The following is a 108,288-nucleotide window of genomic DNA, read 5'->3' on the forward strand; positions in this document are numbered from 1 at the left end:
TTTACCGAGCACGTGTGGACCAGATGTATCTGCCTAATCTCTTCATCTTCATAACCAATCGTGCTACTGACCGGCCTGTTTTGTTCTCTTCATTTTACACGGTAGGAATTTGAGGCTCAGAGAGGTTAAGGAAAGTGTTCAGAGTCACACAGCCAGGAAAAAAACACAGACTTGAGATCTACCTCCTGGCCACAGGCCTCGTGGCTGGGCTGGAGCAAAGTTAAAGCTGTAACCGAGATCCTGTTTGGGGCCAGCCTGTCACTACTCCGTGGAATGGGGGAGTGAGGTCAAGAAACCTGGCCATCTCCTCCCGGTATCTGGCCTCTGGGGGGATTCTCACACAGGAAGATAAAGAAGTGACCACAAAGGAGCACTTTAATGCTAGAGAAGTCAAACCATCCCACAAAAGGCCCACCCATTGTTAAAAGCAACCATGCAAACCCTCACCCTCAGTTTCTTCAGTGTCTCCAGACCCACGGAAATTTGTCTTATCAGGTAATGGAATTGTTTTTAGTGGCAAGAATGAGCTCATTACGGATGCAGCTTGTGCTAATAATGATAATTTGCTGCGCGGTAAAATCACCTCCCTACCTCCCCCGACAGATGACGCTCCAGAAATTATAGGCTAGAGAGAAACAGCAAGGACAAAGATTAAGGAAAAGAATTGCAGTGTGGAACTGCTTCTACAAAAGGAGTTACAGATTTGCACATTGAACTTGGTGATCTGAATCACGAAGTTGGAGAAGAATTAGATACTATGAAACAATTCTTGATTGCCTTTATTCGATTCTGTTACCTCTGTCACTGGGTTGTTGTTTTTTGCTTTTGTTTCACACTTCAAGCCAATTTTTAAAGGTGGTACCAAATGGATTAGTCAGTGACTTAAATACTGATGTGCTATATGGTACCGCGGATAAGATCAAGATGAGGGCTCCTTGCGAGGAATCATTTCAATCCTGGCACCCCTTAATTTCAAGGGCAAAGAGCTAAATAACCTTGAGTCCAGAGCAATCATCTGCAAATTCTGTGGGTTTGGAAGAGGTGACCAGAAAGACACCTCTTTGGCGTCGCTCTCTTCTGAGTGCCGCAGAGGCGTGGCAGGCTGGACCACCTGCCCCAGGTAGGTGACGGATCTATCTCCTGCTTTCCTTTCTGGATAGTGGGGTCCCAGGGTTTTAAGAAAGTTGGAAAAAATCTCATCTATAGTCTCTTCCAGCCCTTTGAACAAGATGCCAGCTACCTTCCAGTGAGATATGGCTTTTTGCCTCTAAACATACGATCTCAAGAAGATGAAAACAGCCGAGATCTTTAAAAATAACATTTTTTCCTGATTATGAAAACAATACCTGTTGGCTGTGAAAAATTGGAAAGCAAGCACACAAGACAATAAAAATAACTAGTGATGTATCATCATCCAAATAACCATTTGGTAGCACCATGGGTTAGCATTCTCTCCCCTCCCACAACTGTTTTTAAAATAAAAAGCAAGATCATAGTGTGTGTGTGTGTGTGCGCGCGCGCGCGTGTGGGCTCGCTGTTATTACACATTTTATGTCCTGTTTTTCATGTCCTGTATTATAAATATTTGTCCATAGCAGTACTCTTCTATCACATTATTTTTTAACAAAGGGATATATTGTAATCCCAAGTCTTACAGGGTTTGGGTTGTTGTTTTGTTTTGTATGATAATCACCCTGTACACACATCCTCGGTTGTTTCCCTGGACAAGGAGACATTTCGGTGCCAGGGCCCCTCCGGCTGTCTGGTGAAAGCTGTGAGCGTCTTCTCACAACGCTTTTAAATGCAGAAAGTCAAATACGTGAGATTATGTGAAATATGGTCAAAATATTAAATAGGACAAATTTGTGAGCTCACCGTGTGTTTCTTCATATATAGACTGAATAACAATATACTAGAGGGTAGATAAAGTAGCTTGAACAACTACATAATTATAAAGTGGTGATCCGCACTGACATTATTTTAAGCTGTTTGCAACAAACGTCAGATGATAGGAACAGATCTGTGGTTTCCATTAGGACGAGGTGACGGTGATAGGTACGGCTATGGTTTGTTGCATAAGAGAAGAGAATACTGAGTCCCACTAGGAGGTTCATAAAAACAAATAGGTAGCTTTTTTCTCATCAAAGCTCTTTCGACTCATCAGAGGTAAAGATCTGACACCTGATTTCTGCCCAGGGAACCCTGGTGAAAATTCCCACCCTGGGCAAAACCCCCAACGGTACAGTACTGTGTCCTTTGGCTCTGCCCATTTCTGAGCCTTTTGATGCCTACAGTGGTCTCACTGCACCAGGAGAGCTGCATTTGAGGCCTTCTGAGTGCCAGCGGATGCCGAGCGAGGTCAGAGAGAGTGCCTGTTAGTGGCAGAAGGAGGCAAGCCCGTGCTGTGGGTTGAACTGTGTCCCCGCAAAATGATATATCGAGGTCCTAACCCCCAGCACGCAAGACTATGACTTATTTGGAAATAGGCTCTTTGTAGGTGTCCTTCAAGAAGACTGCCACGCGAAGACAGAGAGACACAGAGGGATGCTGCGGGACGATAAAGACAGACATTATAGTTACGTACCAAGGAAGCCCAAAGATTGCCAGCAAACCACCACCAGGAGCTGGAAAGAGGCAAGGAAGGGTTCGCCCTTAAGGTTGCAGAGGAAGTGTGGTCTTATTCACTCCTTGAACTCGGATTTCTAGCTTCCAGAACTGCGAGGCAATAAACTTCCGTCATCTTTTGGTGCCTCTTTGAGGCAGTGTCACAGAAGCCCGATGAAATGAATACACCTCGTGCCTGCCACCGGGTCGCCTGGGGACTGGGATTCTGAGACAGCAGGGTTGGCTGGGCATGGCATCTGTGCCACTGGTGGGAACTGCCATGTCAGGACCCAAGATGGCTGACGGGGACTGATGGTGAGAAGCTGGGCTAGGGCTTCAGGAAGAGTCTGACCCAGGTGCACACGGTCACCTCAAGGTAAGGATGAGATGGGCCTCTCCCTAGCTCGTCTGAATGTCAACATAACCTGCAACCCCCCTCACCATAGAAACCTTCAGCATGCTGAGAAGCATCCTCTTTATTCCCACACAATAAAAGGCCTTTATCATTAATGACATGCTATTGCCAAACAGGGTGCAGGTGGCAGTCGAAAGGATTCTGAGGTTTTGAAAGGTCCGTAGTGCCTGTTGGGTGTGGGTCAGGGCCTGGTTCTCATGTAAGAATGGTGAGCTTTTGAGTCCCCCCTTGAAGTTCACCTCTCCTTGAGAGGCTGTCTGCATCAGCCTTCTGCATACTTTGCTGAGGACAGAGGCTCTAGATAAATCTTCCCCTTGCAGGACATATTTGATCTCTGGGCACAGCCACACGTCACTGGAGGCCTGGGGTCCTCTGTCAGGGGTCTTCCATGGGCAGGACAGCCACCACCTGGAAGAGAAACCACCCCCACCAGTTGCAGGCAGATGGCCCAGCTAAGCAGGGAGGCTCTGCAAACATTTCATCCCCCTTTTAAAAGGAGTAGGAAGGCAAGAGGGACTCCCCCCCCTTACCTGGGATAGAAAACTCCGGATATTTTGGCAGTAGCCCTTGGTGTTGCAAAACCTTTGGAGAAGGAGCAGAAGGAGGCTGTGTGGACCCGACTCCGTATATTCTGAAGAACAGAAGTCATAGACTTACTCGTTTTTTTTTTTTAATAATAAAAAGAAAAAATACCATCTCTGCACATCCTGCGTGAGCACAGCGTGTTTCTTTCTAATCCTTACGATTTATCCTAAAATGAAAGGATTAGCGTATCTCCATTTTGCAGAAGGGAAAACTGAGGCCAAAGAGCTGCCCTATGCGGTGCCACACCATGTCCCTCCCTCGGTGCCCTTGGGCCGTAGGTTGCTGCCAGGACACGTGGCCCTGTTGGTTCTTCCTCCCGGCCTCTGCCCTGCAAACCAGCCAGGACCGCAAGCAGGGCTTCTGGAAAATGGTGGGTGGGGTGGGGAGTGGAGGGGAGCGGCCCACCTTGAAGGCCCCCGTTACAAACGAGGCCCCTTCTGTAAAACAAATCAAAGGCCCCCTACAGCTGGGATGGGGCATCCGGGAACGCCCCAGCCCGACAACTGCTCTCGCCCTGGTTCCTGTCACCCGCAGCCACGCCCCAAGCCAGACTTACTCCTCATATGGCTTCAGGTGTGCCTTCCTGGCCTGCTCCACGAGGTCCAGGAAGTCTCTGTAGCAGTTTCTGGCCATCACAGTGTACCTCGTGGCACAGCCTAATTCCGTGACCCTGGCTCTCGGGAGGTAGCCAGCCCAGCCGGGGATTGGAGGCTCCTGGAGAGGTTTCTTTACGTGTTTGCATTCTGTAAAGACACCGTGCTTTCTGAAGGCTTTGAGAAGCCACACAGTGAGCTGGCACCCCAGCAGCTACGCTGGCGAACCCCGAGAGGCCCCCAGACGTGCTAAGGGCAGCTATCGCGGGTTGGTCGACACCGAGTAGCAGGCACCTTGGTAGGGGCTTTGCAAATACCCTCCCATTTCATTCTCTCACGAACTGTAAGAACTTGACACTGTAATTACCTACACCTTACAGAGGAAGAACCGAGACCTTAAAGAAGTTAAGAGCGTCTTGGCCAAGGTCACGCGGCAAGGGAGTGGTAGGGCCAGGCTTCAAGCCTGCGTCTGTCTGATTCTCTAGTTCTCCCCCTTCACCGGATCCTGCTCCTCTCCCAGATTAATCAAGAAGCTTCCCACGTTGCGTTCTGACCGTGCACATAAAGGAATCAGGAGAAGCAACCAGGTCAGAAGGAAGCATATCAGGCTGAGCACCAGGAAACTGCCTTCAGGTCGCGAGTGACTCTGGCGCTGACCCTGAGCGACTTCACATCTGTGAGATGAAAGGTAACTGCCCGCCTGCCTCTTCTAGCTGCTGTCAGAATAGAATTAGGCCACCGAGTCCCAGACCCTCAGAGCGGGAGCGCACCGTAGGGAGCCTCTAGTCCATCCTTCCCCGCACTGGATGAAGGAGCTGTAGTCCAGAGAGGGGAAGCAATGTGCCCTACGTCACTCAGCAGACAGTCACAGAACGGGGCTAAATCCTAAACTCTGAAGGCAGATGTTACGGCTTGGAAAACTTTAAAGCACAACACGCATGTGAGTCTGCAACCCCAAGCAATTAGAGTAATGATAATAAAGGCAGTTCTGGAGTTCGTTACTTTTCCTACAGGGCTTTAGACCTTAAAAATGGTCTATGGCAAATCATGGCTGTGATTAGCATTACACGTAATCACGTCGTCAGTTGTTTCTGTCATCGCTTTTGTGGTTGTTGTTCGGGGCCAACCCCTTCCCACCCACCTAGCACCTGGTAGAGCCGGGTTCGAGCCGAGGTCTGACCTCAGACAAGGGTCACCACCACCTCTGCAGACTCACTTTCCCCGTCTCTAAAGCGGGAATCATAGTCTCGCCGTCACAGCACTGACGTCGCGGTTCATGAAATAACGGTGTCCAGCACAGACAAAGCAGCTAACACATGTACGTACGTACTAAGAGGGCAGGTGAGGTCCCAACACTCCTGGTGACTTGCCTAGGGTCTCAGTTCCCAGCACTCTCTTGCCCGACCGGGACCGTGTCCCTCTGCCCCCCCCCCCCGCCCCCCACCAAGAAACGTTTCTTTCTCATCTTATGAGACCAAGCCTTTCCATCCTGCACTACCACCTGGGGATTTGGCACGGGTGCTGGATTCTGTGTCCCCTGGGGCCTGCCGGGCCCTGCACTTGTGCCCAGGGGGGAAGGGGGCAGGTTTCCGGGAGCCGGTACCCAAACTCAGGGGGTGATACTGCCGATAATACTGATGCAGCTCCCGCAGGACCGTCTCCTCCGAGCAAACGGGCTTCAGCTTCCGGGCAGTGGCCACTGAGCAGCGAAACTTCTCCAGCTGGTGTTTATATCGCTGTGTGCTTTCCTGGAAGGTTTTCAGGCAGTGGGACATGTTGTCCTTGCTGGTGGATTCCTGGCAGCTAAGGTAGGGCACGAAGCCTGCAAGAGCCGATGCATCAGGGCCTTCAGCGAGGCAATTAGAACCCGCGGAAACTCCCCGGAACCCCAGCCCACCACTTGGCATTTCTTCCTGGGCCAACGACACTGCGTTTTCCCAAAGGCCATTAACACAAGCGGGGCTGTTTGCGCTGCGCCGGGCCCTCCCCAGGCCACAAAAAAAAATGACCTCGGACCTGGGGAGGGACGGCCCGTTTCGACAAAGACGATGACAGTCATATTCTTTGATAGCAAAGCCCCTGATGTCAGTCTGAACAGCAAATGGGGAAAGCATTTAATGGGCCAAAATGATAGTCTGAGGAGTAATTGAAATTATTTCATCTTTTTAGAGAGAAAGCTTATTTTCCTTGACACGTCCCAAATGCAATTTGGGATCTTTTTTGTCGGACTGTCGAGGGAAATTGCGGGCTTATTAAAAGCTGAGACCTATTACACAAAAAGGTAAATTCATTATCTGTGAGGCCCACCCCCTGGAACAATTTTTTGCCATTTCCCACAAAATAACATGTAATCATTACTATTAGTATGGGTAAAACACAAGTGTTTATTTAAACTAGATGCTGAATCCTAGGGACTATAATATTGTCACAATAAAACTCTTTTTTTGTTTTTTGTTTTTTAAAGAACGGATGAGGGAAAACTGGTTAAGAGTTTGGTTTTAAATGGCTAGATAGATAAATACATAAATACCCCTCACTCGTTCCCGGGGCCCAGACATTTTGCCTTTGTCCCTAAAGAAAACCTGACCACAGAGTTAAAAGCAGAAACCCTGCCTCCTACGCCCTGTGAGAAGCTGCTTCTGGAAGAATCTAATTTCTAAACTGATCTTGAAGTTCTCCACCCACCAGCCAGTGTCCCCAACCCAGGGGCAGTCAAAAGATACCCCAGTGTGGTGGCGGGGAGACCATAGAAACCGAGGGGCCCTGCCACCAGGGCCTCCCCTGCCCTGCAGAGATTTTATGTACTTGTATATGTGCACACACACGGGGGGACCACAAGCTACGCTCGCTGAGTCTTACTAAGGGCCGGGACGTCTTAAGTAGCCTGTGTGCTGGCTCCTTCCAACCTCACGACAATCTGATGAGAAATCTATCATTATCCTGTGTAGAGGTTTGACTTGTGTCTCCCAAATAGCTGTGCCCAAGTCCTAACCCCTGGGACCTGCGAATGGGACCTTACCTGACAGTTCTTTGCAGCCGTAATGAAAGACTGGGAAATGAGATTATCCTTGGCTGAGGATGTGCCCTAAATCCATCTGTCTCTGCCTTAGTCCACTGTCTATGTCTGGCCAGCTGACTCACCAGGACAGACACTTTAGCTTCTTGGGATACTTGTCGAAAGCACTCCATTATAAGGGAGAGGGGGTTGAGAAAGAGACTCCGAGATGCAGGGCAGCGTGAAGATGGGGGCCGAGATTGGAGCTGTGATGCTACAAGCCAAGGAACAGCGGGGGGCCACCAGAAACCGGAAGCAAAGAAGGGCCCTCCTCTAGAGCCTCCGGAGAGAACATGATCCAACCAAACCTGGATTTCAGACTGCTAGCCTCCAGAGCTGTGAGAGAATAAGTATCTGTTGTTTCACACACAGCCCTAAGAGGGGCGCCTGGGTGGCTCAGTCGGTTAAGCGTCCGACTTTGGCTTGGGTCATGATCTCGTGGTCCACAAGTTCGAGCCCCACGTCGGGCTCTGTGCTGACAGCTCAGAGCCTGGAGCTTGCCTCAGATTCTGTGTCTCTCTCTCTCTCTCTCTGCCCCTCCCCCACTCATACTCTGTCACTCTCAAAAATAAATAAGGTATTTTTAAAAAAATTAAAAAAATATAAACAGAGCCCTAAGAAACGAATACACCCATTTAATAGACACTTATACTTACCACAGAAAGTACTCTTACAATCACACACACGGCGGCCACGCAGGGACTGAAACTTCAGTTTGTTAGAACTCAAAGCCTGCTCCCTTAACCAGCCAGTGGGATAAGGGGTGAGGCTGGGCACCTTGGAATATTCCCCGTGCATCTCCTCTCCTAAGAACACCTATCTGTGAGAGCGGAGTGCCCATGAGGACCACTGCATCTGTCACAGGGACGTGACTTAGTAAGTCCCCCGTAGCCCAGAAGCCTGAGGAGAAGCACTATTGGGTAGAATGACCAATTATCCCTGTTTGCTAAGGACTTAGGGGTTTCCTGGGAAACAGGACTTTCAGTGCTGAAATCAGGGCCATTCCAGACAAACCGGGGCACTTGACCACTCTCCCTCTGGGGGACACAGGAAGGGATGGGCCCATAAGAACAACCCTCGTGCAACACTTGAGAAAGCTCGACTTGGGGAAAAGGACAGGGCCTCAGCTTATTCATTGTGTCTGTCCCCTTAGCAGTGTGTCTATCCTGGTCCAAATGCACTCAAGGGACATTTGGTGCTTCCCACGTACCAGGCCATGTCCTGGGAGATCTGGACTAAGTTGTATCTCTCCATTCATCAGAACCCCGTTATCAGCCATCTTGGGCAAAGGAGTGCTTTCCACAAGGGTCCTAAAGAAGCCAACGTGTCTGTACTGGCCCAATTGGACAGAAAGACATGGACAGCGGACCAAGGCAGGGACAGTGAGCAGGACCACGGTTCTGCCAGGCACATCGGCAGGGCACGTCACCACTTACCACTGTAGCCTGGTGTGACTGGCAGGTGTCTCATGAAGGTCTTGGAGGAAGACTCCATGATTTCACTCTCTGTTAACGAAGGGAAGAGGGAATGAAATGATCTAATCGAATGTCCCTGCCTCAAGAACTCACACGTGTGCTAGAGTCCTTGGGAGGAGAATGACCCCGCCGGGGGGTTGGGAAAGGGAGGCAGCACCACCATCTTAACACAGAACCAGCAGATAAAACCAGTGGCCTACTACCAAGGGGCGTTCACCTTTTACATGTCCCCCAGTGTCTCCCCTCCTGGGACCTCCTCCATCCACCCAATCTCCTATCCATTCATCCATCCATCCATCCATCCAGCAATCATGAACTGTACGCTCACTGTGGCCAACAACTGTCACGAGGTTAGAAATACAAAGATGAGCAGGACCCAGAAGCCCCCACGTGAAACTCCGGAACCTCAGAAAAGGGAAGAGAAGAAGCACCCCCAGCCCCAGGGCCTTTGTGGTTCCAGGTGGAAAAGGTTGCAGTGGTGACTTCGGCTGTCCCCCAACGCCACCTCAGGACACCTGGCAGTGTCTGGAGACATTTTTGGTTGTCACAACTGGGGTATGCGGTCAGTGCTATTGGCATCTAGTGAGTTAGGGGCCAAGGATGCTGCTAAACAATGAAGAATTCGAATAAGGTCTGGCTGGAAGGGCTCAGAAGTCCCCAAAGATGGGCACAGAGTCCAAGATGGGTGAGCAGAGGTAGGGCGGGGGGCACCGCGGCATGTTGATGGGATGCTGCCTCCCCAGCCAGACCCCCGCCCTCTTCCAGGATGGCCCGGGTCCCCTCAAAAGGGACAGCTCCTGCATCTGGGCATCCGTTGATGTTGCCCAGTGCTACAATGCCAAGCAGGTCACTTCTCAAAAGTGAGGCCTTCACCGCCAGGACACGTGGTCTCGGGGGGAGGGCCACAGTCAGGGTTTAGTCAGCAGTGATGGGAATTTCGAACACACTCGGACATTTGCAGAACACTGGCTGTGACACAGCGCACCCGGGACGGTATTCTTGCCAAATCCTCACAGCTGCCCTAAGGGTGAGTTCCCATGGGAGTGCCCCATTTACAGATGAGGAAAATAAGGCGCAGAGAAGCTAAGTAACTTGTCTGAGGGTTGTCCCGCCCGAGGAGGGACATCTAAACCCTGAGGGCCTATATAGCATAGCTGTTACCCCAAAGCGTGGCCCTGGCCTGTGGGCCGCACCTGGCGCAGGTGGGTGGTGGCCTGGGCGGCTTCCTCTGAGCCGTGAAATCCGAGAGGAGGAGCGTGGGGAGGAGGTGTGCTGGGGGTGGGGGCCCGGGAAGGGGTCGAAAAGCGAGGTCACAGCCCCCCGCTTCCTCTTTCCGGCCCACTCCACGTCCTCACCTGGGCGGGCCTGGATCGCCCACCGGCCAACAGCCCTCCTGGCCTTCGCCTTCCCTCTGGCCTTTGTGCGCTCACCCCCCCCCCCCGCCCCCCCACGAAGGTGGGGGAGGAGGGGCCGGACTCCTGGATGCCCCTCCCCCTTGCTCAACCCTCCCGCCCACGACCTCACCTCGGGCCCACAGGCCAGGGGGCGCGGATGAACACCAGCGGATGCGGGGGATGCCTCCCCTGCTCCAGGCTCAGCGTCGGCCCCCGGCATGACATCCAGGGCTTGGCGCAGTGAATATTTGGTCTCGGGAGCTGTTCTCCTTTCTCGTTCTCGGTACGTGATCTCCCCCCCCCCCCCAGCTGAGCCCCTCTGGGCTTTGTAACTGGGGAGAGCGCTACGTGTGGGGACCTAGGTCAAAGCTGCCTTTACTGCTGTAGACAGTGGCACCGTCTGGGTTGGGGCCGGGTGGTCTCAATGGGGACTTCCTCCAGGAGTCGGGGCTGTGTGAGGGACTGGCGGGGGGACGGGAAGCAGCCCGGGAGGGGAGGAGAAGCCTACGTGGCTGGACATTTCCCTTGCCACCCTTGCCCCCCCGGGACAGGTAGGGCTGCAGAAAGGGGCAATGCACCACAATGAAGGGGGAGGAGTGACAGGGAAGTGGGGGCCACACTCCTTTCTAATCGTCCTTATTTTATGGGAACTAAAGGGGACCTGAGCCTTCATCTCATTGGATGGAAACCAAGATGCCCACTGTGTGACCCAGACAGAGGGAGTGAGGACCTTTACAGACCGCCTGAGAACACCGAAACGTGGCCACCGGAAACACCACTTTCCGGTAAGTTGGTTTGTTGTACAGCATCCCCCAGCCTTCCCTGCCTCTGCTTCCTGGGAGGTGAACTTTAGATGAGGTACCGCTTAAGAAGAATCATGTAGACCTCCCTCAGCATCCTAGGAGTCCACCGCAGGCTCTCCAGAAGCTTCTAGAGCCAACTCTAGAGGGCGACCCAGACATAGAGCCTGGAATAAAGTCGAGGCTCTAGACACAGCAGCCAGCTTGGCATGCCTGCTAGGATACCAGAGGGCAACGCACCAGTTCTAGACATTTCTGCTTCTTTTTCAACACCCTTCATTTGGGTGTGGTGGAGTTGTCAGAGGCCCCCCCGGCTCATCTGCCTTCTGTCTGGCTAGACCACTTTCTCTAGGGGCCCACGAACATGGCTGGAGCCAGTCTAGTTGGAATGAAAGTTAATTCAAAAAAAAAAAAAAAAAAAAAAAAAAAAAGCTAAAAAGCTTGCAACATTGAGGACAAGATCTGAAAACCAGTCTCCACTGGAGATGGGGTGGAGGGGGAAGTCAGCGATGATGCATCTATAATTCCATTCACAAATTCATAGTGGGAAAAAAAAAAACCAACTTGGGCCACACGAGATCCAGAGTTTGGCTTTATTAGACATCTGTGAAGACAGAGTTTGCAGGTACAATCTCGTCAAGTTTGAACAGCTGCAAGGTTCTGTGGAGTGTGAATTTATCCTGTAGTGAATGAATGAGACCCCGGTGGCTGATATTTTAGAATGAAATTCCATAGTCCAAGCAGATGAGAGATGTGACCTAACGGACAACGACGTTTATAATAGTCATCCACTTAAGTCATTTCCCAGCATAAATATGCAGCTCGACCACAGCGACGTCATCTCTACAACTGTGAAATTCGATCTTCAACTAATTATGCATTTTGACTCCCGTTTATATTGAGGCATGCGATTCTTTGCCACCCTGGCAATTAACCAGACCTAGACTCTAGAAGCTAAACTTGATCTAAATAACATCCTAGGGGTAGGGCAGGCTCTGTAATCTGGACTCAGTCTCAGTCATCACTCTGCAAAAGTGCCTGTATGTCTCCTGCCTTGCCTATCTTCTATGTCTGTCATTTGTCTGTCATTCAGCATTTATTAATGCCTGCTGTGTACAGAAAGGGCAGTTATAAAGGAAATGTCTGACAGTTTTGCTTCCAAAACATGATCAGATACCAGGGACAGGGACATCTGAGTGACGGTCATGACAACAGGCCTTTTAGAAACTCTCTGAGATTAGAAAACGTGTCCAAGTGTATTCATCCAGTGTTCTTATTCTAGAATATGTCATTCCACGGGCGGGAGGGAGAGGGGGGATGGATTTGGGGATTCCCTTTAATCAGGTCGACTACTGGGGCCAGAAGAAAGTCCAGGAAAGTGATCACCCCCCCTCTCCATCACCTATCTGCCAAGAGTGCAAATTTCAACCAACTCACTAAAGAGAAATCATAGACAAGGAGACATGCCTGATGCAAAGGTGGGAAAGCCTTACAGTGGCCAAAAAGGAAGACTCGACTAAATTACTTTCACACTTAATCCAGCAGAAAGGCTGGATTTGTGCACCACTCGATTCCTTGCGTGTAACCCTGTCATCCTGACGGTGCTGCACACGGACCCCACTTTGCCCTCAGGGTGACCGCCCTGCCCCACAAGAAGCCGATAAGCCCTGCGGGGACACAGAGAGATTTCGTTGGTTTTTCTGCACAGTCCTGTTGCTTATAGAACCAGAATGTCCAGCTCTCAAAGACCGGACAGGAGCATCGATACATTATTATGCTCCTTTAAACATAAACTGTGAGCCTTTGGGAAGGATGTAAGTGAGGCAAGGTCTGACGAAGCTGTTGATCCAGCCGTTGTCCCTTTTTCCAGAGTATTCTGACCCTTGGCACCTGTGACTATTGCTTGGCCTTGCATACACGGTCCATAGCTTAGCATCGGTACAGATCGATAAGTAAGCGCAATTAAAAAATAAAGCCATGGAAATGAAAAGGCAGCAATGTCATCAATAAAATTCAAAGAGCATTTTCCTTTCTTTTTTTTTTTTTGACAAGAAAAGCACATTGTAGAAATAAAGATTCTGTACAATATTCTAATATTTAATGTACATAAAATTATATTACTTATAACTAAATCAAAAAGTCTTATTTGTAGAGTATGGCTGGCAACATCAAAGAAAGACCCAGAACATTTAGCTTTTGAAGCAGAGCAGGCAGAAGAGAAGCCTAGCAAACACACCTTGATGCCTGGACACGAGATCCCGCTACTAAGTTATGTGACCAGCGTTCTCCAGTTCGGTGCTTTGTTCGAGTTTCACATTCGAGCAGGGAATTCTGCAGCAGGCCACGTGAACAAGAAGACATGTTCAAATGACATTGGAAAAGCGGCGTCAAATCTGCATATTGGCGACGGAATGGGTGGGTGAATCCAGCTTGCATTCAAAGTTCCTTAGCTCATCTTCCGTTCATTCATTATGCATGCCTCCGGTGATTTAAGATCAGAATGAGTCCCAGCAGACAAGCCAGTGGGTCCCTCGGGCCATTCGCAGGGTGCCTTCCTTCTAACATTCTTCCCTCGCAGGCCCTTCTTGTGAGCGCCAAGAGCGCCACCCCCAAGCCAGGTGGAGCCCCCGCCTCGCTCACAAAGGGCAAAGTGTGAGACCCCAATTCTTCACTTGTCTGTCTGTCAGGGAGCCCCAGACTGGAAGACTGCAGGTGCTGGTGGTCAGGATTTCAGCTTGCAACAAAACCTAAAGTCAGGAGTTCCCGGACTCCCATGGAACCACAGTCCCCGTGGCATCCACTGAAAACGCAGGCGCTGGTCCCCCTCCTCAAGACCCAGCTTCCACTTGTAAAAGGAACAGGCTCCAGGAACCCACTTTTAAGAAGCGGCCAGGCACGAGGGCGATCCACAGGTCAATCTGCTTTGAAAAAGACCTGACTGAATTAATCAAGGACAGATCTAGGAATTCCTTGTAGATACACTTAAAAAAAACTGAAGATTCCAGGGAAACGTTTCATAATGCAGATTCTCTACCCATGTATCACGAGTGTATTCCTCCTGAAATGTGGGACTACATGGCTGAAACGCTCTGGGAGATGACGGCGAGGAGGGAGTTAGTTTAAAACATGTACGCTTGTCGAGGTGTGGAGCCGTTCCAGATCCTGGGCTTGCTGATGTGAACAACGCAGACTGCAGGCTCCTTTCCTGACACCTGAAGTCTACCAAGGTTAACTCGAATCACTTATGAACCCAGGAGTCAGGATCTGGCATCCGGGGAACGATGTCGCAGCATATGACTCAGGAGAAGTCAGCAGTGCCTTAATGTCCATTTCCCTTAAAGCAAGTCTTCACCTGCTGAAAAGTTAAGGTGTCTGTCCTCCCGCTCGCTCAAATCCTAGCCTATTAGCTGGCTATCGTTACTCCTCACTGAACCTATTCAGAATTCAAATTACGAGAACCTAAAATAGTGCCCCGCGTGGGCAGTCTTCTCCTACCAGCTAAAAATGCTCCAAGCTCCTGCTGAATCACCACATTCAATCACATGGTGATGACAAGAAATTAACTGCAGATGGGTGGCATTTTATATTGACTGCCATCCCCCAAGAAACGTACAAAGAAAAGTCTCAAATAGATGAAGAATCTCCTCCTGACACAGAGATCTCACGTCCAACCTAGAAAGACAGCGACAAGGCATCCTGAGTCCTGCTTACCGGAGATGCGTTCAAAGCAAGCTGAGTCGCAGCTGCAGAAGTGGACCGATTCCCTTGGTGGGTGCGGGTTTCACCACTTTGTACCTATAAAAACGAGCTGCTCTCCCAGGATCCTCGGATTTCTTATTCCCAAACCTCAGTCTCGATTTCCGACAGTTGTTCTGACTCCAGTGTGCCCTCCAAAACCCCTGATTATTTCCAGCCCTGGTGGTTCCCATCTTCCCTGCTGAAATCCAGGTGGGCGATGCTGAGGGTCAAGGACAGGGAAAGAACAGTCAGGGTTGAGGTCAGCAGATGCAGGTGAGCCGGGTCCAAGGGCGGGGCAGGCGGCGGGAGGGCCCGTTAGTAATTTAAGAAGTCAATCCCAACCTTGACACTCTTCGAGGTGGCTATATCGATGGCTGTGGCCTTGATCTCTGTGTCCCCGAACTGCATGAGGGTCTGGATCTCCCTCCGGGGGGGCACGGCTGTGCCGCTGGTCCCTGTGAGATCCAGGCGGAGGGTACCGCACTTCTTTACTCCCGGGTCGGTGATGAAGCTCACGTCGTCGTGCTCGGAGCTATAGATGTTGATGACGATGACCAGCTGGGAAGGCTTGGCCGGGGTGTAGCTACGCTTGACGAGCTCCCCCAGGGCCACCGACTGGTCAGCCGAGATGAACTTGTCGAAGACATCAGTGCACCAGCGAGTGCCGTCCTTCACCAGCAGCTTCTCGGGGGGGTGCTTGCCTTCCACGTAGCGGTTCAGCACGCCCACCCCGTAGGTGAGGGGCGACCGACGCACCTTGATGACGGCGGGGTCCAGGCCGAAGAGGACGGCGCCCTTGAGGATGGTGAGGCCTACGTCCTGGGGGATGATGATGCGACACTTGTCCCCGAAGGCAGCCTGCACCGCCTGCTGCAGCAGGGGCGCCTCCGCAAAGCCTCCCACCAGGAAGAGGAACTTGACCGTGGACACTTCGGGCTTCTGAAACAGGTCCCCTGAAAGCAAAGAGGAAGGGACAGCACTCTATCACGAAAAGCCAGCTGCTGAGGGGGATTGGTGGCCTAAGAAATGCGGCAAGTAGACAAAACCGTGTGGCCCCACTGGGGGACAGACAGGTCTGGGCTGGCTGGACAGAATTTTTCTTGAGCTGGTCTTTATTTTATTTTGTTATTATTTTTTAAATTTTATTTTAAGAATTTTTTAATGTTTGTTTATTTTTGAGAGAGAGAGAGAGAGAGAGAGTGTGAGTGGGGGTAGGGCAGAGAGGGGACAGAGGATCTGAGGCAAGCTCTGAGCTGATAGCAGAGAGCCCAACGCGGGGCTCGAACCCACGAAACATGAGATCATGACCCGAGCCAAAGTTGGATGTTTAACCAACTGGGCCACCCAGGTGTCCCTGTAGAGATGGTCTTCAGAAGGGGGTTTGCACACCTATATGCTCAGGGATAAAAACCAAAGCTATTGCTAAGTGGAAACATTTTAACAGCTAGGTGGTGATCATTTCAAGGAATAATTTGTTAGGCATAAATAAATACTCCTGACATTCTCCAAACCTGTGGTCCTGCTAACTAAGTCAAGGCAGGCTGTTATAAAAAGTATTCTTTGGTTTTCAAAGAGGTTCTGATTGAGTCGGTGTGGGGTGGGAAGTGAATGGGAAGCCTGGATGCTGAAAAAGGTCCCCAGGGAGTCTACTGTGTGTCCCTGAGGGAGGGCCCCTGAGGGCTAGATTCTGTTGGCTCCCTCCCAGGAGACCTTTCTTTGGTCCGCGTAAGTGTGCCCCCTCCCCAGCAAAGATTATGGTTCCCCATGCATCCTGATAAAGCAAAGACTGTGCATTCCCTAGGCCCTGTCACTCCAGGATAATACTGCTCCAGAGTTCCCGGCTCCCTGACTTTCGAAGCCAAACTCAAGGCCCAGGTGAAGACAGGCTCTGGGCTGCTGTGCGGTACCTGAGGGGAGGGATCTGGAGAGCCTATGCCCAGGAACCTCCCGCATTCATGCCCAGGCCCTGGCCTGTGGCTCCCAGCCCCAGACCCCCTGCCAGTCTGACTTCACATGCTCTAGCTGGTCATGCCAGAAAAGTCAGTCCCCATTCAGCTCTGCCCCACTGAGTGGCCGAGCCCTGGCTCATACTTACGGAGATGCTCAATGATGCTGTCAATGGTTGGCTTGAAAAGGGCATTCATGGCATCCGGACTCATCCTCAGCATCCCCTGCGAGGACCACTTCACAAAATCCACGCTGTGGGGGTGTGGCACAGAGAGAAATGAGAAGTGAGAGTATGGAGGAGACCCAGGCTACTATGCACAGAGATGGCCCCTGACAGAACAGAACAGCTGTCACATTTAAGGGAACTGAAGGGTTTGAAAGTCCTTGGAAATACCTTCGACTGCCACAACCCAGACCCTTAGATATGCTCAAAAGCTAAGACATAGCCTCTTGATTTTCTCTTTGCTTTGTGTTGTGGCCAGCTTTCCCTTGGGATAGTGGAAGCCGAAATCTAGTGCAAAAGACAGGGAAAGAAGTGAAGGGGTCTGTCTCGTTTGAATGACCACATTTTATAGGCAAGCGATAGTCGGATTCAAGTCCTTTGAAGGCTCATATGATGTGTCCATGGTGCTGCTGCATCTGGCCACAGACCTGTATGCTCAAGTGCATTTCCTTGAGCCCTGCAGGCACCTGTCCCATGACAGTGAGAAGCCCCGTCCTACCAGGATGCCCCTTTCTCTGTCAAAGGTGCAGCACGTCCAGAGCAGAAAGAACACCAGACAAGGAGCCAGGACTGCTGGGCTGCGGGACTTTGGGGCAAGCTGGCCTGCATTTTGTCTGAGCCCCAGTCTCGTGTCTGGAAATCAAGGCTAACACAACTCGTCTTACCTTTCTCACAGCGGTTGTCAAGATCAAGTTCAATACCACATCTGTGAAAACACTTTGGAAATTTTCTGGCACTAAAGGAATGCCAGGGACTACACGTCCCCCACCCATCCTCAGGTTCAAAGAAGCCAAGCAAATGGCATCTCTGTCCCTGAAGGGAAGCACACACCAGCTGCTTCCTAGCCTCACATTCTAGGTGCTGCCAGGTCTCCCTGACCAGGCATCTTTCTGTGGCCTCGGCCACAGGACAATGTGGTGTGGCACGGAATGACTCCGTGGCTGGCTGTAGCCCGTCTCCCCAGGAGAGCTGACAGGCCGCAAAACTGTGGAGCAGGACTTGGGGTTAGACTCAGAACAGGTGCCTGTGGGGAGGGGGCCAGTGGACAGAGAGAACATGAGCCTAGTCAGAGTCTGGCTAGGGACCTGCTCCAAGGTCAAGAAGACCTACAGTCTTATCCACTTCATTTCCCACTAAATGGAACCTGGGCTTCTTAGAGAAATGGCCGATTGCAGGTCTGGGATGGGGAATATACAAGATGAGCCAGAAGTCAGATCAAAATGTCACATCAACGGGACTCAGGAGCCAACTTAAAGAGGCTCCTACTGGCCAAGATGGGACATTTTGACCATCACTAAGGATATAACTGCCATGGTTTAAAATACGTCAAACATGCCTAAATCCACGAAGCCTTAATAATACCCCCTTCTGCCCCCACAAAAGAAAAAAATGCATTTGTCACTTAGGAGAATGCTAGGAAATCAACAATATTTAACAAAAAATTCATAAACGAAAAGAAAGAACCAAAAATTTGTCCTGTCTTGCCTATGTGAAAGGTATTTCAGTGCAATCAAACCATTGAGAAGAGTTTCTCTCTCCAGAAATAGGCTAGCTGAGAAATGAAGACAGAGTGAGAGACTAAGGGGCTATCCCTTAACATCACGGACCTAGGCAACTCCCCTCCGTGGCTGCTGACATCACAAAAGAAGCAACAGGCAAATAGCATGTGTTCCCTGACTTGATGTGAGAGGAGGACACACTACCACCCATGAGGCAGGTTTGCCAAAAACTCAAACTTGAACCTGACCAAGCTGCGTCTGCCAATTTGTCAGAAATACCAGGGGACCAAACATGTTACGTGAGCGTACGATAAACAAAAAACCCGGACTGCGGGAAACTCTATGGGACGATCAGCTTTGTCATCTAATAATAAACTGTAAAGAAAACGCAGGAGAGGGAACCCATATAGTAAGCGGGACTTAGGGGCCTATCAGATAACTGCTATGGAGAGCCATCTTTTCGATATCCGTGCAAACTGAAAAACATACATAAGGCAGTTGGAAAAATTGTAATGTTAGCTGGGAATTTGAGGATATTGAAGAACTCGTGTCAAGTGTGATCGTGATAACAGCATTATGGTAATGATTTTAAATTTATCTTAGCGATACCTACTGACATATTCATGGATTAGATGATGATCAGATCTGCTTTAAAATACTTGGGAGAGCGTGCACGAGGATTTAGACTGGCCAGGAGGTGACAGCTGTTGAAGCTGTGTCATGAGGTTCATTTTGCACAGTGAATGTTTGAAATCTTCTGCTATAAAAAGATTTTTAGAAGCCTGTGATTTTTGTCTATCAATTTTGTCATTCAGCTTTCACACAGCTTCCAAATGTCCATTTTGCAACAAGCTGAGCTACGAACACTTGCCTGTAGCCAAGAGACTCCGAGTCCCATGGGATTTTGCTCAACAGATATTTACTGAGCACCTCTACGTTGTACCAGGTTCTGTTGTAGATGCTGGGGATACAGCAGAGGCCAAAAACACAAAATTCCCTGCTTTCACAAAGCTTATGGTTATTGGCACATAATAAAAGCTAACACAGAAACAGCAGTTTTCAGGTCCCAGGCATTGTGCTAAGTGTCTAACTTTTGAACTCACTTTATCCTCACAACAACCCTTTGAGGTAAGTGGAATGATCGCTTCCATTTTCCAGACGAAAAACTGAGGAACAGAGAAGGTGAGTCACTTGGCCAAGGTCACATAGCTTGTGTGTAGTATTGGAACTCAGAATCCACACCCCCTTCCTCCCTCCCCTCGGTAGGATCCACCCCCTTGAATGGCCTAAGCCAAAGATGAAGCCCACTCACTTGCTCTTCCTCAAGGCGTGCTCCACGCTGTGGCCACGGAACTTCTTGTAGTAGTCGATGAAGGAGAAGGGCAGGGTGATGTTCAGTGGGTTAGTTCGGTCTGGGGCAGCCGCCCTCTTACGAGACTCAAATGCAATCATTAAGTCAACCCAGGCCGCGGGACGCTTGATTTTGAATTGTTCGATAAAATCCTCTCCAAATATTTTACACAGAAGTTTTTCAAATTCATAATCTACTCCTAAGGATCCGTAGGGTCCACCTGAGTCAAGCACAAAATGAGAGCCCGCCGTGTGAAAACGGAATTCAGACTCCGAGAGACATCCTACCCTGCGTTCTTCTCTGAAACACAAAGTCACACGAACTTGGGCCCAGTGAGCAAACGGACAGCAGCTACGGTTTTTACTTAAGCTTGAAAACCCTCCAGTTCTTCTCATTCCAGGTGGAGAGACTTTCCCCTACAGAATCACTCGTCAACGAGCTTGTTAAAATCAATTATATTTTAAATAAAATTGATACACATAACTAACTAGGAGCATTGCGGTATTCCTACCCAAGAAATCCAGGGACAGGGTCTGGAAAATCAGCAGGCCCACTGAGACCCTGTGATCTATTACTTATTCATCATCCCACCCCCACCAACGGAGAGAGCCTGTTGCTTGCTTTGGCAATTTTGATCCAAGACCGGGTGTCCCGAGACCTCCCTAGAAAGCTTAACTGTGGCACTAAAACACAGGTGACAAATCAGATGACAATCATATCCTTCCAGAACTTCCAGAAAGAAACTCCCTTGGCCAGGATCTAAAACAGGCTCATTGTATGCCAAAACCCAAGTTACGGTGGTTTGTGTTTTAAAACTTTTTTTTTTTAATGTTTATTTACTTTTGAGACAGAGAGAGACAGAGCATGAGTGGGGGACGGGCAGAGAGAGAGGGAGACCCAGAATCGGAAGCAGGCTCCAGGCTCTGAGCAGTCAGCACAGAGCCTGACGCGGGGCTCGAACCCACGGACCGTGAGATCATGACCTGAGCCGAAGTCGGATGCTCAACCGACTGAGCCCCCCAGGCGCCCCTACGGTGGTTTGTGTTTTGAAGAGCATTTAACTGCATCTTGCTCTCCGGCCCCACACGGGCATCTGGGTATCGTACCCCTCGGGGCCTGGAATCCCACGTGCAGACAGCAGTGAGAGAACGAAATAGCAAGAGAAATCGGACAGGAGAGAAACAGCTCAGGAAGGAGAAAATCGGTCATGCCGGGGCTCACCTGTTGCTTTATACAGTTCTTTAAGGTGTCCCTCCGGTAGCCGTATCTGATGGACAGTCAGGTCGACGGTGCCACCGCCACTGTCCACAACCACGTACTTGTCACCTGGTTAAAAACATCCACCCTTTACATAGGCCGCTGGTCAGCCCCATCCTGAAACAAGCTGGGGGGTGATGACTCGGCACACCCAGCTAAACTCGCGGCAACGCTTCTCATTAATACAGCGGTGTCGCTGATGGGCCGCTCGGCAAGTTATTCCCGACGGAAGGGACCGGGGTAGTGACGGAAGGGACCGGGGTAGTGTCTGCCCAGGAGTGCCGGTGAGCATGGCGATAAAGAACCCAGACGAGCGAATCTTTAAAGCTGCTGCAGACCTGGCAGGCACGAGTGGACAATGTCCTGCCATTGCATGACCTGCTGTTTAACCCAAGACTTACTCTGGAACTGGGGAGCTCCAGTTCCTGCTTTTCTTCGGAAGAGTCTGTATGGTTTTGTAACATGCAAACTTACAGGCCCCAAAAAGTTCTCCTTGGCACAGTGGTCTTTAAAACCAACCGATTTTGAACGTTTTCCAGAAATGCAAAAGGAGCAAACAGGAATGCATTTTTGCCAGCAGCACAAAACGCATCCAGCAAGGGGCAAAGGACGTTCAAGGACGCTACCTTCCTCCAGCTCGGACCAGATCTCTCCTATGACATTCTCCACCAAAAAGGTCCGACTCTGCCGATTACGCCGTATGTGCTCCTTAGCTAGTGGCCGACAGAAAGAAAAGGACGGGTGAGAAAGCATGAAAAGGCTGGCAGTCGTCTGCAGTCAGCGGAGGCAACAGCGTGAGGTTTAGGGAGGGAACGTGTAGCGATACTTGACCAAAATGATTACATAAACACAACACTGGGAACCTCAGAGCCAGACCATTTTCACCAGCGCCTGTCTATTCACTGCATGGCAGCTGGGCCTGTACCCTGCTGGAAGGCTCACCCTGGAGAAGCCCTTCCTCCCCAGTGACACTTTCTGGGGTAAAGGGTTAATAAATCAACCCAATTCCTGGCTTTGCTGTCCCAGGGAGGGACGTGTCTGCCAAGAAGCTTGCAGTGCACTTGGTTAAATAATTTCACCTCAAGGAACTCTGTCTGCTGCAAGGAATGTCGGGTATGTTTTCCTAATCTGGACGCTGGATAAACTGCATGGAAGCCATTTCCCCGACCTAGGTGAAGCCAATGTGCTCTTCCGCCACCAGGTGGCGCTTCAGCCACAGGTGGCCCATCCAAACCTAGCAAAGCCCTGGCCACCTTTTTCCTAACACTGGGGAACAACATGGCTGTGCCCCCGGGGCACTGAGGGGCTGTGACGCCTTGGGTGGGGTCACTGCATCCCTCACAGGCCCCCCGACAGCTCTGTGAGGCAGACAAGGCACAAATCATCATCCTTCTGTTCAGAGGAGGAAACCAGGTCAGACAAGGTTAAGGGACTTGCAGTTCCCACGACTCTGTCTTGCAGCTCAAAATCAACCCTTGGGCCATGGACCCTCATGCCTTTGAGATTTAATGATTTACACTGAAATCTGAAAAAGCAGAATACGAATGTTAGGAGATGGGAAAGGGGCCGCGAGAGGGTAGCTGGGAACCAGCAGGGCACAGCCGAGGTGGGAAGTGGGGCAAATCATTTAACCCCTCTGGGCCTCACCTTCCCCATCCATAAAATGGGGATAATAACACTTGGCCTCAGTTCCTCACCAGCAGAGCAGGGACTGGTTCTCCGATTTTTCCTCAGCACCCAATGTGACACCCAGCACACAGTAGGTGATAAGGAAGGCAAAGCACCAAGTATGAGACCTGCTACCCAAGAAATGGCCACTACAGTGAACAACTTAGAGCAACCCCCAACTTCACAGATAAAGTCTCTGTCCACTGCTCTGCTGCCCCATCCCACAACCTCGCCCCCCACCAATTTTTCCCGTCCCTAAACTGGTGCTGCTGACTTCGAAGTGCCTTATAAATCCGTCTGTTGTTAGTTATCCAATTAAGGACCCTTGACCCTCTAGCCTCTTCTAGCAAGGAGCACTGTGTTTGCAAAACAGCGTCTTCCCTGGGGATTAGAATGGCAAGTGCCTGTCAGCTCTGAATTCCTTGGGCCTTGGAGTACAGTGGTGAGGCCCTCGGATCAAAGAGTCCCTGCAGACCTGGGAGGGATCCCCAAACTCCTGTCCCCAGCACTGACTCCCCATGAACTTCTATCGCGGACCTTGTTGGGGGCATTTGGTTTGCTAAAACAATCTAGACGGCTAACAAATGGCAGTCCTAAAAAAATGACCAAGCAAGGGGCGCCTGGGTGGCTCAGTCGGTTAAGCGTCCCACTTCGGCTCAGGTCATGATCTCACGGTTTGTGAGTTCAAGCCCTGCGCCGGGCTCTGTGCTGACAGCTCAGAGCCTGGAGCCTGTTTCAGATTCTGTGCCTCCCTCTCTCTCTGCCCCTCCCCTGCTCACAGTCTGTTTCTCTCTCTCTCTCAAAAGTAAACAGTAAAAAAAAAAAAAAAAAAAAAAAAAAAAAAAGACCAAGCAAGACTAATAAAACATATTCTGAGCTCTCAAAAAAATTATCACACTTTGGGGCAAATTAAGCCCAACATTAAGAAAAATATATCCTTTACTGATCTCATGAAATCCTTTTGGCGCAAAATAATGCTAACAGCAACCCTGCGGTGCTGGGGGCACAGTGGCATTCCCATTCCCGTCAGTAGTGTCCACAGGGCGCCCATCACGAAGGAGCATCAGAGGGCAGAGAACAGCCCAGGAGGGCTCAGGGCCTTAATGCCATCCAGGGTACTCCTGATTAAGTGCTCTGCCAGGCCTCCCCAGGCAGCACCCCTTCCTTCTGGGAGACAGACCAACTGTAAAACAAGGCTGAGAGAGAACCCCTGCGTCACTGCCCCTCTGAGGGGTGGTGGCCAGCAATTTGAGGATTTCAAAAACCAAAAAGACCCTCTGAGCACAAGACAAGAGCAAATCCCACAAGGCACAGGACACAGACACAGTGTGGGGCGGACAGGCCATGTTAAAGGAAAGGGAACCAAAACCTGAGCCCTCGGGGAAGGCAAGCATTCAAAACCAGTTTCCCCTTCAATGCGAATGTTACACTTCAGAAGCATTAGGAGCCGCACTACAATTAGCTAATTCTGACGTGACTTTTTGTTTATGAACCGGCAGGAAGTAGCATGTAAGATATGAAGCCCAGTCAGTCATGCGTCTCTTTTCCAATTACAATGATGAAGACGAAAATTTAATTAAATAGGCTGTGCCGAGTATGTAACATGTTAACACATTTGACTTAGTTAGCAGTAAGGCCAGCCGCGGCATGCCTCGGTGGAGGCTGAGCATTGCCCAGAAAAAGCAAATCGAGCCCTCGGAGTCAAAGGAGAGCCTGCTTGCTTCTGAGGTGTTAGCACTCAGCCCCGGCAGCCTGAGACAGCAGCCTGGGGACCAAGGGAATGCCTGGCCATTGTCTCGTGGCTGAGGTTCACAGACTCCTCCATCTTGGGTTGAAAATGCAGAGTGGTGGCCTCTGGGGCAGAGTGGCCCCCGTGAAGAGGAAGAGGAGAGTTCTGGAGGAGAGGACCCAGGGCCTGGGCAGGAATGCACACCTGCAAAGGCTGAGCCAGGACCCCAGCGCCCTGGGCAGTACAGAGACAGGCTTTGGGTGTGGGGAGCAAGGAAAACTTGGAACCAGGCTGTAGGGGGACAATGGGCCGCAGTTCTAGCTAACGTTCTCCCTCTCCTCCTCCCTTCCAGGGCCTTCCAGGATGGGGTGGGCATGGGTGATGGGTGGGTTTCTGCCCTCGAGGCCCTGACCTGGAAACGGCACTCACAGCGCTCTGATTAGTGCCTGAACTCGCTCACCTCGGTGGCTCTGACCCTGACCTAGGATGTCTGAAAACTCTGTGGCCCTGGACAGACTCACAGGGCCCTGGATACCAGGGAAAACAGTTCTTAGGACCAAGAATGTGACCAACTGGCACACAAGTAACTACTAAAGAGAAAAAGTTCCTTAATACCCATCCTGGATCTCCCTAGGCGGTACTCCTTCCCACAGCTACGTGAGCACCAGTGGGGTCAGGAAGCCTCCGCCCCTTTCATCCGTATTTTAAACTCTCGCCAGGTTCACGGTTAAGACACATAATGAGCTCATCACACACGAAGCGGCCCCAGTGAGTGAGTCAGCAATAACTCAACAGCCTTAATGGGGGAATTAATAACAGGCCAAGTGGGATTTGATTAAGAATCAGTTAATAAACAAGAAAAATTAAAAGCCTAGTAAAATGTAAAACCAGGAGCTGCTCTGGGGCCATCTCTCCGGTTCTTGGAGAGAAGCACCCTTCCCACCTGAGCCACCTGAGGCACACATGTGGGAGGTGATGAACCGGGGTGACCACTGCGGAGTTTACAAGGGGCCCTGGAGGGGTCCCGGAGGGGGCGCTGAGAACAGACGTGCTCACAGCCGACCCCTCTGGGAACATCTCGGTTCTTCATTACCGCGCTAAAGGCCTTAAATAATCAGGGCCCAAAACATGCAGGGTTGGGATGGGAGAGAGCGGGGAGGGGAGAGAGAGAGCAGGAGGTACCCTGTGCAAACCCAGCTCCCACTGTGTCACTGGAGCTGTACCCGTTGACCGCGGCCTTGCTGCTCAGCTCGATCATCTGGTGCAGCCGCAGCTTCCGGCAGTAGATGGAGGCCGCCTCGGGCTCCAAGGCAATGATGAGCTGCTCCGAGTTGTCCGGGGAGGCCAGGCCTGCCTGGAAGACAGAGGCAGAGGCTGGGACCCAGGCTCCCCAGGCAGTGTCACTCTGAGGACACTCACCTTGCACCTACACCCCCAAGGAAGGGACAGCCATGCTCTGCTTGCTTAATTCCCTCCATAGATCTCTGCAGCGCTATCGATCAGGGGTGACTGGGTGCTGGGCCCCAAGCCAGGCACCCAAACACTGCGGAGTGGACAAAGAAAACGTATGAGTGCTTCTGGGAAATGCAGGGCTCTCCGGGTCATGGGGCCTCTTACATTTGGGACTTGCTTGCCCCAGAACTGAGATGCATGAAGGGGGAAAGGCCCCAAAGCTCTGTAAACCACCAGAAGATGGAAGGCAGGTAGTCTGTTTCTGGTTACAATGGGGCAGGTGGTCTAAGAGCAAACCCCCGATATTTGGTGGCCTAGGAAACAATGGACCATGGTTGGGCCTCAGCCATGCACGCATTTGATTTGGCTGTATGGGAATCAGACATGACTTCAGCACGCTAGGACTCCAGGGCTCTGGGAGAAAGCCCTCCTGAAATCCCACGTAGTCTCACGTTTTCTAGAATATGGGTCAAAAGGCAGCTGGCAGTTATTTTACTCAAAGCCTTTACCCCTTTAATAGCTGAAATGCTTTTGCTCTGTGACATCTGGCTTGTTCCAGTCACAGACCCTTACAAGAGCCAGCCAGGAGGCTCCAGGAGCACTCTTCGGGGGGCACTCAGAGAAATGAGCCTGGCGTGGCCTGTGACACGTTCCTGCCCACCTCCTGTGGCCTTGAACTGGAGCGAGAGGCCTCACTTGCTTGTTGGAGCTGTTCAGGCCCAAGGGGTCCTGGTTACCAGCAAGACGGACCAGAGAAGCGCTCTTCGGCCGTTACCACTGTTTGCTTTCTGTGTTGCCGCTTCCTAGGGAACCTCGGGATGCTGCCCTTGTGCCCTAGCCACTTTGGAGAAGACCCCAGGTCTACACCAGACCCATAAGGTTTAGTGACTCAACCTGTAGATCAGGGATGGAAGGTCTAATGCCACATATGCATATGACCTGTCACCAGGAGGACCCGGCCTAGACTCACAGAGGGAAGGGGCTTAGCAGGTTCAATTATTGTACAAGGAGATGGCGGGGGGGGGGGGGGGGGGGGGGGGCGGTCAGGTTAGAATATCAGAAATGCTAAAAGGGCCGTCTTGGCCTTTTGTCCAATGTCTTCGCTTTATTTTTTTTAACTTTTTTTTTTTAACGTTTATTTATTTTTGAGAGAGAGAAGGAGAAACAGCATGAGCAAGGAAGGGGCAGAGAGAGAGGGAGACACAGAATCCGAAGCAGGCTCCAGGCTCCGAGCTGTCAGCACAGAGCCCTACACGAGGCTCAAACTCACCAACCACACATGAAATCATGACCTGAGCTGAAGTCGGAGGCTTAACCAACTGAGCCACCCAGGCGCCCCTAACGTCTTCACTTTATGCAGAAAGAAACCAAGGCTCAGAGAAGTGGAATGATCGACTGTCCCGGGAAACCCGGGACATGAAACCTGCCAGGCGGTCTTAGGCTCAAATGCAGCCGAGCAGGCCTAGGCCCACTCTTGGGCCTTGCAGACCGGCTCCTTTATTTTGGTTCTTGGCTCTCCTGCTTTCGGTAACTCCAGGTACTGGTGTGGGACGCAGGCCTTTGGCCTTGAACAAGACTTCCCAGGTGTGTCTACTGCTCCTCCTTCAACTGGTTTAAAGGCACAATCTCTTGACCCATTTACTCCGGAACAGCACTACGTGGCATGTTACCTCTACTCAGTCGATTCTCCATAATAACCATACCCCAAATGAACCAATTAATTGTGTCCTAATGAGACACCATTGGCAGGCAGGTGACTTAAATCTCCCCCCCTCCCGATATCAAATGCCTCACGAGTGGTAGAACCCCTTCTGGCAGACCGACTCTACAAAACCTACACCATCCACAGAAAAACTGCCTCCTTACTGCCCTGTGCCCTCGGCTGTGGCCAACCACACTGGGGGCATCTGCGCCCATCAGTTTGGTCCCTTGGGTTGAAGAAGCCCAGTGTGCCCATCAGTCAACAGGCCACTGACCCGGGTGCATCACAAGGTTTCCCACTGCTCCCCACTCAAGGGACTAGAAGTCCCACCCCCCAGCCTCACTTTCCCTCACGGTCACATTAGGCACCCTTAACACCAAGACAGCTGAAGGCTGCAGCGCCCAGTGACAGAGGACAAGGGCTACACACCTACGTGTCACCAGGAAAGTTGCAACCTCTGCACCTCAATCCCCAGGGTCCCAGAAGAAATCCAAAATAAAACCAGGAGGAGCCCCCTTCTAAAGGACCGCTCTCGAAGACTGACTTCACCACCTGGCTGGGTTTGTAAAGTCAAGGGACTCCTAGAACAGAAACGGGCAGGTCCAGCCTCCACAAAACGGGATGAAGAAGGGAAAACTAACTACAAAGAAACAACTAGGCCTAAATGTTTAAGGCACTCTTTCAAAGTTCAGAAGGGAAAACAGCCTGGGAGAAGGGGTGGGGGGAGGGGAGCACCAGCCCCCTGCCCAAGGGTGTCGGCAAGGAGGAAGGTCTCGCTAGGGCCATGTGTCCCACTGGGATGTCCAGCGGCCAGGCAGTCTCCATGGGGCCAAGAAGAGCTGCGGGAGCCTGGGCTTGGCAGTGGGGGGACAAGTGGGGAAAATAAGAAAAACGAGATGCCTTCATTCCTCTCCACACCTTCCTTGAAACTGTGAGCGGCCCCTGTGATTTACAGTGAAGCACCCATACAGAAAACCGAATCAAAAAGTCCAGGGGGGAAGGGTGCCTGGGTGGCTCAGTTGGTTAAGCATCTGACTTCGGCTCGGGTCATGATCTCGTGGTCCGTGGGTTCGAGCCCCGCATCGGACTCTGTGCTGACAGCCTGGAGCCTGCTTCGGATTCTGTGTCTCCCTCTCTCTCTCTTTCAAATATAAGTGAACGTTGAAGGAAAAAAAAAAAAAAAGTCATCCAGGAGAACAAAGAGCCTGGAGTCTAGTCATACAACTTGAGGTGCCCGAGTGTACCCGGTGTGTGACTTACACAATCCAGGTTCCCCCTGGGATGATGCTCCCACATCCTGAACGCACGGAAGACACACAGACTGCCCCACACTTCCCAGAACAGCATAGCTGCACCCCTCAGGGGAGGCCTCTCATCTGTCCCTCCCCAGCTGGGCTGGCCTTGGCTCTACAGCAAAAGCTTTGACCCATTTCCACGGAAGGTTCCCCACGGCACCCAGGAGAGGACACAGGTGGGAAGCAGAAGTGCAGAGGACCCCAAAGCAGAGCGAGAGGAAAAGGTAATATTGGCAAGAGGCCCAGGACAAGTAACCACACTCCTGTGCTCAAGCTCAGTGCCCATCCTGCTCCCCAGAGAGAGTGAGAGGCCGTGTCCCCACCAGCAACCCCCAAGGGGGCCACAGTGGCGAGCTGCAGGGTTGAGGCAACAGGAGGCGGCTGGCTCTGCCAGATGCCATCTCCCCAGGAGGGGTCCCCAAGCAGCCTGTGGACTCCAAGAAAAAGAAGAGATACAAAAGGATCTTCCAGATCCTGAAAAACCTGGATGTCTTTATCTCCCGGCAGGACGCCTGGAGGGTGGGCTTCAGTTTCTGGGGTTTATATAAACCCCTGCAGTCATTCTCAGCAGCAGCCCTCAACCTGGCACCTGTCAGGAGCCCAGGTCAACCAGAGCAGGGGAAACGCTCGCTGCCTTTGCTACTTCTGCCTCTGGAGCTGGTCCCTTGCAGCTGCTGTTCCAGCAGAACTCTCTCTCCACTGGGCCCCGGCTGGCCTAGCATCTAGCATATTCTGTCTCCAACTGCAGATCATGCAGAGGTAGCGAGCCTCTCCTGCAAGATGCTACGTTTTCTAAGGGCAGCAGCAAGGCCTTCTTGCCCCACCGCACACAGTAGGCGCTCAGGGGGTAGTTGCTGCTGAATGAATGAATGTATGTCCCGCCAGCCAGGCTTCATTCTGTGATTTCCTGGCCCTTGTCTCCAGGTAAGTGAATGGGAGCCTTCTGCTGATGTGACCCGGGATTCTAGAAACAGAAAGTGTCTGAGCCAAGAGTGCACCCTCCCATTTGACTCCCGCACGAATCTGGGGCGGCAGGACCGCTGCTGTAGTCGTTCTTAGAGCACTGCTTCCTGGTCATGAGCCCTACCTGGGAGGAACAGGTGTGTGAAAAAACCATGCACGAGGGGGCCCAGGACATGGGTGTTTGCACTGACTGCTCTTCCCTTCAGCCCCGCCGTGAGCCAGGACAACCCACCCACCAGGGACTGACCATGTGCACGGCCGTGGAGGATGGCCAGACCAGGCGGGTGCCCTGCTGGTCTCACGTCAAGCTGCACGGGCTCCAGTCGCACCCCTTCTGGGTGTCATGGGCTGTCGCTGTTGGTTTTTTTCCCCGATGTGATTATTTTTCACTGCAGTATGTTCAAGGAAAGGAAGCCAGTGCAAGCTGTAACCCCGTGTTAAGTGAGCTCATCGTACGTAAGGGACCGCCTTTTATTTGACAGGCTGCCGGAACCCACTAGCGTCATGCATTTTTCAGGCAAAATGCCTCTAGAAATCAGCTGGACTATTTCCTATGCGTGATGACTATCCCTCAAGACTCAGTGAACTCTTTCCTATTCTAGGTCTTTTCTGAAGGCCTCAGCAGAGGAATCAGCTGTTCCTCCTGTTACCATCTGTTCATGGAATGCTCTTAGAGAGTCTAAAGGTGTCCTGAGGCTGCGAATTATAAAAGATAGAGATTTAACCCACTTTTTCGACAAGCATTTGACACAAGAGGAGTTTTGGGCGTTTCACAGATAAAACGGTATCCATAGAGTGCTCTGCGGTCCCCCACCAACCCCAGCACTGAATCACAGACTTCTGAGCGGAGGCCCCAGGACCGTCCATCCACGACGCTGCGCAGAGCCTCGTCACCTGCTCTGCACCCGGGCCTCTTACCCCTCCGCCCAGGCCAGTGGAGGGGTGAAGCACAGCCCCCACGGGACTGCGCCATGAACTCGGGCTCAGCATGAAGGAGGGACTCCGATTCCTGCATGCAAACAGGGTAGATGTGACCAGTTGTCCAGCTGCCCTGACGGAGCACCATTCTGCCTCATCCCTCCAGCCCTCCACCTGCAGCCAGGCTGGTGGGCAGCACTTTGGCTGAAAGGTTGGGTGGGCATTCTCAGATCTCAGAAGCTGGGTGGCCAAGAACTGTGGTGTTTGCTCATGTTCTGTATTAGCGTTCTCCAGAGAAACAGAACCAGTAGGATCTTTGCAAGCAGAGAAAGAGATTTTTCATAAAGAATTGGCTCACACAATTATGGAGACTGACAAGCCCCAAGGTCTACAGTCAGCATGCTGGAGAACCATGGGAGCTGATGATATAGTTCCCTTGCCAGGAGGCTGAAGACCCAGGAAGAGCTGATGTTTCAGTTTGAGTCCAAAGGCGGGGAAAAAAAAAAACAAAAAACAAAAAACAAAACAAAAAAACAATGTTCCAATCTGAAGGCAGGCAGGCAGGCAGGAGGGTTTCCTTCTTATTCTAGGGAGTTTTTGTTTCAGTCAGGTCTTCAACTGATTGGATGAGGCCCACCCATCCTACAAAGGGCAATCTACTTTATTTAGTCAGTCAATTTAAATGTTAATCTCATTCAAAAATACCCTCGCAGCAACAGTCAGAATGATGTCTGACCAAACGTGGCAGTTTACATATCTGGTCAAGTTTACACATAAAATTAACTATCGTAGGTACACATTTTTCTTATTCTGTAAAATTAATGGAGGATAAGAAGAGAGAACTGGAGAGATGCCAATTTTGGCCACACTTCATTTCCATTTTGTCATGGGGACTCTTCCAGAAGACAGGCTAAAGACACCATAGACTAGTTGGCAAAGCAGTTGTGCCCCTTTAACACCCTCCGCCCCGCTTCCCAAAGTACAAAAGGCTTCACTGACCCACTCAGCTGTGAGCCACTTGAGAGCGGGGCCTTTATCCTGGTCATACAGGATATGACTCCAGTGTCGACCACGTCGACACAGAAGTCCTCCAGTATGGATTTAATGAATAAATGAATGAGTTAACAAAGAATGATTGAATGGCCCCTGCCGTCTTGAAATCCATTCAGTGACTTTAACTGTAATTCTTTAAATTTTTCTTTTAATGTTTATTTTTTGAGAGAGAGAGAGAGAGAAAGAGAGACAGAGCACGGGCAGGGAAGGGGCAGAGAGAGAGGGAGACACGAAATCCGAAGCAGGCTCCAGGCTCCGAGCTGTCAGCACAGAGCCCGACGCGGGTCCAACTCATGGACCGTGAGATCATGACCTGAGCCGAAGTCGGACGCATACCTGACTGAGCCACCCAGGTGCCCCTAAACTGTCATTCTTTAAAAAGAATTACACAGAGCCAAAGATTAAGCTGCACACACGCTGCACCCGACAGAAGTTAGCCAGCATCCAAAGGATAGGCCTGTCTACAGTGGGTCTCTGGGCTTCAGAAAGAAAATTCCCCACGTCCATAAACCCGGTCACATTCACCCCTCTGAGGAGCTGCTTATCTATCATCTACCCTCTGAGGTGCCATTTTGATTCTGCCAAACCCTGGAGGGCACCGCACCCCCAAGTGCCTGGTTTCCTTCCCGCTGGGCATGCAAGGGGCTTCCCCGCCAGGCCTCACTGCCCAGAGAGGCAGGAGCCAGCCCAAGGCTCCAACAGCCCTGACAAGTCTGCCAGTCCCTGCACCTCTTTCTTTTTCAGGCTAAAACAAGAACTGACCCTTTTCCGGGTCACATGTTTGTTGTTGAAGTTTTCCTGTGGGAAAACGAGAGTCAAAGTCACGAATCCTGAGTACCCTCCCTGTGAAAACGGAGAACATAGGGCTGTGCCTTTGTGCGACAGCTGTGTCCCCGCGTCCTGTCTCCGGACACGGCCCGACGGCTGACGCTGTGGAAAAGCTCCAGGGTGCCCAGGGTTTCTGTGGACAGCTAAACCGCATTTGGTTTCTTCCTTTTTTAAAGAAGTTGCCTCTTTCTGGCACTTCCACCCTCTTCCTTCATCCCTATAAAAACAAATCTATTTTTGGAAGATACATAGGCTGGGCCAGATTCTCACGCTGAAGGGGAGGGCAGAGGGGAGAGCCTACAGTGAGGAGGGAAGAAAGAGAAGTGGGGAGACTGAGGAATGGGGACATTGCTCTCCCTTGATCTCTGTCCGGCACCTGGAGTAAAGCTCCAAGTGTTGAGGACAATCTATGGCCCCAATGAAGGTGTCATGGTACCCACGACCATTCTGCTACATTCGGTGCTCAAGGTTGATCCAGTGGGTTACTTGGAAGGAAAGGTTCCTACTTATGGCTCAAACTCAACATCAGAGATCTATCCCCTGGGGAAGGTGGCTGATCCCTGGGAGGTATTGGCCGGGCCGGGGAAGGGGCATCTATTACCTTCGTGATTTTCCCCAGCCCAGCTCCAATTGAAGGTTCTGAAATGGACTCTCACTGCACAGAGGGGGCCCAGGCCCCAGGGTGGGCTTGCATTAACCCAGGGGATTAAGTACAGCCGGAGCCAGCTCTGACCTGTGGGTCAGCACAGCGGGTCAGCACGGCCAGCCACCCCTGGCATGAAGTCAGACCCTGGTGGCAGCCCCATCATGGCACAGGTTGCCTGCGAACAGGTCCACGGCACCAGTGATGCCCCAGCGCCCAGGAGGGACAGGCTGGCCACTGACACTGGAATGCTCTGTCCACGGCGCCGTGGTGCTGACTGGCACTGTGCTCAGCCGTGCCGCTCCCTCATCCACGTGCCTGCCACCACGCAGGTGTGGCGACCTCACCACCCCCTGGCCCCCTGTGTGTGCTCCTGTGTTGCTCCCAAGGTGAAACGTGCAGAACACAATCATGTTTCCCTTATTTCCCAGCTACGGACGTGCAGCTTTCAACCTCCACGGCAGCCCTGATGTGCCTGGTTCGTGGCCATTGGCCTTGTCTTTATTCTTTTCTTCTTCAAACATTCTTGCTGCCCAAGCCTGTTCCTTGAGGTTCTCACTTCCATTCACCCACAGAGAAATGTCTCGGCACCCCACTTTGAAATCCTAGCCCTGGGGAGTCTGCAGTACAGAAGGTATAAAACAAGAAAGAAAACCGAGCCCAGCCCAACCCCTGTGGATATGACCCCCGTTCCTCCCCCAGGAGAAAGGCGCTATGTCCCCTCGCCAGTGGGAGACCCCTCACTACCTCCCAGGGAGGCCTACGAGTGCTGGGGACACCCGAGTGGGGTGACAGTCACCACTGCGGGCATCCTGGGCCCCCACCGGCCCCACCCCCACACTCACCTGATAGGCAGCTTGTCTCATGAACTGCTTGGCGGGCTGTTTCCAAATGGCGGGCACTGTGATGACCCATCTGACGTCAGAGTTCTCAAACTCCGATCCCGCTTGGTCACTCAGCTCCTAAAACCAAGGGAAATGCAGCAGGTCAAGGACACAGCTGGTCCTCCTACAGCTTCACCGAGAATTCCAAACTTCCTGGCCATGAACTCTTGGGGTAACTACTGGGCCACCTCCTGAACTTTCCAGTGTCAGGACGCAAGGGTCTGTTTCCTGAATATTCCACAAGCAGGGAGCTCAGCTCCTTTCACTCACTGAACGTGACTGCAGGCAGGAGGTGGGGAGATCAGAAGTCTTTGGCCACTTCTGAATCATGTGACAGGGAAAGTGACAGTCTCCCAGGCCTCAGTTTCTTTATCTGCACAATGGGGATAATAATCCCTAGCTTATACTAGTGTTGGAAGGGGAGATAGTTTTCTGAGAGCTCCATTTCCTGGGAACTTACTCTGTGGCAACCTTGTTAAGCACTTTGCATAACTCATCTCCATTAATCCAAGAATCCCATTAGGAAGGGATTACAACTGTGCCTTTTCTACAGATGGGAACCTTAGGCTTAGAGATGTCCAGAACCTTTTGATGACCACACAGCTAGGAAATGGCAGAACCAAAATCTGGACCCAGACCCAGGTATATCCTGACTCTTAAAGGCCAAGGTCTTAACTAAATTGTTACACGTAGTCTCGCGTCTAGAACAGGGCCTGGCCCACTTGTCGAAGGAGTGGTCACTGTCCTCTACCTTATCACAAGGCCAGCACATCAGGGGAGTTCTCCTTGCAGGACAGGAAGGAGATGAACATGACCTAAGCAAGAACCAGGCTGCCCTTAACTTCTGGTCAAGGTTAAACCACACCAGCAGAAACCACGTGGATAAATGGGATGGGCAGAAGCATCAGAGGTTTGCACCAAGACCCTGCAGACAAAATACGTCTCTAGAATACTTCTCAGACTGAGTATTCTCATCTGTAAAATGGGGACAATAAAACTAACATACAGTGTTTCTGGCAAGAACAAGTGAGAACACACGAGGAACATCTCGCCCGGAGAAGACCTCTGATAAAGCTAGTTCCTTCCTATCCCTTGGCTCCTGTTGCCACAGTCACCAGACAAATCTGAAATCAAACCTAAACACACACTACTGCCCTCCTACATCAGAGTCGGTTCTGGGGACGTGTTTCAGAAGAGTAATAGGCTGGCCATTTGTTTTTTCTGATGGGTGTCTCATTTCCTCTAGTCTTTCAGTAGTTATCTGGGGACCGACCCACCCTCTCACCGAACTAACTTCCTGTTGGATGGTCAGTTCCTTTTATTTTTTTCCTTTTAAAAAAAGTGTTTTCATTTTTAATTGTGACAAGAACACATAATATAAAATCTACCCTCTGAGCCTTTTGTAAGCATACAGGTCAGCAGTGTTAAGTAGGTTTAGTAAACTCTTTCTTAAAACATGTTTTTAGAAACATCTCTGCATTACGCTCGTGTGAAACAGCAGGGTTGTTTGTTTGTTTCATTGTGTTTTATTTCCTTGCAGGTCTGCCTTGGGCTTTAGAGGCACATGAGTGATGATGGGTTAGAAAGGGTTCTAAGTATGCTGCCGATCACCATCCAGTCTGTTTTAGACTTTTCTGGGTTTTTTTTGTTTGTTTGTTTTAAGGCTTCAGGCCCAGTAAAGAGTCCAATCCGCGAAGCCCGGTGTGGGGCTTGAACTCATGACCCTGAGATCAGGACCTGAGCCGAGCAAGAGTCAGACGCTTAACTGACTGAGCCACCCAGGCGCCCCTATTTTAAACTCTTCAAACAGGAAAAGGCTCAAAACATGAATGATGGGCTTTCCTGGCCGGAGGGAAGGTTGTTTAGACAAGCTGTTTGTTCACCAGTGGATGGAGTACAGCTTGGAAGCGAAAGGGCCCTGCCGTTAATTAAACTCCTCATTATGTCAGGACTTTCACTTGCTTTCCTCCATGAAAGATGAGCCTGCTTCATGCACGTGATTCCTCAGATATGCTGCTTTAGTAGATATTCTCCTGTGCTTATCCTGGGCCAGCAAGCAACAACCCCTCCTCTGACTCCATCTGTCCTTTAAATACCAGCCAGCCCTCTCGTGAAGGGCCCGGTCCTTATAAATCTCCTCAAAAAGCTGTTCTTCATGGAATTTCTTGACAGCATGTGCCCCGCTGGGAGAAGGTGCTAGCAGCTTCCAGCTGAGCTGACATAGTCGAAACCACACACCCCCTCCTGCACCCCTGCTTGATCTCTGCCCCCTCCACCTCTTCCCTCCCCTTCTGAGACAGGCTGTTCACCCTTTTCCCTTTAACCGACTTGAAACACAATTCAATGTCAAGGACTTTCTCAAGTCCTAAATTTTCCCCGAGTCCCCTGGTTCCTCCTTCTAACCCAAGGGCCCCAGGAGTACTCGGCCTCCCTCTGCTCCTTCACCTTTCTCGGGGTGTCCACATCCACTACAGGCAGACAGTCCTTCACTTGGCTGTCTGGGCTCCCAGGCGCTGCGCCCATCCCCCTGGGATCTCGGCTGTTCAGGCTGACACAGGTCCACCTCTCTGGGCCCTCCTGGTCTGCTTTGCTGTCCCCAGGAATGATGGTGCTCTCCCCTTACTACCTCCTCCCTCTTACTCCTTCTTCTGTCCTCTCCCCTCTCCCCTTCTGGTGGAAGAATTATTTCCCAGGATCCACTTCTTCCCTCGCCGCCCCCCGTCTTTCTTCTTGGTCTTCACGCTCCCTAAATGACCTGCCACTCTGTCTCAGAGTCTCAGAGCCTTCAGACACACCTGCTTTAGGATCGGAGTCAGCTGCCTCCACATGGCTTTCCTCTGCCCTGCAGGCCCTGGGATGCTGTGGTCTCCCTCCTTCTAATGCTATCTCTGTGGCCATGGCATTCCCCTATTAGAAATCCTTTGATGGCTCTCCATTACCCAAGAAGTTCCTTAGCTTGGCATTCGAGGCTCTGCACAGCCTCGACCCGAGCTCACTGTTCCCATTCTATTCTACAGCTGTGCCTTTCTCCCGCTCAAAACTGCTTGCTTTCCACAGCTGTTGGCTGTGTTCTCCTTCCCCTGTGCTGTTCTTGAAACACCCACCCTTCCAGCTGCTGCCAGTGACAGGCCCCCAATGCCCCTCGTCCAGGGAGCCTTTCCTGATGCTACACTTTGGGCAGAATCTCTGCCTTCACCAAACACCCGGTTAGTTACCCCCTCACAACACTGACCCATTGACTACATGCTCCTTCGCACTGTGTTTATTTTGACACTCCTTCGGATCTGGCACACAGGAAGGAAGGAAGGAAGGAAGGAAGGAAGGAAGGAAGGAAGGAAGGAAGGAAGGAAGGAAGGAAGGAAGGGAGGGAGGGAGGGAGGGAGGGAGGGAGGGAGGGAGGGAGGGAGGGAGGGAGGGAGGGAGGAAGGAAGGAAGGGAGAAAGAGAAGAAAGGAAGAAAGAAAGAAAAATGAAGAAGGTACTTGAATGAATGAAAGCAGTATCACGTTCTCACATCTTTGTTTCCCTTGAGCCCTATTTCTAGAACTCTATTTCTAGAATTCACTAAATTTCTACTAGTGATCACATAATACCAAAGGCTTCTAAAGTTCCCAATTCTTTGTGGATAAAGCTCAGTACACACATCTGATTTACACCCACTCATCACCATGCCCATGGGAGGACACTGAGTGGACAGCTGTATTCCACTTAGAAATTAGCCATTCTCCCACATCCAGGACCATCACTGCACAAACCTTTGCAACAGTCATCCCAGGGGTTCACTCATATACCAGCAGCTTCCGTGGGGTCTGGGAGGGACAGCAGCAACCATTTGCCAATAGTTTACTGTGCCCAGCCCGGAGGAAGGTTTAACATCGACCCACGAGGTACACAACCTGCCCCACTCTTCAGGTTAGGGAGGTGGGTGTTGGAGAAATTAAGCGCCTTGCCCGAGATCACACAGCTGCTACGTGTGTCTTCTGCCCGTCTTTCTGTTTTTTGTTTGTTTGTTTGTTTGTTTACGGAGATATAATTCACATACCATAAAATTCTCCTTTATAAAAAACAGTTTATTTATTTTGAGGGGGGGAGTGGGAGGGGCAGAGACAGAGGGAGAGACAGAATCCCAAGCAGGCTCGGTGCTATCAGTATGGAGCCTGATGCGCAACTAGAACTCATGAACCGTGAGGTCATGATCTGAGCCAAAATCAAGAGTTGGACGCTTAACCAACCGAGCCACCCAGGTGCTCCCTAAAATTCTCCTTAGAGTGTACATTTCAGTGGGTTTTAGCATATTCACAAGGTTGTGCAACCATCACACTATCTGAGTCCATCACCCCGCAGAGAAACTCCGTTCCTATTAGCTGTCACTCCTCCCCCCTCCCCCAGCCCCTGGCAACCTCGAATCTGCTTCCTGTCTCTGTGGACCTGCCTCCTCTGGCCATTGCATACAAATGGAATCCTCCAGTATCGTCTGGCTTCTCCTCCTTAGCAGAACGTGTTCAGGGTTCACCCATGTTGTCCCGGGCATCAATGCTCTATTCCTTTTCATGGCTGAATAATATCCCATTGTAGGGACAGACCCCACTTCGTAACCTGCTCGCTGATGGACGTTCGCGCTGTTTTGCTTTTCTGTTATTACAGAGAGCGCCGCTATAAACACTCACATGCGAGTTTTTGTGCGAATACATGTTTTCATTTTTCTTAGGTGTCTGCCGAGGAGTAGAATCGCTGGGTCATGGGGTAGCTCTGTGTTTAACCTTGAGAATCTGCCAGACTTTTCCACGGCAGCTGTGCCATTTTCCATCCTGGCCAGCAGTGTACGAGGGTGCATCCTGCTTTCTGAATGCCAGTCCTACCTGTCCTCCCTCAGGGCGTTACCGCGCCCCCCCTCCCCCAGCTGGCAGGTGCACCTCGCCCACCACAGGACCCTGGCACATGCCCTACCTTCAGCGCCTGCTCCTTGAAGTACTGTAGGGCGTAAGCGAAGATTTCAAGGGCTTTGACTTTCTTGCCGTTTGCTGCCGTTAAGTCTGTATCCATGGTGAGGTCCTGGTGGGGGAGAGGAAGGAATAGTAAGGCCAGGGAGGAGAAACACACCTTGTAGCTTCGGGAACTGCTACCTGGGGATCTGGGGAGCCCGGTGAGCCATATTTCTGTTTCTTGATATTTGGTAGACCAGGATAGTGTGTCCCCCAAAATGAGACTGGCAGCATTGTCCCCTTACTCTGTCGGGGGCCCTTGCTGTCCCCTTCAGCCCCTCCCTCCACTTCTCCCTATTTTCCTCCCTCCCTCTGGTTCTCTCTCTCCTGGATCCTCACAGAGCAGAGGTCTCGGCACAGTGACAGAGCCCAGGAAGGGGGAGAAGTCAGCAGGCACCACTGCTGATGCCATTTCCATACTATTTCCACACTTGGACACACATGGTCACCCTCAGGAGCCCCCCTGGCGGAGGCCTAAATAATCACACCAACTCGCTGACGTGCACGATGCTTAAACAGACATGAAGCTTTCATTTCCCAATGAGCTGCCAACCAAGTCTCCAAAATAGAAGAGCTCCTATTTTAAGGCTTGTGCTTAATCCTCTTGGGAGCACAGCATCACTGCCTCCCTTCCTCTGCCAGAAGCTAAAGCAGTCTGGTCCTTGGGTAGAGAATGCTCTGGGAGACGCTGGCTGGACTGGGGTCATAAAAAAAAAAAAAACGACAGGAAAAGTGCTCACAGGGTGGAGATGGGCAGAGAAGGGGAGCGCACATCAGGAGGACGCTCCCAAGTCAGCCCGAAACCAACAGGCTCATTACTGCCAGGGTGAAAAATCAGTGGGGCCTCCGGATCGATCCCAGCTGGATAACTAGGCTTTGCCTTTAGAGCATGAAGGGGCACGAGGCTACTAAACCGGCCTCGTGGAGCCTGTCAGCCATCCTGAGCCATGGACGCAAACTCACTCCTCCCACCCAGCCACCTCCCACCCCTGGTGCTCAGCAGAGACGCTCCAGATTTGGGGAGGCGACTCCCAGGCTCAGAGAGATGGCCGAGCACCTGGAAGCCATAGGCTCAGAACTGAAAACATTCAAAACTGAAAAAATTCCCGTGCTTTCCACCTGCACAAGATTGCTATTCAGCACTGAATCCCATCAGGTGAACCGGGAAGGATGTATTTCTAGCAGAAGTCTGTCTGCTTCACAGAGATAGAACCACACCAAGCAGCACGCAGCCTTGGAGACCGGGTGCTGGCAGCTGGGTTTCCATTAACATTTGTCTTGTCATCTGCAAGCACTTAAGAGCCCACAAGGAAAGCAATAATGGGAGCTAGCAATTAACTAGAACTTACTAAGTACCAGGCTGGCTCTAAGAGCTTTGCGTATTTTGATTCCGTTAATCCTTACAACATCCCCATGAAGAAGGCACTGTCAGTGTCTCTATTTTACAGGAGGCGCAGAGAGGTTAAGTAACTCGGATTAAGTATCTTGAAGGTGGCAGAGGCAGGATTTAAATCGAGGCCGTCTGGTCCCGGGGTCTTAAACACCATTGCCATCCTGAATGTCTAAGTACCAAGAATTAAGGAAAATTTATGGGATAAGGTGCTCAAACTGAGGAGAACCTATCCTGTGGCCCAAATGTCTCCATGAAGCTTGGGAGACGGGCCTAACTGATGGAGACAGCTTCTAGAACTGGCACACTGGGAACAGAACTGCTTTGGGAGTTGAGCCTCTAACAATCAGGCACTTGATTTCCTGAGCTGCCTGCTTCCCCACACAGAGAGGAATGGGCCAGTTGTTATTTTTTTTTTAATTGATTGATTGAGAGAGAGAGAGAGAGAGATTGAGAGGGAGACTATCCCGGGCAGGTACCACACTCAGCTCAGAGCCCAACGTGGGGCCTGATCTCACAAACCGTGAGATCATGACCTGAGCCAGAATCAAGAGTCAGACGTTTAACTGACTGAGCCACCCAGGTGCCCTGCCAGTTGTCACTTCTAAACTAGCTAGTTAATAGCTACTGTCCTAGGTCCCCCAAGTGCCCCGAGCCCCAAGTCCCTCCTTCAGAATTCCCGATCTCCCAACGACCCAGCAACCAAAGGGGGATCTCCTGGCGTGGCATGTCCCCCACCCCTATGCCTCCAGCCAGCGTCCACTCTGGTCAGTTTCCAAGGCAAACAAGTTGTTAAATATTCTGAATATCTCTCTGCCCACGTGTGTAAAAGGAAGCGCTGTCTACTCCACAAAAGTGTTGAGTGCGCCAGGTCATCTCTAAGATCAAGGTAAAGGGATGTTAATTTCTGCTTGGGAGAAACCTAAGGGTTTCCTGAGTTAGAAAGACCTTCCCCACCCAGGCTGGAGGAACCCTGTCTCTCCAATGCGGAGGACCCGGGGCCAGGGAGAGTATAGCTTACCCCAGTGGTATGCAACTTCATCTTGAACTTCTCCAGGTACAGCCACTGCTTGGCCTCGTTGGGATCCAGGTCATGGTAAAAGTCCCTGGCGGCATATCCAAAGCTGTGGAATTTCCTCTCGGGAGTCAACAAGATGGTGGTCGGGGTCTTCTGGTTGGACACCCCAGGGTCGCCTCCTTCCCATCGCCTGACACCAAGGAAAGGCAGAGGTTATGGGACCTTCTTTCATAAGCCCAGTTCGGACAGCAGTGATTCGAGCACCTACACGTGCATGATTCTTATAGATGTGGGTGCTCATAATAGCTGCTACAGATGCTCTCTGGTTCAGCCGGTTGATCAGTGATCACTGATACGACTTCGCTTAGAAAGCAATACGAAAGGGGCAAGCACCAGGTTCTTGCTGAATAATAAGGTCTGCTTTGACCTTCCACTCAGTGTTTACTGAGGATCTACTCTGTGCAGGTGCCAGTGACAAGGAGACGAAACATCTCTCTGCCTTCCAACAACTCACAACCTAGTAGGCTATGTCTTTTGGGGGGAGATAAGGGGTCTGTGTTTTTTAATTTGCAAGCACCCAAAGCAAATGTATAGCTGGTTTGTGTCCTCTCTAAAACAAGGTAGGGTATAAACAAATTGCATAAATACCAGGCTTATCGCATGGAAACAAGGGGCCCAGGGAAATGCCCTGGGAGTCCGAGAAGGCAGAGGTGCCAGGTGGTGGGGCAGGGGAAGAATGCAGGGCTCAGGAGAGACTCAAAGGACTGACAGAGAGCTAGATCTTGAAGGATGGAAGGGCACTGCAGGCTGCTCAGAGGAGGGTGAACACAGGACATTTACCGGGATGCAAGCGACCGTATGGGGTAGAGAAGGAGTGTGTAAATGGGAAGTGTGAGAAACGAGATTGGGAAGGTGTTTGGAAGCAGGTGGAAGAGACCCCTGGGGAGAGAGAGACTTAACCAGTGAGTAACAGGGAGCCACTAAAGGTTTTAGGGCAGGGGTATGGCAGAATCCGAGTTGGGATTGAACAGAGCAAACTGAACCAGACAGGAAGCCAGGAGGCTGAGGAGGCTCAGGCCTGTTCTGGGAGCAGAGACAATGGGGCTCCAACCAGAGTTCACAGGAGAGACCCAGGAGGAAACAGACTTGGGTGCCTCCATACCAGGGTGACAGCCACCGTGACAAGGTGGCAGGAGAGCCCTGAGGGGAGCAGTGAGGCCGCAAGTCTGTGTGCTGAAGAGGTGCCAGAAGAGGCGAGAGGCGAGGACAGACAGACAGGCAGAGGCTGTGGGATTACATCCTGGAACTGATGGGAGGGTAAGGGAGTGGGGAAGGGGGTCAGTGGAGCCCCAGAGAAGCTTCCTTCCTTCCCTCAGATAGAAAGAAGGAGAATACGAAGAAGAGTAGAGAAAGCAGGTGACTCGAAGCTTCTCCCTTCTGCTCTGGGGCCACGGCAGAGAAGCCACGGCTGCCACGGTGGCCAGGAGGCTCTCTTCTGGACCAGGTCCCGGCTCTGCAGCTGGCTCCCATCCTGCCACTAGCCACATGACCACTACGAGGAGCATCTGGTGGTGACACAGAATAGGAGGGGAAGCACGCCTCTCCCCCCTCCCCCCCCACCCCCCGCCCGCCTGGAAGGTGGCAGAGCACCTGGCTGAGCTCACACCTGCTCCTGACACGGCACCGTGAAGCTTTGGTGGCACCATCAGTCCAGCCCAGGTGGAGAGTCGACCTAGATTTGCCATGCAGATGGGCCTGGAACCGTCCCTGGCAGGTGCCCCAGTCAAGCTCCCTTAAGATGCAGGCTTCTACCCAGGGAGACGGCCCCGTGGTGACCCCACTGAGACACAGGGATGATCATCACCCAGGCGGACACTGGGCACCTGAGCCAGGGTGACACTCCAAACACAACCTCTCAACGAATGGACTTCCCATTACCGTTAACACTGCCATTTTCAGTAGGCAAGGAACCTCCTGAGTTTTTCCCCCTCCAATTTTTATTCCTCCCTTCCTATTAACATACACAAAATTAAGCTTTCTCAGTCATAATTCTGTCAGTCTGTATCATGGTTATGTTAACCTGTTCTGATTGAAGTAAAATTCAGGTAGAACCTCTCTCCAAAATCTTCTCTACAAGAACTGAGATAATGTCTCTAGAGAACCTGAACGCTGCAGCTACTGGGTGAGAATTCCTCCCAAGCAATTGCAATGTGTTTTCTGCTCTTCTTGGTTTTTTTTTTTTCTTTCCAATTTTCATGACAAGGCTATCCCTTTGAAGCAACGTTTCTTAAAACAACTATGTAGAAGCTGATAAACACTGGTTCTAGCTTTTCCTAGCATGCTCTTGTCTCTTCGGGGTTTCCCTCTCTGGGGATGACAGAGCAGACCCACAGCAGGTGTCTGGCTAACCAGAGGCAGAATCTTGCTGACGACTGGACACAGAGGGCTATGCTGTCATCAGGCTTCTCTACTAGAACCGGCTTTTCATTATTTCCTGATGACAGGACACCCCCGGGTCTCTGCAGCCTCTAAGGATATCTAAACCAAGACTGGGGCGGGGGTCACTTTTGCTTCATGACTTATGTTTTAAGCAGCACGCTATAAAAACGCATAAGGTCTTACTCCAGGAGCGATACCGAGATTCCACAATTACCAGATAAAGGAGTTGTTGCAAAGCCAATCACAATGCATCTTGAGAGCCATCCTTGGGTTTGGAAAATCAGAGTGATCGACTCCTGGCTCCCAAAGCTTTGAGGGGCCACAGACTCTGCAGGAGGGCCATGCGCCAGACCGGAGGAGCCGGTGTGGATGCCGGGATCGACCAGAGTCCTCACGGACAGTTGGTCACGCATGCGGATGGGGTGGACGAGACGGCGTGCCAGGCTGCCGTGTGCCTGGTGGGGCGGGGGTGGAGGGAGGGGCGTCCTGAGCACAGAGTGTGTCCCAAGAGACCCTGGGCAACTTCAGGGTCACCCTTCAGGTCCACGTGGCTGAAATCCACCCCTCTGTTTTTTCTTAGGCATGGTGCTTTCTGCTTCTGGTCACCGTCATGTAAGAACTAGCACCTTGCCTCCTTACGTTTCAGTCCGTGCTAAGCCCTTGACGGGAAATCTCATTTCATTTGTGCACACTCTGTGAGCCAGACAGTCAGTATCCCCATTTCACAGATGAGGAAATTGAGGGTTAGAAGGCCCAGCGCTTGTGTAAGCTCACACAGTATGTGGCCGAGCTGATGCCTGGACCTCCTCCATCACAGATACCCTGAGCCAGCCCCTCTTGCCCGAGCTGCATGCTGGAATAACCTGGGCCAGATTTCAAATGCGCTGTCCAGGCCCTTCCTCAGACCAACTGAGTCAGAATTAAGTCAACGCTTTTACACACCAGGAACCTGGAGCCCAGAGATAAGAGTGGTTTACCCAAAGGGGCACAGGGGTTTTGGGCTGAGCTGGGCCACAATCCAGGACCTGCCTCCTAAGTGCCACTCACCTGCTCCTTAAACTAACTCCCTTCCCCTCCCCCAGGCCCGCCCCCAAGTGTCCACAGGTACACTGACCCGTGCCTGCACTTGGCCCTCCCCACCCATACCACAGCACTCACCTCATCACGTGGATACATTCTGGCTCCTTGGTGAAGCTGTAGGCATAGCCACTGGATGTGGTTCCAAAGTCAACGGCCACCACCACGAGAAAGGTCTGCTGCTCTGAGACATTCGGGTCAGCGTCATTCTGCAGATACACCAAGTTAAGGTGTGGGGGTGGGGAGTGGTGGTGGCCCAGCCTGGCTTTCAGGAGGATACGCCGGGGTTGGGGGGGAGGGGTCGTGCCCAGCTGTGCCCCCACTACAGACAGAATTCTGGCTCAAGTGTGCCGCACGGTGAGCCCTATGGAGAAGGCAGGCCGGCCTCAGCCCCCCACCCGGGTAGTTCAGGGAGGAATGGAGCTGTCCCTGAGTGGAGGGCCAAGCTGACAGGGTGAAGTCACTCGCCTAGAGCTTGCCCCCACCCCCTTTATCGACTGCTTATGACCATGACAAATTATGGAAGTTTCGCCATCCAGTCCGGAAGCCCAGGGGTTCCTTGACTGACACAATCTTCCCCTCACTGCCCTCCCCGAGTTCCTGTGCAGACCTCCAGACGCTGCCCGCCCAGAATATTCTCGGCCAGCTGTGGCCTGGGCACACCCAGGCAAGCACTCCATCTGCTCAGGTGGAGTGGGAATAAGGCTTTGCATGCCAGGGCCCCTCGCCATGTGATCCTGGCAAGTCCTGTCCCCTCAGGGACCAGAGACGTTCCTCAACATTAAGCAAGCGGGTCAGGCCACTCCAGCTTTCCAAACCATTTTTTTTTTTTTTTTTGAGCATGTAGACTTTTTTATATGTCCACAGAGCTCCACATTAGAAACCAATACATTTGGGGTTTGAAGTGTATTGTTTAGAGCAGGGGATGAGATCCCCACCCCTCTGCCCCTCTGGCCTCTCCCCACTGACCCCCATCCCCACACACCCCAAGGTGACCCTGAGCTCTTACAGGAGCCCTCAGGGTGCAGAGTTTGCAAACCTGCCATATGAGGGCCCAGCCATAGGTGGCCAGCTTCCCGGGTCCCCCAGGACCGAGGGAGTTCCAGGACGCTGAATAAGGTAAAACGCAGATGGTTCCAGGAAAATCAGGACAGGCTGGTACCCAGGAAGCCACCCCTCCCCTGGTACTTTTCTCTGGTCGGCTACGTGTGGGCCCCTTGAAGAGCTGCCTCACAATATCCATCTTTTCAGTGAGGGGTCAGGTGGGAGCAAATGCCCAGTCTCCAGCCCTCTCGCTGTTCAGGTCTTCTCTCTGGGGCCGGCTGTGCGAGAAGCAAGCCCAGCCACACGCGTGTGGACACGGCAGTGAACTGTAGCAACTGCATTTCACTGGAGCACCGGCCAGATGTGGCTGCTCCCTTCCAGAAGGACGCCTCACCACCTCTAGGCCCTCGATCTTTAAAGGGTTGCTCCCGCCCTGCCTGCTACCCACCCAGGCCAAGAGCCCCAGAAGCACCAGTCATACTATAGAAAGCCTTTCCAGGCCCAGGGTGGGGAAGGGGCTGGGTGGGCTCCTGAGGCTGGTACCAGGACAATATAATCTCCACCCATGAATGTGAGGGGCTGCCCAGCAGCCTGTCTCGTGAGGACGCATCCAGAAAGCAAAGATAATCAGCACATATCCCCACACATACATAAGCATTTCTTACCACAATATGGGAAGGGGACAATGGCGTTATTCCCGTGTCCCCCAGACTCCGGGCCGGAGATGAATATGCAGACGTGGGGGCTGTTTCTGAAAGGAAAGACAAATGTACTTAGAAGTGGCACGGGCTGACCCAGGGGGCAGAAGCGAGCTGCCTGGCTTTGCTGCTGCAGATGCTACTGCCCCCAAAAAGCCAGTGAACGTCGTAGGCAAGGCTGAACCCGGCCATGAACGTAGAGTGTCTGTTCTGGCACCCCCTCGTATGCGGTATTTAAAACTTGGCCAGATGAAACGCTCTTCTTCTCCCAGTGGCCACCAGGCCTCTCACTGCGTGCCACCCCCAACCCCCACTTAGCAGAGATGCTGCCCAATCCCCACGTGGCCTCAGCTCCAGGCTTGCGCCCCCTAAAGAGCTGGTTCTTAAGCCAGGCACCATGACAGGCCAAACCTGCAGCCACCTGTGCAAACTTCTGTGTACCATGTTTTTTGAAAGAGTATCCACAACCCTCAGGTTCCCTACCCAACCCCACAGACCAACAAGCCCCCTTATAGGCACATAGGACAGGACTGCAGCTTCCGGAAGGAACTTCCTTGCTTGGTGGACACGTCCCCTCCTCCCTCCCTCCAGCATGAGGCCGCATCACCACATGGGGAACTCATCTCTCTTCGGGGATACTGAAGGTCTTTGACATTCAATAAGAAAAACCACAGGGGCGCCCGGGGGGCTCAGTCGGTTAAGCAGCCGACTTCGGCTCAGGTCATGATCCCGCGGTTCATGAGTTTGAGCCCCGCGTCGGGCTCTGGGCTGACAGCTCGGAGCCTGGAGCCTGCTTCAGCTTCTGTGTCTCCCTCTCTCTCTGCCCCTCGCCTGCTCACGCTCTGTCTCTCTCTGTCTCTCAAAAATGAATAAACATTAACAAATTAAAAAAGAAAAAAGAAAAACCACAGCAGAATGACAGGTGGATCAGCATACCTAGACCCTGCACGTGGGGCCCCATAAGGTCAAACCAGAGAAGAGCCCAGAGCAAAGCAGACGAACGTCATTTTGTTGATTGCCCTGCTCCTCTCGCAATTATTCCGGTGCTGACGTTTGTCCTGACACCTTGCGAGAGCCCAGTGGCTCTCCCCCAGGAATGAGCACCCAGGGAGAAGTCACACTGTCCCCGCTGGAAGCCCCACACTGCTCTCCCTGCCCACCACCGAGGACCCACAGGGCCAGCAGCGGAGCAGGGACGGTAGGCTCCCACCCTGGTGACAATGGCCGACCCTGAGCGCCTTCCAATGCCAGGTGTTATCTGGGGTGCTCTGCGAATACTCCCCATCTAGCAGCACACAGCCTGATACCCGGCAGGAAAAAAAAAATGGGTACTTGGCTAAAACAATACTTGTGGTCAAGGAAACCCAGAGAGTGTGAGGTGTCTGACAGAGCCTAGATGCTTCTACGGGAGGACAGGCGTGGTTCCATCTGCTTCTGCTGCCAAGTCACTTGGGTTAATCCCACACACTCACTGATTTTTGTTTTTTTTCCCGCTTGGTGAGAGCTCAAATAGCATCACTACAGCAGGTGCCAAACGGGCTGAGGGAATGAAACGAATCAGGCAAGAGTGAATGTGAGGCTTCAGATCTGCACAGCCACCTCCGCTCGCTGCAGGCATACGGTCCCCCTCCTCCTGAGGAGCCTCCAATTCCAACCCCTGGGAGACACGTGCAGAAGCCAGTAAGGACAGAGGCCGAAAGAGCTGGTGGGCAAAAGGGCTTCACCAGCCATCCCTCCAAAGAAGACAAATGGTCAAGAAGCGCGTGAAACGACGTTTCGCATCACCGGTTCGTGGAGACACGCGAATCCAAACCACCATGCGCTAACTGCTTCACGCCCACCAAGATGGCCGCTATAAAAAAAAAGAAAAAAAAAAAAGAAAGGAATAACAAATGTTGGCAAGAAACTGGGGCCCTTGTAGCTACCTGGGAGTGCAAAATGGTACAGCTGCTCCGGAAAACAGCGTAGCGGATCCTCAGAAAGTCAAATATAGGAATTACCGTATGACACGGCAATCCTACTCCTAGGTGCCTACCCCAAAGATCTGAAAACAGGGATTCAAGCTGGCATGTGCATGTTCACTGTGATGTTATTCACAGTCGCCAGGAAGTGGAAACAAGCCAAGTACCCATGAACAGATGAGTCAACAAAATGTGACACGGCCATGCCATGAAATATTATGCAGCTGTAAAAAGGAATGAAATTCTTGTACACGTTGTAACATGGATGGACCAAGAAAACACTACGCCGGGTAAAATACGCTGGACGCAAGAGGACAAATGTTGTGTAATTCTACTTGTATGAAATATCTAGAGCAGGCAAGTTCATAGAGACAAACAGTAGATCAGAAGTTACCAGGGGTTGGGGGTGGGGGGGAGGAAGGAATGGGGAGTGCAGAGTTTCTGTTTTGACTGATGAGCAAGGTTTGAAAATAGTGGCGATGGAGGTTGCACAACACTGTGGACGCAATTAATTCCCTTGATGGGTACGCTTAAAAAATGTTGAAATGGCAAATTTTATGTTATATATACTTTATCACAATAAACATGTTCTCATTAAAAAAAAAAAAAAACACGCAACTTGCTCATCTTAGAAAGCAATTTCGGATTCCTGTTAGCACCCATGGGTTGGTGCTCTTGAAAAGAGAAGGGAGACATAAGCCAGGCTCCTGGCCCAGCCTGCGAAAGTCCACCTGCTTTGCTAATCTCCCGGCCAAGGGCAGCCCCTTCCATAAAACAGGGGGGAATCCTGCCTCTGCGCCAGGGAGCCCAGCCAGATGGGCCTTCCCGCCTGTCGGCGAGAAGTCTGCCCTGCCCACGGCCCCTTGGGCAGCCTACAGAGATGCCATCCAGCACTGGGAGCCACCTTCTCTCCACCTGCTACCTGCAAAGCCCGCGGCCATGTGTCCACATTTGCACAGAAGGTCTTAGAAGATACCAAATGTCTAATTGCCCAGTAAATCTGGTGTTGGCAATTAGCAAACAAGCTATTATCTACAGACAAACCATCCACCCTGCTGTCTGCTTGGTTCTAATTATCCCATCACTCAGCTCTTCCCAGCGCCTGTCCCACTGACTTGCAAAAGAGCATGTGTTGGGCCACACGTTGAACACATGCCTTGGGCCCCCAGAGGACTCCAGGATACGTGAGGACAAGACACAAGGATTTTTTTGGTTCTCCCTGTCCCTCCCCCACCCAGTTCCTTGCAGGTTACTCAGCCGGGCCTCAGGGCAATTGAATTTCATGGACTTTCTCCATCAGAAATGAAATCGCAGCTGTACCATGTGATGATGTAAACCTGATTTGCATAGAAGGCATGGAGAAGTAACATTTTTATAGATGCATCCATATCATGCAAGCCCACATCTATAGCTTTGCACAACCCAAACCAAAGATTATTCACCAGTTAAGGTGTACCAATCCAGCACAGGAGTACGCAAAGCCTGCAGTGACATTACTGTCTTATTTTTTAGGATGTCCAAGTGGTGCTCAAAAATTCGTGGGGGAAAAGAATATGGAAAAGCCTACTGCAGGTCCTGAGGGGTATGGGGAATTTCCAGCGTGTTAATGATCTTAACCAAGCCGGACAGCTCTTGTTCAATGGGTAAGTAATTAGGAATAAACAGAATGGGGTCAATGGAATATTATTTATTTATTTTTTAATTTTTTTATTACATTTCTTGATCTTTGAGAGGCAGAGAAAGACAGAGCACGAGTGGGGGAGGGGCAGAGGGGGGGGGGACACAGAATCTGAAGCAGGCTCCAGGCTCCGAGCTGTCAGGACAGAACCCGACGTGGGGCTTGAACTCGCGAGCCGTGAGATCGTGACCTGAGCCGAAGTCGGATGCACAACCGACTGAGCCACCCAGGTGCCCCAATGGAATATTATTGATCTATGGGTATGTGACAGATCTGAGATAAAAGTTGATATATGGAATATCTATATGCACAAGGCACCTGCTGAGCATCCTGGCTACTGCTTATACATAGGCCATAATCCACAGCAGGAAACGCCAACCATCACTAATTATGGACCTGTCTGTGCTTCTCCATAAAGCCACAACAATAACACCTGCCCCGTGAATATGCCCACCTACATAATAGTCCAGCACGGTACACACAGAAGGCCTTGAGCCCATTGGGAACAGAAAAGCAAGGCAGAGCTAAATGGAGATTTTCAGAGTGCAGCCTTGGGGGACAGAAAGGCAGCTGATGGAAACAGAATTGACACCCATCTGTGGAGGCAGGGAGAAGAAACTGGCAAACCAGAGATTAAAGAAGACTACTCCACCAGGAAGTGTCATCAAGGGCAGAGCTGAGGGACCTGAGACATTAAAGACACACTCTACCGTTGCAGCTACATTAAATAGACACTCGCAGTATCTTCTATTCCAAGCACTAAGTCACCCTGAAATGCGGTAACACAGAGGGATTTGATGACTTCACATCACAGAATCAGCGAAACACTGAATACTGCAAGAATGCAGACAATCAGCCACAGACCTATGGTAAGCTGAGGGCGAAGAGACCCTGAAGCTTTCCAGCAGAGCAAGAGACATTGCCGGGTTTCCTTTGCTATTAGTTTCAAACAATTTAATGTCACTTCTGTCTTGTGTATTTGCTATGCAATTTTTTTTTTTAGTTTGTGTGAACACAAAAATAAGTTGATAAGGGTGTTTCTAGGTTCACTCAACCTGGGACTCATCTCCCAACACATTCTTCAACCAAGTCACTTTTAAGATAATGTTTATGGCAAAGAGGTATAGATAAAGAAATGAAAATATCTTTGCAGCAAAGTAGAGGCTATAAATAAGTAAAAGTATGGCTCAACCCACAAGTCTCCTGCCACAGGATTTTCCTAGAACCCCAAACCAGACAGTGGAAGAGAAACTAATCGAATTTACTAGGTTAATACTAATCACTTGCCTTAAGGGTGTGAGAATTAAGTCACAGATTTCATCGGGGTTCCTCCTATAAAATGCCAGACATGTAAAGTTCAGACACGTTTTTATTTGCTCCTGGCTCTAATGGCTTTAATCAAAGCAGATGTTCTTAAAATAAAAAATAGTCTGGATAAGAAAATGTCAAAGCCAGCCATAATTCATGAACTTGCTTGTCGTTTTTCCCTGCTGGAGACATTAGTCAGCAAATGGCTGTGAGCAGAATTGTAGACTTTCTGAGATACATAAAATCAATGCTGCTCCATAAATACAACAGTAAAAAAAAAAAAAAAAGACAGAACCCTAGGGCTGACTTTATTCTACAAGGCTGTAGGCTCATATGTGAAATGACAGGTGGCCTCAACAATGGTGACTCCCCAGCTTTTCCAAATAGACCTTCTTTCTAGTTTTCAGATTCATATATCTATCAAATGAATGTCAGTTTCAAGAGGATTTTTAAGGTCTAGTCCTTGCAATTTACAAAATGCAATAAATATTTTCATTTCTTTCCCCTCCTAGCTGTGAGATAACAGGTATTTGCTGACAATTGCCTAAAACCAGGCTATTTGTAAAAAGCTCTCCCTTTCTCTCTCTCCTTATATGCCTTCCCCGCACTGTCATCTTTGAAAATTGATCAGCTCAAGGTCATGGGTAGGTGACGGAAAAAAATCTTTTAAGAAGGAAAATAAAAAAAATTTATTACCCTATAACAGGCTCCATGGCTAGCTGAACTAATGCATTATTACTGTAAGCTGAACTTCCATTTCAGTAAATAATTTATGGGGTTTCTTTTTTAATCACCATGGTTGATGTCCAGAGTAAATGGAAATTTTATTGGCATGAACTGGGAGACCCTCCTGGCTACAAAGAACACTGAGTGTAAAATAGCTGCTCTCCAAACACTAAATAATAATTATGGAAATGAGTATTTACAGTGGCAGAAACCACAACACCGGGCACAGCCGAGAGAAGCAGGCTACACCAGGCCCATCCTGACACTGGGCACATCCTCCAATTATCTACCCCTTGGGATGGTTTAGGAGATGAGGTGCCCCAATGAGAGAGAACTGGAGGAACTGGATTTCCCCAGAGGCAGTGAGCCCCCCAAGTCCCTGCGACCCCAGACCATGAGCAGGATGGTTCACATGCACATGTGCATCTAGGTCACCACCGGGGGAGGTGAGGAAATGGTCCCTAGACCAACAGGTCTTCCTACTAACTTTCATGAACTATATCCAGCAACCTCACAGCCCTGACCCCTGGAACCTGACATTTGGAGGGGCTCCATCAGATCACCCCCTACATGGTATTAAAATATTTCTGCTCACCTGGCTTCAGTTCCACAGACCTTGGGCTCATCTGAGCAGGGCCATGTTTCAATTAATCTCTGATTCTGCAGTTCTTTACATGTCACAGGCACTCAATATGTTGAGTAGGTGGATAGATGGATGGGTAGATGGGTGGATGGGTGGATGGATGGATGGATGGATGGATGGATGGATGGATGGATGGGTGGATACATAGGTAGGGGAATGTATGTATGTATGTATGTATGGATGGATGGATGGATGGATGGAGAAATGGGTGGGTGAATGGCTAGATAGATGAACAGTTGGGTGGATGGATGGATATATGGAGGTATAAAAGGATGGGTAGTTAGATGGATAGATGGATGGGTGGATGGAAGGGTATGTTTATACCCGTGGATGGATGTTTATATGTATGCCCATAAGTGGACTCAGTTACTATCCACAGATTTGGAGGGATACAGAGGTCTTTTCCAACTGAGGCATTGACCCCCCCTCCCCAAGTCATAATATTAATAATACATGTGTTGAGTTACTTCCAACAATGTGGAATCAGCTCTCAAAGCACCCGGACCTGCCTCTCTCCTCAGACGTTCCCTTTGGTCATTGGAACCACCATCGTTTCCAGATAGGTTTCCTAGACTCCTGCCTCCTGTCTTACTGCATTCCCAAGCTGAGTCATTCCTGTGAGAGATTCTTAGCATCTTTCACATTCCCTTCCTCCTCTGCAACCACAACCTTGGTCCAGATCCTGCTGACACTCACCAGGGCTCCCGCCCAGCATCTCTCAGACTCCCTGCTCCAGGTCTGCCCCTTCAAAGTCATGCTCCCCTACAGGCAGAGCCATCCGGTCAAACTGAGGTCTGCCCATAGAACTCACCACTGTCAGGTTCTTCAATTCCCAGACTCCACAAGATGGAAGTCTAGCACACTGCCAGCACCGGGCCCTTGGAAGTCTACCCCACCTCCCTCTGTGGCCTCTCCTCCTTCCATCGCCCCACCCCCTTCCCAGCCATATCAAACCTTGTCACAGAGCCTGGATTATCTGTGCTTGGTCCTGCCTCCATACTGTGCCCAGAGGACACCCTCATTCTGCAGTATCCTCCAAAAGTCAGCCCCCTCTGTTTGAGGGAGGAGAGTCTTCCTAGCGTTCTCAGCCAGGAGGAGAAAGGAACTTGTTCATCGGAACCTGGGGACCAACTGACAAAACCCGGACTGCTACGGGACAAGTGCCAGGTTTCTCCAAGAAGCGAATTACAAGGACAACATACAGGAAAAGAGGGGAAACCTACAGATCAAAGCATCTCAGACTCGTGCATCAGAATCACCAAGAATGCTTGTCAAACAGATGGCCGGCCCGACCCCCCATCCCAAAGTTTCCACTCTGACAGGTCTGGGACAGCTGAGAACTTGCATTTCTAATGAGTTTCACATCAACCTGATCAGCCCCAGAGACTGACCCCCATAGCTTAAAAGATGCTTAAGAGACATAGTAACTCCAGACCCTGCAACGCATGAACCTTTATTGGATCATGATTCAAACGAACAACAACAAAAAAGACCAAGTAGAGGGAACAGACACATCACCAGCCTGGGCTGCGGGGCCAAGGGGCATGTCTCCTCAGAACCAAGACAGCTTAGGAACAGGAACAGCAAAGCCAGAGTTGGCTCTGTTGTTCACAGGAGAGCATTTGTAAGGGACACGAATGACTCCCGAGGGTGACACAGAATATGGGTAAGCGGGCGGCTGGAGAATGCAGAGGCATGTACGTTCACCTCCCTCTGGACACACCTTCTCCCTCCGTGAAGTGGGGCTCCTCAGGGCCTCTATCACTATGTTTCGATAAACAAAGGACATAATTCAGGAGAAACGCTCTGAAATAACAGCCCCCACTTGCCATCTGCTGAATTCCTTAATGGGGTCATACGTGCACGTACAGTTTCGACTCTAGGCTCTTGTATGAGTTTGTTCAAACTCACATTATTCATTTGAAATGATTAGAAATGAACAGACCCAGAAACCTATCAGGAAAGCCATCACGTTACTCACGGAATATGAATTTCATGCCAAGCTAAGAGCTTTATAGGTGTAGCTCATGAAACCCTGCTGTGCGAGTGGGGGCTGTGAGGCACTGTCATCATTCCCATTCCGTGGATGAGAAAAGTAAGGCCCAGAACGCTAAGGAGCCCACACTGTCAGGATGCCACGCAGCTTGACAGAGCTCTCCAGCTCTTACCCTGCCTGCCTGCACTACGCCCGATATCAGGTCTGCGACAGGCGTCACTGCTCACGACAGGTGAAGCTACAAGGGAGATGTCAACATAAATCCCCATTTCACCGGTGAGCAGACAGTGAGGGGGAGGTCAGGAGGTCACGATCACAGGGCACTTCCGAGCCCTAGCTGGCGAGCTCCGCCTCCAGGCTCAGAAGACTGTGGGGCTCATGCTTCCTTGGGCTCTGAGGCCCGACAGTGCTCTCCATTTTTGAAAGCCGTTATTCTTCCAATCCAAAGATCAAGGCGTGGGAGGGGCTGCTGACAATGCGGAAGTTAAACGTACAAGCTCAGGGTCAGGAAAGCTTGAGTTCAAATCCTAGTATGGCCACTCCCAAATGCACGATGTTGGGTGAGCTACTTAATTTCTCAGGAGCCTCAGTTTTCTCTGGAAACTGGGGGGTGGGGGGTTCATAATGATGGCGATATATTTTATAGGGTCGCTACAAGGACGAAATGAAATAATCCCCATAAGCCCCGGTGCATGGCAAGCATTCAATAAATTATAGATGTTATTTATTATCACTACCATCATCATCATCATCATCAAACAGGTCCAATTGCTGTTGAGTAACGGGCCATGTGCCTCCACCAGGGGACAGGCGAGCGCCCACATACGCAACGCACAAAGTCAGCGAACACTTTTGCTTTCAGTGGTGTCTCTCCAGGCTTGTTAATCAAGGATAAAAAGACCCACCGGACAGACGCTCGGCACATGGAAGCTTCAGGAAACCTCTTAGTGATGGGAAACAGTGCTGGTGCTGCCACGGGTGAGAGACTGTCTGGCCCCGGCTTCATTGCTCAGCCCATCTGCTCCCCCCAGGGGCACTTTCAGAAGGATGGGGGAGAGTCTGGGAAGCCACATGCCCCACTCCCATCAGGGAATTCGCTGCGAGTTTTCCTGTTCTCCACGATGAAGCACATTTCAAAACTGAACAGGTAAATGAAGAAGCTCTCCCACCCCAAGGAAAAGATTCCACGTGCCTGGGCCCCCGGAAGACCCCGATTAGACTTCCCCAAGTTCTATCATGAACAGCCTTGGGACAGCTCAGTCTGCAGAGGCCACAGCACAGGGGTGCCGACTGCACCAAAGGGAAAGACAGAGGCAGTGCCATTCTGGCCCGTTGGTCTCACACCGAGTGGAATATCTCCCCTCCTAAGCATTCACCATCTGTGCCTGGGGAGGGGGAAGGGAGGGGGGAGACCGGGAGGTGAGGGTGCGGGGAGACAGACAGCTGGCTCTCCCCCCCACCCCTTCAGCTGAACCTTTGTCCATCTTCAGGCAGGAAGGGCTGCCCTTAGCGCATGTGCGCCCCAGGCTGGGGAACCTGAGCACAAACTTCCCATGCTCTGCCAGCGCCCTGAGAGCTGAGGCTTATGCTCATACATTACAGACCCCTCTGAAGAGTGCCTTAATAGAAGAGACAGTTTGCACGCTGCACAAAGGCACCTGCCTTGGGGGAGGGATGTCTCCCAAGCAGGGCTGCACCCATCAGTAGGTAGGGGTGCCATGTTCTTACCACAAAGGTGCCATCCCAAGCCATGAAATGTAGGGCTTTTCCCAATTTTCACACCCAGAGCAGATCTTTTACTAATTCATCTCAAAGTACTATAAAAGTACTTAATAGTCAAACAAGAAAGGAAATACCTCCTAAGGTACTGAGTTCCCCATCACGAGAGGGGTTCAAGCTAAGGTCAAGAACCACTTACTAGCAGAAGAATAACAAAGGGTCAAAAAACTGGGAGCGCGTAGGAATAGACTGTATAGATTCATGCATGCCCTCACTATCCATCAGGAGCTAAGAAGCTGTGTTGCAGTGTGGTTAAGTACGGGGGGGGACTGGTCTAAATCCCAGCTCAGTTACTTACTGGTCTTGGTGGATCCAGCTGTGTCCACCCAAAATCCATTTCTCTCTTCTTAACTAACCCCCAATTCTACATGACTAGCCAGGGGGTGGAGGAAGGGGGACCTTTCCCCAGCCCCAGGGTCGATCCTGAGTAATCTAAATCAATCATGGCAAACCTCTTCCCCTTGCCAATGACAGAAGTGGAAATGGGTTTGTGACCCATAGTTTTGGCTCATGGAACACGAAGGAACGTCAGCTGGGGGGGGGGGCCCTCTGGGAAAAAAAATTCTTACTCTAAAGACAGTGCCCAGGAGAAGAGTCATGGGCATGTAGAAACAAAAAACCAACACCCGTGGGCACCATCTTGCCACCACCACCAAAATAACCCCCATCCGTTCTTGAGGGGGTCCATGAGCTGCCAAATCAGCCTGCCTTGGAGCTTGCTGGACTTCCGGACTTTCCATCCTGAGTCATAATTAATTTCCTTTTTTCTGGAGACAAGATAAAGGCAGGTCTTTCATGCCTTGCAGCTAAAAACCGATGCATAGCTGTGCAACCTTAAACAAGTTACCAACCTCCTCCGTGGCTTGGTTTTCCCTCTGTATTAAATAGGATAAGAATAACCCTTACCTCTCAGGATTAATGAGGATTAAATGGGAACAATGCAGGCAAAGGTTTTAACAAATGTGACTATTATTATTTATACAGTGTCTCATTTTATCCCCACAAACAACCCAGTGAGGTAGAAAACAGGTTGTTGTTAGCCCCATTTAACGGCCGAGGAAACCATGGCACAGAGAGGTTAAGCATCTTCCTGAAAGCACACAGCAGTAAGTGCCTGTCTCCAATGCCCGAGATCCTTCCCTCCATGACATTCCAGCCTCGATGAGGTTCCAGGACTCTGTGATTGGCCAGAGTCTGTGCCCTGGGCAGCTAGGGGCACGGCACCGCGAACACTGAGAGCCGTGAAGGGAGTAGAAATGAGGGGGGACTGCAAATGGGCATGAGTTTCTTTTCGGGGCAATGAAAACACTCCGGGATTTGACAGAGGCGACAGTTACACAACTGTGGGGATATACTAACAGCCACTGAACTGTATACTTTAAAATGGTGAACTTTATGACAGGTTCATTTTTGTATGATGTGAATCTCAAAAAAAAAATCAAAGAGCTGGTGGAAAGCACTCTGTAAGGAAAATTGTCCCCTGTCCCGCCTGTACTCAGGAGTGCAGCCTTCCTCCCTGGAAGCAGACATCAGTCACTCCCACCCACCCTGGCCTCCGCTCCCTCCCGCCCTCCCTCCAACCCTGGGCAGCCGCCAACCTCTCTGCCTGGCAGTTTGGGGCAATTCTCTCGGAACTTGTCCAGTGGCAAAGCTGGCTGCCAGTGTCGGACTCTCCGAGCAGGCCGGGGCCAGCAGCTGGCTCTGGCCTGTCCCCAGGCACCCTGAGCTCTGGCAACATGTGAACAGAGGCACAGAGCAGGGACGGTACCCCAGTCACCAGCTGTATTTTCACTTTTCCCCTAGACGCTCTGTAGCTGCCGGCTGGCCAGAGCTGAATGCCAAGCTCCTTCCTGACGGGAGGGCTGCAGACACAGGACCTGGCAGTGCTTCCCCCCACAGACAGGCAGTTTCAAGGCATTCTGGAATAAATGCCAGAAGACGCCCAATACTCTGCAGCCGTAACCAGCCCTCTGCAGGAGTCACTGCCCCATCTTGTCGGGAGGGCAAGCTGCATCAGCATTAGAACATTCTTCTGTGTAATGACTTGTATGTACCACTGCCACTGAGCCAGGGTCCTGGGGCTGGCAGGTGTTCAGGAGCCTGCCTGAGAAATGGCTGCTTCCAGAAGATAAAGAAAAAGAGAAGGCAAATGCCACAAGGGGCTCCAAAGAGCACCTGGGGAGGCCAATTATGGACCATCCACTGCGGCCTGGACGGGGGCTTCCAAGGGGATGACACATGGGAGGGAGCATCCCTGGATGCTGGACACCCTCAGGAACCAAATACCCTCTCAGCACGGGTGGCCCTGGCATCTGGACACAGAACATTCCTCACACGGTGGGCAAACACTGCCATGTTAGCAGGCAGGAGAGAAAATCCTTTCAGAGACTTTTAAAGACTTTTTAAGTTTCGAATCCCTCATTCTTACTTTTTTTTTTTTTAATACAAAACCTTCAATGACGGATTGACATTCTTACAAAGAAAGAATTAGTGAACTGGGTTAAGATATTGATTAACTTGAGACTTTGCAAAGCTAAGCAGGCATGGCAAAATTTCAAGAGAAACTACTCTTGCAAGGATTTAAAATAGAGTACCTACTTCCAGGGTGGTAAAGGCAGGAAAAAAAACAAAGAAAGAAAACCAATGAATAATTCCCCAAGGACCAGATGTGCTCAGAATCTTTTCCCAAGGAATAGAGAGGCCACGTAAAGGTACTTTCCGGGGAATGAGGTTTACTTCCTCAGGCTACTCCACAGAGCAGGGGGGAAGCCCCAAGCCACAGGACCCAAGGTGTCTCCCAAAGCGTCTCATGGCCTGCCTAACACCAAGCGGCTTTGATGAGGTGGGCGGAGCCTTAATATACTACATAAAGTACTTTATAGAATACATGAACATACGACATGAATCCCCAGGAAATAATGCACGTTCTGTGTTTAGGGGCCACAGTGAGGCCACACAGATGGTCCTAGCTGCCCACACACCCTGGGGCATGCATGTTGTATGAGCACGAGTGGGCTTGAGGGCACTTGGCCTCCAGGACCCTGGTCTAGCCGCTGCAGTGCCTGGGAGGCAAGAACCAAGGTCCAGGGAATGGGAATGGGACTTTGCACGCGTTCACACACACACACGCGCGCACACACACACACACACACACACACCACCAACCACAGATGACCAACTGCCCAAGCTGGGGCTTAGGAAGGACTTCCAGGGCATCCATAAGCCCAGGTGGTCTGTCTGTGGCTTTTTATTACTGTTGTCCCACAGGCCTGTGCATCCCAGGATGCGGGCCTGCCTGCTTCATTAAGCCCAACCCTGTGCATGGGCAGTCTCTCTGACTGCATTGTTATCTTTAACAGCTCCTTCTGGAACTCAATTAATCAACAGCCATCTCCTCTGCAGAGCAGAATGCTCCAGACACAGAGTGACCAGCCTGACTCCCCACAGGCACACCCCCACTGAGCTGGGAATGTCTGAGAGCAGGGCAGTGACCTGCCCTCTGGGGGGCGACCTCCAGGAGGAGCCCACAGGAATGCCTCAAACTGGGAGAAGTGGGAGCCCGTGAGAGGGACACCGGCACAGGTCTGTTCTCCTCGCCCTCATCTCCCTGCCTCTCTCTCTCCCCACAGACATAGTCCAGAAGGTCTTAATGATGTGGACCCAACTCTGAGGGCATTCTGGGTTAGCGAACAAGAAGACTTCCAGAAGCTAAATACGCGGTGGGGAATTTCTACCCAAGCTGAACACATCCCTGTCCTGGGACCCAGAAGTGAGTGCCCATACGAGCCCACGACAAGATCTGTTCCAGAAAGTTCACAGTGGTATTTTTCATCATCGCCCCAAACTGGAAACAATCCACATGTCCATCAGTAGGAGAATGGCTGAACCAAGTGTGGGATCGACGTGCAATGAAACTACTCCACAGCACAATCACTTCAGCATTACCTGGGAAGTTCATCAACTAGGGCCCACGTGAAACAGTCCCCTTCCCCCCTCAAGGCCTGTGTGTGCGTGTCCATGCCGTCCTCTGCCCCATCCCCATCGGGCTGCCGTTGATCTTGTCTAGGGGACATCCATCATACGGGTATTTAATTCAGGAGACTCCAACTACAAGTTATCAGGCCAAAACAGGGTGAATGATTTCAATTTAAAAATTGTAATTAATGAAACTGTAAAATTCCATTTTTCACTCTTAATTAGACACCGTGGTAAAGTGTCACACGGGGATTGGGGTAGGGGAGGCAGCCCCAGGGTGGTGATGCTTGACTGGCATCTTCAAGGTCAAGTTTGCTGAGCGCACAAGATAGGGAGAGAATACCAGGCAAAGGGAACAGTGTGAGCAAAGGCAGAGAGGTGTGGAGGGCTTCCCAGAGGGCCCTGCCCTCTGCCTCCAGGCTGTTCCCCTGGATCAAGTCTATCCACCAATTTCATCAGGTTTACTCCAAGCCTCAAGCACCGACTGTGGCTCTCTATTGCCCTACATATCAGATCTAGCTTGTTAACCCATCAGATGCCTCCATCAGCCCCTCCCCACTGCTGCACAATCATTACTGTCCCCATAACCCCCTGTACCAGCTGGACTGTTGTTGGACATCTGGGAAGCCATCTGCCATCCTGCAGGCCTGGCTCACGCACCCGTCTGCAGGGAGAAAAGGCCCCGCTGCCCTTGCCCCACTCTGCCCCTGCTGTCCTTGCCACGGGAAGAGCTGACTCTCGTGGCTGCTCTCCAACCAGGCCCAGCCCTGGGCTACCCTTCTGGGGTTGGGGATGCGATCCAACACCTGACGTCGGCCGGGCCTGGGAAGACACCTGGTTCCACCTTCACCAGCTCTGCCACAGACACAGCTGTCCGGGGCCTCAGTTTCCACGGCTGCAAAGCGGGTAATGACTATTCCCCCCTCATAGGGCTGTGTGAAGACTACAAGGGAAGACCTAGAAAAAAGTTCCAGCACTGAGCTGGAGACAGAGCAGGTGCTCAAGAAGCACAGGCTTGCCTGCTGTTTCAAGACCCAGAACACACACGTGCTGGCTGAGGTTTTCCACCTGAATCTCTACCTGAGGGCCACTAAGCCCCTTCCCGTGTCCACAGCATCACGTATGCACCCCAGAAATCACTGCGGGCCAGCAGGGTGACCGTCAGCCTCCCCTCCCCGAAGCTGGCCAGGCTAACTCATGCTGTGTGTCCTACCCCAGAATTTCCACCCAAGCTGAACGCACCCCTGCCCTGGGACCCGGCAAATCTGTGACGAGGATTCTACTCAAGAGAAGTGAGTGTGGATATGTGCCCACAAAAAGATCTGTTCCAGAATGTTCACAGCAGTTTTATTTTCCATAATCTTCAAAAACTGGAAACAATGCAAACACCCATCAAGGGAGGATGGGTGAACCAAGTGTGCTGCAGCCATACGATGAGAGTACTCAGCAATAAAGAGGGAACAAAGTATCAATACACCCAACAATGTGAATGAACCTCAAAAGCACGATTTTGGATAAAAACCCTGGACGTGAAGGATTCCATTCACATGAAGTTCAAGAACAAGTACATCTAAAGTGAGGGGCGCCTGGGTGGCTCAGTCAGTTGAGCGTCTGACTTCGGCTCGGGTCATGATCTCACAGTTGATGGGTTCAAGCCCGCGTCGGGCTCTATGTTGACAGCTCAGAGCCTGGAGCCTGCTTCGGATTCTGTGTCTCCCTCTCTCTCTCTCTCTCCCCCTCTCTCTCTCTCTCTACCCTTCCCCCCTCATGCTCTGTCTCTCTCTCCAAAATAAATAAACATTTAAAAAAAATTTTTTTAAGTACACCTAAAGTGAAAGATGTCAGAACAATGGTTCCTCACTGGGTGGGTAGAGACTGCCTGAGACAAGGCACAAGGGAATGTTCTAGAAGGATGAAAATATCCTGTATCCTGCCTGGTGGGGTGGTTACACAGTGTCTCACCTTCCTATGGCTGCTGTGATAAATCTTGATTAACCTAGTGACCGAAAACCAGAGAGTTTTCTATGGTTTATTCACATTGTGGATGGTTCATTTTCTATGGTTCATTCACATTGTTGGGTTTATTGTTGGGTGTATGTTTTCTATGGCTGCTGTAATACATCTTTATTAACATTGTGACCGAAAACCGGAGAGTTCTGGAGGTCTCAAGTCTGAAACGGGTCTCACTGGGCTAAAATCAAGGTCCTGGAGGCTCCAGAAAAAAAGCCATCTCCTTGCCTTTGCCAGCCTCTCGAGGACATCTGCATTCTTTGCCTTGTGTCCCCTTCCTCCGTCTTCAAAGCCCGGAGCAAAGCATCTTCCAATCTCTGTCTCTGACCCTCCGGCCTCCCTCTTTCACTTTTAAGGACCCTTGGGATTACACTGGGCCCACCCAGATAATCCAGGATAACCTCCTCTCCTCGGGACCCTGGATTGAATCACACCTGCCCCGCAAGGTAACATGCGGTGTGAGTGTTGCGGGAAAGTGGGACACGCACATCCCCGGAGGGCGTCCCTCAGCCTCCACACACATGGTGCATGCACATGCATGTAAAGCTGTGCACTTAGCAGTCCAAAGCTTCACGGTATTGGCGATTGCACCACCAATCACAACACTAAGGAGCAAACAAGGACGGCTCCGGGTGTCCTGTCCCAAGAACGACTTTGCAGGTACCCCTTCCCTTAATCCCACACCACCCTGCACCGGTGCCCAGCTTTACAGGAACTGAGGCGTGGCTGAGAGCAAACCTCTCTTGCCGCTGGCAGGAGACAAAGCTAATTGGAACCCGAGTCTGAGGACTCCAGAGCCCTGCTCCTTGAGGTCACCAAAGACCCCTGCTAGGGGGGTCAGGAAGGCGGCACAAAGGAGAAAGGGTTTCCTTCCAGGCCCGCTTTTACTGCGATGTGGGTACAAGGATTTCCCCTAACTCTGCTCTGGGACCGGGGGGATGAGAAAAGAAAAGTCAAAGCAGAGTCGTGGAGCGATAGACGCTGCAAACCGGGAACCCCCCATCCAGAGGGGCAAAGACCGGACTTTTATGTGGAATCTCTCATTCCTTTCAGTCATAGGCCGGGCATTGAAACGGATGAGCAAACGTTTGTCCACAGGCCCCCAGCCTGCCACTGGCACAGCCCAGACCGCCCCTCCCCTGCTCCTCCAGGCCGCCAGCAAGCAGCAGCCTCACCCCTGCAGGGCCTGTGGCACTTGTGCTGAACTTTCTGGAAGGAAGCCAAGGGGCTCCTGGGAGAAGGGACCCGTGGGCCCCTGGGGAAGACCACAGAGGCAGCTGTAATGAGGGTTCCTGACACCAGTGTGGCTTCCAGATGGGACAGGGGCCCTGCACCCAGTGAGCCTCTTCCCCTGTCCCCCGCCCAGGCACCTGCAAAGGAGAAGGGGCCAGGCCTATGTCCACCTGGGGGCCCCTGACCCCACACCAATATCTGGGTCCCGGGTCACCTTTATCCAGAATCTAGTCTAGCTATGTGGGGCCAGTCGCGGCTAAGAGCGCCTCGGCCAAGCGAGTCAGGACTCTAGGAGGAGAGAGTGAGGGTTACCGTCCAGCACCTCGCCATGCCTGCACGGAGCCCACACGGGGGGCCGCCCGGCTCATCCTACTGCCAGGTGTTTGCTGCACGAGGAAGCGAGGCATCTTGGGGGTGGGGGCGAGGGATGTGAGGGAGCATGACAGAAACTATCCAGAACAAAAATTTTTGAAGAACCCACACTTTGGGCTCAGAAACCAGCAGGCCCACCACTCTCTCCCTCCCACTCCTTAACCAAGGACCATAAACTTTGGAGACTCTGTGTCCTTGTTCATAAAGGGAGGACACTACCCACTGCCTCATGGTACTAGGTTCCATGAAGGCCCATCTACCAGCTTTGTCTTGCTATGCCTGGCAGTTCTGGAAGTCTGAGCACCAAGGGGGTTAATGGGGCTGACTCTGGACGTGGTTTCCTCTTTTTTTCCCTTGGATTACATTTTCCTTTTTTTTTTCTTTTTTTTTTTTTTTAATGTTTATTTATTTTTGAGACAGAGAGAGATAGAGCATGAACGGGGGAGGAGCAGAGAGAGAGGGAGACACAGAATCGGAAGCAGGCTCCAGGCTCCGAGCCGTCAGCCCAGAGCCCAACGCGGGGCTCGAACTCACAGACCGTGAGATCATGACCCGAGCCAAAGTCGGACGCTTAACCGACTGAGCCACCCAGGCGCTCCCTTGGATTACATTTTCCTTGATGGACATGTGATGATCTTGTCATGAGAAACAAAGTTACCTCTCACTCACTCAGTACCTGCCCAGGACAGCAGCTGGGGACAGAGGAGAGGGTTGGGCGGGGTGGGGTGAGCAGAGTGTGGGGCTGGCTTGCAGGCATCACTTTTTGCACACACACCCCCCCCCGGGGGTCCTGCTGGAGGCCCCTGCCTGCTCCTGTCTTTCCTACACCAGAACCCCAACCTCCACCAGCTCCCCGTGATCACCGGGCTCCCACCTCCGGTGGGGGGGGCCAGCTCTCCCCCTGGCAAATCTCTCCAGCAGCCCCATGGGGTAGGCTTTATTTCTCAGCTCCATCCCACAGAGGAGGAAACAGAAGCTCAGGGACATTTCCAAGGCTGCCCAAGGCCTCCGCAGAGCTGAGACTGGAACCCGGACCTAAACTCACCTGCAGTTCTACGCGGACCCCCAGACGGAAGCGCAGGGACCTGGCCTGGAATGGCGGTCTTGAACTGCCTTGCCCTTGGCCTCTTCCAGGCCTGGGAGTGGAGCTACACTTAATGGGGGTCACCTCTGGCTTCAATACTCAACACCGCCCAATGTCCCCAAACGTCCCCTGCCTGAAGTGGGCCATCCTGGTGCTGAGGCAGGAATCTTGCAGGGTCGGGGGGGGGAAGGGGGCGTTCTCTGTTTGGCTCCCAGGCCTCACCCTGGCCTCTGATGACCTGGCTGTACCGCTGGGCTCCCACCTTTCCAACCAGCACGGCCCAAGGCTTTAATCATTTACATCTGGTCAGAGTCCCGGTGTTCAGTTGCCAAATCTGAGCACAAGCCTGGAGCTGGCAGTGTCCAGGAGATGACCACACGGCCCCCTGTGGGTTCTGAGCCCTGAGGCTTTGGGGGAAGCCGGCAGGGAGGGTCACCTTGAGTTGTAAGCATAGTCACAGATGGAAACCAATTTGCCAATTCTGAGAGGGACACCGGTTGTAAGCTGGGGCTGGGGAGCTGCGTGAGGGAGGAGCTCTTCGGGCAGAAGGAGGTGAAGGTCTGGGGACGGGAAATCCCAGACTGCTCCTCAGTGAGGCACAGGATGAGCGGGGGGCCATCCTTCTGCCGCCGTCATCGTATTTCGGGCTTCTGTGTTTGCTTTGGAGTTGATTGCAATCTCATTGCTATTTTTCATTAGAAACTGTCCCTGCACCCCAACCCCCACAGTAAGATTTTCGAGGAGCAATTTTAACAGGACCCCAGCTGCATTCTTCAGCGCGTCTGTATTCTCACGAGGCCTTACTCTACAGGAAGACATGTCCATTACATAACTCAGTGAGGAAGTCTGCGTTGCCATATGAATATGCATTCAATGCACGAGGTATAGATACAAATAACAAGTGGGCCACAGTGCATTCCTACTGCTCCGCGATAAATCCCATCCTGCTGGCTTCTCTTCCTTCCAGAGTAGCCCAGGCTCCGTCCCCCAGCATGTGGTGCTTTGGAATTTCACAAGCAAACGTTCAGGAAGACCCCAGGAGTACAGCATTAGGGCAGAATCAGTGTCTCTGACCAGCCAGATTCTTGTGGGTTCATGTCTGAATGAACCATATGAACCCCAAGAGAAGACCTACCAGAAGCTTCTAACACCTCTTAGTCTTTATCTTCCCCTGTCTCTGTCTCCCTTCCTCTCCACCTCTGTTACTCCCTCTCTCCCCATGCATACGCATACATGAATACTTATACGTGCATATGTACGTACACACACATACACACACACACACACACAGCAGCCTCTCCCGAGATGAATCTAACAGGACCCGGCAAGTCTCCAGCAGTATCAGGTCTCCGCTGGGTCTACAGCACCTCTGACCACTGTCCTCCTTATGACTGGCCCCTAGAAGTCTGGTGCCCTAGGTCAGACCACCCCCTGCTTCCCAAACCCTTCCCCGGGTACCCCTGCCACCGTCACACACAAGCTAGGTACTGCCACCCCAGTAGCCGTATCCTCAGCCTCCCCCCTCCCCAGTATCCCAGCCCAGACAAGCAGAGTTTTAGTTTGCTCTAAGGGACAACATGACCCTATTCTGCCACTAGGTCACTGCGTGCTGTTGAGGTCACTGCCACTTTCTAGGAGAGAGTTGGCTTTCAGAATGCTGAAAGCATTGGCTCACAGAATGCTGAAAGCCTCTACTCGCACCCATTTCTGTCTCTGATCACGAGGCCACAGTGATGGCTGATAAAGACCCAAAGGTACAGAGCACCCCCTCACATCTCTACCAATCCCTTGTTCCATGGTGCCTCAACTTACCAACCAGTAAACCTCCCTCCCAAATTGCCTAACATAGCATTATGAAGTTATTTTGCCAAGGACAGACACTGAAACTTTTTTTAAGTATTTTTTAAGTTATTTAGTTATTTTGAGAGAGAGAGAGAGAGCAAGTGGACAGGGGCAGGGAGACAGGGAGAGAGAGAATCCCACACAGGCTCCACACGGTCAGTGCAGAGCCCAATGCGGGGCTCAAACCCACAAGCCCCACGAACCACAAACCCACAAGATCATGACCTGAGCCAAAGTCAGACGTGTAACTACCTGAGCCACCCGTGCGCCCCTGAAATGTTTTTTATTAAACCTATTATCTGCTATTATATTTGATTCATAAAAGAAAGGAAAATAGGACCTCATCGGTTATCTGTTGCTATTAAAAATGAGAAAGTTTCCCATAGGCCGTTCATCTACCCTCTGCATGCACAGCCCTCACCTAGGAACCACCTACTGTGGATGACTTACTCGGTTACTAACACCATAATTGTCTGTAAGAGGCAATTACTCCCTGACCACAGGACAGTGCTCCCCCCAGCTCCTCCCCTCTCCCAGCAAGTGACCTCAGCCCCTGGCCCGGGGTAACAGTTCCAGGGACAGGTCATAATCATGCCTGGACCTAGGGGCCTCCCCTGGGAATCTGGACTGGAGCGAGAAAGACTGGGGCACCCATAAAGTGGGCCTGCGGGGAGGGAAAGACAGGCCACAAGCAGAGTAAAGCAGAAGAGATCGGGGTGGGGCGGGGGCAGAACCCCAAGCTCCCGGTGCTTTCCCTCCTAGAGCCGGCACGGAGGGAGTTCCAGGAGCCATCCTGGGATCCTCTACAAAATCTCCTTTTGGCTTCCTCTAACTAGAAAACGTGAAGTTACCTGAAACTAAAAGCCCCACTGAACACTGGCACAAAAAATAGGCAACCACCAGTGTCGGTGCAGGAACTATGCAAGGGAACAGAGAAGGCGGCGCCTGGGGCTCGACCGACCGTTCAGGACCCTCACTCAGGGCACTCTGACGGCACACTTTAGTCCTCTACCTTAAACGTTACCTCTTCAAACACTGAAATGTAACTCCTGCAGGGAGGGACAAGTCTTTAAGTTGCGGATGGCAAAGCGGTGTAGACCGTGCTGTCTCCGATTGGGAGGGGCTGGCTGGACTGACGGGTTAAGAAGGATTCTGAGAGGACCCTGGGTTCAGTTGGGAAGTGTGCAGAGGGAGCCAGCCGACCTGGAAGCTTACGCTGGCCTTGCCCAGTATCTGGGAGCAGTCTCCTCAGCCCTCCCTGACCTCAGTTTCCCCATCTGTAAAGCGAGAGGGCAGGCCCAGCCCCAACATGTGGCCGACCAGCTCCCACTTGGCTGTCAATGCCACCTACGGGCTCTGTTTCCTCAACAACTTCTATCTCCGCTTTGGGAACAGGACTTCTGACGTTTGTGCCTGTAAACAGTTTCTTATCCCAACCGGCAGAGACGGCCCCTCAGGGACAAGGAGAAAAGGAAAATAAGGGAAGGAAGTGACCAGAGGAATTTAGCCTTTAGCCCATGGAAACCTGGGGACAAACAGAGAGGCCGGCCCGTGGCCTCCGAGGCCGCAGACCCAAGCACTGGCACCTATATGATCCGTGTCCCACGCCGGAACCGGGAATCTGTGCCCGGTCAAGACCACAGGGCCTTTTTGTTTTTATGTTTGTTTACTTTTGACAGACAAAGGGAGCATGAGCGGGAGAGGTGCAGAGAGAGTGGGAGGGAGGGGATCCAAAGCAGGCTCTGCCCTGACAGCACAGGGTCACTCACTTCCTACAGAGACCATTCTCACCCCAATCAAAAACCCTACCCAGGGTGTCACCTGTATACACTGCGTTCTCACAACGCAATGCCTTCCAGTCCCTTCCCTGGCCCTCTCAGCTTCTCCCTTCAGCCTGAGGGGGGTGGGGGCCGAAAGATACTAGAACAGCCACAACTTGCACTAAAGGAAGGTGCACCTGTAGACGTTTAGCATTTTTTTTAATTCCTGTCCTATTTCTCTTCCTTCATGAGAAAGCCCATCCCCATCTATCGAAACACAAACACGCTGGGAAAAACGGTCAGTGAGCCAACACAACTTGCACGCACCAACATCCTTTCCCCGTTCGTCAATCATGGAAACACGAGCTGTATAGACCAACAACCAAGTAATTGCCAGTGTAAGATAACCGGGAGTTGCTTTCCAGATAATTCGACCGTGAGTCACATCTGATTTACAACGGGCGGACTTCTGGACCCTACACATTCACAGAAAGTTGTAACAAGTGAGCGAATCCAGCCTGCGAGCTGCTTTCACACATAATGCCATTCTTTACAGCGTGTCCTTTCGTCATTTTACTCAAACTGACTCGGAGGCAAAGTAGCCACCAATTCTTGGCAGCCCGTCCCACGAAGGGGTGGACCTCGTTCTCCACGCCTTGTATCTGGTGGGCCTCGAGACCTGCTTTGACCCTAGAAGGAGTCAGCACACAACTTCTCAAGAGGCCTTCCTTGCAACCTCCTGTTCTTCATCCTCTTGTTGTCCTGAGACCACCATGTAACGAAGCCCAAGCCAGCTCCTTGAGAATAAAAGACCAAGTGGAGGAAGAAGTCCAGCCGACAGCCAGCACCAACCCCTATGCTCATGAGCGAGACCATCTCGGACCCTGCAGCCCAGTGGAGGCGGCAGATGGCTGCAGTCACGAGTGACCCCAGGCAAGACCAGCAAAAGGAGCATATAGCACAGAACCATGAGCAAATAAAACAGCTACCGTTTTGACCCACTAAATTCTGGGGTGCTTTGTTACGCAGCAAACACAAATGCACTGTGACGCTCTGTAGACATTTCACTCATTCTTTAATATTTTAATCATTTTCCCACTGGGGAACCAGTAAATCTTTTTACTGAGGTCTCAGTGATTTCACAGGCCCCCGAGAAGGGGCTAAACCAGTCCCCAAAGTGGCACTGTGCCCAAGGACCCTACCAGGATTGATTAAAAGCCAAGGGAGGGGAGGTGTCTGGGTGGCTCAGTCGATTAAGTGTCTGACTTCAGCTCAGGTCATGATCTCACCTTCATGAGTTCAAGCCCCATGTCTGGCTCTCTGTTGACAGCTCAGAGCCTGGAGTCTGCTTCAGATTCTGTGTCTCCCTCTCTCGCTGTCCCTCCCCCATTTGCACTCTGTCTCTCTCTCTCTCTCTCTCTCTCTCTCTCTCAAAAATAAAGACGTTCAAAAAAACGTTCAAATAAAAGCCAAGGGCTACCCAACAACCCAAACTCCAGAAAGTTATCACACAGGAGGCAAGAGGAACCCAACCGATATAAAACACCAAGAAAGGGCAGTTCCTAACATTTAGACCATCCCTGAGAGAGACTGGAGGCTCTCTAACTAATATTCCTAAATGTAGGCAAGACCCCAATCTTTCTGGATGTCGTAGACGGAATAATAAATAGCACTCCACCAAATACATCGGTATCCTAATCTCAGAACCTATGAATATGTTACCTTACATGACAAAAGGGATTTTGCAGATGTGATTACACTGAGGCTCTCGAGATGGGGAAACAGCTCTGGTTACTCAGGTGGGCCGCAAAAGAGGCCTTCACACAAGAGTCCTTATGAGAGGGAGGCAGGAGGGGCAGAGGCAGACAGCAGATGTGACAATGGAGGCAGAGGTTGGAGTGATGTTTTTGGTGGCAAAAGGGGCCAGGAGCCAAGGGATGCAGGTGGCCTCTAGAAGCCGGAAAAGACCAGGAAGTGAAGTCTCACCCAGAGCCTCCAGAAGGAACACACCTCTGCCAACACCTTGACTCTAGCTCAGACCCACTTTGGACTCACTGCCACCCTCTAGACTAGAAGATAGTAAATTTGTGTCGTTTTATGCCACTGAGTTTGTGGTAATTTTCACAATAGCAATAGGAAACTAAAACAGTGGATAAGTCCTCCTGCCTACAAGAATGTAACTTTGGACTATTATTCATAATAACGATAACAGCTAATAATAGCAGTTAAGATTAATTTAGTGTCTACTTTATGACGGGCCTTGTTCTAAGTGCTCGTCTGATACAAACTCATTTAATCCTCACCAAAAGCACACAAAGAAGACGATTACAACCCATATCTTACAGATGAAAAACTGAGCCTTCCAGAGGTTTAGTAACTTACCAGGGCCACGGAGCGGGGAAATGACACGGCCCAGGGTGGCACGCAGGCAGTCTGGCTCCAGATCCCACGTGTCACCCCGACAACTCCCAAAGCAAACCGTCATTGGCAACAATCAACGACAGCGTAGGGAGCACCTGCCGTGCACCAGGCACGTGCTTAGCCTTAACTTTATCTTCTCTCATTCGATTCTCACAGCACCCACTGGAGCGCAGAGCAGGCTCCCAAGCCACCCTTGTTTACAGAAGGAGAAAGGGAGGTGCAGCCACATCACACCCAGGAGTTAAACACGGCTGAACCCGGTTTAGCCACACATCCTCCTGCCTCTCCCGTCCCACTTGAGGCCCACGTGGCTGGGGAAAGGACAGAGCTCAGTAGCACGACCACATAATTTATCTTCCAAACTGGGAGGCTCAGAAAGTGAAAGGAGTCACTATGAAGAATTTCACTTTTCATAACTGCACAAGAGGCACCCACCAGGACACGTGGCCACCCTCAAGATAAAACCCAGGCCCATATGCTGCCCCACCTGACATCCCTAGCTGCCAGGTCATGGTCAAGGCTGGAAGAGGAGGGGTGGTCCTGGCGGAGCTCAGAACGGTCTCTGCAAAGCTCCAGGCCTGGAGTCTCAGCACACAGACAGGGCCCGTCCAACGGCAGACGGGGAGTCCACATGAGAGTCCTGCAGAGGTAGGCAGCCCTGGATAGAGTCCAGGGATACAAAAAGACTACTGAACCCCACTACTGCCCCAAACAAGAAGCCCAGCAGGGAGCTCAGAGCCATGGCAAGGGGCCACATGGTCATTAAATGTGGCCCACAGCCTGAGACACCCAGCTCATCTCCAAAGTTCTAGGCCTGCCGGACAAGAAGCCATGCGGCCTGAGGCTCCAGCTGAGCTCTGCCCCTTCCTAGCTGTGGGATCTCGGGCCAGCCCTTTTCCCCTCTGGGCCTTCTGGAGAAAATGCAGCCACTGATAAATGCCCTACCTGTGTCTACAGGATTCGTTAATAATACATAATAACAGACAACGGCAAATGAGCCATAAACGTAGCAGAGGTTGTGGGAATACATAAAATCCTCTCTGAAATGGGTGCTATTGATTAGTCCCACTTTACAGATGAAGAAACTGAGGTGGGGTGGGAGAGGGGCTAAGTCACGTGCCCAGAATCCCAAGGCTGCTAAGTGGTAAAGTCAGAATTGGAATCCAAGCCGACTGTTTCTGTAAAATCACACCGAAACATTCTCTCTCCCCGACTCGGACAATGTAAAGCAGCACATTCTAGTTCAGAGTCCCTGAGGGAGTGCCTTAGTCCCTAGTCCCCCCCCCCGCCCCCGCCCCGATTATAAGTCTTATTGGCAGGCTTTGCAAATCCATTCCCAGGGCCCCTTTCCCTGGAAAGTCTAATTCCAGAAGGTCGGGGACTGAAAATCATAAGGACCTCCCTCCCAGGTGATTCCTAAAACACTTCTCTTCCCATTCAAGTCCCTCTGGAGACTGATTTCCAGAAAACAGAATGTCTCACTCTGGTGCTCCTGTATCCTTGACCTCCTGTAAAACTCTCTGGTCTCCCTCTTACCCAGAGTGCAGCCTCAGCACAAAGCTTTCCAAAGAAAAACACATGGGGCTAAAGGGTTCTGCCCGTGTTTGGGTTTCCATACATTTTCGCCACGGTTACCTTCTGTTTGTGGCAAGTGACACAGGTGTCCCATGTATGGAATTTACATAAATAAGACTCTTAAATCCTGTTAAAAAAACAGCAGGTGAATTTTAAAAGTAATCAATAAATCACAGTTTAGGTGGTCAGAACATACAGTGGAATCAGGAAAGTGAATCTCAAATGGCTGAAGATTGAGAAAAAGTTCCCTAAGGATAAGCTGTGCCCATGGAGGTTTTGCTGACGGCCCTGAGCTCTGTTCTAACATCACCCCTTCCTGCCCCCAGCTCTCTCACCCTGGGGAATGCACCCAATTCCTCTGAGCCTCAGTTTCCCCTTGTGTAAAACCTCCCACCTCATGGAGTGTTCATGAAGATTAAATGAGACAACACAGGCGAAGCATTTAACACAGAGCTGGTGCTTACAAACCCTGCAGACACAGACAGGGAGTGAACGGTGTCGGACGGTCCTGCCCTCTACCCCCTTCATGCTGAGGTCCCAAGTCTGAAATCCAGATATGTGGGAACTCAAACTTGGCTGTCCACTCAAACAAGTCCTGATACAACAGTTCCGGGAGGAGACCCAGACATGAAGACTTTTACAAAGCTCCCCCAGGTGGTTCTAACAGGCAGCTGGGATCGAGAACTAACCCCAGGGCATGTCCAGGAGCCAAAGAGGGTTCCCTCTAATACTACATGCTCCAGAATCAGCCTTCAGCTGCCTTCATTCTTGCTTCCCACCAGTGGAATCTGCAGAGATGGGGGAAAGGCGTCCAAGGCGTTGTGTTTGCCGGCAAAGAGGTGTTCGTCGCGTCAGAGTGGAGCACTGAGGGTCCGAAGGCATCGGGAACCTGAACATGGTCTCCACACAGCCTCACGTCAGAAAAACTGAAGCAGAATCTGCCCACCTTCCTTAGCCTCTAAAGAAAGCAGAGCAGCTGGACCCCGTGCCACACCACACAAGGCAATGCAATCCCCGTGGACATCTGGGAGACAGAGGCAAGAAAGCCGTCTCTCCCTTCCTCTTACGGGGCAAAAAACTTGGTAAATCCCTGCCCCTCTGATACCTGCACTATCCCCACAACAGACCGAGGCAGGCGTCACGTGCTCCTTACACAGACCAGGAAAGGAACGCTTAGCTGGAGTTGACACGCACTTTGGGCCCGAAAGCCACTTTGCTCCCTTACTCCTGTGCACCTGTCACCGTCCATCTCGGAGCCATGGATCGGGAGTCATTTCCAATAAAAGGAAGGCAGCAAGGATTTGCAGAGTCCACTGTGGTGGGGCCAGTGTCGGTCCTGGGCAGTGCCCGCACGTCTTGGTCCCCTCCTTGGCTCTCCCTGCTCTCCATGCCCAGACATGCCTGTAGGTGGAAGGCGCTCCCTCCCTGCCGAATGCTGCTCATTCATTAAAGCCCCTGGTTCCTCCCTGCCATTCTAATTATGCACAGCAATAATAAAGAAGCTTCCTCCCCTACCAGAGGCCTATTTATGTGATAAGAGAGCATTTCGCTCCCACGGTATTGACTCGTCACTCAAACCCTTGTTGGAATCAAAGTCTCATCTCTTTCAGGATTGACTGAGCCCTGCCTACTCCTCTTCAGCTTCCACCCACTCCTGCGCATCCAAGTTTCTAGAAGCACCATTTCGCCGAGGAGTGGGCAGGATGCAGATGCCATTCCCCACTGCTGTGTTCCCTTAGGGATTACTGGCTGATATTCATTCGACACACAGTAGGATATTTTTTGAGCACCTACTATGTGCCCTTACTAAGATTGGGGAAATGAAAGACCTAATCCCTCTCCCCCCTTGCTGGGAGAAAAGGCATTAAGAGAAAAGCACACGCTTTTAGGGTCTGTGACTGATTCATATCCCATCTCAAGCATTCATTCATTGGCTGGGTGATTTGATTCCTCCACTGGGAAAATTACCATATTTCTCAAAAGCCTCAACCGCCTCATCGGCAAAATGGGGTCATAATAACACAACCTCATAGGGTTGTTGGAAGAGTCAACGGGATAGACAGAATTGGAACGTCTTGAGCACCCCATCTACACTCGCTGAGATTATCAACAGCCAGTACCAAAGACTTTGGAACCACGCAGCCGAGAGGTCACCAAGATGGATAAGCCTAGGAAGGCTTCCCAAGAAGTGATACCTGAGCTGGGTTTTGAAGGATAAGTAGGAGTTTGCTAGGGAAAGGGAGGATGTGCCTGGCGGGGGGAACTGCCTGAGGGCTAAAGGCGATCCCGGGCTCTGAGACACACAGGACACGGTGCGGGAAGCGTGCACAGGGAGTACCGAGGGACCACAGTGGCAGTGGACAGAGCTTCAAATGCAAGTACAGACACAGAAGTGGATCCATGGTCAGAGTCCTCGCCAGTGAAACCCAGAGCACCATTTCAACTTTTCCTTAGCTCCTCGAGAGCCACGACCAGTGCCCTTCCACTTCCGTCTGTAGTTTGGCGGCCACGGGAAAGTGGGGCAGTCACACTCTACTGGTCGTGTGCTCATTCATTCGGACACTCAGTAGGATTCCCTAAGGGCCTATGACAGGCCAGGCATGTGCTAAGAGAGGCTGGACAGCTTGGTCACTTCCTAACCTTCACTCAAACCCATTCCCAGCTGTGCCAGGCTGGCCTGGCAGCTCTCTCCAGAAGTGACATGGGGGTAACGGGGACTCTCTCCTAGCCAGCCATTCGATAACAAAGGTGATTTGGCCAGGGCCACATGAAATCATTTGGTGTTTTCAGATTGCGGCATAGACGAAGTCCTCGATAAATGTCAGTGTTTAAAATGTTTATTTTTATGATGCTTAACTGCTAGGGCGTTAGAATCCCATCTCCGAAGTCCAACGCAATGCCTCCAGAGGGACCCCCCCAGGACACAGGCAACCCCCCTGCCTGCTGTTCCTCTGCCTACCCCATCCCCACCCTGGAGCATATGACGAGGTGTCCACTGCCCATGCCTATCCCTGCCTGGGTCACCACAGGAGCTAGCTCAGTCTGAACCACCCCACACACCCCCCTCCCGTTCATCTCATCCTTCTAGGGGTCCCTGGATCCACCAGCCTAGGTCTTGGTGGGGGCAGGATTGAAGGTCTAAAGATAAAGGGGTGGCCCTTCTGGTTTTATAAATTAATTTAAATGTTCTATTAAGGAAATCGGCGCACATATACAAAGGGCACAGTAATGAACCACCATGTACCCATGACCCAGCTTCCACAACTACCAACATTCTTGTTTCGCAGGCAACTCCGCCCACACCCCACCCCCACTTGCTTTGTTGGGAAAAATGTTACAGCCAGCCTTTCTGGCCATACCGCCCAGGGCTCCCACTGCTCCCAAGAGCCAACACGGTCTGATCGCTCTGGTACTTATCCTTTTGCACCAAAAGCATCCTCGAAATGATCTCCTGAAGAACACCATTTTTATGTCCCTAATAGAGTAGTAATCACTGGCCACACCCACAGGGCTTACACAGGATGGCAGTGAAGGGCGAGAGCCCTATTATCAGATGGCCTGAGTCCAAATCAAAACTTCCTAGATATGTGACCTTGGATAGGTCGCTCAACCTATGTTTAGATTTCCTGCCTGGCGGAAAGGGGAATGCTGGTAACAGATCTGATGAGGCTTGAACAAACAAAATAAGGTATGCTCTTTGCCCAGCACAGAATACTCAGTGAGGAAACCTTAGAAATAGACGTGTTAGCTGGTGGGTGAGCTCTGCTCCTATGAGATACTATGAATATCTCCCATTTTAGAGATGAAGGGATGAGAACCAAGAGAGAAGCAGCAAGTTGCCAGGGACAGCCTGCTCTGTGTCCCAAGTCCATGTGTCAGATGTTCTCACTGGCTGCCTTGAACTGCAGATCACTGGAAGTGAAGAAACACTCCAGAATAGACACGGGCGAACAGTGCCAGGTGGCCCGGGACACCCAGCATGTGTTTCCCCGTCCTGGATGGGGAGCTCTCCCAGCCTGAGGAGACAACCACACAGTGCCTGTGTGTGCATGCGTGTAGGGGAGGGGTGCTGAATTCGATTTTACAAGACACAATGACACGGGAGGGGGCCGGGGGGAGCAAGTCCCTGCTCACTCCTTCTGATTTCACACACCTTGCGGCCAACCTTGCATTTGATACAGCCATTCACTATTTATCGCAGCACAAGAGGCAAGAAACTGGTTCACTAACTTAAGCTTTAGCAATTCTTGGCAATTCCGATGTCCCTCCCTATCATCCTATTTTTTTTTTTTTCCAATTTAAAGGAAAAGGGTTGGGGGGTGGGGGGGGAATAAATCAGTCCAGTTGCTGAGTGATATCCAGACAAAGCCACCAGCCCATCAACCCCATTTGCCAGCTGGGGAAGAGCAGGGGCGGGGAGATTTGGATGTGTGTTTGGGCTCCGCCTGGGCGCTCCCAGGGTGCTCCCCAGAGTGAGCCCTGTCAGGATGTCCCCCTCCCCCCGCACTCCCCCACTACTGCAGTGCCGTGTAGGGAGGCACCTCCCAGATCTGCAGGAACAATGGGCTGGGGAGGGGGCAGGTGCCGCTCGGAGCGCAGCAAAGGGCGGGGGCCGCGGCCACAGACAGTAAGACTGCCAGCACCCCGCCCATGGTGTCTGCGCCGCCACCTGACTCAGTTTCCCCAGCTTTGAGGTCCCCGCTGAGCCTTTCCTGGATGAATTTCCCTTACTTCCGAGACATTTTAATTTCATCCTCGCCAGGCGGTTTACCCTGCAGCTCCCCTCCAGCGGCTGCTACTGCTAAAGCCCCTCCGGTCAGGGACGCGCGGCGTCTCCGTGCGCCCAACTTTCCCCACTTGGGACCCACGATCCTGGCCAGGCCGTCCCCTCGGCTGGCGAAACCATGATTTACAGCCCTGGGCTCCAAAAGCTGTTCCTCCTCTTCCCTCCGTTCCCCGGTCCTCTCTCGCTCCTTACCCAGCACCCCCGCCCCGTGTGAGCCCTAACCTCGCTCCCCAAAGAAAGCAGCCACGGCACATTTGCAAAATGCGGGCGTTCGTCCTCGGCGCTGGGCGCCACCTTCCTCCCCCCCGCCCGGGCAACCAGGGGACGAGCCCCCGCCGCTTCGCGCCTCCACAGCCCGCAGAATCCCTGGGGATGGGCGGGGCGGGCTGTGCGCCGCAGTTCAGCCCGGAGCTGCAGCCCCCACTCCCGGCTTGTTAAGTCCGACCTCCGAGGGGCGAGGGGACAGCTCCAAATCCTCGATTTGCCCCAGGCTCCCACCCCCGCCTCGCTGAGTCACGGAAATGAGCCGCTGGGGATTCGGGGCCACCCGGCGGCCGGCCCTTTACTCCGCAAGCGCGGGCGTCCCCGCACAGCGCGCAAGGGATGGACACGGTGGGGAGGTTCTCACCCGGACTCTCAAAGGGCCCCGCAGGAGGCGCCCCCCACCCCCGCCCGCCACGACGGGGATGGTCAGAGAGCCCGGGCGGGGGCTGCGGTCCCCGCCGCAGTGTCCGCACCCCGGCCGGGAGCGCAGCACGTGACCGGCGGGCCGGAGGCGGCCCCCAGGACCCCCTGCCCCGCCGCGGCGCTGACCCCGGCCCTCCCCGCTGGGGCAAGATGTTGCGGGGTGCGCGCCCACTTTCCCGCGGCCCGAGAGGGAGCTTCGGGGCCCCGGGCCGAGCGCGCCTCATCCCTCCCCCGCCCGGCCCGCCCGGCCCGCCCCGCCGCAGCCGCAGGACCCGCGCCCTGCGCTCACCTCGGGGCCCCGAGTCGCCGCCGCCGGCCTCCTTGTCCGCCATGGTCGCGCAGCCCCGACCCGCGAGAGGAACCTCCGGCGCAGCCCCTGTTTCCGTGCGGGTCCCGGTCCGCGTCCTCGGCGGCACTCGGGCCGGGTCTGAGCCGCGGGGCAGCGGGAGCACTGCTGTGACGCGGCCGCCGCCGCAGCCCGGACTCCTCCCCGCGCTCCTCCCGGGCCCGCCCCGCGCCCCGCCCCGCCGAGCCCGGCAGGCTGGGGAAGGCCGGCGAAAGCAGGCGCGGGGCCCGGCTCGGCGTCTGCCCGCCCCCGGGACCCGTCGCTCCAGGCCCGGCCCCTCCTCTCCGGGACTCGCCCCCCGAGTCGGCCGCCGCCTAGGAGGTGGCGCGGCAGGGGCTGGGCGGCTCGTCTGCCGGCCGAACGCCGGCGCGCACGGAAGGCGCACAGCTCGGCGAGCGGCGGGGACTGGATTTCAGGTCCCCTCCGCCCGGCTGCGCGTCCTCTCTCTGGAATGGCAGGGGGCTCAAGCCCTGCAGCAGGCACCGCACAGAAACCCCACTCTCCCGAGGAAGCCGGCTCCAGTTTCCACCAATTTATCTCTCTCCTCCACCCCCCAGGGTCCCAGGGGAGCGGGCAAGCGCCCTTGCAAAGGAGGAAGCCGGCGCAGCCAAGACTCAGGCCGCAGACCGAGGACCTGCGCTGGGGGCCTCCTTCTGCGCACTGCCGCGGGCATCCTCCTCCAGGTCGCCCGCTGGACTCCATGGCAAGTCGGGACCCCGGGAGGCGCTAGCCTCGGTGGCTGCGTCGCGCCTTCCATATAAGGGCTTCCAACCCGGCCCTCGTTAAAAGTCTGAGAATAACGGCATTAATAATGCAGAGCTTCGGCGGTCAATGGTTCATCCTCCCTGTACTCAGGCTCCGCCCCACACACGCGCCCGGGCACCTGTTCGCGACTGGCCAAGTGGCTTCTGGGTCCTCTGTGCAAGAAGGCAACGACGGTTGTGATAAGACTCTAATGACCACCGTTACTTGGCCTTTCCCTTATGCCTGGCCTATGCTAAGTGCTTCAGAGCCTTATCTCATTTTCCCTGCATAACTCTAAGAGGTGGGAACTAGAGGTCCCCATTTTGCAGAGAAGGAAACTGAGGTTTAAGGGATTTCGGCGATGATCCCTAGAATACACACAAGTGAGTGACCAAACTGGGATAACGATCAGCAATCCGTCATGCCCTGAGATGGGCCACCTCTCTCAAGGGCACCTAAGGGAGGTGTCATCCTGCAGCCAAGTTATGGAGGAGGGGGTAGGCGGGGTGCTGCCACCGGAGCCCAGAGTCCACCCTCTGCTCAGAAAGTGATGTTAGGGTGATGAGTTAAAAGGATGAACTGGGGGCGTGCCTGGGTGGCTCAGTCAGTTGAGCATCCAACTTTGGCTCAGGTTGATTTCACGGCTGGAGAGTTTAAGCCCCACATTGGGCTCTCGGCTGTCAGAGCCCGCTTGAATCCTCTGTCCCCCCCCCCCCGCTGTGCGTCCCCCGCTCGCGTGTGCTCTCTCTCAAAAATATAAATAAACATTTAAAAAGAAGTAGAAGGAGAAGGATGAACTTGCCCCCTGCCTGCATTAAAAATCCCGAGTGTGAAGTCTCTGGCTGTGTATGAGACCATGAGCTGGTTATTTAACCTCTTTGAGCCTCAATATCCTCATCTGTGAAATGGGTACAAGAGAACCCCCTTTGTGAGAATGAAGAGGACTAGATGAGCTGATGCATGAACATGACTTGCTTGGGGTCTGACACATGGTAAGCAGTCCAAAAAGTATTAGATATTCCTAAGTCACAGGCAGCTTTTTACAATGGCCACTTGTGCAGGGTAGTGGGCGGTGGGGGGCGGGGGCACATGGCTGGGGACACTCGCAGAGTGGAGAATACTGTTTTCCTACAGAGTGCCCTCTCCCTACTAAGACTACTGGCCTGCTGAGACAATACCCCAGCATCTCAGAGGCAGATCCAAGACATGGCCCTGCAGGCCAAGAGCATGTGGCACCCGAATGCAGGCCGGAGAAAGGGTTAAGGCAGTTGTGCAGGTGACAAGGTCAACTCTGCTTCAGCACTTCCAGCTGACTTTCTCAGACATGGTTACAGTCTACATTTGTCTCCATGTTTGACGCCCCCTTCCCTTCCCTCCCCTAACTGCCCACATCCGGGCATCCTTCAGAACCCCAGTCCAAGGCCACCAGCCCAAGGAAACCCAGGATGGACGCCACCCCAGTCCCCAGGCTCCTACCGTAAGCTATATACTCACACATCTCGCTTTATTTTTCTCCTGCTTCTATACCGCTGCTCAGGCAGCTCAGCACTCAGAAGCCTCCTCTGTCTATCCGCAGGGAGGTCCACCTCACCCAGGACTTGACCTCCCACCCGGGCTCCAGACCTCCTGAGAATCTCCCCAGGGCACCTCCCAGGCCCTTCCCATTCTACCAAAGCCCAGCTCATCCTCCGCTACCCCCCTCCTGGCCCACAGGGTCTCCGTAAAGGCAGCATCACCCACAAGCCGCCAAGCCCCACGCCTGGGCATCAGCTCTCATTCGTGTCTCTGTGTCTGTCCGAGTTCGGCCCATCTCCAGGTCAAGTGCTACCCAGGGGACCTTAGGCATTTCCCCTCCACCTTCACTGCCACCAACCCATCATCTCTCACCGCCTACATGGCTGCAGGGCCACCACACGGGTCTCCGGTTCATGTCTTAAGCCTCAGTCCCTCGTTCTGGGAATCTGGTCTGCCCTGCCCACCCACCTCTCGGCTCCTTCTCCCCCACCCACCCCATCCCTCGTGACTTCTTTCAATCCCCCACACCCACCCCTGCCTCTCGGAGATGCTGGAATTTCAAACGCCTCAAAATGCGTTTGGTGTTTGGGACACTTCACCCCTCACCCCGCCACCACCGGCTGCCTGGAGAGCTCAGCACGGACCTCCCGACCCCAGGAAGCCTTCCCTGCACCCCCATCCTGGCCTGGGTGCTCCTCCTCAGTGTCCTTATGGCACCTGTCTCTTTCCATCAGGCTCCTGACCCCTGGCATCCAGACCTTGGCCTTGGCAGGCTGTCAGAACCAGCGGGAACCCCGTAGTCCCCACCCTCCTGCCACCTATGGCGGAAAGGCCTGAGGGCCATCTGCCCTCTCTGCTGACACCGAGCCACAGTGACAGGAGGGCGCATGAGGATGATGGGGAATGATGTGCTGGGCAGAGAGCAGACGACGGTTTTGATTTTCAGGGAATATGAAAGGCAGGGCACAGTCGGCCTAGGGGTTGTCCTCAGGGCTTTACTAATCACCACACTCATTAGGAGTCGCCCTGGCGAGCACACGCTGGGCCGGCCGGGTGCCCAGGTGGCCATCCACATGCACCGCCTCACCAAGTGCTTGGGGGGCGCTGCCCTCTCAGAGCAGTCGGAAGGCGCCCGTGCAGGCAGGGCCTATCTCCTGTCACTCGACAGAGGGAAGGGCTCCCGCCCTCCTCCCTTGATGCCCGTAGTCCCCTCACCAAAGGGCAGAGTGAGGTCTCTTCACTCCTCTGCTACCAGGTCCTACATGAATCGGCCTCCTGATGCGTCCCGACCTCATCTCCTTCCACGCTCCCACCCCTCACGCCAAATCGCACACGCCATCCGCGTGAACACGCCAAATCTGGTCCCCCGCTCTAGGTAGTGGTGCTGCCTGGGACACAGTCCCCAAGACAAGCACGCGGCTTGCTCCCTCACCCACTCCGGGAAATGCCACCCTCCCAGACGGCTCTAACCGAGACTCTCCTCCCCACCCGAAGTGAGCTCCGTGAGAGTAGGATCTCGGACTGTGCTGCTCACCTCCGTATCCCCAGGTCCAGAACCTACTACCTGGTATGGGGCAGGCACTCAGTAAATGCTTGATGGTGGATGGACTGACTCCCTCACTGAAACAGGAGCACGACAGGCTTCACCCAGCGGGGGGACCAAGCCCGCCACAGGGACACCCCGTCGACCCCCGGGGGCTCTTGCAGCCATTTCAGACCACATCCACACTTGTGGGGTCACTCTGCAGCAAATGCCCTCTGCCTCCCCTCCAAACTCCCCCTCACGGTGCTCCCTGTGGGCTCCCTTCAGCACCCCCCAAATGATCTCTTCTCCACCTTCTGGGCCATAGGGCCCCAGGCTGTGGTCTGTGGTGGTGGGCAGTGAGAACGTCCCCACCTCTGCTTATATCAATTACAGGTTGCAGTTGGCCACTAGAGTCCCAAAAAGAGGCCCAGCCCAGAGCCACGTCACCACCGCCCCCTCATGCCGGTCACTTCAGCCACGCGGGCCTGTCCTCAGGTCCCCAAAGAACCAACGCCCGCCCTCGGAGTCCATTCTCCACTCCTTTTGCCGTAAACCTCTCTCATTCTCCAGGTCACTTAGATGTCACTTCTTCCAGGAAACCATCTGGCCCTCCAAGACAGCATGAGGCCCCCACTCTCTCCTCTGTGCCTGACTCCCCAAGCACTCCTATCATTGCGCTTCTCACAACTCTGGGGTCACTATTACTATTAACCCATTGTATAGATGGCAAAATCGAGGCCCAGAAAGCTGCAGCTGAGAAGCCACAGGGCTGAGACTAGAACTCAGGTCTTTCCGATGTCATGTGGCCCATCTCCCCCTCCGGCTGCAAGCTTCCCAAGGTCGGCTATGTTCACCACTGTCGCCCCTAGACTTTGCATAGCGCCTGGAACAGACAGTTAAATAGTAAAAAGGAAAATAGTGCCTCGGCCTCAGGCCCTCAATTACTCATCTTCTCTGAGATTCTCTTCACCCCCCCCCCAGCCCACAGACACCACCCTGCAACAGCCTCCCTCCTTGCTCTTCAGCCCCCAGACAGACACACCCTCTTCCCTTCCTCGTGGATCTACCACTGAAGGTGAGAATCCAGGGGGTGCAGTGAGACAGGGACAGGGCAAGTACAACCCGAGAAAGCAGAGTGGAGAAGAATGTGGGGCCACGTAGAGTCAGCCAGACCCGAGGTTCAAATCTGGGCTGAGTCATTCCCTGTCCCCATCAAGTGACCCGAGGACACACCTCTCTGGGTCTGTTTCTTCATCTGTAAAAGGGGTTCATAATCACAGGCAGGATAATTATGGGAGATAATATATGTAAAACACTCAGCACAGGGCCAGGCTACATGTGCTACAGTAAATAGGACTTATTATTTAATTGGCAAATTTGGACCACGAAAATGCCTCTCCTTTGTGTCTTATAAATTACAGAATGGATCTAGGCAAAAAAAATTTTTGGCTGGTGAAAGACACACAGAAGATATGGGGGTGAGTAGCTCTTTTTTAAAATGTTTATCCAGAATTTTTTTTTTTTTTTTTTTTTGATTTTGAGAAACACTGAGACGAATCCAAATCTGAGCTTTTATGTAGGAAGCTTCCAGTAAAAGCTGCTTTGGACTTTGTGAGATGCCACCAGAATTTGGTCTATACACTGAATATCATAGAAGTGACTCCTTTATAACAGGGCCGAGATTCAGATGAGCTAAGGCCACAGAAAATCTTAAGGGATAGCCCGGGCAATAGGTCAAGTTCTCCTTGACCTCTGACCTTTAGTACCTCTTAAAAATCCAAACTCAGAGCTGAATCGCAGTGTCCACTTTATACATCCTTTTCCCTTGGATTTCTACCCCATCTGGTGTGAATCAGCTTCTCCATTAACATTCCAAAACACATTTCGCATATACAACATGGGTTGCCACGTGATTCTATCAGGAGCAACATTCAAGGGCCAGAGGAAATTATTTCTCAGAATATCGCAATCACTCAGGCCTGCAGCGTAAACTTGAGAAATGCCTACGCAGGTAATGAAGGGTCATCCAATTATTGTTTGTAAGTATTTCAGACAGCAGAGCAAACATCTGTGGCCACTCTCTTAGCAGTATTCTCAGGAAGGCCCAAACCCTGGCTCTGCAAGCTCCTGGTTCATAGTAAGATGGAACATTCTGGAAGCCACATACGAAGGAGGACAGGGCAAAGGGAGACAAGGCTCAGAGAAGGAAAACCGGAATGATCCCGTGGCCAGGAAAGCTCTCACAAAGGCTGCAACAAACTGTAGACTATTAGAGCCAAAAGGGTTTGTGTTACAGGGAAAAATTACTTCCTGCACCTTCTTCAGCTGGTAGCCCGATGCCTGGCTTACAGTAGGTGCTCAATATATGTTTGTGGAAGAAATGAATGAGTGGTCAAGTAAATAAATAGTGGGGTGGAAACCGGGGCTCAGAGAAGCTAAATCTCTCCTTCAAAGTCATACAGATAGAGACAGCGCCCTGCTTCCCAGCTTCTTGGGCCCTCAGTGGCCCCCCTCCAAAAGGCCCAGCAGGAAGCTAACTGCAATTGATTGCTAATGCCTGGCAGGGACACCAGAGGAGGCACTAAGGCCCTTTCTAGCTCAGTGGGAAGGAATGCGGTGATGATTAGCAATATCTGTCCCCTGCAGAGAGTGTGAACTGAGGCATCCGCCTCATGATGCTGACCTCCAGAATCCCTTCTCTCCAGCTTTCTAGAATTCTATACCCGGCAAAGAAAGAGAGCATTTTGCACTGTGCAAAGATAAGCCTGGGCAGATTCAGCCACCTGCAACCTCAAATGCCAGGAAAAGTCCTTGAAAAATCAACTCTCCCCTAGGCTGGTGCTACTTGCTCTCCCACCATCCTAGAGCTGCCTTTCTGGATGGTTCTGCCCCATCACAGGAACATTTGCACATCCCTCATGGAGGCGGGCTTCTCTGCCCGCGCAGTCTGCACTATTGTGCATCTTCTTTGTGGTGGCAGGTCCATGGTCACAGTCTTTGCATGGAGAAGAGAGGAAGGCAGCACTGGGTTGAGGAGGGGAGATCCGTCTTGAGGTCAGCAGGTTCCTGAGCTCAGCCTTGTGACAGCTTGTCTCTGGGCCTCACCCATAAAGTGGAGAGGGACCATTAAGTCTTCACTAAGAGCCCATGAAAAGATGTCCTTCAGTTCTGGAAGCCATGGGCTGAGGAAGAACAATCGGATAAGGACCTTAATCCTGAGATAATCCTTCCCTCCTTCCACAGACACTTATTGAGGTTTTACTATGTACCAGTTACCATTCCAAGCTTCAAGGAAGCAAAACAGCCAAAATTTATACTCTTGGCCAAAAAGACTCTGCCCTTATTCTGGGAAAAGGGTGCCCCCCCACCATACACTTCCAGGCTCTCGGCACCCTGAAGCTCAGCTGAGGCCCCTTAGACCCCAGACTAAGAATCAAACTCAAAAGTCTCCATTAGTTAGCAACTGAACAAAATGGTGGCTTTCCTATGGGCAGACTGGGCAGAGGAGACCAGGCCATGTCAGGAAGCAGCTGTCAATGGCAAGGCAAGGGAGGGCCCCGGCATCAGGCAGGGTGCCCTGGGCACGTTAACCAACCTCCTCCGAACCCCTGCCTCCCCCAGTGAAGGGGACAGGGGTGTCGCCCTCCTGGTACCATCAATGGAGGCGGTGCCACGGAGTGCTCAGACAGTCCCATTCAGAGCCAGGGCTACCCAGATGGCATCTGGGGCTGACACCAGCCGAGCCACTGCACCTGCCCCTGGCAGGCCCACCTGCCCCTCCCCCTAGTTCCAGCCTCAGGGGTCCGCCTATCCTCACCCCCCTTTACCACGAAGTCCCAGATCCATTTGCTTGCAATGGATTTCCAATCTGGACATTGCTCCGGGCCATGTGGGAACAAAACACAGGCATCTTGGCCAAAGTGAGACGATGCAGAAGTGGGAGGTCTTCAAGGACTTTGAGATTCAGGAAAAAGAACTGATCTGTGGCTATAAAATATCTTCAGAATCCTGTCTTCTCCCCACCTCCCTTTGGCTTTTACTTTGCGTTGGCCTTTTCCTCATTAACAAATGGGCAACGAACATCACTACTTTCCAGGGCCACCACCATCAGGCAACAACAGACCATCCCCTTCACCTCTCATCAGCCTTCCGGGGGCCTCCAGCTGCTACTCTTTGCGCCCCCTTCAGGTCAGCCTGATGGATGGCGGGGCAGTGGGTGGAGATCCACTTTTCCTCTGTTCATAACCCTCCCCCAAATTTCCCACTGGAATTAGGATCAACCCAAACTTGTTTCCCAGGCTTACGAGGCCCTGCAGGATGTGGCCCCATCCACCCCGCTAGCTTCATTCCAGTCACACCCCTGTCTTATCCCCCACTCCTGAGCCTCCACTAACCCATATAACACATTCACAATTACTACCATTAGAACAAGGAGTCCCTTCCCAAGACACTTAACTTCCAACTGCTGGAAAACCAGCGTAATATCCTGATCAAAATAACACACTCATTTTATCTTCCAGACAACTGATGTAAAAAAAAAAAAAAAAAATGCAGGTCCACAATGTCTAAGGGTTGAACAGTTCACAACCTGACCAACTATACCCAGTAACTCGACGCTACTCTGTCAAGAGCAGTTCTTCCTGCCTCACCTTCTGCTGCCCTCTGCCCTCACCTCTGCCCCTGCTTAATATCATCCAATTGATTTACCTTAAAGGTCAGTGCCCTGGAGGGGCCCTGGAGGGGCCCACACAGTTGTTTCATGTTAGGTCATGCCACCCCGGTTCTTCTTTAACGCCATTTTGCCTATCTGTTTATTCTGAGCCTTTACGACTAGGCTATAGCCTCCCTGTGGGAGGTAGTAATAACGAACATATATTAAGTACTTGCTGTGTGCTAGGCATTGCTCTCGGCACTTTACTTCTATTGTCCTTTTTGATCGACACAGCAATGCAGAGGAAGGATCACTGCCCCCATTTTGCAGACAAGGAAACTGAGGCCCACCATGATTCCCCGAGGAGTAAGTGGCAGGGTCAGAATTTGCACCTGGGCAGCGTGATCTCAGGAGAATGCCCCCAGTCTACCCTGCATGCCATGGAGAGCTGTGCAGGACTGCGCCCCAGCACCTAGTCCGGCACCTGGCCCGTAGCAGGGCCTCAAGAAACGTATTAAAAGGATGAACAAATCATCGAACTGGAAGGCAGAATTACAGTTTCCAAAGCACCCTCACATCTCTTCTCTCGCTTGACTCATAAAGTACTTGGAGGGAAGCGTCATTATTCCTGACATTTTTAAAGGTGAGAACATTGAAGGCCCGGTGAGATCATAAGCAGCCTCGGCCTGAGGTTGTAATCCTAAGCAGCTGCTTTAAGCCATTCATTTCTTTAGAATCTACCGCTTAATTTAAAAATTTCATGTACATTCTGCATTCTATCCCACGATATATCTGCGATTGTATTTCGGTTTTGTATTTTTTTACTATATTCCCTATGCCGTACCTCCTTCGTTCCATAAGCTGACGCCTGGACCTCCCCCACCTTCACCCACTTTGCCCACTCCCCACTTCCCTATTTGTGTTTGTTTTCTAAGCAAAACTAACAGACATCTATTACTTGTGTTCAAAACAGCTTATTGTGGCGAGTTTCAAGCATCCATAGAAGTAGAAAGAATGATATCATGAAACCCCAGGTACCCAGCATCCAAATCACCGAATGTTTAAAATCCAGCTTTTCACAGGACATGGACTCTCCCAGGAAGCTATCACAGCAGCGGTCCTTTCCAGACATGCCCATTTAGTTTTCACAGCCTTCCCTCTGAGGCACAAACCAATACTGGCCTACATTTCAGAGGCGGACATTGAGCGCAGTAAGGTCAAGTCACTTGCCGGAAGACTTGGAGCTAGAAGGAGCAGAGTCAGGAGCCCCCCAGAGCTGGCCAGCTTCACCATCTGGAGGTAGAGTCCTGTCCTAAAAGAAGTCAAGGAAACGGGTCTACTCCCTGTCTTCTACAACCAAGGTTTGCCCTAAAATCACACCGTTTCCAAAAACACCCCACTCCAAATCAGCCAAGACAGCTGGTCACCCACCTGTCCACTCCATCGTGCCTTGTCATTCACTCTCCTGTCGCAACAGACACATACAAGCGCCTCACTGTGCTGCTGTGCTGGGACACAGTCTAGCCAGACATGGACCCAGCCTTCAGGAGCTCCCAACCCCAGAGGAAAGGAGAGAAGCAGACAGGTGTCACCAAAATTCAAGGCAGACCTTGACCAATACCCAGGCATGCAAAATGTATAAGGAAAATGCTCCGGGCTTCACCTACCCTCTATCTCCTCCATTGGAAGGCAGGGGGCAGGGAGTGGAAGAGTTAAAGGGGTTTGAGTTTGGGAGTTGGGTTATACTTGGGTTGGAATCCAAGCTCCACCCTTTCCAAGCTCGATAGTCTTGGGTAGGTTACCTACCTTCTCGGATTCACTTGTAAAAGGGGGTTGATAAAATCCCATCTACTAGAGCCACTGGAGCGTTACATTAGATAATGCTTAACCCAGTTTCTTCAACGAAGGAAGCTTGCCGTCAATGTTGGTCATTACGCACGGTGATTCCTCATAACCAGTTCTCAGTAATGAGTCCCAGCCTGCCTGAGTGAGGAAGAAGCTGTGTGGAAAAGTGGACACATTTCCCAGGAGACTATTTTTATTAACCAGCCTGTCCCCAGAAACTCTGTAAATTTGGAAAGTAGACAGATTAAAGGTAAAACTGATCAGCCTTCTCTTTTCAGCCAGATGAGGGACGTGGGCCACGTGTCAGGAGGACAATCTGGTGGTCAGGGGAGCAGGGACAAAGGCGCCCTGTTGTTCCCCAGCCCCGCGCTGGCACACAGGCTCACATCCCACGGTCGTGCAGGGCAAATCCGCGTGCGGCAGGGCCCGGGTGGTTAAAACACAAGCTTCAGGCACGGGTGATCCTGGGTCTCATCCAGCCTCTCCCCGGGACCTCCTCCTAGGTTGATAAGAACCAAGAAGGCCCCAGCACACCTGGCGCATGGTGTGCACTTGGCTGACAGCAGTCATCACCACGTCCGTAGTGGGACAGGCACCAGACCCGGTCTCAAGACCCGTGTCTCCAAGACCAGGCTCTGCCGTGCGTTTGCTGTGTGGCCTCAGGCAGATCGCCAAGCCTATCTGATGCCCAGTCTCCCACAGTGCAGATAAAAGTCACACCTAGTCCCCCTGCCTCACCCTGCCTGTCACCCACCCGGAGCAGAATGCCAACTTTGCCACTTCTGAGTTTTCGGTGTTAATCACTCGAAGCCAGGTTTTTCTCATCTGCCAAACGGGACTAATCATCGTACCCTCCTCTCGGGGCTGCTGTGAAGACAAAAATGCTCAGTGACCGGGGATGGGTGCTCCCCGCCCCGCCCCTGCCCGGGAAAGAAGGACTGTGACAACGACTTTAGTCACCAGCAGCAACAGCTCCCATCTGTGTTTGCTTACCTGGTACCAGACAGTAAGCCAAGCACTCAACTACGGAACAACATTTCACCTTGCCCAGAGAGCAGGCCCGGCGCACAGGCCAGGGGCAGGGTTCTCGGGCACCACGGTGGGTCCACAAGCCAGCCTCCCCCTGCCCCAGGGGTCTGCTCTGTGCAGTACAGTCCCCGGCACTACACATAACGTCCCCAGATGCCCCAGCAAAGGCCTTCCCTGGCTCGCAGGGAGGCAGGAGGGGAGAGAAGGAAGACAGTTCCTCCCCAAACAGGCCCATACCTGGACAGTCTCCACTGGTCAAACGGGAAGAAAACGCATTGTCCTACGACCTCTGGTTCACCCTGAGGATGGAGGATGGTCGGGGTAAAGGTAGGAGAGTGTTATTTACTTTACCCCCGCCCCCAAACATTGCCATTGTCTTTTTTTTAATTTTTTTAAAATTCATTCATTTTTGAGAGACAGAGCTTGACTGGGGGAGGGGCAGAGAGAGAGGGAGACAGAATCCGGAGCAGGCTCCAGGCTCCGAGCTGCAGCACGGAGCCCGACACAGGGCTCGAACCCACCAGCCATGAGATCATGACCTGAGCCGAAGTCAGACACCCAACCAACTGAGCCACCCAGGTGCCCTGGTTGTCATCGTCTTGATTTCCTCCCCGCCCCCCCTGCTTTTTTTCCCTGGTGTCCTGATAAAGTTCTAAGGTTGGAGCAAGAGGAGAAATTTTTTTAAGAAATCAAAATATTGGGGCACCTGGGTGGCTCAGTCGGTTGAGCGTCCAACTTCGGCTCAGGTCAAGATCTCATAGTTCATGAGTTCAAGCCCCACGTCGGGCTCTGTGCTGACAGCTCAGAGCCTGGAGCTTGCTTCGGATTCTGTGTCTCCTTCTCTCTCTGCCCCTCTCCCGCTCATGCTCTGTCTCTGTCTCTCAAAAATAAATAAACATTAAAATTTTTTTTTTTAAATTAAAATATTGAACTTAAAAAAGTTAAGTTTCTGTTGTTTCAGAAACAAAGCAAATTGAGGATAAAAAGAAAAATACATGAGGTGGTACATTGTCTCACATGTGATCTAACAGGTGTGCATGTGTGCACATGTGTGTTTCTCAAAGTACGGAGCTAAACACAAAAGTCACCAAGAAATGGGGCGTCTGGGTGGCTCAGTCCGTTAAGCATCCGACTTCAGCTCAGGTCATGATCTCATGGTTCATGGGTTTGAGCCCTGCGTCGGGCTCTGTGCTAATGGCTCAGAGCCTGGAGCCTGCTTCAGATTCTGTGTCTCCCTCTCTCTCTGTTCCTCCCCACTCATGCTCTGTCTCTCTCTCTCTCTCAAAAATAAATCAATTAAAATTTCTTTTAAAAAAATCACAAAGAAATATACCTATGAAGGAAAATGTTAAACAAGCACATGAAAAATTATCATTCTTAGCAGTGATTTATATGTGTGTGTCTACAATTAAACACTTACAAAACATTGGGTAAGTTGTAAAACAATGGAACAATAATATCTAATGATGATGAGATTGTGTTAAAACTATCCTTTCATGCATATATAGATAACGCTGATACAAACTAAGTTTCACACTTTGGAAAAGCATCTGTGACATTAAAAACACTTTGATCAATTATTCCTTCTCTTAGAAATCTATTCTATGTCAAAAGAAAACAACTATATTTAGGCATGTATTTTTCAGTGTTATTTCGTGCAAAGAGTACAACTGACTAGAATCACAAATATAAATAGGAAGGTGGTATAGCAACATGGGAAAATGTCATAATATCATATTAAGTTAAAAAAAAAGCAGAAAAAGTCTGTATACTGATTATAACCACTAAAATTATGCCCGCAGAAAAATCAAACCGTTGTGCTAAGGCAGAGGGATAATGAGGGGGCCCTTGGTCCTTTCCAGATCCCCTTTAATGATTTGTCATATTTTTCTATCTTCCTCTTTCTCTAAACTCTGCCAGGAGACTGCCCCTCGCTTCCCAGGAAGGGCGGGGAGCTGGATCCTGCCTCGACCATACCCTCACTCTGGCCATGCGATTTGGTTTCTAAATTGTGTTGTCGTTTCTCCAAACTGCAGCTCTCAAAACAAACCAGGGGTGTGCGTGTGAGATCAGAAGGCAAATTGGCTGCAGCCAACACATTCAACTCTGTGCGGGGGCCAAGGAATTTCACATTTGGACACGAAATGTCAGATCCCACAAAAGTCCTTCTCAGGTCCCACGAATGAGCTCAGAATGTCTGCCCTTCCCCAAGCTTATTTGCCAGGGCACCCGGGCGCCCCCTGGGCTCCTGCCAGACCAGGGTGGGGCTTACCCTACCCTGTCCCAAGGCCCGTGGCCACCCTTCGACACCTCCCGGGTCACATGCCTCTTTGGGAATCTGATACTGTGCACACCACTTTCAGGGGTTCACAGATCTACAGGGTGGGAATTCATTCATTCACTTACTTATTTGCACACTAAAACAAGCAGGTATTAAGGGTCTATTATGTACCAGGCCCAGCTGGTAAATAGAAGGATAGGAAAACCTGGTTCCTACCCTGGGGGAGAGAGAGCTCCGGGACCTCTCCAAAGAGCACACAGTTCATTATGGATTATTGTGGGTTATGTTCTTTTCCCTTACTCTCCTAACAACCCTAGAAGAAGGTGCTAGCATTATCCTGCTTACAGATGAGGAAACCGAGGCACGGGAAAATTTCAATCACTTTTTCAAGGCTGGTCAGCAAAGCAGTTTGAGACCTGTGACCCCCACCAGAGTCAGGCTGGTAACCAAGCAGCCTCTGTCAAGGTGTGGCTTGCTTACCCTGGGACAGAAGGGGCTTAACAGCAAAGGGGAGGGAGGCCCACCCAGCTCAGGCTCTCCATGTGAACTTGGCAGTGTGGTGTTCTGATATGCCTGCCTTCCCTGAGCCGAGCTAACTGCAGGGGTCTCCCTGGGAAAAGCAGACCTCATGTGGCTGTCGCTTCCGGTTCTGAGTGACAGGGTGGAGGATAGGGTCCCCGGACGCAGAAATGCTCACTTAGGGCCTGCTGAGTGCACCTGCGTGGACAACCAGGCTGCTCTCCCCGGGTCACCTGACCTCTCTCTAAATCCTCCCCCTGGGGCACTTGGGTGGTTCCGTTGGTTAAGCATCCAACTCCTGGTTTCTGCTCAGGTCACGATCTCACGGTTCGTGTGTTCAAGCCCTGTGTCGGGCTCTGGGCTGACATCACAGAGCCTGTTTGGGATTCTCTCTCCCTCTCTCTCTCTCTCTCTTTCTCTCTCTCTCTCCCCCCCCCCACACACACTCTCTAAATACATACATATACACACACATTTTAAAAAATAAATAAACACCCCTTCCCTTAAACAGCCAAGGGTAACAGGAAGGCTCTCAGAGAGAAGCTCGCCAAGCCCTCCACACGTAGGATGTCTTTTAGGCTGAAGCCAGGAAGAAAAAAAGGCAGTATCTAGAGATCACAGTTTAAAGCACAGGCCTGGGTTCAATTTCTTACTGTGTGGCAATGGACTCTTCTGGTTGCCTCGGTGCACTCTTCGGTAAACTCGGGATAATAACGGTAGCTACTTTCTAGCTAAATGAGTTGATACTTGTGCGTAGAACAAGTGGCTGGCACATAGTAAGTGCCAGTAAATGTCAGGCACTATTGATTATAGACTCAGAGCCACATATCTAGGTAAATACATCACATCAACCCACTTCTCTATTTCTCCAGAGTAGGTATACGTGCATTTAAAAGACTAGAAGGAAAGACGTTAACACAGTAATCGTGGTAATCTCTGTATAACAAGAGTATGAGTGATCTTTATGTTTTATATGTTACTCCCCACATTTTCAACAGGTAACGTGTTTTTCTTTTATAATCAGAAGAAAGTCAATATGTGAATCTTTAACACTGAATCAACAGAAGTGGGTGGGAGAAGTGGTTTAAACAGAGGGGACGGGTCAGAAAGGTCTGTCTTAATGTCAGGTGCCTGGCACCATTCCAGAAAGGGGGTGCTTTGGGGCACCTGCATGACTCAGTCATTTAAGCCTCTGACTTTGGCTCAGGTCATGATCTTGTGGTTTGTGGGTTAAGGCCCCGTGTTGGGCTCTGTGCTGACAGCTCAGAGCCTGGAACCTGCTTCAGATTCTATGTCTTCCTCTCTCTCTCTCTCTCTCTCTCTCTCTCTCTGCCCTTCCCCCACTTGCTCTCTCTCTCTCTCTCTCTCTCTCTCTCAAAATTAAACAAACATTAAATTTTGTTTTGAAAAAGAAAGGGGTACCTTGAGGAGTGCCTGGGTGGCTCAGCTGGTTAAGCACTTGACTTTTGATCTCTGCTCATGTCATGATTTGACAGTTTGTGAGTTTGAGCCCCACATTGGGCTCTGTGTTGATAGCACAAAACCTGTTTGGGATTCTCTCTCTCCCTCTCTCTCTCTGCTCCTCCTCAATTCATTCTCTCTTTGTCTCTCTCTCTCTCGCTCTCTCTCTCTCAAAATAAATAAATAAACTTAAAAAACATATATATATATATATATATATATATATATATATATATATATATATTAAAAAAAAGAAAGGGGGACTTCGTAGACTTTGGTCTCTTTGGATTTGTAGACTTTGGTCTCCTTGGAAACCTCTGGGTCATCCTTCAAATCAGCATCCGTGTCCCATCTTCTGCGAATGTTGCTAACTCTGCCCACCCTCACCCCACACTTGGGCCCCTTCTCTGAACACATTCAGGCCTCCTTGAGGCGATGCCTCATGACTTCAGTTGCTGAGATCCACATATGTGCCAGCCCTGGGATAGCTACTTTGCTGAATGACTTCTTAGATCGAAAGAGAGCAGGTGACCTGCCCGGGACCACCCAGCCAGGAGGCGGCCTGGCTGGAAATCAAACCCACATCTTCCTACTTTAAGTTCACGGCTTATCTTACTAGACAGCTCATGACACAGAGAAGTCAGGGGTTACTGGAATATGGTCAGGGGCTAGGGGAAGGGGTTTCTGTTTTCTGGTTAGAATTATTGCCTGTGGATAATTTGCGTGTTTGTGTGTAATTGTGTTTGTGTGTACATGTGTGTACATGTGATTGTGTGTGTGTGTGTGTGTGTGTGTGTGTTAGAGAGAGAGAGAGAGAGAGAGAGAGAATATATTTATAAAATGTTTTTCAAAGACTCTAAGGATAGCAACACATCAAGCTCGCTCAGGTTTTTCAAAGTATCAGAAAAACTGAATTTAAAGAAAAAAAATTAAGATGATGGACTCAGATGAATAGAAACTAGAAAAGTCTGACCCCATGGAATGCTTTAGAAGGGAGGTCCAGGTTGATTCTAGGTCCTTGTTCCTGAGCACAGAATCCTGGAAGTTTAAGGTCAGAGGAACTTTAGAGGTGATCTCATTGCTCTGTGCAGAAAACCCTTCTGCTGCACCCCGGACAGACATCTTGTTTGAATGCCTCCCCTGATGGGAACTCAGTACCTGAAGCTACCACACCCCCTATCTCAGACTGATGTCAGCAAGCCCTTCCTCTCCTGGTTGAAATGTTTCCCCCATTATATCACCTTTTGGTCTGAGTACTAACCTCTGGAGTAACGGGTAATAAATCTGTCCTTCTACCCAAGAGAGTTTCTGTATTAGGACCCCTCTGCCCGCAAACAAGAAAAATCTTGACTCGGTAACAAGCAGTTTGGAGGTGGCACCCTCCCATCTCTCTGGTCTGGCCCAGTTATGCTGCAGCTTGACCTTAGGGGACAGGAGCAAGATGGCCGCTGCAGTTCCTTGCGTCCTATTTAGCCGCTGAGTATCCAGAGGGAAAAGATTGTCTTCCTGTGGGTCTTTCTTCTTCCCCATCCAGCCTCTCCAGTCACTTCTCACTGGACAGAACCGGACCGCATGACCACTCTGAAGTCTGAACCAATCATGGGCAAGGACAATAGGATCCTCTCCCCTGGCTTAAATGGAGCTGGGTTTACTCCTGAGCTGGAGACAGAGTCTCCTTCCACGAGTATGGGCAAAATCAGGGCTCTTTCCAAAAGAAATAAGGTGGAAAGAGATGTTGAGTCCACAGCAGTGGCTTTAACAGCACCCAAGATTCGTTTGCAAAGTGGTAGACGTTTCCCGAGGTAGACACTGGTGATTTGTGCCTGCACAGGATACGTTCCCCTTCTGCTGTGGCAGCACCTAATTTTGTTCCAAGGAATCACCTCCCTCTGAGACCCTCAGTCCAAGATCCTATCCTTTCCAAGGCCTGGTTGGTCAGCTCCTTTGATTCTATGAGTTGCCCTGTGTCTTTCTATTACATTTTTTTGAATAAAACTTGAATAGCCAGACCCATCTCTGTTGCTTGCAGCCAAAGAATTCTAACCAGCCCCTAAGATTCAAGGGTTCTAAAAGCTCCAGGGTCCACTCTCCTGGGCTGGCAGCAGCCTAGGACAGTTGCAGCGTGAAATTCAGAACCTGAAATCTGGATTAGAATCTGAGAATCTAAGCAATCCTCCCCTCCAACCAGCTGTGTGATCTTGTGAAAGTCACCCAACATCTCTGATCAGTCAGACCCTGACAGCTCTTTGATCCTAGCAAGAATTGGCAAAACAGAAACAAAAACAGAAAAACAGAACAACAACAACGCAAAAAATACACAACCCACACACGAATGTGCCCATCCAACTCAAGAAACACTGTGGTCAGAAGTCCCAATAATATGCCCCAAGTCACCATCGATTTTCTTAATTAATTACCAAATTTTAAATCACATGACCTCTCTACACCTCATTTTTCTCATCTGTGAAATGAAGATATGAATAGCATCACATAAGAGCTTTGGGATGATAGTGTAGAATAATATCTGTAAAAATACTTTCTATTCTGTTTAATGCTACCAAATGCAAGGAATCAATATTTCCAATATCTGCCGAAAACGTTTGCTTGTTTTAAGTAACAACTTGAAAAAATAGATCAGGAAAGTATAAGAGTGTGTGGTCTCCCCTTCTCCCTGCTTCTAAAAGGATGCTTCTCTGTGTATCGTTGGTGCTTGGGCTTCTACGATATTAATGGAGAGAAAGGATAAAACATATGAGCACACGCTCAACTGGAGAAGCCAGAGGCTAGCTGATGTACATGGAAAGAGAATTAGAATTCTCACCAGAGTTTAAAAAAGAAGAAGAGAAGAACAAAAAGGCAGCTTTGATCCCAAAGGTACAGGTGGAAGGGAAAAAAAAAAAAAAAGAACAGATGCAAAGAAGAACGTTTGCCCGTCTGGAAAGAGAGGAACGATGTTGGAGGCGGCCGCCATGAATATGAGAAAACGAGAGTGTGGGGAGGCAGGCGATGACAAGAAAAAAAGGATTTTTTTGAAGTTTTGCTGGATGTCATGAATGTCCCCCCTTTGCATTTTTCTAGGAGACAGCAGGAAAATTGAAAGTCACTTTCAGTGATTTGGGGATGTTGCAGTGATGTTCCTCTGACCACTCTGGCAGCCCGGTTTCTTATGGTACGTGGTGGGTACAAATATTCACTGAGCTCCTCGTAGGTGCCAGGCTGTGCTAGGCTCCGAACACACATGGCCCTTGCCCTCATAGACTGCGTGGTGCAGCAAAAAGCACTTGGCTTACCCCTGCTTCATTCACCCACCCTGGCGGTCACTAGAACCCACAGACGGCCACAGTCACTCCTCCTCGGCCCCTCAGCACCACCTCAGATGGGCCCCTGGCCAGCTCTCACTAGGTTACTCTGTCACTTGGTCTCCTTGCCTCTAGTCCCAACCACCCACACCCAATCCAGTTTTGACAAAACTGCCAAAATGCTTTTTTCCAAAATGCAAATCGTGATCACGGCTCACTCCCATCTGAAATCTTCCAACCTTGACTTCCTCCTCATCCCTTATAGGCTGAAATGGTAAAGACGCTCAGGATCAGGGTCTGGCCTAACGCCCGACCCTCCTGCCCGGCAGCCTCAGCATCTCACGGCCCCACATTTTCACACCACTTGGGAAACCCACCATCGCCCTCTTTTCCACTCTTCTTCTCTCACACTCAGCTGGACCGCCCTCCTCTTCCCTGGGAATCATTCACCTCGCCGCCATCTTGCACAAAGCTAGCCCTTCACTCTCTAGGACGTTTCTCTCTCTACACTCAGCAGCGATTATGTTCACCTGCTCCTGATGCCCAAATGCCAGCACGCGGGGGACAGCACTACGTCACCGCCAGCCCTAGAGCAGCTCCGGGCACAGGGTAGATGTACAAAGAAGGTTTGTTGCTCATGGTGACAGAGATGACAAGGGACAGAAAAACACATCCTGCTGTTGAGAGGGTGTGGCGTTACCAACTTAGTAATTCAACTGGAACTTACGCATGGTGGAAACTTGCTGCTTTTGAATGAAGCTGTGTTTTCTCTCTCATGGCACGTGTGGGCCAGGGGGAGTCAGTGACCTTTTAGCGAATATATTAAAATTAAAAATTTTCAGATGACACCCATGAAATAGGATTGTTTTCAAACAGCAACAACAAAATAAAATAAACATACAGGAGGATATGAATATGGGGAGAATACACTGCCCAGAGATAACCGCTGCGGCCGTTCTGACGACGGTCTCTGCGGACCTCTTTTCTATGCATAGATTACATCCGTCCATATCGTGGCATATGGACCAGTCTCTCCATGCTCAGGCCACCCCAGCTTCCCAGAATCTGGGTGAAACTGGCCCCAGCTGGGTGGGGCCAGGAGACCCTCTATTTGAGGCTTTGGTTTGGGCAAAAATACAATTGGCCCCAGTTCCAATTTGGGACCATCTCCAGGCAGATACAAAGGGGTCATTTTTCTTTCCCTCATGTACAAAGTGCGCTCCAGACTGGGAGTTTCTCTGGGTTAAGACATTCAATTCAATTGAAAAAGATCATCTGAGGTTTCCCAAGAAAGTCATATTTAAAGATGGCATAGACTGAAGCTTTATTTCTGTCCAAAATAGTCATGAATTATGAAAGCCATTGGCTGGAAGCTGGGGGAACAGCAGGCTTTTGTGGACAAAGAAAAGGCGTGGGTAAGATCTAGAAGCTCATAGGACTGCGGAAGAGTCTGAAAGGACCATTGAGTTATGGGAGGGGCCCAGCAGTATAGCCTCTCTTGCTTCCCCGTATCATCCAGTGGGCTGTTTGCACAAGGAAGTCTGTGATGGAGAATATGAGTGAATTAATGTTTGGATTTGCCCAGTGCCAGGACTGAGTCTCACAGGACCGACCAGAGGTCCTGTGTTATGGCTGCCAAAAAAGGGATGAACTCCTTTATAACCCACTTTGGGAAGAGTCCATCCACTGGTACTACCCTGTGGCAGTCATAACTATACATGGCTTTACAATTTGACCCAACAATTTTATACCTAAGAATCTATCTACAAATGCGAAAAAACAACAATGCAAAAGCTGGGATTATTTGTGATTGCAAAATATTGGAAACGACACGAATGGTCATTCATAAACTAGTTGGGTATAAACTACAGTACATCTACTCAAGGAAATTCTATGGAGTCATAGAAATGAATGAAGAAACTCTCTATGACTTAACATGGAATACTTTCCAGGATATATATTACTAAGTAAAACAAGCAAAATATAAAAGACCATGAAATGTATTCTACATTTTGTGCAAGGGGAAATATTTTTTTTTGTTTTATATTTTACAAGAAGAAACACAGGAGCAATAAAACTATAAGCTAATAAAAATGGGCAGGCATAAAAAAAATGGGTAGGCATGGTGAAGGGGATGGGACGGCAGTGAGACATCTATGAACTTACTTTTGTACATAGTTTCAGTTTCAGTTTGGAGGGTTTCGTATATCCAAAAATAAAATTAAGTCCAAAAGATTTTTTTTTAATATTTACTCATTTTTGAGAAAGAGAGTATGAGTGGGGGTTGGGGTGCAGAGAGAGAGAGGGAGACAGAAGATCCGAAGCGGGCTCTGCACCGACAGCAGCGAGCCTGATGCAGGGCTCAAACAAAAACCGTGAGATCGTGACCTGAGCCAAAGCTGGGTGCTCAACCGACTGAGCCACTCACGTGCCCTAAGTCGGCAGGGTTTTCTAAAAGCAAACCCTAAACTTGACATAAGAGAAGCACATCAGCCTTACTCTGCATTATATGAGTGGTAGGCACGATGTAACTTCACAGAGAAAATCTTTAATTCAAGTAATGTTAGGGAGAGTATTTTGACCATGTATCTTTATTTTTTTTTTTTAATTTTTTTTTCAACGTTTTTTATTTATTTTTGGGACAGAGAGAGACAGAGCATGAACGGGGAGGGGCAGAGAGAGAGGGAGACACAGAATCGGAAACAGGCTCCAGGCTCCGAGCCATCAGCCCAGAGCCTGACGCGGGGCTCAAACTCACGGACCGCGAGATCGTGACCTGGCTGAAGTCGGACGCTTAACCGACTGCGCCACCCAGGCGCCCCTGACCATGTATCTTTAATATGACACTTTGTGTTGGTAAAAGGAACTGCAAAGACATCTTGAACTTAATTTAGTAGGGTTGTTGCTGGCAGTGGTATTGACAGCATAATTCTGAAGCTATGTGTTTTGTGTATTAAAGGATAGAACACATGAGCAAATGTGTGATGTTGCAGACCAGGGTTTTGCTGTGGAGAGGAAGATACAACCATAGAATGGGAGGAAAGTGAAGAAAAACCTAGGTTACTGGATTTAAGTTAGATATATCAGTGTGTGCTTATGGTTTTAAATAATATATACTTCCTAGTTTCATTTACAGAGAAGACTTAGGAGCAATGGCACTCCAGCAGCAATGAGCCACCTAGAGCCCAGATCTTGGTTTCTAAGTACCATTCCCCACTCAAAGGAAGCTGGGCTCCCAGTTTGCCGGGGACCGTCCTGGTTTAAAATCTGAAAGTCTTGCACCCCGGGGACTCCTCCTCTCCCAGGCAAGCCAGGATGGTTGGTTGCTCACCTGGGAGCAAAGGGGTTGCTGGCCTGGAGAGGAGCCAGAATGAGCTCCCAGGTAGACATCACTCCCTTCCAGAAAGCTCCACCAGGCACCTCTGCCAGGCTGCAGCATCTGATAGCCTGTGAGAAATGTACTTTGTGCCTGAACACCCCTTCAGACAAGGATGCCCTCACCCCCAGGGCCCCTCACCGTGACTGTCTGGTCCTCTCTCTCAGAGGCATTCACAAGGAAGTACAAAGTCCCCCCCCCCCCCCCAGTGATCTTAAATGCCTAAAAATGGCATAACAAATTAACCCAGATTGTAATTTCCTCCCCATGATTCAATCAGCCTGGCCTGGCTCAGGGGAATTCCCTTGTTTTAATCATGTTTCTCTTCAAAATAACTCATGCTAGGAGCAAGGGAAGCCATTCATGAATCTGTGGTTCCAATTATCTCTCACCTCCTCCGTCCTTATAATTTAATAAACTAACAATTTTGTTGAGAGACCTCCTTTGAAGAATATGCCAGAGACTTAAGAAAAAGCTAACATTGGCACATGTGGGCCCCCGGGGAAATACTGGGTTTGCAACCACCAGTTATCCCCAGAAAGCTCCACCTGGCCTTCAGCCAACCCCGTCCCAGTGGGGAGTGGGGAGCTGCAGGCTGGAGGCTAAAGGGGGTACCTGCTGAGGTCTGCACCCAACTCGTGCCCCTGAGGTGCGCTAGAGTGAGAATAGAAGGGCTAAGGCTCCAGCCCTGGTCTAGCAGGTCCCGATCTGTCCGCTCTTTACTGTTTCCTTCTCTCCTGATCAGCCTGGAGGCAAAAGTGGCCCCGGAGACACAGGCCCTGGAAGGAGGCAGCAGAGAGACCAGCAGGGCACAGGGGCCTGGCACTGAGCAGGTCACACAGTCTGGAAGGGGCTGCATGGGAGAAGGCAGACACATTGGCTCCTCTCCCGTGGTCCAGACTCTGTGTCTGGCCTCTACCCCCATTTGTCCTTCTCTCCCATCAGTCATGGCAGAAGGACGGCGGGCCCCCAAGGCAGAGCAGATGGCAGCAGGTGCTGCCCCCCCCCCTTCCCCGCACCCTTCATCCCCTAGAGCTCTATCTGAGCCTCAGGCTCAAGTCTGGTAACGAAGGAGCCCTTGTCCCTCTCGGGCTCTTCCCCACGGCTCCCCCTCCCCTGCCCTGTGCAGCCTCTCTTGGCTGTCTATTTCCTAACTGCACCTGCATTCAATAGGGAGTGACTGTACCTCTTCTAATCTCTTGCACCCCCAGTATCTTACACGCAGGGCTACAAAAGCAGCACATGGAAACAGTTTTGCAGTTCCTGCAGAAGGTGAACCTAGAATTACCAATTGAACCAGCAATCCCACTCTTCCGTATAGATTCAAGAAAACCGAAAACCTATCTTCACACGCTAAGCAGCTCATGAATGTTCCTAGAAGCACCATTCACAACGGGCAAAAGGCAGAAATGCCCAGAAACCCCTCAAAGATGAATGGATAAATATGATATAGTTTATCCAGGGGCACCTGGGTGACTCAGTCGGTTAAGTCTCCGACTTCGACTCAGGTCATAATCTCACGATTTATGAGTTTGAGCCCCAAATCAGGCTGTATGCTGACAGCTCAGAGCCTGGAGCCTCCTTCAGATTCTGCTCCTGTCTCTCTCTGCGCCCCTCTCCCCTCCCTGCTCGTGTCTGTCTCTCTCTATCTCTCAAAAATAAATAAAACATTAAAAAAAGATATAGTTTATCCATACAATGGAAAATAATTCAGCAATAAAAAGGAAGGAATTCTGGCACCTGCCACAACATGGATGAACCTTGAAAACATTTTGCTAAGTGAAATAAGCCAGACGCCAAAGGGCAATACCATACGATTCCATTTGTATGAAATGTCCAGAGTAGGTGAATGCACAGAGACCAGAGGCAGATTCGAGGTTGCCAGGGCTGCGGGAGGGGATAGGAGTGACTGCTGATTGGCACAGGTTTCTCTGCGGGGTGATGGACTTAGTGTGATGGTCGCACAACGTAGTGAATATACTAAAACCCCACTGAATTGTACATTTCACATTGGTGCATTTTATGTTACGTTAATTATCTCTCACCTCTGCCCTGGCCACACTCAGTACAGTCCGCTAAGGTCACCTTGACTTTGACCCTAGCATAGCTCCATATTCCTGGCAAGCTTGTTCTTCGATCCACCCCAAATGTCCCTACTGTTGGGGAAGATTTTCAGGACAGATTTGGGACAATGAGGCGGTAACATCCAGCACGGCACATCGAGACATATAAATCAGACATCCAACATCGCTATCCTTGGAAGCTTCCCAGCCCAGCCACCCACGCTCCTGCTGGACCTTAAGGGTCTCCTCTTCAAAATCACAGAAGCCTAAGGTGGGACTTCAGTAGTCACTTCTTAAGGCAAGTCTCTTCTTCCCTCCCTGCTATAGTGCTATCAGAAAGGAGGAGCGTTAGAGACAGTCGAATCACCCAGCTAACAAGGGGGGTCAGTAGGGGCTCCAACATAGACCCTTGTGGTCTCCCACAGCGGGAGCTGGGCCCTGGCATGAAGGGTCCTCATCACCCAGGGTGGGGCCTGGGGAGGCCAAAGCACCAGCCACAGGCCCTTGGGATCCCTGCCTCCCTGGTTGTCACTTTTACCCAGAATGTTGCTGTCAGTAAGATCTGTCCGTCCCAATGTGCTGGGCTCAGGGTGGCTGCACGATCAGTCCCTGCATTGAAGTCCAGGAATGAGAAGCTCTTCATGACTTTGAAACATGCTAATTAGGTTTAGGCAATCGAGGTCAATAAATCAGATTCAGTTACCAACTCTCCTGGAGGTACACGGAGCTCCAGAGACAACAGGGAGAAAAATGCACAAGATACCTCAGAAGAGCATTAACCCTTCACAGGTTTGGTTTACGGGGCTTCTGGGTGGCTCAGTTAAGCACCCAACTTCGGCTCAGGTCATGATCTTACAGTTCATGGGTTCGAGCCCCACGTCAGGCTCTGTGCTGACAGCTCAGGGCCTGGATCCTTCTTCAGATTCTGTTTTTTCCTCTCTCTCTGCCCCTCCCCTGCTTGCATTCTCTCTGTCTCTCTCTTTCAAAAATAAATATACATTAAAAAAAAAAAAACAAAGGTTTGGTTTTCTTAGTAAATGTTAATTTTTTTTTTTTTTTTTTTTTTTTAAAGAACATGATGTCTAGGGGAAGACATCCTAACAAGTGCTCCTGTGCTCAGAACTCATTCTACCTAGGGACGCCTGGGTGGCTCATTCAGTTGAGCATCTGAATTCGACTCAGGTCATCATCTTGCAGTTTGTGGGTTCAAGCCCCACATCAGGCTCTGTGCTGACAGCTCAGAGCCTGGAGCCTGCTTTGGATTCTCTGCCTCCCTCTCTCTCTGCCCCTCCCCCACTCATGCTCTGTCTCTCTCTGTCTCAAAAATAAATAAACATTTAAAAAAAATTTTTTTAACTTATTCTATCTCAAGAACCCTCCCGGCAGCACCTCTGTCCCGGAGAAAGCTACAGAGGCCAGTGGCTGCACACCCCTGAGGTCATTCAGGCCAGTCCCCTGCCCCGGAGAAGTGTAGAGCTCAAGCTCCCTCTGGGTGCATTCAGAGAGAGGCAAACAAGCAGAGAGGGGCCGCTGCTTTACTAAGTGTGACCTCTGCCAGGCACCAATATACTGTATCTCAGTCTATCCTCAAAAGAGCCCGAGAAACAAGGTGTGGTGTGAGTCAATTTGGGGAGGAGACAAGTCCCAGAGAGGTTGGTGATGTCGTGGTGACACAGCTGCCAAAAAAAAAAAAAAACCAAAACCAAAAACAGAGCAAAGACTCCTGACTCCCCCATAACTATCAAGAGCTTGACTTATGTGGACCCCTGGGAGCCCTCCTGGAGAATTTCAAAGCAAGTCCACAGATGAGAGGCTCTCTGCAGAATTGTCACCAGAGGCAGAAGGTGCGACCATAGGGAGCTCCCTGTCCTGACGGCACCCTCGTGTGTCTGTAACAGCCAGGTCCCACGGGGACAGCGCTTGGCTGGACCAATCGGGTGCCTTCCTTAGGTCTGCGAATTTGTAAAGGATTCAGAATGGCCCAAAGTGTGATGGCTCAAAGCCACGAGGCACATGTGTGGGGGATGGGGGGGGGCGCGCAGGGGGGAGGCTGAGAGGGTGACTGAAGCCACCTTTGAGAAAGCAGGTGGCAGAGAGAGCTACCTCTCTTTGCCATGGACTCTGTGTGCCGGGACAAGGGCAGCGGAGAGCAGGCTCGGGGCTTCTCAAGGGTGTTCAAGGGGCCTCGATTTGCAAACACAGGGGGTGCAGCACGGCGATGGGCGTGCAGCTCCCGGCAGAAGAAGCACCCACTGTGTGTATGTAGGTGCACACAGAGGGTGTCCAGGTTGTCCCTAACATGTCCCATTTCTACAGTTTACGGCCACTGATTTTGCCCCCACAGGGCACCTGGCTGCCCCACAGACAGACTCTCAGCAGAATCACATTCATAGAGAGAATAAAACCAGAAAGTTCCCCCAGAGCTCGCTCTCAGCTCCCATCGGCGGGAGGGAGGCCAGGCAGCGTGGAAGGGAGGACAAAAGCCCTGAAAGCCCCTCGGGACACAGGCCAAAACGGAAACGTGGGGTGAGCCCCCCAGTGACGCCAATGCCAAGCCTGGTAGGAGCAAGCCTCCTCCAGGAGCTGAAATGGGAACTAAGAGGGAAAAAAAGGGCTTTAGCTGTGCAAGAGCTCAGGGCAGAGCCCAGGTCTGACTCACTTCCTGGGCCTGAACAGAGGGGCCTCGGGAGGATGTTTCCGGGATGAATAAATCCAAAGGGATGAGAGGGTAATTGCAAAATCCCATCATGGGGAATCCCGGGCTGCCTGCGTGTTTTGCAGGGAAACAGGAAAGCACAGGAGAGGCGGGCTGGCAATTTCTCTCTGCAGTTGTCGGAGGTTTCTCTCCAGGTCAAGGGAACTTGCCACAAGGGGTCCAGGGCACGGGTCGGGAGGGCTGCCTCTGGGAGGGGACAATGGTGAAGGGATGTGGCCCCTGAGGAGGCTTGGGGACCAAAGCTGAAGTAGGAGGTCTGGAGGGGGCGATTGTCCCCTGGAGCCGCACTGACACCAACTCTAGTCCGGACACCTGCTCCCGGGGCGGCGCCCTCCCAGCCACAGCCACACCTCACCATCCCCCATAGCCCCCATCTTCCACATTTGCCAGGTTAGCGACACTCCACGAACTTGGTGATGGATAATGTGGGAGAGGGTAGTTCCAGGATGGAACGGGGGGGGCAGTGAGGACGATGGTGGCTCCACCTGGGACAAGCTGGGTCCGGCTGTCTCCGAGATGTCCAAGTGGAGGTGTCCAGACAAGTGTCTCTGGGGACCATCAGCATGAGGGGAGGGGAGGGGGCTCTGCGGAGTCAGTGGGTGGCCGAGCCCATCCTGAAGCTAGTATACAGGAGGAGAGGGGAGGGTCCGGGACAGTCCCAGGCCCCGACATTAAAGCGGTGGCCAGATAAGAGGCCCTCAGAAGTCTACCCCCACTTTCCCCAGGGGCCAAGTGATGGGACCACGGGGCCCACAGGTCCAGCTCTGCGGTGGAGTCTGCAGATCAGCAGTTATAGAGAACAGACCGCTTGTTAGGCCCAGACCCGGTGCTCCGTCTACATGCAGGCCCGCTCAGGGGACGTTTGTTTCTGCTCTTTTGCAGATGTGGGAACCGAGACACCGAGAAGTTACGTGGAGGCTAGAAGGCAGAAGGGCACAAATGGGCCTGCTATGGACTGAATGCTTGTGTCTCTCCACAATCCACCTGGAAGCCTTAATCCCCGCTAGGATGGTGTCAGCAGGTGGGGCCTTTGGGAAGTAGCAGATCATGAGGGTCGAGCCCTCCTGTGGGATCAGGGCCCTCGCACAGAGACAGGAGAGAGTTTGCTTCCTCTCCCTGCTCCCTGTCCCCCCGTGGCCTCCCAATAAGGTGGCCCTCTGCAGGCCAATAGGGCTTCTCACTGGAACCCAACTATGCTGGCGACCTGATCTTGGACTTCCAGCCTCCAGAATAGTGAAAAAAGATGTCTGTTGCTTAAGCCCCAGGCTCTGGTATCTTTGTTTCAGCAGCCCGGGCTGACCGAGAGGGGGCCAGAGGCTGTCGGGACCCCCGGGTGGATTAGGAGAATGGGTGGGCCAAAGCCCACAAACACTTGCAGCCCCAGAAGCTTCCGCCAACTCCATGAGCGATGAGCCAGTCCCTGCTGTGCCCTGCCTCCTTCGGCTCTTTTTCCTCCTTGAGCAGCCAGAGGCCCCAGCAAGGCAACAGCAGGCCCGCCCGGACCCAAGACGTTCCCATCTTGGACTCATCAGGGGCTCGTGAGGCCCCTGACTGAGGTCATTCAGGTGGCAGCTCCCCCCGCGCTACAAAAGCACGCCCCACACACAACCAGGGAGCAGTGTTTGACCTCCCAGAATCCTCAGCCCTGGTTGGGACGGCCAGGCAGCACCAGCCCAGCAGACAGGCAGCACACAGGAGCCCAAGCATGGCACCAGGGTCAGAGCCAGCCTGGTGAGCGAGGGCTCCTTTTCCTGATCCCACCGGGTCTCGAGAGAGAGCAAAGGGCAGCACGGGCAGGGTGCTGATTCGCTTTCCTCCATCACCTCTTGACCTCGCCTTCACCTGTGACCTCCCTGCCCCTCCTTGTAATAAACAAGTAAACAAACCAACCAATTGCTTCCCCACCGTCTTACACCCTGGCCGACCTGAGACAGCCTCAGGGGGTGTCCCAGCTGACCATTGCCAATTGCAGTCTGAGAAAGTCTTTCTCACTGACTGGCTCCAGGAAGGGATTCCACTGGGCTAATAATTAAGCCCCAGCTGGCCCCAGGCCCTGGACAAGGGCAAAGCTGCAACACAGGCCACTTGGAGAGTTCAAAGTACATGCGATGATGATGATGATGACGATGGTTATGATGGTGATGATGATGATGGTGATGATGGTGATGGTGATGGTGATGATGGTGGTGATGATGGTGATGATGGTGATGATGATAATGATGATGGTGGTGATGATGATGGTAATGATGGTGATGATGATGGCGATGATGGTGATGATGGTGATGATGATAATGATGATGGTGGTGATGATGATGGTGATGATGGTGATGATGATAATGATGATAGTGGTGATGATGGTGGTGA

The 108,288-nt window shown here is 51.5% G+C and overlaps 2 protein-coding genes across 4 annotated transcripts; both read right to left on the bottom strand.

The window, feature by feature from the left end:
• Nucleotides 1-3,062: 3,062 nt before the first annotated feature.
• Nucleotides 3,063-10,169, bottom strand: CD2H10orf82 (chromosome D2 C10orf82 homolog). Of its 3 annotated transcripts, none has more exons than XM_042959858.1 (6): nt 10,083-10,169; nt 8,689-8,757; nt 5,801-6,019; nt 4,161-4,347; nt 3,550-3,650; nt 3,063-3,427 (listed from the first exon to the last, which is right to left on the bottom strand). In XM_042959858.1, exons 2-6 carry the CDS (start codon nt 8,744-8,746, stop codon nt 3,282-3,284), a joined length of 711 nt encoding a protein of 236 aa, XP_042815792.1. In that variant the 5' UTR covers nt 8,747-8,757; nt 10,083-10,169; the 3' UTR covers nt 3,063-3,281. The 3 variants fall into 3 exon arrangements, with proteins under 3 accessions (XP_042815792.1, XP_007084910.2, XP_042815791.1); XM_007084848.3 differs by lacking the exon at nt 10,083-10,169 and adding an exon at nt 9,921-10,076; XM_042959857.1 differs by lacking the exon at nt 10,083-10,169 and adding an exon at nt 9,889-10,076.
• A 2,919-nt stretch (nt 10,170-13,088) lies between these two features.
• HSPA12A (heat shock protein family A (Hsp70) member 12A) lies at nt 13,089-78,886 on the bottom strand. The gene is made up of 12 exons (XM_042960068.1): nt 78,844-78,886; nt 46,686-46,771; nt 45,058-45,185; nt 41,464-41,650; nt 39,018-39,122; nt 34,033-34,149; nt 25,516-25,687; nt 21,563-21,649; nt 20,901-21,005; nt 19,641-19,899; nt 16,755-16,858; nt 13,089-15,612 (listed from the first exon to the last, which is right to left on the bottom strand). The coding sequence occupies exons 1-12, from the start codon at nt 78,884-78,886 to the stop codon at nt 14,975-14,977; spliced, it is 2,031 nt and encodes a 676-aa protein (XP_042816002.1). The 3' UTR covers nt 13,089-14,974.
• Between the last annotated feature and the right edge of the window lie 29,402 nt (nt 78,887-108,288).

Source organism: Panthera tigris, chromosome D2 (assembly GCF_018350195.1).
Source record: "Panthera tigris isolate Pti1 chromosome D2, P.tigris_Pti1_mat1.1, whole genome shotgun sequence".
In the NCBI taxonomy this organism is placed as follows: domain Eukaryota; kingdom Metazoa; phylum Chordata; class Mammalia; order Carnivora; family Felidae; genus Panthera; species Panthera tigris.

Bases quoted from the DNA above. Each gene is read 5' to 3' on its own strand.
- CD2H10orf82 (XM_042959858.1), bottom strand. From the start codon at position 8,746: ATGGAGTCTTCCTCCAAGACCTTCATGAGACACCTGCCAGTCACACCA. The intron at 6,020-8,688 runs GTAAGTGGTGAC...CGGCTCTTGCAG, and splicing joins AGTCACACCAGGCTACAGTG to GCTTCGTGCCCTACCTTAGC. The intron at 3,428-3,549 runs GTAAGGGGGGGG...TTTCTCTTCCAG, and splicing joins TCCGGAGTTTTCTATCCCAG to GTGGTGGCTGTCCTGCCCAT.
- HSPA12A (XM_042960068.1), bottom strand. From the start codon at position 78,886: ATGGCGGACAAGGAGGCCGGCGGCGGCGACTCGGGGCCCCGAG. The intron at 39,123-41,463 runs GTAAGCTATACT...CTCCCCCACCAG, and splicing joins TGAAGTTGCATACCACTGGG to GACCTCACCATGGATACAGA. The intron at 16,859-19,640 runs GTGAGTGGGCTT...ACACCCCCACAG, and splicing joins CACGCCTTGAGGAAGAGCAA to CGTGGATTTTGTGAAGTGGT.